The 144,179-nt window shown below is 31.8% G+C and overlaps 7 protein-coding genes across 11 annotated transcripts in view; 3 read left to right on the top strand and 4 right to left on the bottom strand.

The window, feature by feature from the left end:
- The window catches only part of LOC139488987 (uncharacterized), a 20,726-nt gene extending 13,023 nt beyond the window's left edge, over nt 1-7,703 (bottom strand). The window contains exons 1-2 of the mRNA XM_071274989.1: nt 7,599-7,703; nt 2,918-3,635 (exon numbers count right to left, since the gene is read on the bottom strand). Coding sequence (XP_071131090.1) covers nt 2,918-3,146 — 229 coding nt within the window. The 5' untranslated portion in view covers nt 3,147-3,635; nt 7,599-7,703. The remainder of the gene's footprint in view (nt 1-2,917; nt 3,636-7,598) is intronic.
- Nucleotides 7,704-35,318: 27,615 nt separating this feature from the next.
- Nucleotides 35,319-71,286, bottom strand: LOC139488986 (mitochondrial Rho GTPase 1-A-like). 4 transcript variants are annotated; one of them, XM_071274984.1, is made up of 22 exons: nt 70,966-71,283; nt 67,022-67,080; nt 66,259-66,340; nt 65,144-65,187; nt 64,167-64,220; nt 63,319-63,429; nt 62,745-62,795; nt 59,499-59,600; nt 58,664-58,705; nt 57,328-57,384; nt 50,688-50,796; nt 49,947-50,067; nt 48,973-49,057; nt 47,804-47,949; nt 47,531-47,625; nt 46,592-46,683; nt 44,314-44,436; nt 43,559-43,684; nt 42,114-42,310; nt 41,236-41,304; nt 37,523-38,036; nt 35,319-37,091 (listed from the first exon to the last, which is right to left on the bottom strand). In XM_071274984.1, the coding sequence occupies exons 1-21, from the start codon at nt 71,006-71,008 to the stop codon at nt 37,919-37,921; spliced, it is 1,926 nt and encodes a 641-aa protein (XP_071131085.1). In that variant the 5' UTR covers nt 71,009-71,283; the 3' UTR covers nt 35,319-37,091; nt 37,523-37,918. The 4 variants fall into 4 exon arrangements, with proteins under 4 accessions (XP_071131085.1, XP_071131087.1, XP_071131088.1 ...); XM_071274986.1 differs by lacking the exon at nt 41,236-41,304 and having other exon boundaries at nt 35,319-37,126; nt 37,406-38,036; XM_071274987.1 differs by lacking the exon at nt 41,236-41,304.
- A 62-nt stretch (nt 71,287-71,348) lies between these two features.
- LOC139488984 (uncharacterized) lies at nt 71,349-102,007 on the top strand. 2 transcript variants are annotated; one of them, XM_071274982.1, is made up of 9 exons: nt 71,349-71,420; nt 77,877-78,072; nt 91,096-91,238; nt 92,584-92,764; nt 93,509-93,615; nt 95,997-96,137; nt 97,480-97,560; nt 98,141-98,350; nt 99,342-102,007. In XM_071274982.1, exons 2-9 carry the CDS (start codon nt 78,018-78,020, stop codon nt 99,456-99,458), a joined length of 1,035 nt encoding a protein of 344 aa, XP_071131083.1. In that variant the 5' UTR covers nt 71,349-71,420; nt 77,877-78,017; the 3' UTR covers nt 99,459-102,007. The 2 variants fall into 2 exon arrangements, with proteins under 2 accessions (XP_071131083.1, XP_071131084.1); XM_071274983.1 differs by lacking the exon at nt 71,349-71,420 and adding an exon at nt 74,911-75,231.
- A 6,068-nt stretch (nt 102,008-108,075) lies between these two features.
- On the top strand, nt 108,076-109,771 carry LOC139490168 (uncharacterized). Its single transcript, XM_071277018.1, has 2 exons — nt 108,076-108,827; nt 109,141-109,771. The coding sequence occupies exons 1-2, from the start codon at nt 108,076-108,078 to the stop codon at nt 109,769-109,771; spliced, it is 1,383 nt and encodes a 460-aa protein (XP_071133119.1).
- Nucleotides 109,772-112,595: 2,824 nt separating this feature from the next.
- On the top strand, nt 112,596-114,149 carry LOC139490167 (uncharacterized). Its single transcript, XM_071277017.1, has one exon. It carries the CDS (start codon nt 112,596-112,598, stop codon nt 114,147-114,149), a length of 1,554 nt encoding a protein of 517 aa, XP_071133118.1.
- Nucleotides 114,150-114,834: 685 nt separating this feature from the next.
- LOC139490166 (uncharacterized protein F54H12.2-like) lies at nt 114,835-116,148 on the bottom strand. The gene has a single exon (XM_071277016.1). It carries the CDS (start codon nt 116,146-116,148, stop codon nt 114,835-114,837), a length of 1,314 nt encoding a protein of 437 aa, XP_071133117.1.
- Nucleotides 116,149-116,981: 833 nt separating this feature from the next.
- Nucleotides 116,982-118,118, bottom strand: LOC139490165 (uncharacterized). The gene has a single exon (XM_071277015.1). The coding sequence runs from the start codon at nt 118,116-118,118 to the stop codon at nt 116,982-116,984; it is 1,137 nt and encodes a 378-aa protein (XP_071133116.1).
- Between the last annotated feature and the right edge of the window lie 26,061 nt (nt 118,119-144,179).

Below are 144,179 nucleotides of genomic sequence, written 5' to 3'. Positions count from 1 at the left end.
TTCTTTTTCGAGATCTAGCATTTTTTATGAGGTCAAACATTATATCAAACCATATTTGCTTTATCGTTTCAGTTTCAATTAACTCTCAATTCATCTTTGACTTTTCAGGTTATTTATACATCTTTGATTAAAAAAAAATAAGGGCACTAACTCTTATGTATTTGAGATGAACCAGGGTTGCTTCAGACTAAATAACAAAATATTTAATCTCAAAAACATAAATGGTCAACATTTGAAATTAAAAGAACCTTAGTATTAACAACTATAAGTATCACCAAAATACAATTTAATGAAAATACAAGAGAGTTATAAATCCCCTACATGCTCAATCACATTTAAGATGTACGATCTCACCAGATCGCTGCGGTCAATTAAAAAGTAGAATTCTCGAGTGAAAAGGTTACCTTCAAGTGGCAGTTTGGTAAACTTTGTTGACGATTTCATGAAATCAGGCAGCTTCCCAAGTAAGGTTGTATGGAACAGATATATTTCCACTTCCATAGCGAATTTCGAAAACAACAGATGGCAACAAAGAATATCAGTTGACAGTGACTTTGAAATTTTCCGTACAATTCACAAACACATTGTACCACACAGAACTTGGGTTATTTCTAAAAATAATCCTTACTTCACAGAAGGAGTTAAATATATTGTTGACCTATGTTTCGTCATCCGATCAGAAGAGTCGCCTTTCTTATGCCAAAAATATGGACAGTTTTTCTATAACGTTATTGAACATATCATGTGTATGTGCGATTGTCTAATAAGTATAAATCCGATTGTGTTCAGTGTGTATCTAGGCAATCTAACATCATCCACATTCACAGCAACACTTTTGTCATGTTATACGAAATATGATCTGGATAATGATAACAGTATTTATTTCTCAAAAACGTGTATTACACATGTTCAACGAATGTGCAGCGTCAATTATAACAGTTAACTTACCTTCAGAAATATTATCATTTACTTTAAAGTGACATTCAACTGATTCAATCACTCTAATTAATATGTGACATTTAAATCATACAACCACCCTTATGTCTCGATCAATATGTAAATATTATTATTGTACAAGCATTGTTTAATACATGCAAAATCTTCGATCAGAAGGAAATAAAGTCAATATATATCTAGTACACTGAGCATGGTCGCTAGGATGTAGCATACTAGAACAAATAAGTGTGTGGGTACCATTAATAGCATGCTAACATAATGAGAAAATATGTGTTTTGTATTATTAGTATTTTTAGGAACAAGCAACATCCAAAAAGTAAAATCACAAAAATACTGTACTCCGTAGAAAATTCGAAAAGGAAAGTTCCTAATCAAATGGCTGTATTAAAGCTCAAACACATCAAACGAATGCATAACAACTGTCATATTTCTGACTTGGTACAGGCGTTTCCTATGTAGAAAATGGTGAATTAATCTTGGTTTTGAAGATAGCTATATGACAGTGGCAACAAATTATATTATATTGACAACGATGTGTGATCAAAACAAACAGAAATAATAGGTAAAAATGTTAAAAATAGGGTTACAGCAGTCAACATTGTGTTATAATCTTAATCCCTATAAAACAAACAAATATGTGTTACTTTGAACGACAAAATTATTTTATATCTACCTGTGTGACATTTAAATGCTGATCAATTAATGAACATCAAACGAGCGATTCTACGTCAGAGTTAATGATAACCTAATATGTGCCTGTCAATGGAAGGAGTTGGTCCCAGTACTTAAAATATTTCAATCCTTTATACCTCACGACCTATACATCCCGTCATTTTGTATTCTTTTCTTTCATTTTTACTATTATGCTTTGTTTATTCGCCTTTTGGTGTTTCTTGATTACAATGGTACTGTGTTTATACCTCTCGTCATTAATTTATGACAATTTTTATATTCTTGTTTTTTTATTTCTGCTGATGTGCTTTGCGTGCCTTTTCATATCTCTTTTTTTTTTGGCTCTGTACTCAAACATCCCGTCATTGTGGTATTTTTAAATGGTAAATGTTTGTGTTTATATATACGTTTATTTTTGTAGTGATTAAGATAAAAACGCAATGTTTACTGCTGTTCCTCTATTTTTGACATTTTCACTTAGTGTGTTTGTTTGTTTTGTTCACGCATCAATGTCAATCTAATGGAATTTGATGCGGCTGTCAAGTGAGAGGTTTAGTAAGCGTTAAAAACATGTCTAATCCACCATTTCTACATTTGAACATGTCTGTACCAAGTCAGAAATATGACAGTTGTTATTCATTCGTTTCATGTTTTTGTGCTTTTGGTTTTGCCATTTGGACTTTCCGTTTTGAATTTTCCTCGAACAATGTCGAAGTTCAGTATTTTTGTTATTTTATTTCTTATGTGAAAAAGAAGCATACAATGGCATATAGACCAAACATATTAGCAAACAATTGAAGACAACAATACATTAATTTACCATAAGACAATAACACAATGACGGGATGTATGAGTACAGAGCAACGACTTATATGTATCAAAGAAACCTTAAAGGCATATACATTTTTTAGACAAAGCACATAAGCGAAAAATAAAAGACAACAATACAAAAATGTTTTACAATAGCACAATAAACTTTCCCATTCTCTTCCAAATTTCATGCTTTATTCTCCCTTTATAACATTCATTTTTTAAGTGTGCATTGTGTTTTAATTTTTCCTTATTATATCAAAGGACAGTCTATGAAGACAAGAGCTTTGATTGATTACATGTAATCCATGTTGTCTGCAACATTTGAAGTTATTAAAAGTCAGTTCGATATTTTGAAAATTTCAAAGGCAATAACTCCTATCAGAAATAAATGAATATCAGAAATATTAATGCACAAGTTGCAGACTAGAACTTTGAGTCACCCGAATCAAAAATATCTTATACATATTATACATACCAACACGAGGAAACAGTAATTCCCATTGAGCTCCGTTGATAATACGTTTATTTTTCAAGTCAATCAGCTTCCCAGTTTCCTTTTTAATTGTAGCACCTAAACAAACAGGAGAAAACTCTTTGTCAAATAAAACTCGTACAGCTCTTGAAGAAATTCCAGTCATCAATAAATGCATTCTTAAATAGTTCTCTTCTTCCTCTGAAACATGTGGTATTTTGGCAGTTGACATCTTGCTGGTTTATTTTCTAGATCTATAAGCTGTTATGATTGTCTCTCGTATTGCCTTGTTAAGGCAGCAACAACGGATGTGAAGTATCCTTTTGTATAATCAAAGTCTAGCATATAATGATCTCTACTCTTGCATGCGTTTTCTACCTAGTTTTCTGATATTTACGAGGAATTATCCTCAATCTTTCAAAAAACTGAGGATTATTTTACTTATTGTTCAATTATTCAAATGTTTACTTGATCAGAGAAGTATCTTTCTAGTTGTATTAAAATATTTTCTTAATCAATGAATTAAGTCTTGAATCGAATTTCTGCAGGCTCACTTGTTATTAATACATTTTATCTGATAGTTCCAATTGCGATTATTTTTCATGATTGTTTTATCTGCTCTCTTGCTAATCTAGTTTAAATGATGTTCTAACTCGAATCTTTACTTTTTTGTACTGCTGTTTAGAATTATCTCACATCTGCTTTGCAATTCCACGATAAACTGTAAATAAGAAAGGTAATGTTAAAGAATGACATGTATACGAAAGAAGATATGATATGACTGCCATTGACAACTCTCAGGCTAAAGAAGTTAAAGTAAATATAACAATATTTCATGCGACTGTCATACAAGTGAGAGGTTTAGCGCTATACAATCAGGGTCAATCCACCAACTTCTACATCTGAAAATGCCTCTACCAAGTCAGGAATATGACAGTTGCTGTCTATTCGATTTATGAGTTATTTTCATTTGATTTTGCCATTTGATTGAGGACTTTCCGATTGAATTTTCCTCGGAGTTCAGTATTGTTATGATTTTATTTTTTGTTTCTCGTGGTTATTGGAAATATCAAGAATCACGTTGAGATTCAAATCGCAAATATTGCATGTACAGGAAATTTTCGGTCAAAATGTTCCATAGGGTTTTAAAGATATCATAAAGCTATGATAGCAGCCATACGACCTTTAGCATGAAAAAAAAATGTTTTTTTTAGTTAAACAGAAGACCAATCAGAACCAGTGACAGAATATAAACATTGTAAGACTAGTTTTACAATTTGGTTTAAAAATAAGTTTTCAATCTAAATTTTAAATTTATTGATAATGATAAGCTTATTCACAAGCATGTTGTAGGTGTGTTTGGTTTGCCAATTTTATTTCAATCAATTATAAATCCAGTTAACTGCTATGTGTATGTACTTTACAATGGTACAATCAAGGCGTAAATATAAGTTTTATGACCCCTTCTGTAGCCTTTAAATTACGATTTTTTTTTCTAACTGCAATAGTATAAAAACAGCAAAGATAATGAATAAAAGAGATGGGCCATTTTGTACATATACAAAGGGAACTTCGAGCAAGCATCAGTGGTGGATCGAGAAATTTGCATAAGTGGGGGCCCACTGACTGACCTAAGAGGGAGCCCGCTCCAGTCACGCTTCAGTGATTCCCTATATAAGCAACCAATTTTTTTCCCAAAAAGGGAGGGGGTGGGGGATGGGGCGGTCTCAAATCCGCCTCTGAGCATTATTATTTATACTATCATTGCATTTAAAAGTAACACGGGATTTTATGGCAAATAAACCAAGATTTTTGTAGAAAATCCACATATATTTTTGTTATAAATTTTTAAGCATAGATTACTCACTTAATTTTATATGATGTGCTAGCGTTTATTGTTTACACAAAGTCCTAAACAACCTTTATTTTTTTTTAAAGTCACAAAAGTCGTGCACACCCTAGAAGGGTCCATATTATGATGTTTATAGTTGTGTAACCAATATCCAAATTTATAAACTTGTTTTAAAGAAATCATTGCTAGCACTCCAACTATGGGAGTACAAGGGGAAATGCTGTGGATTTTCTATAAAATTTCCATTGGTTTAACATTAAATCAACACAAGGGTACACCCCCTTTAAGAAAACATTAGCTGTAACTCCGCTTCTAATTTACAAATACAAAGAAATACTATAATACAAAGAACTTTTTAATTCAATCAAAGACTATAGGAAATGAAATTTAATTTACAAAGTAGTTTAGGTAAACCTGTTTGTATGGAACATACATAATATAAACAGGCCATTGATATGAATGTTTTCATTGGAAGATGAATTGGTGATATGCTCCTCCCAATTTTAAGGTAATAATCATTTCATGTTTGAGCTAGCAAGGAAGCTAACTAAAGAATCTACCCGTAGCTTCATACTCGTTGGAATCTGCTGTAACAAACCCACTCATTTCTTTTAATGGCAACCACTATTAACATTTAATTTCGCAAAATTTTTAAATACGCAGAGTTGCATGGTCATCCGTTTATATCGGATCAAGGTTCAAGTTGAACTCCATTGTGATTTTTTTTTAACTGTGACGAATAACCTGTAAATATGATATTAGTTCCTTGTTATTATACCTTTAAACAGCTATTTAAATTCTATAGAAGGAATTTATGAATACGACATGAATAGAAAATTGATTTGTTCTTAATTATGAACTGTGTAAAGTTGTTTTTTTAACTTCATTGCCCTGTAAATATTTATCAATCCTACATCATCGTAATTTTCATTCTAAAATTAGAATTCAACAATAACGCAATAACAGCTGTTTACACCTTTATGCTCTTGAACACAGACAAACTTATGCAATTGGAAATGTTTTAAGGTTTATTATCAATTCAACATCACAGTTCAAGGTATTTTCTGCTATTTAAAATCGTTTTGATTAGAGGCGTAAAATTAAGATGGGTAGAATCTTCGAGATTCCCTTCACTGAAAATAAATCCTACAGAAAAACCACATAGGGAGCTTTCGGGTATCTTAAAATCATAATATCAGAAACCCCACCCAAGGCGCTTGCTTGAATGTTGGTACTCAGAAAAAGGAAAGTTATATATTTAAATTAAGATTATTTCTGTTGTCATAAATAAAATCAAAAATACCAAACTCCAAGGACACGACTATATTAACAACAATATTAGAGCAAAAAAAAAAACAGACATAATTGTGAGGAAGTTTGGTTGTGCATGTAGAAAACTTATTTTAAATGTTGTTTACCGAGCCTGGAAATTTAGAGGCGATCTGGATAATTTAATCAATCCTTTATATAAACTTATTCTAAAAGGTTAACAATTCAACACTATAATTAGATCTTTGAATATTTTTTTTGTTTTGGTATTGATATAAATTTTGTTATCAGTAAATTAGAATCAAACTAAATGCTACTTTAATATCTATATGCACATGCAGACCTGTACAATACGTCCATACCTGTATCTTGAAATTGCACTATGTCATGTTTTTCATTGATTGTTAATGACTTTTAACACTAAATCCATTGGATTTTGGATGTATACTGATTGATATTTATATCTTAGATCCACGAATATTTTAATTACTTGTTATTGGTTTTGAACTTGGTGTTAGTAATTACGGGTAATCATTGCTAACATCTTTAGTATTTGTCTTTTTGTTGTTGGGATGTATATGTCCCTTGCTACGTCCACTCTGTCTTTTTGCAAGATATTTCTGCTTTGTATCGATTTAACGAGTTCAGACCTTTTCAACTGATTTTATAGTTTGTTCTTATTTTGTACTTCGACAACACTGTCCAAGGTTATTGTAGAGTTAGCGTGCCTTCAGACAATTTTAACCCCGCTACATTCTGTATGTGTCTGTTAGGAGACCGTATTTCGTTGGTTGTCGTTTGTTTCTGTTTATCATATTTGTGTTACATTAATTATTTTCGTGCACAAATCTTTCCGTTATTTTTCTGTTGAATCATTTCAATTTGTTATTTTGAGGCCTTTTATAGCTGACTGTGCAGTATGGTTTTTACTCATTGTTAAAGACCTTACGGTGACCAATAGATATCAATTTCAGATACTTTTCTTGCTAAAATCTGAGTTTTTTACTCGTTGTTAAAGGCCGTACGGTGACCAATAGATGTCAATTTCTGAGACTTTTCTTGCTAAAAGCAGAGTATAAAATGCGTTTGACTGATGCACTGACGACGACGTTGACGACGACAGGAACCACTTAATGGCAATAGATGATATAAAAATGATCAATTTAACTGACTCAATGTAGGCGAATAGAATATACATTTTAATTTCAAGCATAGATGAAATGATATCAAATAATTCTAAACAGGAAACCATGCATCAAAAAGTACTAACCAGCTGGTCAATATCGAAGTCATTATAAAGCTTGAAGGATGTTATTTACCTATTTCAAATTAATCGAAACGCGTGAAATATTAAAAAAACATAACCATTCATTGATTTTTTTTCTTAATAAATTTGCATAAAAAATTTCCATCATCACCCCTGTTGATAGTTATCAAAGGTACCAGGATTATAATTTAGTACGCCAGACCTTTCTTATAAAATATTTGATGCCTTAGTTTACACAGTAAAATTGAAATTTTTTTGTTAACCTATTAAAAATATACATGTATATATATATATACCTCCTTATTTAAGATATCGACGCAGCTGTATAATATGGCAACCATTATTACACTGCATTTCCAAAATGGTGGCCTATTCGTCTATACCAGTTCAAGGTTAAACTAAAACATTTAAATAACATTATTTTTAAAACTGTTCTGGATGGATAACCTGAAGATAGGATATATATTATATATCATATTACCATCAAAGAGTGATTTAATTTTTTATGAATTCGTCATCAATAGAACATGCATTTGTTAAATGCTTGTGTAAAATATATGCTTTTTAAACTCATTGCCTTGTGTATAAAAAATCTCACTCTGACATATTTTAAATATAGATTCCAAAACTGCAACGAGTATGTTAGGATATTTCTCCACTCGCGACAGATAAATGAAATATTTAAGGGGAGGGGAGCGAGCTTTTTAGAAAACTAAAATTTAACTAATACCAGAGTTATAGTGGTGGAATCTGTTTCTCTATAATATTGTTCTCTGTTGTTTAGTATGTGCCATAATGTTAGTAGATTCTTATTATGTTTATGTTGCTATAGCATGTAACTACTGCTTTGCAAATAAAGAATTCATTCATTCAATGATTTATTATACTTCCTTTACAATCATTTATAGAAAGCTATGTTCTTTATTTGTGATGTAATCAGGCATGGTCGCCTTTTTCATGACGTCACAAAAGAAAATGCAGGAAAAACAAGACATCAAACGTCAGAATCTAAGTTCGAACAATCATTTGCTGAAACATATATTTCAATAGTGATGAGAAATATTTTTCTCACACTGCTGAGGTTATGAAAAATTGCCACAAAAATTAGAAAAATGTTGATAACAGTTTTAAAAAGTCATAAAAATAGAACAAATAAAACTGTTTCTTTTTATTTGTCTTTGCATATTTATAACTTTTACTTTTTAGTCCATGTATCAAATTGAGAATGGAAATAAGTAATTTGTCAAAGAGACAACCACCCGGCCATAGAGCTGATAAAAGCCGATGTATGTATGTATGTAAGAATATCCCTCTGTTAACGAGAACGAGGGTCTTGGTGGAGGAAGCGTAAGTACTCTGAGAGAACCACCAGGTACAGATAAACCACAGACATGTTATCTAAAGACTGATCTTCATGGCACAGTCGGGGGCCAAGTCGACCAACTGATGCCCCCCAATAACCCATTCTAGTGTATACTCTGGTCTGGGCATCAGAGAGTTGTGTGGGAGGTTAAAATTGTCTTATTGTGTGCTGATGTCATTTTGTATTCTTTTCTTTGATTTTTGCTATAGAGTGTCCATATGCCAGTTGTTTTTCTTTGTAAAAATAGTAATTTGTTTCATAGCTTTTAAGATTATAACACAATGTTGACTGCCGTACACCAATTTTTAACATGTTTACCTATAATGTCTGTTTAGTTTTGCTCATACATTGTTGTCAGTATAATAGAGTTCTATGCGACTGTCATATACTGAAGGAATCTTTAAACGCAACACTGATTATTTATTTTTATTTCCATTTTCAACTCGGCCATCTTTGCCTTATTGTCTGAAAAATAAGTTTGTAGCTCAAAAGTTGAACTGATGTCGTAATTTTTAACATTCAAATCATGTTATATGCACTGAAACACTGGTTTTTACCATAAGCAATGAATGTGACACCGTCGAATGGAATGCCTGCCTGCAACCCACGCCTAAATGGTTGCCAGAAATGTCAACAAATTCAGCTGGGCATGTTTTGAGTTCTGCTGTGTGCCTTCTGATTTTCCACGTGTCCCATGCATTTCAGTGTGTTTTATTAATTAAGTAGTTTAAACTTTAGCGTGGTCACAGATGGACATCAACAAATCCTGTCTGCCTGTTGTTAGGACAGTAAAATAAGATTTTGGCGTAAAATTGTCTGAAAACGCCACGGCACGTTCACGTATTCCTCCGTGCCTGCAATATTCTTATGGCATAATTCTGATTTTCATTCCTTAGTCTCGGCAAAATGGAAGTGCATGTTTTAAATGATTTAATTAGTTATTAAAGGTACCAGGATTATAATTTAGTATGCCAGACGCGCATTTCGTCTTCACAAGACTCATCAGTGACGCTCAGATCAAAAAGTTATAAAGCCAAACAAATACAAAGTTGAAGAGCATTGAGGACCAAACATTCTAAAAAGTTGTGCCAAATACGGCTAAGGTAATCTTTTCCTGGGAGTGTGTGGTCTGAATTTTTAAGACTTGTTTCACGGAAAAAAATGTTTCAAATTTTTGCTTTAAGAATTTCGTGTAACTTCAATAATCCTGTATAATCAATAACCTCAGGTCAAATGTTAGAATTTTTCTAACCATAAAGAAGTATGGTAAACATGAATAGTACTTCAATGACGATCCTTTCATTTTTTGATAAAAATAAAATCATCAAATTTTTTGGCGCTTCTACCCAGTCCGTCAGAATACAAGTCAGGGGTTTACCTTGCTAGAAAGCCAGGTTTAATCCACCATATTCTTCAGGAAATATCTATGGTAAGTCAGCAAAATGACAGTTGTTTAAAATCGTTTGTTGTGTTTGATCTTTTTGATTTTGCCATTTGATATTTACTTTCTGCTTTGAACTTTTTATAGAGTTCGGTATATTTGTTATTTTACTTATTACACCTTGAAATGAAAATGACTTGAAAACAGATAAACCTGTATAACTTAACATTGAAGTTAACCATATTTTGTGTTTCATGTAACATTTGTGTGTTCCTTTATCTTGGATTGTAAAATAGATAGTAATCGGTCTTATATTTTCCACATAAGGGGGGATAACTCAGATAGACTATAACATTTTTAGTAGAATTTGTTATGAATTTAGCTGAAGAAAATATCTTTATTCAAGCAGGCAAAATAGCATATTTTTTTATAGAAATATGCTATTTACCGGCACCAGCAATATAGTGAATATGTCCACTGCTGGTGGACGTTTCGTACCCGAGGGTATCACCAGCCAGTAGTCAACTCTTCGGTGTTGACATAAATGTCAATAATGTGGTTATTTTTTTTTATAAATTTCCTATTAACACAACTTTGATTTTTTTTTGAAAAACTAAGGTGTTTCTTATCCCCGTTATAGATTACCTTAGCCGTATTTGGCACAGATTTTTGGAAATTTGGATCCTCAATGCTCTTCAACTTTGTACTTGTTTGGCTTTATAAACATTTTGATATGAGCGTCACTGATGAGTCTCATATAGACGAAACGCGCGTCTGGCGTACTAAATCATAATCCTGGTACCATTCATAGCTATTATTATGCAGGTTCTCTTTAAAGAGTAAAATCTAATATTTACTTTTGAAAAGTACTATGAAAATGTGCACTGCCAACATAAAAGAATCAAACAGTTACTGATATGCCAGTAGTAAAATAAGAAAACAGCTCACCGTATTTGACACAAAAATCGTTTAAGGAGGATCGCGGGTATAAAAATTTCAGAAAAACATTAAACAGTTTCTTTTTCATTAAATTTTTTGTATTACTTTATTCATTGTTATTAGTTGTTACTTTATCATCATTAAAAAAACACAATTCGTTTCGGCCCCAGATGACTTTCAAAATGTATATATCATTGAAAAAGCTCCAAGTTATCTCCCTTTGTTGAAAAAATTCCATTTTGTGGCATTAAAATTAAAAGTACCGTTTCACAAAGCCTTCGTAAGTCTACGTGTCATCGTAAGTCCATCGTAAATAAATCGTAGGATTTACAGCCGTTTCACAAAACCGTCGTCAGTTAAGATGATCGTAAATAATGCGTAAATCCTGGCGTTACTTACTACAGCTATACCCAGTCGTAACTCCATCGTAATTTTTCTACGAAAATGAATTCATCCATCTAACATGGCTGAAGCGTTCTTTATTCTTGGTCAAGATGCCTCAAATGTTAGAAGACGAAGAAGAATCTTCAATATTATAGAACTACACTTATAGTCTTTCTTCGTTTGTTTATTTGTATATGCAAGCAACTTACTTAATGTAAACCTAAGGTATAAATCATTGTTTACTCATCTTATTTCCTACCGGCGTACGTCTTTTTAAACAATTTAATAAATAGGCTTTCTATCACGTACGCGTTCTGAAATCTATTTATAATTATATCACTACAGGCACAGTGGTAATCGATAAAACGTTTAAAGAAGGATGTTTTATCCCCATTTTTGATTCATTTTTAAAGTTATGTGTACAATATAAATCTAAAATCAGTGTTTCACAGTCAAACCAGATAATAATTATTTTTTTGTTATTTCGGCCAAAAAAGAAATGTATTTTAATTAGAATATCGAAATAAATATCTGACTGTAATTAGTTTCGTGGTTAATGGAATTTATTGCAACTATTTAGATATGTTACTGTATGCCTTTCTAGTGACTATTCAAGTTTGGATCGAATTTAATGTAGATCATATATACCAAAACTAATAGGGGGAGGGGTAAGCTGCAGATCAATAAGACTTTGTGTAGATGCGACATGTCTTAAAAAATTAATACAGTAGGAAAAAAATTTGGAAGGGGGAGTGGAAGTTAAAGATTGAAAAGTGAAGCATTTTTTTCTGTTTACTTTATATATTTTTTTATTTAGGGACATTGCCACATGCACCTGTTTCTATCAATGGGAAGGTCGACTATCAATATGTAATATATATATATATACGTGAATTGTCGACCTTCCCATTGATAGATCGAAACAAGTGCCTGTGCACATCTCTCCTCGGTCCATCTTCTTTTAAGCATATTATTTAGGGAAAGAAAGACAATTATTCTATACACAATAGCCGTTTTAGCTATACAAAACTGTTGTAAATGTAGGTTATACGTTAATAAGACAGCAATCAAATGACAGACAAACTAAGGACCTCCAGTAGGCAACATAGTATAGTATAGTTTTCAACAATATAGATAGATGTGTTCCACACCGTATGCGTACTTTTTCAAAATACGCATACGTCAGACTGTTCGCGTACGGTCTGCCAGATTTTAAGAAGTTGGTCAAGTTTTAATACAAATACATGTAAATATATTACAGATCAACATGACATAAATCTCGAATAGATATAAAAAGTTCAATAGTAGTTGAAATAAAAACTTATTGTTTTGACTATTTTAATAGGTCGCGTTAATTTAATCTGGTAAGCTCCTGTATTTAGCATGAAATTCAACTGAATTGCTCACTGAATTGAAGACATAATGTGTGTGCAAAGTTTTTAGAATATTTAGGAACTTTTCTAGAAAAAACGTCAAAACAGCTGTTTCCTTGTGAGACAACAGGTCAATTTCTAGTTTTAATATAAAAATAAAATTTGATAGAAACGATACAAAAAAATAACATTAAATCGCAATCCTCCAAATAATGTAACAGTTTAGAAAAAAAGGAGAAGCCTAAATGTAAAAAAAGTTAATAATTTAAAATTACCAATTTTTAACTACATAAACGCGTATTTCCCGCTTTTCGTTACACTACAAGAAACTTTCCTATGAGCCGTGGATTGCGGAATATCGTCTGTATATTTCCAAAATATTCACGTAAATTGGTGTCGTCGTGTGTTAAAACAGTTATTGGCCAATCAAATCGGTATATATAAATGTTGAACTGGTCCTTATCAGAACTGGTTCAATGATTTTAGCCATGCAAATTATGTTCATTAATAATCATCGGTATTTTCGTCCACCATTGCAGACTTAGTTAACCTTACATCCTTCTCCTACATTGTGTCAATAATTATTACAACAATGAAATTTCGTGAAAGAGTTCCGACAAAAATAACCATTGACAACAAAAAGCTATGTACAGCTGAAAAAAATACAACAACTAGTCATACAATCAAAGAGCTATAATTCTCGATTTTTGGTAGAAAGATAGCGTTTGAATTAAAAAAATAAATAAATAAGAGCTATTTGGTGTTCCCAGTGCCAAAAATTTAGAGGTAACAGTGAAACCAACTCGCAGTAGGCAAAATAGTATTATTCGCCTTTTTGACGTTCCTGATGAAGGTAGATCCAGAAAAGCGCTACAGTCGCATGCATCTTTAATTTTTGTTTTGTTTTTTATTGATTGCATGACGATAATATATTGCCTTTTATGATTGATTTCAGTTCCAAGTAAATGATACAGAAGGAATACTTAATTTATGGTGTCACAATGAACGTTGTGCTAGGCGTGCTTCATCAGGCCCCTAGTTACAGTGTACAGGGTTGCGTTCAATATCGTAGCGGCTACGTAGTGCTACGTATATTTATGACTATTGAACGTGTACAGCTAGCCGAGTTTTCTGCATATATATATTGATAGCAGCTACGTAGCCGCTACGGTATTGAACACAACCCTGGTTTAGTGATGGTGCAGTGATGGTTCAGTGATAATATACGTCATACTAACTTAACGAGATATAAAAATGAACTAAAATTAAAATCATACAAAACTTCTAAGACCAGAGGCTCCTGAATTGGGACAGGCGCACAAACGCGGCGGGGTAAACATGTTTCGTGAGATCACAACCCTTCCCCTATACATCTTATAACCAATGTAGAAAAAACAAACCAACAGCAATACACACAGTTAAACGCACTTTAAAAGAAATCCAAGTCCCATGTCAGAAAAGGAAACAAAAGAAACTAATCAAAATGACAATGATAATAAATTAACAAAGGACTACTATATATAAAGCTAGCAAATACTGACAAATGCCAGCTCCAGACCTCAATTAAGCTAATTTAAAGATAATAACTTCATCATATGAATAACAGGCTAACTGTTGGGTTTATTGCTTATTTGTTCCTGAACACTCATGAAATATTTGTCACTGGCAACCAAAAATGGATAATTTAACATCCTGAACATTTGATGAATTTAAGATATTTATAAACAAAATATTAAATAAATTTATATAATACATATGTAAAAGAGGACTTATTAATAATTTATCAAAAAACAGCTGGTGTTTATCTTTTAAAACAAAAAAGTTACATGCATTTCTGTCGGGAGGAAAAATATGTCCACAAATCAGAATTTCGAGCAAAGATCTGAAATTTCGACCTCGTTGTACTCAAAAAGTAGCACATGAAGGTATATTTTTTTTTATTAAATATTTGATTAAAGAAGGTAAAAATAGCCTATAGGTGTCATACCACCAATTACTCCCTCAAATTTAGAACGTATGTGAAAGTAGGTCTACTCGGACAAAAAAAAGTGCATTTGATGTCATTGTTCACCTAAACCAACAAACAAATTTGCAGAAATGAAAGATTTGTTGAAAGAGAAATATATTAAGACCATTTTGAGCCAAAACTTACCTGTCTATGAGTTTGCATTAAAAATTGAGGATTAATGCGCTCCATAGTATACTAATTTAAGATTTCCAGAAAACCAGGTGTTATTTTTAGTGGTACCTCCTTTCGGAAGCTCTCTGCTTTCTTATATGATTTTGAATGTATGTTGAAAATTGGCATGCAGAAAGGTGACACCTGTACAATTCAGGATACACCTAGTTTCTATGAAGTTAAACTTAAGGTAAAATATTTAGAAAGCTGTGAAAATTGCAAAATTTGGTTGAACAGATAGGGACTTTTAATTGGTGGTATGACACCTTTAAGCAAAATGCGGTGAAACATCAAAATCAGAAAACAATTGTTTTTTTTTGTCTTAACTGATCATTTGAGATAATAGTAGCCATATTTCAATCTTTTTGGGGGCAAAATGTCAGATATTGCAAATTTAGAGCCTAAAACTTGAGTTTGTCCTATTTTTAGCTTTTCCCATCCTGACAATATGCTTTTATATAAAAAATGTCCTAAATAATGTTATAAATGCACAGAAAGTTATTCTGTGGTGTTAAACACTGAAATCTAAGTTGTTTACTACCCCCAAAAAAATTTTGTCATGCAGATTTAATGAAATTATTTGATTTTTACCCCTTATAGCATTGCGTCATACTATGTACTTGGCAGATATCATAGCCTAATGTAAGCACTGCAGAAACTCAGAAAAGCACCATTTATTATTCCAAATGAAATTTTTATATCTTAAATTTTATTAACTGATGTAAATAAACACAGTTAAATGACCATGACTGCACTTTTGATCAATTTGTAGTACTTTACTGACACCAGATGAAAAAAAGGGGGGTCAATATTCCTTGACACTTCAATACCTTGGATTTTTTACTAAATTCATTGCAAAAATTGTTGGAAGTCTTTAAAGAAGTAGAACAAATAAGAAAAAATCAGCAAACAATGATCTTGATATTGAAAGTTTATGTTCCTGTAGCCCAAAATGAAATTTTCAAGTATTTTCTATCAAAGTCATACATTACAGTCAGTTTAAATTGAGCTGTGAAATTTTTATTATAAGTCACATAATGCTCAGATAGGCTGTTTTTAACTACAAATTGACTAAGGATTAAGAATAAAGCAAAATAAAAGATTTCTAATCAACTTTTTTGTCTCTTTAAGCAAAATGCGGTGAAACATCAAAATCAGAAAACAATTGTTTTTTTTTGTCTTAACTGATCATTTGAGATAATAGTAGCCATATTTCAATCTTTTTGGGGCAAAATGTCAGATATTGCAAATTTAGAGCCTAAAACTTGAGTTTGTCCTATTTTTAGCTTTTCCCATCCTGACAATATGCTTTTATATAAAAAATGTCCTAAATAATGTTATAAATGCACAGAAAGTTATTCTGTGGTGTTAAACACTGAAATCTAAGTTGTTTACTACCCCCAAAAAAATTTTGTCATGCAGATTTAATGAAATTATTTGATTTTTACCCCTTATAGCATTGCGTCATACTATGTACTTGGCAGATATCATAGCCTAATGTAAGCACTGCAGAAACTCAGAAAAGCACCATTTATTATTCCAAATGAAATTTTTATATCTTAAATTTTATTAACTGATGTAAATAAACACAGTTAAATGACCATGACTGCACTTTTGATCAATTTGTAGTACTTTACTGACACCAGATGAAAAAAAGGGGGGTCAATATTCCTTGACACTTCAATACCTTGGATTTTTTACTAAATTCATTGCAAAAATTGTTGGAAGTCTTTAAAGAAGTAGAACAAATAAGAAAAAATCAGCAAACAATGATCTTGATATTGAAAGTTTATGTTCCTGTAGCCCAAAATGAAATTTTCAAGTATTTTCTATCAAAGTCATACATTACAGTCAGTTTAAATTGAGCTGTGAAATTTTTATTATAAGTCACATAATGCTCAGATAGGCTGTTTTTAACTACAAATTGACTAAGGATTAAGAATAAAGCAAAATAAAAGATTTCTAATCAACTTTTTTGTCTCTTTAAGCAAAATGCGGTGAAACATCAAAATCAGAAAACAATTGTTTTTTTTTGTCTTAACTGATCATTTGAGATAATAGTAGCCATATTTCAATCTTTTTGGGGGCAAAATGTCAGATATTGCAAATTTAGAGCCTAAAACTTGAGTTTGTCCTATTTTTAGCTTTTCCCATCCTGACAATATGCTTTTATATAAAAAATGTCCTAAATAATGTTATAAATGCACAGAAAGTTATTCTGTGGTGTTAAACACTGAAATCTAAGTTGTTTACTACCCCCAAAAAAATTTTGTCATGCAGATTTAATGAAATTATTTGATTTTTACCCCTTATAGCATTGCGTCATACTATGTACTTGGCAGATATCATAGCCTAATGTAAGCACTGCAGAAACTCAGAAAAGCACCATTTATTATTCCAAATGAAATTTTTATATCTTAAATTTTATTAACTGATGTAAATAAACACAGTTAAATGACCATGACTGCACTTTTGATCAATTTGTAGTACTTTACTGACACCAGATGAAAAAAAGGGGGGTCAATATTCCTTGACACTTCAATACCTTGGATTTTTTACTAAATTCATTGCAAAAATTGTTGGAAGTCTTTAAAGAAGTAGAACAAATAAGAAAAAATCAGCAAACAATGATCTTGATATTGAAAGTTTATGTTCCTGTAGCCCAAAATGAAATTTTCAAGTATTTTCTATCAAAGTCATACATTACAGTCAGTTTAAATTGAGCTGTGAAATTTTTATTATAAGTCACATAATGCTCAGATAGGCTGTTTTTAACTACAAATTGACTAAGGATTAAGAATAAAGCAAAATAAAAGATTTCTAATCAACTTTTTTGTCTCTTTAAGCAAAATGCGGTGAAACATCAAAATCAGAAAACAATTGTTTTTTTTTGTCTTAACTGATCATTTGAGATAATAGTAGCCATATTTCAATCTTTTTGGGGGCAAAATGTCAGATATTGCAAATTTAGAGCCTAAAACTTGAGTTTGTCCTATTTTTAGCTTTTCCCATCCTGACAATATGCTTTTATATAAAAAATGTCCTAAATAATGTTATAAATGCACAGAAAGTTATTCTGTGGTGTTAAACACTGAAATCTAAGTTGTTTACTACCCCCAAAAAAATTTTGTCATGCAGATTTAATGAAATTATTTGATTTTTACCCCTTATAGCATTGCGTCATACTATGTACTTGGCAGATATCATAGCCTAATGTAAGCACTGCAGAAACTCAGAAAAGCACCATTTATTATTCCAAATGAAATTTTTATATCTTAAATTTTATTAACTGATGTAAATAAACACAGTTAAATGACCATGACTGCACTTTTGATCAATTTGTAGTACTTTACTGACACCAGATGAAAAAAAGGGGGGTCAATATTCCTTGACACTTCAATACCTTGGATTTTTTACTAAATTCATTGCAAAAATTGTTGGAAGTCTTTAAAGAAGTAGAACAAATAAGAAAAAATCAGCAAACAATGATCTTGATATTGAAAGTTTATGTTCCTGTAGCCCAAAATGAAATTTTCAAGTATTTTCTATCAAAGTCATACATTACAGTCAGTTTAAATTGAGCTGTGAAATTTTTATTATAAGTCACATAATGCTCAGATAGGCTGTTTTTAACTACAAATTGACTAAGGATTAAGAATAAAGCAAAATAAAAGATTTCTAATCAACTTTTTTGTCTCTTTAAGCAAAATGCGGTGAAACATCAAAATCAGAAAACAATTGTTTTTTTTTGTCTTAACTGATCATTTGAGATAATAGTAGCCATATTTCAATCTTTTTGGGGGCAAAATGTCAGATATTGCAAATTTAGAGCCTAAAACTTGAGTTTGTCCTATTTTTAGCTTTTCCCATCCTGACAATATGCTTTTATATAAAAAATGTCCTAAATAATGTTATAAATGCACAGAAAGTTATTCTGTGGTGTTAAACACTGAAATCTAAGTTGTTTACTACCCCCAAAAAAATTTTGTCATGCAGATTTAATGAAATTATTTGATTTTTACCCCTTATAGCATTGCGTCATACTATGTACTTGGCAGATATCATAGCCTAATGTAAGCACTGCAGAAACTCAGAAAAGCACCATTTATTATTCCAAATGAAATTTTTATATCTTAAATTTTATTAACTGATGTAAATAAACACAGTTAAATGACCATGACTGCACTTTTGATCAATTTGTAGTACTTTACTGACACCAGATGAAAAAAAGGGGGGTCAATATTCCTTGACACTTCAATACCTTGGATTTTTTACTAAATTCATTGCAAAAATTGTTGGAAGTCTTTAAAGAAGTAGAACAAATAAGAAAAAATCAGCAAACAATGATCTTGATATTGAAAGTTTATGTTCCTGTAGCCCAAAATGAAATTTTCAAGTATTTTCTATCAAAGTCATACATTACAGTCAGTTTAAATTGAGCTGTGAAATTTTTATTATAAGTCACATAATGCTCAGATAGGCTGTTTTTAACTACAAATTGACTAAGGATTAAGAATAAAGCAAAATAAAAGATTTCTAATCAACTTTTTTGTCTCTTTAGGTGTCATACCACCAATTACTCCCTCAAATTTAGAACGTATGTGAAAGTAGGTCTACTCGGACAAAAAAAAGTGCATTTGATGTCATTGTTCACCTAAACCAACAAACAAATTTGCAGAAATGAAAGATTTGTTGAAAGAGAAATATATTAAGACCATTTTGAGCCAAAACTTACCTGTCTATGAGTTTGCATTAAAAATTGAGGATTAATGCGCTCCATAGTATACTAATTTAAGATTTCCAGAAAACCAGGTGTTATTTTTAGTGGTACCTCCTTTCGGAAGCTCTCTGCTTTCTTATATGATTTTGAATGTATGTTGAAAATTGGCATGCAGAAAGGTGACACCTGTACAATTCAGGATACACCTAGTTTCTATGAAGTTAAACTTAAGGTAAAATATTTAGAAAGCTGTGAAAATTGCAAAATTTGGTTGAACAGATAGGGACTTTTAATTGGTGGTATGACACCTTTAAGCAAAATGCGGTGAAACATCAAAATCAGAAAACAATTGTTTTTTTTTGTCTTAACTGATCATTTGAGATAATAGTAGCCATATTTCAATCTTTTTGGGGGCAAAATGTCAGATATTGCAAATTTAGAGCCTAAAACTTGAGTTTGTCCTATTTTTAGCTTTTCCCATCCTGACAATATGCTTTTATATAAAAAATGTCCTAAATAATGTTATAAATGCACAGAAAGTTATTCTGTGGTGTTAAACACTGAAATCTAAGTTGTTTACTACCCCCAAAAAAATTTTGTCATGCAGATTTAATGAAATTATTTGATTTTTACCCCTTATAGCATTGCGTCATACTATGTACTTGGCAGATATCATAGCCTAATGTAAGCACTGCAGAAACTCAGAAAAGCACCATTTATTATTCCAAATGAAATTTTTATATCTTAAATTTTATTAACTGATGTAAATAAACACAGTTAAATGACCATGACTGCACTTTTGATCAATTTGTAGTACTTTACTGACACCAGATGAAAAAAAGGGGGGTCAATATTCCTTGACACTTCAATACCTTGGATTTTTTACTAAATTCATTGCAAAAATTGTTGGAAGTCTTTAAAGAAGTAGAACAAATAAGAAAAAATCAGCAAACAATGATCTTGATATTGAAAGTTTATGTTCCTGTAGCCCAAAATGAAATTTTCAAGTATTTTCTATCAAAGTCATACATTACAGTCAGTTTAAATTGAGCTGTGAAATTTTTATTATAAGTCACATAATGCTCAGATAGGCTGTTTTTAACTACAAATTGACTAAGGATTAAGAATAAAGCAAAATAAAAGATTTCTAATCAACTTTTTTGTCTCTTTAGGTGTCATACCACCAATTACTCCCTCAAATTTAGAACGTATGTGAAAGTAGGTCTACTCGGACAAAAAAAAGTGCATTTGATGTCATTGTTCACCTAAACCAACAAACAAATTTGCAGAAATGAAAGATTTGTTGAAAGAGAAATATATTAAGACCATTTTGAGCCAAAACTTACCTGTCTATGAGTTTGCATTAAAAATTGAGGATTAATGCGCTCCATAGTATACTAATTTAAGATTTCCAGAAAACCAGGTGTTATTTTTAGTGGTACCTCCTTTCGGAAGCTCTCTGCTTTCTTATATGATTTTGAATGTATGTTGAAAATTGGCATGCAGAAAGGTGACACCTGTACAATTCAGGATACACCTAGTTTCTATGAAGTTAAACTTAAGGTAAAATATTTAGAAAGCTGTGAAAATTGCAAAATTTGGTTGAACAGATAGGGACTTTTAATTGGTGGTATGACACCTTTAAGCAAAATGCGGTGAAACATCAAAATCAGAAAACAATTGTTTTTTTTTGTCTTAACTGATCATTTGAGATAATAGTAGCCATATTTCAATCTTTTTGGGGGCAAAATGTCAGATATTGCAAATTTAGAGCCTAAAACTTGAGTTTGTCCTATTTTTAGCTTTTCCCATCCTGACAATATGCTTTTATATAAAAAATGTCCTAAATAATGTTATAAATGCACAGAAAGTTATTCTGTGGTGTTAAACACTGAAATCTAAGTTGTTTACTACCCCCAAAAAAATTTTGTCATGCAGATTTAATGAAATTATTTGATTTTTACCCCTTATAGCATTGCGTCATACTATGTACTTGGCAGATATCATAGCCTAATGTAAGCACTGCAGAAACTCAGAAAAGCACCATTTATTATTCCAAATGAAATTTTTATATCTTAAATTTTATTAACTGATGTAAATAAACACAGTTAAATGACCATGACTGCACTTTTGATCAATTTGTAGTACTTTACTGACACCAGATGAAAAAAAGGGGGGTCAATATTCCTTGACACTTCAATACCTTGGATTTTTTACTAAATTCATTGCAAAAATTGTTGGAAGTCTTTAAAGAAGTAGAACAAATAAGAAAAAATCAGCAAACAATGATCTTGATATTGAAAGTTTATGTTCCTGTAGCCCAAAATGAAATTTTCAAGTATTTTCTATCAAAGTCATACATTACAGTCAGTTTAAATTGAGCTGTGAAATTTTTATTATAAGTCACATAATGCTCAGATAGGCTGTTTTTAACTACAAATTGACTAAGGATTAAGAATAAAGCAAAATAAAAGATTTCTAATCAACTTTTTTGTCTCTTTAAGCAAAATGCGGTGAAACATCAAAATCAGAAAACAATTGTTTTTTTTTGTCTTAACTGATCATTTGAGATAATAGTAGCCATATTTCAATCTTTTTGGGGGCAAAATGTCAGATATTGCAAATTTAGAGCCTAAAACTTGAGTTTGTCCTATTTTTAGCTTTTCCCATCCTGACAATATGCTTTTATATAAAAAATGTCCTAAATAATGTTATAAATGCACAGAAAGTTATTCTGTGGTGTTAAACACTGAAATCTAAGTTGTTTACTACCCCCAAAAAAATTTTGTCATGCAGATTTAATGAAATTATTTGATTTTTACCCCTTATAGCATTGCGTCATACTATGTACTTGGCAGATATCATAGCCTAATGTAAGCACTGCAGAAACTCAGAAAAGCACCATTTATTATTCCAAATGAAATTTTTATATCTTAAATTTTATTAACTGATGTAAATAAACACAGTTAAATGACCATGACTGCACTTTTGATCAATTTGTAGTACTTTACTGACACCAGATGAAAAAAAGGGGGGTCAATATTCCTTGACACTTCAATACCTTGGATTTTTTACTAAATTCATTGCAAAAATTGTTGGAAGTCTTTAAAGAAGTAGAACAAATAAGAAAAAATCAGCAAACAATGATCTTGATATTGAAAGTTTATGTTCCTGTAGCCCAAAATGAAATTTTCAAGTATTTTCTATCAAAGTCATACATTACAGTCAGTTTAAATTGAGCTGTGAAATTTTTATTATAAGTCACATAATGCTCAGATAGGCTGTTTTTAACTACAAATTGACTAAGGATTAAGAATAAAGCAAAATAAAAGATTTCTAATCAACTTTTTTGTCTCTTTAGGTGTCATACCACCAATTACTCCCTCAAATTTAGAACGTATGTGAAAGTAGGTCTACTCGGACAAAAAAAAGTGCATTTGATGTCATTGTTCACCTAAACCAACAAACAAATTTGCAGAAATGAAAGATTTGTTGAAAGAGAAATATATTAAGACCATTTTGAGCCAAAACTTACCTGTCTATGAGTTTGCATTAAAAATTGAGGATTAATGCGCTCCATAGTATACTAATTTAAGATTTCCAGAAAACCAGGTGTTATTTTTAGTGGTACCTCCTTTCGGAAGCTCTCTGCTTTCTTATATGATTTTGAATGTATGTTGAAAATTGGCATGCAGAAAGGTGACACCTGTACAATTCAGGATACACCTAGTTTCTATGAAGTTAAACTTAAGGTAAAATATTTAGAAAGCTGTGAAAATTGCAAAATTTGGTTGAACAGATAGGGACTTTTAATTGGTGGTATGACACCTTTAAGCAAAATGCGGTGAAACATCAAAATCAGAAAACAATTGTTTTTTTTTGTCTTAACTGATCATTTGAGATAATAGTAGCCATATTTCAATCTTTTTGGGGGCAAAATGTCAGATATTGCAAATTTAGAGCCTAAAACTTGAGTTTGTCCTATTTTTAGCTTTTCCCATCCTGACAATATGCTTTTATATAAAAAATGTCCTAAATAATGTTATAAATGCACAGAAAGTTATTCTGTGGTGTTAAACACTGAAATCTAAGTTGTTTACTACCCCCAAAAAAATTTTGTCATGCAGATTTAATGAAATTATTTGATTTTTACCCCTTATAGCATTGCGTCATACTATGTACTTGGCAGATATCATAGCCTAATGTAAGCACTGCAGAAACTCAGAAAAGCACCATTTATTATTCCAAATGAAATTTTTATATCTTAAATTTTATTAACTGATGTAAATAAACACAGTTAAATGACCATGACTGCACTTTTGATCAATTTGTAGTACTTTACTGACACCAGATGAAAAAAAGGGGGGTCAATATTCCTTGACACTTCAATACCTTGGATTTTTTACTAAATTCATTGCAAAAATTGTTGGAAGTCTTTAAAGAAGTAGAACAAATAAGAAAAAATCAGCAAACAATGATCTTGATATTGAAAGTTTATGTTCCTGTAGCCCAAAATGAAATTTTCAAGTATTTTCTATCAAAGTCATACATTACAGTCAGTTTAAATTGAGCTGTGAAATTTTTATTATAAGTCACATAATGCTCAGATAGGCTGTTTTTAACTACAAATTGACTAAGGATTAAGAATAAAGCAAAATAAAAGATTTCTAATCAACTTTTTTGTCTCTTTAAGCAAAATGCGGTGAAACATCAAAATCAGAAAACAATTGTTTTTTTTTGTCTTAACTGATCATTTGAGATAATAGTAGCCATATTTCAATCTTTTTGGGGGCAAAATGTCAGATATTGCAAATTTAGAGCCTAAAACTTGAGTTTGTCCTATTTTTAGCTTTTCCCATCCTGACAATATGCTTTTATATAAAAAATGTCCTAAATAATGTTATAAATGCACAGAAAGTTATTCTGTGGTGTTAAACACTGAAATCTAAGTTGTTTACTACCCCCAAAAAAATTTTGTCATGCAGATTTAATGAAATTATTTGATTTTTACCCCTTATAGCATTGCGTCATACTATGTACTTGGCAGATATCATAGCCTAATGTAAGCACTGCAGAAACTCAGAAAAGCACCATTTATTATTCCAAATGAAATTTTTATATCTTAAATTTTATTAACTGATGTAAATAAACACAGTTAAATGACCATGACTGCACTTTTGATCAATTTGTAGTACTTTACTGACACCAGATGAAAAAAAGGGGGGTCAATATTCCTTGACACTTCAATACCTTGGATTTTTTACTAAATTCATTGCAAAAATTGTTGGAAGTCTTTAAAGAAGTAGAACAAATAAGAAAAAATCAGCAAACAATGATCTTGATATTGAAAGTTTATGTTCCTGTAGCCCAAAATGAAATTTTCAAGTATTTTCTATCAAAGTCATACATTACAGTCAGTTTAAATTGAGCTGTGAAATTTTTATTATAAGTCACATAATGCTCAGATAGGCTGTTTTTAACTACAAATTGACTAAGGATTAAGAATAAAGCAAAATAAAAGATTTCTAATCAACTTTTTTGTCTCTTTAGGTGTCATACCACCAATTACTCCCTCAAATTTAGAACGTATGTGAAAGTAGGTCTACTCGGACAAAAAAAAGTGCATTTGATGTCATTGTTCACCTAAACCAACAAACAAATTTGCAGAAATGAAAGATTTGTTGAAAGAGAAATATATTAAGACCATTTTGAGCCAAAACTTACCTGTCTATGAGTTTGCATTAAAAATTGAGGATTAATGCGCTCCATAGTATACTAATTTAAGATTTCCAGAAAACCAGGTGTTATTTTTAGTGGTACCTCCTTTCGGAAGCTCTCTGCTTTCTTATATGATTTTGAATGTATGTTGAAAATTGGCATGCAGAAAGGTGACACCTGTACAATTCAGGATACACCTAGTTTCTATGAAGTTAAACTTAAGGTAAAATATTTAGAAAGCTGTGAAAATTGCAAAATTTGGTTGAACAGATAGGGACTTTTAATTGGTGGTATGACACCTATATATCTTAAAGGGAAGAAATTCTCACCGTCAGAAATAAACTGTTCATGGATATGCCCTTAAAAATGCACAAGTAACAAATACGGAACAATGATATCCCTTCAAACAAACAAAAAATCCATTTCCTTTTATTTTCTATTTGAAAACAGTGGTTGGTCCTTTAGGGCCCCTAATGGATATATTATGGTAAATGGGTATACTTTGTACAAGCATCAGTCCAAACGTTGTCTAAGGGTGCAACCATTTAACTTCGAAAGTTAAGTGTCAAAGTGAAGAAAAAAACGCTCTGAGCGCAAACAATTTCATTAAGTTTTCCAACGCTTAATTTTTTTTATATATCTCGTAGCTAGTGCCCCTTTAACAAAATTGATAAATGGTTTCATTTGTTTAGTGCAAATTCTAAAGGGGCACATAACTTAAAGTATTAGCATATTTTTTAATGCTGAAAAGATAAGAATGGCTAAAAGAATTACAGAACAAAGAAATGCTACCCACCCACCCCCCCACCCCCCCTCGTTGCCACTAATCTAGACTCTCACTGTGTCGGATAGTTTTGTTTAATATATTTTACTGTTTTTGTCTCCAAATAGAATATTGGTACAAAGTGTTGTTAATATATGTATTATTACTGACGAGGTGAACACAAAGAAAAATATTGCTTGACTTACGGCAAAGTTTGCTATGTATTCTTACCAAATTAAAATCGTTAAAAATTGCATTTGTGTTTAACCCATTGAATAATGAAAAAGAACCCCACTAAAAATATGGCCAAATAAACAATTAAACTTCAGACATTTCTGCATCTTATGGTATCTATTTTATAAAAATCACGCATAGACTTACTTGGTAATATTTTTTTGAAAAATACCGATTTTAGTTGAAATAATAGGACATTTTTTGAGTGGGAACTCACTTTTGTCCTATGACAGTAAGCGTCATATATCTTGAATTTATATTGAAAACGGACTGAAATTCTTTAGTTGTATTAATGTTGATATAAAAATATCGCCATAATTCGCCATCCATAATGATTATTTTTATAAATGTTTATTTGGCATGCCATACTCGATAAAAGTGCGGACGTGAATGAAAGCACTCTTCTCGGTTAACAATACACTTACGATGATACACACGACGTAACTTGCGATCAAATTGTTAGTAGTTCTTTACGATGCCTTTGTGAAACATACGTAACGGGAACGTAGAACCACACGTAAACCGATCGTAAACTGATACGATCATCGTAAGTTAAGAAGGCTTTGTGAAACGGTGGCCTGTATTTAAACTAAACTTTTGCAAAAGGGTTATTTCTGCAATTTAGTTCTTTTTTTATTTCGATATTACCTTATTTTCTCCTATTAGTTCAACAGAAAAAAAGTAATTTTACAAAAATGTGTGCTTCTTTCGAAGGCAGATTGTGAGCTTAAATGGCACAGCTTTTTGGAATTTTGGATCCTCAATGCTCTTCAACTTTGTACTTGTTTGGCTTTATAAATATTTTGATATGAGCGTCACTGATGAGTCTTATATAGACGAAACGCGCGTCTGGCGTACTAAATCACAATCCTTTCATAACTATTATTATGCAGGTTCTCTTTAAAGAGTAAAATTTAATATTTACTTTTGAAAAAAACTATGAAAATGTGCACTGTCAACATAAAAGAATCAAACAATTACTGATATGCCAGTAGTAAAATAAGAAAACAGCTCACCGTATTTGACACAAAAATCGTTTAAGGAGGATTGTGGGTATAAAAGTTTCAGAAATAAATTAAAGTTTCTTTTTCATTAATTTTTTTTTATTACTTTATTCATTGTTATTAGTTGTTACTTTATCATCATTAAAAAAACCAATTCGTTTCGGCCCCAGATGACTTTCAAAATGTATAACAATAAAATCTCTTATTTTTAGAATAAATTTTAAAATCTTAATGTATCATAAATTTGATAAAACATTATACATGTACAATATAACAGAGTCAATCACATACCTTATAAAATTAAAATAAAAAGTGAAATTTTACGGAAGCCGATAAGGGCCATTCAAAAAAAAAATTTATGTCGTAATTACGACATAACATGTCGTAATTTCGACATAACATGTCGTTATAACGACATCGCTATGTCGTAATTTCGACATAATATGTCGTTATAACGACATCGCTATGTCGTAATTTCGACATAATATGTCGTTATAACGACATCGCTTTGTCGTAATTTCGACATAACTTGTCGTAATAACGACATAGCTATGTCGTAATAACGACATCACTATATATATTAAAGAATATGTATTATGAATGCCAAGACACTAAATGACACAGAAATTAACAACTATAGGTCATAGCATAATGCCCCCAATAACTAGAAAAGCCCCCGCATAATCAGCTATAAAAGAGGGACGAAAGATACCAGAGGGAGAGCCCCCGAAATGCTGTGTGGCATACAGTGTTATTAATTAATTATTAGCTCCCTTGGTAAAACTCCAAATTTCATATTTAATGTATTTCATTGTTAAATAATTTACATGAAGCTGAATAAGAATATATCTGTTAATTGCATAGCTTTTGCTATTTGAATTCATTGATTAAAGATATTTATTTATATTGTAAAGTTTAATATTTGTATCGTCGCAAAATCTTTGGTCACCTTCTTTAGTTACCTTCTGTGAGAAACTTATATATTTTATAGATCCTAATTGAAAGTAATAAGAAACCGACCAGAGACTATGTCGACTGACATAAAGTTCTCTTAAGGCAAGCAAAGCCTAACACCTTTCTTTAAAGAAGCGCACAACTCCGTGGTTAGTGGTGATGAGGGTGAATGGACGTATCGATTGCTGTGTATTTACTGTCAAACGATGGGCACGATGTTCCTAAAACACGACGTTACACATAAAAAGCGGCGTCGGAGAGGGTTTTTGATTAATTTTTGCAAGTTTTATTCGTTTTTTTATATGTTGGTTGATTTATTTATTCTAATATGACGTGCTTCTTTCGCTTTGTAAACAACACCGTGATAAAATTCTCCATATATCTATACTTAGCGCAGACTCCAAGATGTACACAAATGGCTGTTTAAATATGCCTCCCATGTAAATCCACATGTATCGTAACCTATGTGTAAACGGTTGTGGATTTCGCTGTGTTAACAATTACAATTGAATAAAAACCTACAGAACATTTATTCTGATTCTGATGCATAACAAAATAAATTTACACATTAGAGAACGGAAAAATGGACAAAAACAAAATAAATTAAAATTCCGCGAAATTCCAGTAATGATTTTTGCGCATTAACGTCATTTCAAAACATGACGTCATACGGATGAAAACGTCAAAGCTGAAGGTTTTTCTATTGCGTTTGTACCTTCTAAACTCGAATACAATTGCATTAAAATAAAGTATTGAGGTAGGTGTTGCTTGTTTTCTGTTCTATTGCAATATTCCCACATTTACTGATTTCAGCAAGTCAACATGGCGGCTCCTTGGTTACAACATGTCAACAATGAATTTGACGGTAGCTTACGATAAAAAATGCAAATCTAATATTGCAAATGTTGGGTTTACTGAGAAGTAAAAAAAGTAATCACATTTTTTTTTCTAGCGGTTAGTTAAGAAATCATTCATGCAGGTTTATTAGATTTGTTTTACATTTATCGAACAGTGGGTAAAATAGAACAGCCACACATACGGTATACCCATCATCGCTTCAGTTTTTTAATGATCGTATTTGTCCTATTAGAATCGAAATAATTCATGGAAGCCATAGATTTGTTGTAAATTTACACATGGCCTGGGCCGTGATATTCGTTAATTTTATCCCTCGCTAACGCTCAGGATAAAATTCGAATATCACGGCCCAGGCCATGTGTAAATTTCCAACAAATCTATGGCTTCCATGAATTATTTCTTAATTATATTACAAAATTTTTAAAATTTCTGATTCTGGTTCTGTTCGTTTTGTGATGTCATTTTATCATAAATTACCTCAAGTTGTGGAAATCTATTTAATAATGTTTACCCTTTAAGTTATTTCAACTAAAAATGCATTACTGTCGCAAGTAATGTGGGAAAGAAAGATGGGACAGAAGTAGATATAGGCAGATGTGGTACAGTTTTCCGTAAAAAAGATATTTTTTTTTAGATGTACGAAACTTTTATCATATGATGTTTAACTTTCAAGGTGCATATCATCTGTCATTGTAAAATTTCTAAATCTTAACTCAACCCCAATACAAATATATCTGACACTCTGCAAGTAAATCGAACATTTTTACCCTTGGTTAAATTTGAATAGAATTGTATTTTCCCTGGTACATAAGTTGTCGAAATACACCCCTTCAATTACTTGAACCTTGGCTTGAGAATTATTTCCGCAAGTCATCTATAGTGTTTAATTTCTGATATACATTTTAAAATATAGTAATCTACTCCTGGATCGTCCACGAAAACGGCTTAAATAATCCCAGGTTTTTAAAATTCGATGAAACGGTTTTCGTCGCTGTTTGGGATTTGTCTTTCAATTACTAGTACCTCCATTTCATGCACAAGTTTATATTGACGAAAAGTTCCGGCTTCGCTAGTACAGGAATTAATTTCATCAGTTATAACATGAATAGCAGGACAAATCGCGAAGTAAAACACTCCGTGAACTGGTATAAGTCTTTTAATATTGGTGATTGCACCTTACTGAAATGACGACTTTAAATGATCTATGGAGTACTTCCACAATATAAATTTCAATTCGAATTTTACATTTAGAGTATTGTCTTGGTGTCTAAAAATTGTCTTTGCAAAAGTTGGACGAAGTTCATGTAATGAGATGTTTTTCCCCATTTCACCATTCTTTTAAATAAATCGTTAAAAGCTATCAACGATTAATAAAAATTGCAAAATTTAACCTGTGTCGAACCTATGTCCCCGGGTGGAGTCTATAGCAACATGCGCTATTCTTTTTTTTCGGCAGCAATCATCAACCTGTTTTTCCAAATTTCACAACACGATTTGTTTTAATTATCATGAACATTTAATTGAAACTTAAGCACATGTAACGACGGAAATTAGCGTCTTTCGAACTTTCGACGTTTGGACAAATTGGCTAATGTTTTGTAATGTGTGGAAGCATTTTATTCCTTTAAGACCCAAACATGTAGTTAATAAGAAAAGAATCTTGTACTTTTTTACTCTTCGTGTATCGAACTTTTGTTTTGATTAATTATAAAAAATACGCGTTAACTGCTTTGAAAAAATGAAATATCAACTTGGACAAAATGGCTACCGTTTGAAAAACGACTGTGTAGAGAAGATTTTATTGAATCAGCAATATTTGAACTCACGAACAATGAGGCAAATATTTGTACTTTTGTTAGATATTATTATTGTCTTACTATTTTTATTCATTTTCTGCTACTTACAAAATTCACTTTCAGTCGTTGAGATAACGAAAAACGTCGTTGGACATTTTTCTTATTCCCGCTTAGTATAAAGCCACCGAGTCAAATAAAATTTGGTAAAAATAACGTCTTTAACGCCACAAAGAACCGACACCTGTCGTTGTTCCTGCCAAGTATCAAGAAGATCAGAGAATAAGAAATAGGATCACTATACATAAGATTTAAAACAGTTTTTCATGAATGTAACGTTGGACATCCGGTTTTTTTCACATTGCTTTGCTAATATAATCATCAAATATACTAGATATTACTTAGTATATGATCAAGAGCTGTAAAAACATAATTTGAAACATATATTGAATTTGCTTTAATATTGGTTCGTGTTTTCTAGCAATCAATATATTTCAATTCACCTTTATTACACGAAGGCATGTAGTTGGGCGCTGGTTTATAGGTAGGATGTATGTCAGTCCTCATATTTATCCTCACATAATAGTTCAAACAAGAAGAGAATTTATCAGACTAAGTCTATATCTCCGTAATTAGGATCTATAAATTATATACGTTTCTCACAGAAGGTAACCAAAGAAGGTGACCAAAGATTTTGCAATGATACAAATATTAAACTTTACAATATGAATAAATATCTTTAACAATGAATTCAAATAGCAAAAGCTATGCAATTAACAAATATATACTTATTAAGCATCATGTAAATTAATCAACAATGAAATACTTTAAATATGAAATTTGGAGTTTTACCAAGGGAGCTAATAATTAATTAATGTTAACACTGTCTGCCACACAGCATTTCGGAACCTCTCCCTCTGTATCTTTCGTCCCTCTTTTATAGCTGACTATGCGGGGGCTTTTCTAATTATTGGGGGCATTATGATAACATATAGTTGTTAATTTCTGTGTCATTTAGTCTCTTGGCAATGATAATACATATTCTTTAATATATATAGTGATGTCGTTATTACGACATAGCTATGTCGTTAAAACGACATAGTGATGTCGTAATAACGACATGTTATGTCGTAATAACGACATGTTATGTCGAAATAACGACATAGCGATGTCGTTATAACGACATGTTATGTCGAAATTACGACATAGCTATGTCGTTATAACGACATGTTATGTCGAAATTACGACATGCTATGTCGTAATTACGACATAATTTTTTTTTTTGAATGGCCCTTATCGGCTTCCGTAAAATTTAACTCGTTTTTGAAATAATAGTCAGTTGTTTAAATTGCATGTGTTCACGAAGTAGTTTTGTTTGAATTGCATATGTGTTCACAAAATAGTTTTAACCTGACTTCCACTTACCTAATGACAGTAAAAAAAAATTCACTCTATTGCTAGTGCGTGGAAGTTTTGTCCCAGAAGGTTTCACCAGGTCAGTAGTCAGCACTTCGGTGTTGACATGAATATCGATTATATGGTCATTTCAATAAATTTCATGTTGACAAAACTTTAATTTTTTGAAAAAAACTAATGATTTTCTTATCCCAGGAATAGATTACCTTAGCCATATTTGGAATTTTGGGTCCTAAAAGCTCTTCAACTTTTTACTTGATTGGCTTTACTACTATTTTGATCTGAGCGTCACTGATGAGTCTTATGTAGACTAAACGCGTGTCTGGCGTTTTAAATTAGAATCCTGGTACCTTTGATTACTATTGCCATCTTAAATTAATATATTCTAATCAGAGCTGGCAAATTTTACGTTCTGATGCCAGCACCGGCAAAATAGCCAATGCTTTATTTTTTTTAATTTTCTCTCCATCTTTTAAGTATTTGATTTAACACCCTAATACTAAGAAATGAGATTGATAGCCTGAAAGATCAAAAACGGTATACACTTCTTCTTTATATATACCCTTGGGTATCATTATCTTTCCACTGAAAAGAAGAATATCAAATCAAAACAATAGCAGACTGACACATTATCTAATTCGAATATCATAAAAAAACAAAGAACAAGTCTTTTTAAATGGTTATATATATATAATGGTGAATAACAGAACAATCAATAATATTGATGTGTGTTTGATTTTTCTAAATTAGCTAGAGGTATAGTAGTATATAGGGTGAGGGCTGAGATCTCACAAATCATGTTTACCATACTGTAAACACAGCATATGTTTCTGACACAGAATGAATGTGGTCTAATGAACTTAATTTGTATTTGGCCTCTGAGCAATTCACTATGCTGTTGAATATTAACTCCCAAAAAGAAGTCTTTGAAGAAATTTTCTTTTTAATTTCTGAAATTAGAAATGAGAAAAATTGTACCCCAATCCCCATTTTTTTTTCACCTCCCCCTGTCTTGTATTCCAAAAATAATATCAATTCAAATTTCTAATGGAGCTTGCAGCAATAACTTCTCATTTAAATACATAATAAAACATTTAAAAAAATATAAAATGTCATAGTCATGGTTAGAATTAATATTAATTAATAGTAACTTCTAAAAAAAATACAGCTGATACTCTCAAGACAATTATCATTTCTTATTAATACATAGTTTTCAAGCAGTGTAAGGGATGTAATCAAACATATATAACACTATTCTTTAAATGGAATTGGATTACCTCCCTTACACTGCTTTTAAATTGTATAAATTGTCCATTAGCCAGAAAAACCCTTGTGTTCCCCCTTTTTTGCCCCCATTTGCTAAATAATTTAGCCATAAGCCCCTCCCCCTAAACCATCCCTTTGTAGTATGGAAACTTGTGGTATTATTTCAGAGAGCTTTATACACTTAAACACAAGTTATTGACTGGAAACTGCAAAAATACTTATTTGGCCTCCTTTTTTGCCCCCAACTATTGAAACCCCCCTTGGAGCAAGAACCCCAAAACTCAATCCGAGCCTTTCCTTTGCAGTAAGAAACCTTGTAGTATAATTTCAGAGAGATCCATACACTTAAACACAAGTTATTGTCTGTAAACTAGAACCAGGTGCTCCGCAGGGCGCAGCTTTATATGATTGCAGATGTTGAACCCTGAACAGTTGGGGCTGGTTGGACACAACATTTAAGCTTGATACAGCTCATTATTTGGATTGTGATCAAATTTTTTTACATAATATGAGTTTCTGACACAAAAAAAATGTCAAGATCTTACAAATCTATTGCGAAATATTGTACAATTAAAGATTCCTTCTTCAAACTTTTAAAATTTTTTGAATTTTTGGGAAAAAAAATAAAACTACTTCCACCACCCTTTTTTTTACAATTTGTCAAAAACCTGACATTTCTTTATATATATTTTACAAATAGCATAAGGGAGGTAAATCCAAACATACCAAACATTGTATGCTAAATGTTTTTTAATTACCTCCCTTTCACTGCTTTTAAATTGTCTGAATTGTCCATTGACCAGAAAAACCTAGTTTTCACCTTTGATGTCCCTAATTCCAAAACATTTTGAGCCATAACCCCCGAAAGTCTATACTAACCATAACTTCATGGTATGGAAACTTATAGTATAATTTCAGAAAGATTCATACACTTGAACACAAGTTATTGTTTGAAAACTACAAGAATGATTATTTTGGGCACCTTATTCCTAACTATTTGGACCATAACCCCCTAAATCAATCTCGACCTTCCTTTAGTGGTATTGAACCTTCTGCTTAAAATTTATAGAGATCCATTCACTAAAACTAAAGTTATTGTCTGGACACTAAATGCTTCTATGGTTGATGACGACAACACAGACAACATTATAGCATTATACGACGCACAAAAAATTGAGGTCCTATGAAAATGCTTCTTTTTAGCCCTTAGTCCTACATGTTCAGGGAAATTAACACCAAGCTCAATCCCAGCCTTTCCATTCTTATATGGAAACTTGTGGTACAATGTCAGAGAGATCCATACAATTACACAATTTCAGAGCAATTGAAATACTTATACACAACTTATTGTCCTGAAACTAGATAAATGCTTGTTTTGGGCACCGTTGCGCCCCTAACCCCTTAACCTTTAGGACCATAACCCCCAAAACAATCCAAACCTTCCTTTTGTGGTTAAAAACATTATGTTAAAATTTTATTAATTTCTATTTACTTGTACTAAAGTTGTTATCTAGAAAGCATCTGTCTTCGGACAAAGCTGACGATGACAACATTGACGACGCAGACCAATGTGATACAAATATACGAACAAATTCTTTTTAATTTTTGCAGTCATATAAAAATTGCAGAAGGGTATGGTCATATTCTATATAAAGCAGAAAGAACAAAATATTGTTTCTTTTAAAATTTTATTTTCATTTTCAGTATCTTTCAGACATGTATAATAAAACACAGACCCAAATATGACTAACAATGTACATAATTACATAAATAGTTTGACTACATCTAATAATATATACATTCATAATCTAAATTTGTGGTTAATCTGAACAATATCAGAACTTATTTGATGCTCTATTGCAGACAATCTATATGGCAGATAAAACATGTACAATAGGATTTGTGTCAACTGATAGCTATGAAAAACAATTGGTTTCAGATTACAAAGCACACAGGAAAGACTGTCATCATGGTCATGCACAAAATTTGTTGTTTAATTTTACATTGATTTCTGTTTTTTGCTTTTTTTTGTCCAATCAAAGTTTTTTTTTTAAAGTTTCATTTTTAACAATTAAAAAAAATTAGGAGTTAGATTTTAAATAAGGTGCAGTATGTTTTACCACTTATATCGAAGAAAAAAATAAAAAAAACACCAAATCGCTAACAAACACATTTTCTTCCAATCTATCACCAAGCAAGAGGGAAAAATTCTATTATACAAGCACTGGTTTTCTGTCAAACTTGAGTCCTAACATTTTCACAAATTCAAAATTTATAATAATGCTTCACTTCAAAACCCTTCTGTAATACATTTCCCTTTTGTTACAAAAAAGAAAATATTTAAGTACTTAAATTCATATGGGTTCCTTTTCTATTGAAAAAAGTGTTCTCTTTAATAACCATCTATCGGCACAAATTCTAACCCTTATGGAAACAACATTTGCTAAGGATTTGAGAACTGTACATTTGTACTGCCTGATTTTTTTCTGAGGAATTTTGTTTTAAGATACAACTAGTTTTGAATTAAGCCTCAAATAAAATTTATATCATAATAATGATCAGTAAAGAAATATGGACAAATCTGAAATGTTAAACCTAACAAATAAAACCTTCAAGCATTTACAGAAATCTTCTATGATTAGAAACATAATGTCAACTGATAATCAGAGCTAAGCATAGAAATGATAAGAAATGACCTTGGATCATTGTATCAAATGTTTGAATTTTTTTGTAAGCAATCTCTATATTCTTTTGAAGAAATTATTACGCAACATTAACATTGAATTGATCCCAAAAAACATGAGAAAGAAAAAATAGTCATGGCATGTTTCCAGATGTTTAATATGATGTGTATCAAATATTACCTTTAAATCATACATGTAATGAATTTGACAATGTACGTGTTTTACAAGTGAGTAACAGAATGTTATGCAGTAAAAATGACATTATGCAAAAGTCTTTAACTGAAAACAAAATCTATCATTTGTATGGTAAAGTTATGACATAGGATCTTCATTAATAATCCTACTTGAGAATAATGAGATTTGGTGTATTTTCTATCTAAATGAGAAAACTTCATGAGGTGAAAAAAATGGACAATATATATAATAGAATATTTTTGTAATTATATATGCATCATAATTGACTGTTAAATAAAAAGAAAAGGTTTCAATGCATTGGATAAATATTGCGGTTTCAAATCTATAAATTGTGGTTCATTTTCATTTAAAATCCAGGCAATTATACTATTAAACTAAAATTTATCTTTGGATTTTTAGGCCCACAAGTGCTATAATATGGATTTTGTAGCTATCTCCAAAAAAATATTAGTAAAAAGAGAGGTATAAACATTTTTAATCACACTCAGAAATTGCAAAAAGTGTTTTAAAAAATATTTTAAAATGTAAATTATGATATACCCAAACCATTAGAGTGAATGGTGTACTGTCAACGGAAAACTTTATAAACAAGAATGTGTCCTCAGTACACGAATGCCCCACTCACACTATCATTTTCTATGTTCAGTGGACCGTGAAATTGGGGTAAAATGTCTAATTTGGCATTAAAATCAGAAAGATCATATCATAGGGAACATGTGTACAAAGTTTGAAGTCGATTGGACTTCAACTTCATCAAAAACTACCTCGACCAAAAACTTTAACCTGAAGCGGGACAGACGGACGAACGAACGGACGGACGGATGCACAGACCAGAAAACATAATGCCCCTCTACTATTGTAGGTGGGGCATAAAAACACAATTCAACCATTCAGCCTCTGAAGAAGGAACATTAAAAGACTGAAATTGGTCAGGCTTTATTATCATCAGGCGCTGTTATTAAGTTGTAACGGCATATATATTCCTATAATTTATACCCAAACCATTAGTTTATTCTTTTTATTGTTCCAGCTGATCACATTACTAGGTTAAAGTATACTCCAATAACAACCTGATTTGAATAATAGATGAACACCACAAACATTTTATAGCTAGGAAGTCATTAAAACCCAAATTTTCTGACTATCAGTCAAAAGAAGCTCTTGAGCAAAGCTCAAACAATGCATGGAGAGAGAACTTTATAGACGATATCTACCAACACACACTTCCTTCCCTTTCACAAATTTCTTTAAAAATATAATTTTTGAGCTGACTGGTTCTAAACATTTCTGAATCTCTTTGTCCTTAAAGCAACATTTGATTGCTTGTGCCAAGAACTCATGATTGTTTTCTGAATGCTTTCTGTAATTTGTTGAACTAGCACTAAGTCGCTGTTATCGGAGAGCCTTTGTAATTCTGTATACTATAAAACCAAAAACTGACGCCATAGCAAGTCCGACGCCAATTTTCATAAAAAGTCTATCGTTCTGTAAAACAACATCCCTCACATGTCTGAAATAAAAAGAAAAAAATTGTATTTTAAGAATTTAATAACATGAGATTAAAAGATTAAGGATTATATGACAATAAATCCAAAATACAACCAAAAAAGTTATTTTCATCAATACAAATGTATTCTTTTGTAAATAATTTCCATTGTAGATCATGAGATGATAAAAATTATTTTGACATTTAATGCAATTAAGGCCTGTGATATGTTAACAATGGTTAATGTACCTAGAATACAAATAAAATAAATTTTCATTCTCACATGTTTTGCTTTTTATTATCAACATCTATTCTTGTTACAAAAATGTGCAACATTGGTCACATGATTTCTTAACAGTGCTCTTTCAAAATATTACATGACAATAAAATCTCAAGACAGGAAATTCAACTTTTACAGCTCCATCACTAATACTAATCTAACTGTTTTCTACAATCCTGTGTATTTTCCATGTTACAAAAAAAAGGACTACTTAATTTGTAACAACCAATTTTCGTAACACTAAAAATGGAGGTAAATGTTAACTTCCGAGTTTTTGAACTTTAAAAAGTTTTACAGAAAAATTGAAGTTGTATCTTTTTACAAAAAACATGCTACATTTACATCCAAATATTAAAATTAAATTCTGAATACACACAAAACAAGTAAAATAATGAGCAGCTATTTTATATGAATATCTATATCTTAGCATTCAAGTACAGCACATTTCAGTACAGCCTTTTTTTATAAATTTAAACCATTGCATTTCCTGGGTACAAATGAACCATAAATCTAAATGTGCAACAAAAATTACAACTGCTGTTCAGGCTTGCATGCCAATTTTGGTTAAATTGCAATATTGAATATCAATAAAAAAATACAAGTTTACATTAATCAATGAAATTTGGTAGTCATCCAAAATAAATGAATCCCCAATATTATGTTCTGTTTATTCTATTATTCTGCTCATCAATTGTTTTTGACTTCGTCTCAGATATTTGGAATCCTCTGAGCCATATTTGAAAATGTTATAAAATTCTTGTTATTTTTTTCATAGTTTTTGAAAGAAAAAGATGCAAATGTCAGTTGTATGAAAAATCTAAAGAAAATCCTTTCCCGCCAAATTTCCAATGCCTTATATCTCAAAAACAGGCACACTGACCCATCATGTTTCTCTTCTTTTTAAATTCCTTTATTAATAAACTATCAATTTATAAGTCTGTTAATACGCTTGTCATTTTGAAACAGAGTAGTAATCATCTTTAAGTGAAAAACTTATAGTAATACTGATGCATTTTGAACCTCAAATCAATGTTCGCCTCCTTCATGAGGTTAAATTTCTCTGATCAACTGTATAACTTTTATATACAAGCTTCACTGGAATTATTTTCCAAATTCGGTAGTTCCATAAAATGTTAATATTATTCAGTGAAATCTGTTAAAACTGACCCCATAAAAATTTGTAACCTGTCTAAAATGAACACTTTGTCACCTTAACCTCGCTGAGCCTGTAGCTAGTATCATGACATGTTATGACATTTTTTTTGCAATTCAAATTGTTTTTAATACCCAACATTTATCTTTTCTGAACAAAATTTGTAGTTCAATAAGGAAAAGTTTAAGCCTTGTTTTATCATGTTTATGTTAAATAGAAGGCCTTAAAGTGAATACACCAATGGATAGCAGGGTAAAAGGAATAATAGCAATAAAGAAGTATGAAGTCAAAGATTAAAGCATTAATTAATGATATAAACTTCATTAGTTTGATGAAAAAAGTTATACATGTATTTTTGAAGCAAAATGAGCTAATTTGGGTTTAATTAAGCAATGCACGAGTTTAAAGGGGCATAAGGGGTTAAATTCAGGATAACTGATTTGACCAAAATCATCACAATTGATTTTCAACATACTTAAACCTATATCCAAATTATAAAAAGTCAAAGGTTTAAGGATGTACTTAGGTGAGGTTTTGGAATCTGTGTCAAATGTTCGGACTCCTTGGTGTTTTTCCATACAATACAATGTAAAATATTTTGCCCCATAACACCCATTTATTTTTTCATATAAGACTTTTTTTAAATAGCTCACGAAAGGTCATTTACCAAAATTTTAGAAGATTCTTAATTTTCTTTCTTTTGTTTTGAAAACTAATAATACCAATGCAAATATAAGGTAAAAGTCTGAGTCAGCCTTTTCCCGCCATATTTTAAATCTCAAATATCTCGAAAAGGAGTTCATGACCTGTCAATATTTTTAGCTTATTTTTATCCTTAATTGATGCTCTACCAGTTTATAGTTTTAATTTTAACTTCTTAATTTAATAATTTTTACCTAACCTCACCTAAGTTCATCCTTAAGGTACTGAAAATTGAACAGAGGAAACTTTTTTAAATATACAGCAGTGTGTCTTTAACATGCATGATGCATGCAATTTTGTACAATGTCCATAAAGCCAGGTTATCTTTGCCATAACTTGACAACCCTGGTGGTGTAAGCACCCCCATATCTGGCAAAAAGGGATTCACTAGACAGCTCTGTTGGTAATATGTAAGTTTGACATTACAATAAATTTTGTTATTAGTTTAGTTTCTTTTTCCAGGATACTGTTTAGTTACTGGTTAGTTTGTATCCAGCTTGGCTCTATAGATAATGACAGAACAGAAAAAGGACCAGTACAACACCTCATGCTACAACATACAGCCTGACAGTTTTTAATTTCTAAAAAAAGGAGTTATTTCCCTTTATTTGTTAAATACTAAAAAAAATTTATGATCTGTCTTTTAAACTATCTTTCCCATATATTTTTTTATTTTGTAAAAGATAAAAATAATACAGCTCTAATCCTTTCATCATACAATATTTTTTTGTCACAAGGTCAAGCTATTTTAATGATTAGGATATAATTTCGAAGCAATCTAAAAATAGTACATTAATTTAAGGTCAAATTCTGCAAGAGTTTTAGACTGCTATGAACTTCACCCCAAATAAGTTCATAATTATTCTAAATGTGATATTACATTGAACAAAACAATAAAATAAGGCTAGATTATAAAACTAATTTTCAGATGTCAAAATTTGTTAAAAATTGATTCATAAAAGACAAGGGAAACAACTCTCTTTTCTAGAAAAACAGGAAACAAATAACCATGATATATACACACTTATAAACATATCCAAGGAGAGTACATGCAGCAGGCTACAATATATAGATAAAATGTTTGAGACCTGATTTTTTCTTCAAGCCAAAGTGGATTCTGCCGAACCAGTAACATGTGCACAAGTCGTTTGAGATTTCTGAAGGATAAGGACATTTAAATAGAGAAGCATAAAAAGAAAAAAAGAAAAACAGTTTGTTTTCATCAGGCAAAGTCATGCAATTAACAGCTAATGAATAATTCTGAACCTCCAGCTTATTTTTAAATGATATTTATAAACAGCTTTTTTTCATTTATAGCATATCTATTATTTCTCTGTAAAGGCTTTTAATACTATACAGATTATTCCTTTAAACATATTTTTTTTTTTTTACCGTATTTAGCCGTTTATAGTTCGGGCTGTTCCATTAGCATAAATTGTGGAGGGAAAAGAAGTTCTAAAACCCTTCTACAACAAATATATTTTCTTTGAATAATTTTGCATACATCATTTGGATCTATAACTGTATGTCCAACAACCCATGTCTAAAAATAAAACATCCCCTTCCTATCCACCCATAGACATCTCAATGGAACAGCCCTTTAACATGAACATGTATAAAATAGACTAGTACACAACATTAAACATAAATAACAAATTCTAAAAAAACTTGTTTATAAGAATTAAATATAAAAAGAATTGTACTTTTATTATACCAAATTAAGACTAAGTCTAATATCTGTTAAATGAGTAACTTTCATTGACTTTACTCTTCTCAGTAATATTTCAAACTTCAAATTTTGAATAAACTTGTTTAATAATTTCCTGATATAATGACTATTACACTGTTAAATATTTGTGAAAAAAAATAATGATGAAAATATATTTCAAGATGGCCTTCCAAATTCATTTACTGAAAAGAGTAACTTTAAATTTGAAGTTGTACATGTCACAAGACCATTACTTACGGATATGCAGCCATTGTAGCTAATTTGATATAAACATCTTTGTTAATTTTATCTAAACAGGCAAAATCTTCTGGGGGCGGAAGTTTGAATTTTTGACAAAATTGTGCAGGAGTCATTTCAAAGTCCTGCCGCACTGCAGGGTATTCTGTTTTTCCAGCCACAAATAAAACTGGGATACGACTGTCTATGAAATGTTTCTGAAAAATAAAAAAAATATTCATCACAGGTATACAGAAATTTTGAAACATGGACAAACTAACAAAAGCTTTAGAAATAGTTACTTTGAAATAACTACTTGTAACAAGCCTGAAAATTTGTCACAAAATACTTTTGTAGAGTAACAAATGTTTTGTTATAAAAAGCTGGTGTTGTGATTGAAATGATTGATTGATAAAAAGCTCCTTTATGTTCAGCAGAATATATCAATATAATATTTTAAAATGATATCATATTGTGCAGTGGTTGTGGTTTACTTGTATGGTTCATAGGTGTTTCTGGCTTTTTGTATAGATAAGACTAGGCTTTCCTATTTAAACTGCATTACGTCATTTTCGGGCCCTTTATAGCTAACTGGTTGCTGTGAGACAAGGCTTTGTTTTGAAGGCAATACTTTGAACTTTAATGGTTAACCTTTTATACAATGTGACTTGGATGGAGATTTGTATCATTTGTATCATTGGCACTCATACCACATCTTCTTATTTATATTTAGTACTAGATGGACACAAAAAGTAAGATTTGTTTTTGTTATTATGTAAGTTTCAAAGGTTGATTTTCACTAAATTAGTACACAATTTTTTTTAGGGGCTAACTGAGGACCACCTCCAGATGCGGGATTTTCTTGCTGTGTTGAAGACTCATTGGTGACCGTAGGTCGGGTTGTTGTCTCTTTGACATATTTTTCCCATTTCCATTCTCAATTTTATTTGTCATCCTCATATATGCATAGAAACAGTCAATACTGTTTATATTGCCTATGGTTTGATATCTTGTTTGTATGAATCTTATCCATGACTTTCATACAATGCACTATAAAAAAGAATGAGGCAGACAATATATCAATTAACATAATGTGGAGAATAATCATGTTGAGATAGTAGTAAAGATCTACGCTGTAATACTGCTATATGTCCTATAGTGTATGCATTTTGTAATCATGACTAAAATTTCAAATTCCACATCAATCTACATGTGTACTTATAGTTAGATGCAAAACAGTTTGGTAAAAAAATCTCTTCAAGGAATAAACTTACTTTTCCATAAAAGAGGCATTAAAATTGGAAGGATGTTCAAATTATCTCCCTTAAAATTATAAATACATTCAGGCAAATGCTAGTAACTGATATCTAATGAGTAGAATAAGAAAAAATAATATCTTCATAAGACTGAAAATTGTTGACAGCATATAAAAAATCGAAAAGAATTTGAATAGTAAATAATCATACCAGATACATTTTAGCACAGAATTCAAACGACCTAGGGTTGGTCACATCATATAATAAACAAGCTACATCACAGTTCATCTCTGTTGGGTTTAACATATCACTAACAACAACATCTACTTCATGTAACTGCAAAAAAAATCAAAATAATAAAATTATACATAATGACATTATTTCTTTTATCCTTTGATGAAAAACAAGGGTTTTCTATACATGCAGATGATATACCAATTAATTTACACATTCTTAAACAAAATTGCATAAAGTATCTAAACTAATAGATTTGTAAAACCCATAAATTTAGATAGAGAACATCATTTTTTTAACAATATAAACATTATTGTAGTCTTAAACCAATTTGCAAGACATTTCGGCCATTGGACTTCTTCTGTTTCTTAATTTTTCTTCTGGACTACATGTACTTTTACAATCATTAAGATGTTAAAGATATAATAAACAGTCAAACAAAAATTAACAAAATCAAAAATTTTTGTTTGCCATTTATTTTTGAAAATATGAAGCTGATGATTAATGACAAATAACTGGCTCAAAATGTTGCATTCTGGGAATAGCAATATTTGGAACATTCTGATTGGTTCAAGCATCAATTTTCAAGATATGAGATGGAAGAATGTAACTAACAAGAACAGATATAGAGTTCTCAATTATTCCAATTTCAAGAATATTCGATATCCTATCTAGATGTTCCATGTAAATACTTTTATTGATACCTTAATTGAGAAAAACTTTTGACTTACCATTAAATATTTTTCTTGACCATAGACCTGTACAGTATTGATTGTAAAAGTAGATAAATGTTCCTTCTCTAACGTGGCTAAATATCGGAGATTCCGTCCTAAATGACCTTGTAATAACGAGGTCTGAAACAAATATTCAATAATAATTACATTAGATGTATGTTTCATTATAATATTTTAATCTGATTGGCTAACTGCACATCACGTGTTATTCCGTAAGCAGTTGCATTGCTCAATACAACTTTTCACTCATGATAACACGTGCTCCAATAATAAAGTGCACAGGTGAATTAAATAATAAAATATATAAAATTCGTGTTTTCATGATCATAGCTAAAAAATGTAATTGTAAGTATTGAATGCTTCTTTTTGTAACTTTATAGGGTTGTAAAAGCGTTGACCGTGCGTACATTTTTAGAATGAAGCGCGGAAGCGCTTCATACAAAATGTACTTCGGTCAACGCTTTTACACCCCAATAAATTTTAAAAAGTAGCATTCAATTCTTAAATAATATTTCATTCTTATTTATATCTATGAAGCCATAAAATGTTGAAAAAATAATTATACTATAAACTAATGATATCAAAATAGCTTGTTAATAATGTGAAAATTCTTATAATTTTTAAGACAACTGGACTTATAGAAAAAATACAAGTAAAAAAACAGTTGTACTATAAAAAGTGAAAGACAATATGATAAACCAAAAAGATCAAATTTATTAACTGTTTTTTACAGCTGAATAATTGGAGTTCCACAATTAAAGAAAAAGTTTTCGTCCAGAAACATATTTTTGCAATATTTCAGAACAACAATTCCATGAAGGATGGTCTCAAATTGTGTGCACTAGCTCAGACTTTGTGGGCGACTGATTTAAATGTATAAATGTAAAAATGTATGAATCAGCCGAGGTTTCTTCAAGTTGCATTTAAATATTGAGAATCTACTTTTTTCTAACTCTCTTTCATCATAGATATTGGTTGTGTTTGAATATGTGCCTAAGGGGGCATATGGTTTGACATTTCATATAGCAAAATAGCAAACCAAATGTACCTATTGGTAAGTATAGGCCCCCTTAGGCATATATCCAAACATAGGTTTTAAATGCTAACATTATTACGATCCCTGCAATGCTACACATATATTGATTGTTTTTTACTAGCTTAAATTCTAGTTGTAATGCTTTAGATGGAACAACAAACACTCAAGTTTTTATACAACGATATATAGAGATTAATACATGGCCTTTTCCATATCAGCCTGGGTATCATCCCGAGATTCCCATATCAGCCTGAGACGGAGTCAAGGTGCTGATATGGGTCGAGGGATGATACCCAGGCTGATATGGAAAAGGCCATGTATTAATCGCTTTATCATATACTTCCGACAATAGTTTTATGTAAGGCAAATAAACAAATGCAATAACTAAAACAGTCAAAAACTTTATAAAGAAGTTGAATTAAGAATCAAATATACTATAATTGTCCAACAACAGCATTACTACCTCCATATATATATTTATGGTAACATTTCCTAAAGAGGCATTTTGAAACATTGACAATTCGGAAGAGTTTTATGATCATTATTACTCCATGTTTGTTGTACTATAAAATGATTCATAATTGTCAATGGCATTTGTTAGCAGCCAAGTACTTTTATCCCCACAAAAGTTCCTGTAAATTTTGACATCGTCATAAAAAATATCTGACGTCACAATGGAAAAGTAAACAACCAATACCGGAAACACCGGAAGTAACTTGCACGAGAGGCACTATTATGGGTTTTGTGCACGAGATGCACCTGATATGGGTTATCAGCCCGGGTGGGAAATTATGGCTTGTGTACTTCCGCTCATTACACACATGCAAAAGCTATCATATCAATGCTAAGTATATGATAAAATAAATTATTACATTGGTTGCAATGAATTACATTGATTGCAATGAATTACATTGATTTCACAGTTAAATAAAAACCAATAATTTCACTCTCTGACATCATACAAAAATAGGCGTTGTCAAGACGTCAATAACGGCGGATCAAAACAAATTGTGAATGCGTAGAAAAAAAGATATAGTTCCTTACATGTTTTACATTAATTTCTTTAAAAAAAGCCATTTGCCAATGCAATAAAAGAATAACTAATTGAAGAATTCAAATATCGAAAAATATTCAACTCGTGACTGAACAACAGTGATAATTAACTCATGCGCTATACCCATTCGTGATTTAATGTGTTGTTCAGTCACTCGTTGAATATTTTTCTCTACAACTACATACCTTGCCCACAGACTTAGCACCAAGCACATGACATCTGAACACATTTCTGGAGGTATGTTTCTTGTCTAAATCTATTTTCTTATCCCTAGTGACTATAAAACAACAAACATTTATTTAATGAAAATATTTCAAGCAGCTTTCTAATTTTAATATACATCATCTGTCATTCAGACTAAACCAGAATTATTATATTTCAATTGTTGTCTTTTATATTTTCTCAAATACATACTCAATTTGATATAATTACTGGATTAAAGTCCATTGATTTTTTCATCAAATTTCTTGAATACATTTTATGCCTTCAATCCTACAAAACTTAAACTTAGTTAATATTAGACATATAAAATGTTCATTTATGTGTATATTGATGTATGTATTTGAGAAGACAAAACTAAGTGGCAAAACTTCTGTCTGATCAATTTGTCCTTTATATAAATATGTTCACCGTAATATAAATAAAAATTGACTTTACCAAGTCAGGAATATGACAGTTGTTATCTATTCGTTTGTTGTATTTGAGCTTTTAATTTGGCCATTTGCTTAGGTATTTTCCGTTTACAGTTTTCATCAGAGTGTGGTATTTTTGTAATTAATCTTTTTGACCGTGACAGGCACTGGTCAGGTATTATATTCACATTTCCAAACAACATGCAAATAGAAATTACCCTGGTCAAACATGCATGTTATTTGTCTTTCAATTTGTTGATTGATCATTGATGTTCAATGCCACTTTCAGCTTTTGTTCTATGGAAGGTGCACTTCCTTTAGGTGGGCAGTGTGTGACTGATTCAAGAAGTGTATGATTTAGTTGCAATTTTCTTTCAATCGCAAATGAAGATAACAGCTTTGTATTTCACGTGTAATTGACACATGCATGATCTCTGATGTCAGCATTACAATTTTGAATATTTGATCACATAATAATTTTATTTTTCTAACCTTGAATAGCCGAAACCTGGCTGTCATGTAAATACTGATAACCTAAATATGCTAAAAATTCTATAGTTCTGGGTACATCTAGAAGCGTGGTCAGTCTGAAATGTATAAGAATTGATTGCTTCAGGTACAAGTTAAGAAGTGTTACTAGCCTCAAAATACTCCCACTGATCATGATAGCCTTGTGATGTTATAAAAAATTTGAAGCTTGCACAGAAATTATACATTAAGTATCCACTGAATATAATTTTTCATGAAAATATTTTTTCAACTTACGCCCATTGAGCCAGATAACCTTGCGAAGTTATCCAACCGTTAGGATTTGTACAGACTGTATTATTAACATCTTGTCCCCATGGCATCACAGGACAAGTACTAAATAAGTTCTGTAATTCTGGTGGTGACAGGCATCCATCACTATCCTGAAAATAACAAGAATATCAGTAAAAGATTAGAGATTATACAAAATTCAGCTCCGGTAATAAGGAGGAGGCATGGTATTAAAGTACTTTTTTAGGCTAATTAAATTCAATATCAACAGACAATGACGACAATGATGGTAATTATGATAATTGAGGAACTGTACAAATTATTATACTGACTGCAAGACTTTAGATAAAGTTGGTCAGACTTAAGATGAAATTATTTCTAAAACATTTTGAAGATTTTAAGCCTTGTATTTTGTTCATGACTACTATTTATAGCTATAGTAAGAACCATTTTTCAGACTTGCTCATACCACAAGTTTAAATTTGGTATGACTTCTTCAAATAAGAATAGGTCCAAGACCACAATTATTTCGTAGTGCATTTCTTTTAGAACATAAATGAAAATAAAAAAAATCCCACCTGCGCTTTCTCAAAGAAACTTTTACAGTGTGTTGTACTACTTTTGGTTCAAATTATATCAAAATTATAGAAAACTTCATCGTCTCTAACTCAAAATATGGACAATTTTATGTTTAGGGCGTCTTGAAATCTTTTGACAGCTTCTGAAGTGCCAATTCTAAACCTTTTTCAGCTGGACCAAATCACTACTTTCCTTTAAAATTCTGGACCCAAATTTTTGACAGTGTAATTTCACCCCCTACTTGCAATTTGAGGCATTAAACACGGAGAAATAAATTTGGAAGGGGTATAAAAATTAATGGCAATTAACCCACTGTCAACACTAGGGACTATATTTGTGAACAACGAAAATCAAGGGACGACAATATAATGGTGGTCTCGAACCAATAGTCAACCTGTGTCACATCCAACCTGGTTTCCAAGGGAGATAACTCCACATTAAATTATGAATTATTGAAACCTACATATTTACAGCATTTGTTCTGATGATCAAGGGAATTTACAATTTTTCCTTCATCTCTTGTCTTTTTTGTGTGTCAAAAATAGTATGAAAATGTAACGGTTATTTTCTTACAGATAATATTACTTAATACTTACTTCATCATATTTGTTAAAGACCATTTTCAGAAACTGTATCCCTTGTAATGTTAATTCTGTTGTGGAACCAGATCCCACCATTATTCTGTAACAAAAGAGAAACTTTAAAAAATTGAACTGTTTGAATGTATTAGATAATTAAAACAAAATGTGTAAAATATAATCTTCTTATGAAAACTGGTACTTTTTTTTGTAATTTCATGTAATTAAACAAATATGATGTATTTCAATCAATAATTAAAAGTAAATTAAAAGGGTAACAAACTGAGATTAAATCAACGATCAAAATTATTTTGTCACATCTTTTTATCAAATATTTTAATCAAATAAGTCAACAATTCCTGTAACTGAAATGTTGGTGATTTTTTTTGTAGTAATCTTTGTGCATCAAAACTTTTCAGTTTGGTAAAATAATTGTTAGTAGTTAGAAAATTATATAAGGGTCCTGTGGAACCCAGTGTTTCCCCTATTGTTGCTGTTAGTCGCAGGCTCAACATAAATGGGGAAACAATTATTAAAATTTTTCCTTTAGATACCCTCTTTTGATTATAAGAAGCTTTTATCCAACTGCCAGAAAAACTAAGTCCATTTATAAGAAAAATATGGATTTACAGGATTTTTTTCCCCCTTTTTTACAAAATTTGCATATGGTTACTATCTCTTATGATCATAAACAAGCTTCTGTCCAAGTTTGGTTGAAAGTCTGGGATACTTTAAGAAAATTTCAAAAACTTTAACCGCAGAGTGAATATTTGTTGACCCTGCTTAGGACGGAATGTAGGATTGCCACAAAAATGAATATATATTTCTGAACTTCCTACATTTTGCAATTGATGAAGATTGTCCTAACAATACGATCAAATGAAAAATTTCAATCCAACTTTCCTAATCATATATATCTTTATAAATAATATAAATCAAAATCCAGATATCAGATACTCTTATTTTGTTGCTAAGTATAAAATAAAATTTACTTTGGGTATAAAAAATCTCGTGTGAGCTGCAATCGATCGTCGTAACCAAAAGCCCTCATAACTGTCCATGTTGTCTCATGTCGACCTCGTTGTATAAATAACGTGTGTAGAAATAAAAATCCTGAAATAAAAGACGATTTTATTAGTTTTTCTCATTTGAATTGTTTCACATTTGTGATTTAATAATTTATATATGACTATTCCGTATGGGATTTGCTCATTGTTGAAGGCCATACAGTGACCTATAGCTGTTAATTTCTGTGTCATTTGGTCTCTTGGAGAGCTGTCTTATTCGCAATCATACCACATCTTCTTTTTTATATTGTTATCAAATATCCTATTTTTAAAACAATACAATCTTGAAATAATATATAAACATCAATCTCAAGGTGTGGGATTTTCGCCCTGTGTTGAAGAGCAGTGGTGGCCTTTCTGCTATTGGGTTTGGTTGTTGCTTCTTTGACACATTCCAAGTTTCCATTCTCATTTTCATGTTGATGAGACTTAAAAAAACCTGAAGATCTTGTTTTGTTTCTTGTCTTTGAGTTGCTGCCATATTGTTCCAGCTTCAACTTTCTATAAATAATTAAGTTGAAATGAACAAAACTTTTCAGCATTTGTTTTTGTTTTTTTCATTTTTTACTTTGATGGAGATTGATTGGAACTTATACCACATGTTTTTATTCATATTAACAATGATTAATTGAATTGGTGGTGTGATACCAGAATATAACAACAAACCTTTAAGCGTTAAGGCATTCTCTTTGACCCCATCAGTTATATTTCTTTTAACAATTGACTTCACATCATCTAAGGCTTGCTGGTGTAGTGGTGCATTAAAACATTTCCTCTGCAAAAAAAATAAATATGGGAGGATATTCAATTAACAATATAATTGTTAAAAAAAACTACAAAAAAAAAATATGACAAATGCTACATTTAAAGTTTTTTTAGACTCCCTCCATCACTGATTTTTAAATCACTGACTAATGAATGGAAGTAACAAGTAATGACTTTCATTCTTCTGTTAGTAAAGAAATTTCCAACAATGAAAGGTTGATTGTGTCAAGTTGTATAACAACAAACCTTTTATGAGGGGCGTAAAGGGGGGGGGGGGGGGTATCCGCAGGGAAGAACGCGAAATAAAATTGCTATTTCACGATGAACGAACAATTAAAAATTTCTTGCATGTTGATCTTTTTACCGATATCATGAAACACGGTGAATAACAAACCTTTTTCACGGCTGAATGTGAAATAAAAATGGCAAAACACGCTGCACAAAAATAACCCTTTACCCCCCTCTTCTATTTGCAGATATGAAATTTGCTTATTTACAAAGGACAACTCATCAAATTAAAGTCCCCACAGCATGATTCATCAAATATCAAACCAACCAACTTAATTTAACAAATATGTGATGAAAATGTCAATAATGTGTCAGTATTCAAAGTATATTCACAAAGAAGGAAGTGACTGTCCTGCAAATACTGTACATGTAATGTTGAACTCATAGCAATAAATTTTGAGAAAAAATATCAAGACCATTTCTTCATACAAAAGTCAGAAAACATGTAGCAAAATTACGGACAAACTAACAAATAGCAAATGTAAATGCAGTATAACTGCCCTCTGGAAATTTGGCTTAACGAGGGGGAAACAGAAACATGAGAAAGAAAATGGGAATGGAATACTTTTTTATGAGAAATTTACTCAGATCATTTATGTATAATAATTAAAGTAAATGTAGGGTTTATGTCAAAGAGACAACAACAAAACAACACGACAACCGAAAAACATCTTGATGTCTGCATATCAAGACGGCCAAATGAAACTTTGATAAAAACTGATGGTCTCCAATGTCAAAACATTTCTTAAGAAAGTGAAATATATTCTAGAACTGAAACAAAGTTCTGGTAACATAAAGGATTTCAGACATATATCATTACATGTTAGAAAACCAGAAACTCTCCTATTTCATGTAGCCCCCCAACTGTTAACTTTCAGACACATAACAGTATCATTAAATTTTCTAATGCTTTAATTTAGGAAACCAGAAACTTTTCCCAGTTTTAATCATTATCTTTTAGTCAACAACCAAAAGCACAGATTCATTATACCATGACCAACATGCAAACAATAATTCAGTCCTGAAACCATCTGATTTTCAAACATGCTTCAGTTTAAGCATCCCCAATATTAAAGATTATTATGAAAATAAACAGCTAAAGCAAAAAAAAAAAAAACATTGTTAAACTGGGGGGAAAAAAAGTAGAATTAAGATAATTGAATAAGATAATTGTCACTGCTTGATAATTATTTAGTTTATACATTATTACCCCTTTTTGTGTAGGATTAATAAATACAAATATGAATAAACTTCAATGTCTTATGTAGGCCTAGGTTGACCAACACTCTCTGGATATTAAAAAACCCTCGCAACAATTTGTTTAGGCCTCATAGCTGGTTCGCTGGAAGATAAAAATTTGAACTTCAAACAAACATTAAAATTTGCATAGGCAAACTTAAGTAAAATTGTGGAAATGAAAACTAAAAGGACACAAGGACTATCAAAGGTAAGGGCATACAAAATCTATGATTCATTTACAATCAAGAAGACTATTCTGGATTAAACCTTGATCCAAACAATTGTCCTAAATATGCATGAAATATTTGCCACTGCACAATAAGCTAGCAAAAAACCAACCAGTCATCTTGAACATTCTGAGTCAAAAGTTAGAAAAGGTGAAGATGTACAAGTTTGAAAAGGAAATATTATATATGTGGCCTTATAAGGATTATCGAATGACGTAGGTTGTAGTGGAGCTTTAAACTGTTGCTTAAAAAAAACCTGTAATATAAATCAACAAAGAAAACAGATGAGATGTAAATTCTTGCTTTATGAAACAACCCAACATAAATTAACAAAGATTTTTAGAAATCGTTAAATGTAACAAATCCTGCTCAGTATGGAAGCGTTGTTTACTAGTCTAACACTAACTATCAATAAGCAGTGGTATTTTATAAGACAAAACAAATTCAATGAATTTCTGGAATATAAAAGCTGTGCTGCAAAAGGTTGGAACACATGTAAACACATGTGATTATCTACCAAAAGAAAAAAAGAGTTCCTAAAGACCTGAAAAAAACTGCCTAAAGAAGAGTTGAAATGTTAGCAAGCTTGCCTGCAAAATCATGACAATATAACGATTCATGAAGTAATTAAGGCCAATCAAAGCTTGCTGTCAGAAAATGCAAAGTGCAAAAATCCCCAAAGCTTATCAAATAAGAGCAAATTGTCCATAGAAAGACTAAGAGAAAAATGGTAGAATTTTGTTGACACTCCCTCCCTCTAATATATTTTACATAAATGGTCTTTGTGTCCAATGTCTACTGTTAAAAGTCTTAAATTAACAGGAGACATTAAAATTTCATTTATGTTGAACTTTCCTAATCAATAAAATTGATCTTTAAGTTTATAAACATAAACAGAAAGAGATACATAAATGTGGTAATACCCATTGGTGGCCCTCGGCTGTTGTCTGCTCTATGGTCAGGTTGTTGTTTATTTGACACATTCCCCATTTCCATTCTCAATTTTAAATAAAACTTTGTAAGTAAAGGTTAGGCCCTTAAAATCAGCAAACTTAAAATAAGAAAAACATTTAATAACTTCTTTCTATATTTCAAGAAAAAAGTCTGCTAAAATTTGTGTGCAAAATTATGATTTTCCCCTTATGTAGACAAACACACATATGGTGTACAAAACTATAAGCCTTGGATCTTTTGATTAGTTTTTTTTATGTACGACAATTTTCCCCCCACTACAATGATATGCGAGGACCTGTAAAGTCTGATTGAACAAATATAACTGTATTATCATCAAGTTGCCACAGCAACATGTACAGTAAACAATACTGGAATGAAGGCAGAAGTCTTTCACCTCTTACTTAACTCCCAAAACTGATGTGTACCTGCTATCTATCAACTATGCAGCTTAAATCTGAGAAGCAGCCATGGCAAAAGCAAAAATTGATAGTTAACTCTGCCTTTTAACGATTTTATTATTCTATAATACTTTTCTTGTTGTTGCAAGTCTGTGAATCAACTTTCAAGAATTCAGTTATCCCTAGATTTGGCATGCCACTTAACCTCAAGGCTTCACCCCTGAATTTGCCATATAGATTATATCCTTAAACCCTATTGCCAATCTGCTGCAGCAATAAGCTCAGCATATTGTCTTTCTTCTAAGACATTTTGACAAGTAAAAACTACAGGACAGCAGCAGTTGCTAGCAAGTTAACCATTAAAGTCTTATAAAGTCACCTTCAACTCTGTATATACCTGAAGTAGGAACAGTTAAATTCACATAAAATTTAAAGAAATCATATGTACACATACATTTTAGCCCCTTTTTATCATATGTTATCGAATAAAAGGGTTATTAAAAAAAATTCAGTGATGGCTTAAATAATAATTCAATAGCAGATATATTATTTCTTGCCTGATTTATGGCTACCTAAAAGTCCAGTTGCTTAAATCATATGCGTATTCAGGACAGTTTTATAATAGACATATAATTATACACTGCTTTTCACAAGACTTATCAGCTGCCAGAGTCAAATTGTTAACATGCTAGCTCAATAGGTCCCTAATAAGATACCCCACTTTAATGGGACACACAGTTCTGACTCTAAGCACACCAGACTTTTCTCAGACTCCTAAATGCTGCATAACTTGTGCACACTAAGAAACAGCAAATAATAGTTTTTAAGTCTTGGTTTTACCAAGATAGGGATCAAAGCCATGACCTTGTGCATGTGTTGTGCACTTGAAGTCTGTATGCTACCAAGAGAATGACCACGACTGTCATACCTTATCAGAATTAATTAGATAGCAACCACCAAAAGAGAAAAATCATCTGATACAAAAAAAAATAATATTAAGTATGTTATTAAATCAGGTGTTTATCTTTAGTTTTCTTTCATCCACTCAAAACCCAGAAATGAAGCTCTAATTAAGTAAGCATCATTATTGTGCAAAATATACAGAAAATAACTGTGAATAACTGCCGCACTTGGGTATAATTAAAAGAACTCAAACATTAACGGGATTCTAAAACCACATCAGATTTCCAAATCATTACTTACAGACAAAAACAACTGCAAAATATCAAATCTTTTTTTTGATTCTGCGTGAATTTACTATTGTGATTGTTGGAAAGTAGGCCAAAATACAAGATAAATTATTCAGATTTCAGGAAATGTTCCATTTATTTGATGATACCAAAATTTGATATGCATTTTTTTACTTTTGCAAAACCTACCCTGCAGCCAATTTCACTAAAAATTCTTAATGGAATATAACAATATATAAGGCCAATGATCCTTAAGTAGTAATTATATTCTAAAACAAAAAATCCCCCCTCCCAGGAAAAAAACTTCTTTATAAATAATAAATTTTCTATTGGTTTTCCCTGAAATATAAATTTTAATGTTTCAATTTTAATATAAAAGCAGAAATTTGTCTTTGAAATTAATATCCAGTTGTGTCATAATTCTAACAGTAATTCAATACTTTTACATTTTAACCTCATATATCATGTATATATATATATATATATATATATTTTTTACATAAATAATGTATATAAAAGGAGATATGGGTTATACTTCAATGGTACAGCAGCCATACAACATGTAAAGCAAGAAGACATCTAGAGGTCAACATCGTTTTTGACAGTTGTCTATATGATCAGAAAATTAGACAAAAAATATGCAATAAAAAAGTAGGGATCTTGTTATTATTCCTGTAACAAAATCCCTGCACTTGACAAAACCTAAGACAAAGGAATAGTGTTTTTACCTACTTAAGTCACCAGACCTTCAACACTGTGCAAAGTATCACAGTGTTCTCCCCAGGCCGTTTTAGCGTCGCGGTACCGCGACGCTATATTTTTTCACCGTGATGCTATAATAATTCCCGCGACGCTATAATTATTCCCGCGACGCTATAATTATTTTGAAGATGCTATTTTACATGTCCTCAATTTTGAACTTTCATCTATTATCGATTATGATCATAAAAACTATATCACCTTTAATTGTAATCCCTTTAAGTCGGACACTAAAGGCAATTAAGAGATTAAATGCTAGGTGTTAATTGCCCTCAGGGTGATAACTGTTTGGATGCGAATATCCCAAGCTGACACTTGTGACATGACCACGTGTCTGCAATCACCAATATCGACATGGAAAAATGCAATCACAAAACAATTCGAAATCTACGTTTTGTATTACGAAATTTCAAAGATTGAAACGAATTTTATTTTTTTTAAAAAGGTCGTTTATTTGTGCAACTCTCCAAAAATTACTTTCTTTCTCTTCCGGTAATACGAGAGCGAGAATTTTGATTTAGAGCTAAAATATGTTTAATACTTCTTTAAAAAGTTATCATAATTGGCTTCAGTTTATGTTTAATCCATTTAATGCATTAAAAGCGTCTTATTCATTCACAATCTCTTGTCAAACAATGTTTATTCTCGGACTCATTTTCGTAAATTTTACTACGGCCGCCATTGCACATTTTTGTGTAAATTACGGATCGGAACCGGAGCAGACATGACAAAAATCCGCATTTTCAAGATAATGACAACAGATGGACAGTAGACAGAAAAATTAAACCAAGAGAGAAAACTACGCATTACCAGACTATTTGTTAGATAACTTTGTTAAAAATACATATGATTTTGATGTAAAGATAAGAAACAACTGGGACTAATTCATTGAGTGGCATGAAACAATGAATTTCATAAACATGATAAAAAAAAGTTTTTAAATTGATTTTTTTTTGCTTCTTTTGCTACTTTATCTTTACTTGATATAATATAAAAAGCAGTTAATTTTGTGTAATAGATAATTTAGTTTTGTATATATACAGGTTGCACTATAATGAACCATTCATTCATTTGACTTATTGTTGGGTAACTGAAACCACATATTTATTTTTATTTGGCACAAGAGGAAAAAAATAATTCTGTAACTATAAATGAATAAAGAAGACATAAACTGAAACAACTGTTTTTGTGGTTATAGTCTAATTGTATTCTCAGTTATGAATTGAACAATATAAACTAAAACGTATAAAGGAAATAGAGCATCAACGCGACGCGACAAACGACATTAAAAAAAATACAGTTAATAATTTTTTTTACGCAAAATGTGATGCTATCCAAAATTTCTGGGGAGAACACTGTATCATGATACCTCTCAATGTGTTCGAGACATTCATCTTAGCTAAATATCTTTAAACCACTTAGAGTTTATAAAATAAATCCTTGAGTATCTATTGTTTTACAGATCTTTGTTTGTGTATTCATTTACCTGAAACAAATGGACTTCGTCATCGTTCAGTAAATGGTCATTATCTAGGTCACAAATCTGAAAAATAGTTTTAAGTTAATTTCAACAGCTGTAAGTTAGCATGAAAATTACATGAAATTTTTCATCCTTTATTAGGTGTAAATAAAACTATTTTAAATCTAGGTTGTATTTTTACTCGTTACAAGAATGGAATATTTAAAAATCTCTTTTTGGGTGCATTTTGGTTATAATTTTTTTTTTAAATTGCAGCGCTTCAAAATGTTCTTTCCTGTTCTAATGTTCTAGTATAAAAAGGTAGCTACTTCTTCATATCAATATATCTTTCTACGTGAATGTATGAGAAAAAACAAATAAATTGAATGTATTCTGTGTTTCATTTATCAATATTTGATTCTGTGTTTCATTTTTAATTTTTTATATCTTTATATTACTTCATAAATTTGGATGGTATTCTATCATTCAGACACTTAAATTTGTGGACACTTAAATTTGCGGTCATTAAACATCTTTCACGTTACAAGCATGGTCCTCCAAAAAACAATGAACATACATGTACCTACATGGAAAATATCAAGGTTGTTATCCCAATAAAAACTTGAAAAACATTGCAATAACAGATGTACAATCAAATCTGATTAGTTTACTCAGTGATATTATTGTCCTTTTTCAAAACTACCTCTACCGTTTTTTATTGGGAAAAATGCATATTTTTATTGAAATTGGGAAATTGGGAAATTTGTATATTTTATTTTAAACACATCTCAGATATTTTGCTGACCATTGCTGTCTTTTCTACACTGTTTTTTTCATGTATATTTTGGTTGTCAGACATTTTTAACCTGAAAGGTACTTTTTGGAGAGGGGAAAGACACAGAAACAATGATGGTACTTAATGCATTGAAAACCACATGTGTTACAAACACCATGATGATTCTGATCAGAAAATCGGATCTCAAAAGTGCTTTCTAATATCAAAATAATAACATGAATACGAAATTTACAAACATTACTACCAATGCCATCACTGTTTTGGGAAAATGTAAAAAAATTTTGGGAGGAATTTAAAGCCATTTTTTTTAGTAACTGGGAATTTTCTCTAGGGGAAAAGGTCGAATTTCGGCTGTAATTTGAGGCAAACAATATCACTGTTACTACAATGACCAACTAACCTTGATCAGTGTCAGCTCAATGTACAATTGCAGATATTGGCCTATTAATTCTGTGCAAAAATGATATTTTCTAATTTTCTGTGTTTTATGACAATAACTCAACTATGAAATTTCAAACTCATTAATGATGTAAATAAACCCTTGGCATACCAGTATTAATACATTACCTTGAATACTCGTGTTAACGCTTTCTTACACAGTGGCGTCAGCTGAAATAAGAAATGAATATATGCTTTAAGTGTGAAAGGCAGTCAAATATAATTAAAAAAACAAACAAAAAAAACAGAGAGTTAACCAAAATCAAGTAAGCAGATTTGACAATTAACGATCCAAATGTAATATTTTACAAAATTTCCATGTAAAAAGGACAAGTTCGATGAGCACCCATTTTGGCACCCCCTTTATACTCATTTTTCAAAATTTTGTTGTCCTTTTTTACTGTATATCATTTTTGTTTTCAGGTTGTTGGTTTTCTCATTTCAAATGTTTAACATTTTGCTATGTTGGGGCCTATTATAACTTACTATGCAGAGTTGGGGCCTATTATAACATGCTATGCAGAGTTGGGGCCTATTATAACATGCTATGTTAGGGCCTATTATAACTTGCTATGCAGTATACCGGGCCTATTATAACTTGCTATGCAGTATACCGGGCCTATTATAACTTGCTAATCAGTATACCGGGCCTATTATAACTTGCTATGCAGTATACCGGGCCTATTATAACTTGCTATGCAGTATACGGGGCCTATTATAACTTGCTATGCAGTATACCGGGCCTATTATAACTTGCTATGCAGTATACCTTTGGCTCATGATACGGCCACTTTTAGTTGCTAACATCTTTGCTTTTAGACTTTCATGAAAAGTTGTCTCATTGGCAATCATACCCAATCTCCTAATTTATTTATAACTATGAATAGTACAAGTAAATTAAATGATTTTGAACCATCCTTTTTGGAAACTTTTAGATTTTCTTGCAAATTATTTTCGAACCTACCTCTTTTTCTTCAGGATTATATACAGGGGCTGTAGGATGCAGTACTGCTTTCTGTGCATAGTAAAACATCTCACTTATATTCTTCAATGTTCTTGCTGAACACTACAAAAAAGCGTTTATAAAACATGATGTATTTACAAACATAGAAAGTACTCTTTTTTTTTCATGGGACACCAATTTTAGCAAATATCCTATTCACAAATTTTGTATTACCAATAAATCACATTTTTCTCCTATTTATTTTTCTTTATGTATGAAAATACAACGGAAAACTTGTTGAATAAGAATTGAAAAAAAAAATGGAAATTTGAACAACTAATTTCAATTATATTCATCATGTTGATTGTACAATATGTATTTTTTCAGAAGAAAACTGTGGTTTATATTTTTCTCAGTAGGTAAATATAACAGCTCCAGATAAGAATTCACAAATTGGGTTTTTTACCCACCATTTTCTTATACAATTGGGTGATAAAGTTTTTTAATTGCATTATCAATTCATATTCACCCCTCATGTTAATATCAAATTAGGTTTTTCACCACCAAGCTCCTTAATGTATTGGGTTTTTTCATCAACACAATATTGAATATTTAGGGAATATCAACCCCAGATTTTTTTCCATCTTAAATATGTTTCTTTCTTTGTTTAGCCTGTTTTACTTGGTTTAGGGTTAGCGTTATTTGCTAGCTGTTTCATTTGGTTTATTCACTGAGGAGCAATTGTAGGTTTAATTTGTGTTCCGTTTCAAACCGTCTGCCAGTTTTGTATTTTCTCATATAAACTGATACAAAACGGATATACATGATATATGTGTATTCACACGCACTCATCTTATACCTTTATATAATAAATTCTGAGACCAGTGCAGGTCCTGTGTGTGTATTCCGGTATTAATTAACCGTAAAATGAAAAAAAATAGTATATAAACTCTAATTATACTTGAATGTTTTTGTTTTATTCCAATTTTCATAAATCTGGGTTTACATGGTTTAGTTGTCTTTTATTAGAACTTTTGTTTTCTGATGCTTTATCATGTCATAATTGATTTGGCCTTTCACTTTTTCCAACTGATTTCGTCTTTGAAGAAACCCCGTTTTTATCAGCAATGTTCTCGTTAAGATACGCACACACGCCCGTGTGTTCCATGGACGCTTTCTTAAAAAACTGACTGAGTCTTGTTATCTTCATAACTTTCCCTCAGCTTTTCAAAAGAAGCAGAAAACATGCTTCTATTCAATATTTTTACCGGACATTCACTTTCGTTTTAATTCAATGTATGTTATGATAAATCCCGAGCAATGCGAACAAAATTTGACTACATGACACACGCTAATTGGATAAACCCTGAGAAGATCGAAATGTTTTCAAAAACACGTGTACCTATTGAGCAACGGAAAACTCTAACAGGCACCCATTTCAGTTACTTGATGCAGGGATCTATTTTTAGAACGAAAGGACATTTCCAATTATAAATATTATAAAAATAGTTTACGCGACGACTGTAAACAGATATAGGTAAATAACGCAAATGGTAGCCAATAAAAGGGTTGAGAACTCATGGTTTTGGCATATAATTGGGTTTTCCTTTGAATTAATTGGGTTATTGAACCCTGCAATGTGCAATTGCATTGGGTTTTTTATTATTTGTATTGCGTGATCACGCAAATACGCAGCTTATCTGGAGCTCTGATATAAGATTATTAGCAAAACAAATCAATTGATTAAAGAATAGATCAAAGCTGCCATTGAGAAACCAGAAGTTACTGATTTATTACTATATTATGCTTTAAAGTGAGTAAAATCCACATGTGTGGTTCAAATGTTTCAAAAACATTGTTCTTTAGTTGTGCAGCAGTTGTTCTATTAAAAATAGATTTTTTTTATATCTTTGTTAATCTGCCACTGTAATAATTAGTATAAGACTGAACACTTTTTTAAAGGAATTTAATGGAGTATAAACTCAACCAATTCACTCACAAACAGGACTTTTATATTATGTTTGTGAGTGACTTGGTCCAGTTTACACACCAATAAATTCCTTTAAAAAGGCGTTTAATCCTTTTAATTCTTTAAAATTAGAGAAAGGGTATATGTTTTTAAACACGCATTACCTCTATCACATGTAAATTGTATATTTATGTCATTTAATAGGCCTGGCGCATGAATTTATTTGTTGGTTAACTCAAAAATATGTACTCAATGAAATTTGCTATCTGAAATGTCTGATTAAAAATAAACTGCAAAAAGTCTTATTTTCATTCAAACGAATGTTTTTGTGTATTATTTAATTAAACGATTAACATGCAGTAAAAATAAATTTTGTAAACGTCGGTATTATTATCGCTGCCATCTTGTTTACATTGGTTACAAAAAGAAGTTGGTCATCGTCGTCTATCGAAAAATAACCAACGTCAAGATCATTCTCTCAACCAATCATATCAACCTATTCCCTAATATGCAAATCATATAAGAATTATATTAAAATGATCATTTAAATATGCATATCATTAAAAATCATATTGATGTCTCAAATTGTAAGAAACAATATAGGATTGAGATTATAATAAAAGAGTTATTTCCCTTGTCCAACAACCAAAGAACTAATTTCAATCAAATTTAAATTAAAAAACAATCTGGGTATGGCAAAAAAACTTTTGAATAATTTGAACCCACACTTTTACAATAAATTGTGTTTCTCTTTAACCTTTTAAACCCATTCATCAGCATGTTTTGAGGAAATATTGTAGATGTAAACAAGAATGTGTCCATAGTACACGGATGCCCCACTCGCACTATCATTTTCTATGTTCAGTTGACCGTGAAATTGGGATCAAAACTTTAACTTGGAATTAAAATTAGAAAGATCATATCATAGGGAACATGTGTACTAAGTTTCAAGTTGATGTAACTTTAACTTCAGCAAAAACTACCTTGACCAAAATCTTTAACCTGAACTTCGCACTTTCATTTTCTATGTTCAGTGGACCATGAAATTGGGGTCAAAACTATAATTTGGCATTAGAATTAGAAAGATTATATCATGGGGAACATGTGTACTAAGTTTCAAGTTGATTGGACTTCCACTTCTTCAAAACTACCTTGACCAAAAACTTTAACCTGAAGCAAACGGACGCACGGACGAACTGACATACGAACGAACGCACGAACGGAGGCACAGACCAGAAAACATAATGCCCCTCTACTATCCTAGGTGGGGCATAAAAATGTCATTTTAATTTTCTCACCTCTACACATGTTTCCACTTCAGCAAAGTCATTCAAGATAGGCATCATGGTCTGAAAAACAAATAAAAATAAAATTTCTTAACAATTTTGTCAGAACTATAAGTGAAATGATTTTTTTTATTCATGAGAGGGTCTTAAAAAGTGCCAACCATCTTTTTGTTTAATTCTGGAACAGCCCTCTCTATGGAAAATTGTAAGGAAACCCACATTCTAATTGCTTTATTGGTAAGTAGTATATTCTTGAAATGCATAAATTAATCAAGGTTTTTTTTACCTTGTTCAACAATTGACTACAATAATAAATGCGCAAAAAATATTTGAACTGGTCATAAAAAACCTATTAGTTCAAAACATTTTTTTAAATTTAAGTTACAATAGTATTAAAAGACAAAACTTTGCATTTATATGCACAATATTTTATTCAATATGCTAATGGTTATCACCATCACAAATCTGCAAGAAATGCTACTGTATAGACATGATAGATATACACCTATTTGCATTATTTCAAAACCATTTTATATCAGATATTATATTTAAAGATTATAAAACTAAATAATATAGTGGTTCCTACCTCCATGGTACTGAAATCCAGTAAATCAGACTTGTTCCCCACTAATATAATTGGATTACTGTGATCCTCTCCTCGACATTGTCGAATATAAGGTAACCAAAATGTGGTAATCTGAAAAAGAAAAAAAACTTTTAACTAGTGATACATAATTACAGCTTAGGGATTCAGATATTTCCATCTGTCGAAAGAAGAAGTAAAACAGTGTTGGCAACATTTTCAGAAAGTCTCCAGTGGAAATCTTTTAGATTTTGAGTTATTTCCCTTTACAGAATTTAAAAAAAATGTAAATAGTTACTCTTCTTACTTAAATTATATACTAACCAAATGAATACACATAGAGTCTGATTAGAGAGCCTTAGGGCTATTCCAGAAAAAAATGTATGGGGGGGGGTTGGAAGGCACATTGTATTAATAATACATGGGTGATGGGTATCAGAGCAACTTTTCACACTATATGCACTTTAATTCTCAATTACAATTGTCTGGGTGGCGGGTGCTGACAAAAACTGCCTTCCAACCCCCAACCCCCATACATTTTTTTCTGGAATAGCCCTTACTAAATACCGGTACTTAAATAGTAGTGATGAATCAAGCAAATCTAAACAAAAGTAAAATTGTTCTATGATATACTTTTTTTAAGTCTAGAGGTCAATACAACATTTACGAGTCAAATTTGGCTCATTTAAGAAAGAATTTGAGTAGATGTATGTAGACCTCCAAATATGTAGGCAAAAGGGAAGTAACTTTCCTTCAAATTGTGCCAATTTAAACTTATCTATAGATGAATTCTTTTGAAACAACTGCATAATCTAATGTTGCCTTTAATGGAATAGAATGTCTGTACTTACTCTTTCAATTGTATCTTCATCTTCCACAGAATACACCAAACATATAACATTGGACTATGTAAAAATAGAATGGAAAATCTTGTTACAATGAACATGAATTCATAAGCTTTTAAATTATGAAAATAGATTCAGTTAAAAATTTAATGATATTTTCTGATGATGATTCATATATATATATATTTTTTCTGCATTTTTTTTTTTTTTTATGAAGCACCATTCTTAACAGTGAATTGTACTGATAAAACCTAAAAATATATATGGAAATAATACTGATTTACTGATGTTTGTTTAACAACAGTCACAATTATTTCCTGCATTCTCTGTACTAGAACTAAGTATTAGTTCAGTATTTTTTTTCTACAAGGATAGAGAGTATACATTTGTATCATAACTCAGAATGTGTGCGCACATTATCAATGCAGGCCTGACCAAATCACCAATATTCAAAAGAAATCTTGGAATAATCAAATTAGAGTAGAAATTTGGCAATAGGTAACAGTTGGCTCAAGAGTTTTTGAAGTTTTTGTTAATCATGCTCATTACTGACACACCAATGACCTATGTAAGATGAGGCTTGGCGCCCCAAACATGTTTGACCCCATCACATTCAATATGTGCCTGTCCCAGGCCAGAAGCGTGAAATGAATGGTTTTTATAGCCTACTATTTGGTACGGGTAATTCTCATTTTACTCTTCCTTTTTTTGTTTTTTTTACTAAAATCAGCCAGATATTTTGCTCCCTTGATTTGTTTTGCATTTGTCATTTCATGGCTTTTTAAAGCATACTATGCATTATGGGTAATTTGGCATTATTTGTATCAATGTTTAAACAAGATTTAGCTGCACACATATACATCCAAATGGCAATGAGTGTATTCTTTGTGTGGTTGATTCTGTTTATAGTTTGTAGTGTAGATAACTATATTTCAATACCATTGGCACCCATGTGCATGATGTGGTACAAACAATAATATTACCTTTACAATTTCTGCCTGTAAAGTTTCTTCATCTTGTTCCTGTGCTATAAAAAGAATTCAACTTTCGTTATAACTATTGTACATTATGACTGAGTATTGTCAATTTTGTTGCAATTTTTGTCCAACAGACAATAATAGTGCAAGATTGGTTATTGCAAGTTCATAAAAGGCTTCATTCAATTAATTCTGTAAACAAACTGTTAAGAGTAAGACTTTATTTTTGCAACTTTTTTTGGGGTCTTAATTTACCCTCAGCATGCTTAGAGCTAAGTCAAAATATAAAATAAAAATCTAAGATGTTCCTTAGGCCGAGAAAAAAAAGATCGATGTTTCCGGTAACCCGACCGACCCTGTTTTTTTAGCCCCGACCCTAACTTTTTTATTGGATCTTCCAAAAAAAAAAAAAAAAAAAATTGTATCAACCGACCCCGTTTTTGACACAGGCTTCTGATAGATGACATAATATTTTTTCTCTCTTGCTTCTACTTGCATAGAAAGCCAGTAAAACATTTTATTAATGTCAAAAGGTATTCCAAATAGGTTAAAATCCAAGAAATTTGCACAGCAGGTGCTTCAAAAACATTGTAAATGGCACACTTCCGGTTTTTGAAACTAATTACGGATCCGGACTTGGAAAAACCATGATAATTTCCGGATTTCATTTACGATGTCAAAAAAAAAAAAAAAAAAAAAAAAAGAATTCCGACCTACCGACCCTATTTTTCAAAATGATGTTAACGGAAACACATATCTTTTTTTTTTAGGCCTTACCTTCCCACCTAAAAAGCAGTCTACCCCCAAAAAATTGTTTCTAAAGTGTTTTTGTGTGTACATGTGCTCAGGTTTTTTTCTTGTAGAAAACATATTGTACTTATCATGCTTATGCTTTCGGCAAAAAACATAAATCCTGACCAACCCTACAAAGCATAGGAAAGTAGGGTAGGTAAATAATATCAAACAAGATTACTTTAATTTTAAACAGTACAAACAAATTCAGAATTTTTAAACAGTATCTACTATATACCATGTACATAAACATGGTACATTATATGAATTCACTCTAAATATATTTGGTGTATGAATGCTTAATTATTTACAGTTTTCACTGTACTTACAACTATAATCTACTATATGTGTAGGAACTCTTTCCGGAGTAACATCAGCAGGAATAGTGATTTCTTCAGCTTTGGCTGGAACCTGAAAGAAGAGATAATAATAATCCATGAACACACAACTTGGACAATTCTTAATTATCTCCCATTGCTTATATTATTCAACATTCATCTGTCAGGTATTATTCATTACCCTTGGGATAAATTGTTGTTTACTGTCCTTACTAAATGCTAAAACATAGAAAAAAGTAGACTTAATGTTTAAATTACATTGTCATTTTGGGGCCTTTTGTAGCTGACTTTGCGGTATGGGCTTTGCTCATTGTTGAAGGCTGTACAGTGACCTATACTTGTTAATTTCTGTGTCATTTTTGTCTCTTGCGGACAGTTTTCTCATTGGCAGTCATACCACATTTTTTTTATATTTACACATAATTGAATTGAACATGTTGAATGAGGTTCCTATAACATTTTTCCTGGCTACATAAAATCACACAGAACTTCAATGAACTTGGAATAAGTTGCTAAATATAAGCAGTTTGTAAGCAAGAAGCAGGAAAAAATTATTCTCTTCATCACTTTTTTAAATCCTACATATTCATTCATGCTTATTTTATACATTGTGACTTGGATGGAGAGTTGTCTCATTGGCACTTATACCACATCTTCTTATACTTATGATAATCATGATAATTGGAGGTCAATTCACATAAAAAAAAATGCATTTTAGCCATCAAACATGTAAAATAAGTAAATAATTATTTACCTCTTCAGGAAACTCTTCACTGACAAGTGTCAATATCAAGGATGTCTTTCCGACTCCAGCTGCAAAAAATGAAAACTTATTTATTAATATATTAACAGTTTATTTGTACTGTAATATTTATTATTAGTTTTTCCTCAGGAAAAAAAGAATACAATGTACATTGTACACTGAACATGCTGAACAGGCCAAATAGCAGAGACAGTTCAGGGGTCACCACACCAGGCGAAGTGAGCGACAAAGTCGCTCTAGGTCTCCCCACTTCGCTCTAGAGAAGCGCCAGGGAGAAGTTTATGTCGCCCTCGATTTTCAGTAAAATTCCCCAATGTCGCCTCATGACTTTTGAGAAATTCTCGATTCAAACGTAAACGACCGATAGGTATTGAAATACAAAGCATGTTTTCCCCAAATTCAGAACTGATTTCTCCGCGATAGTATCATACTTCAATATAAAAATTGCATGCCCGGTTGTACTATAAACAAGAAAAAAGAAAAACATCGATTTTGTTATGATTGTTTATTGTCCCCCATCTTTGTTGTTGAAAATTGTAGATGGCGCCATTTCATCTTTTCAACTCTCATCATTTACCTAATCCATATTGATATGCACTATTGATTTTGATTTTCTTGTATTTACTGACAATATGTGATGCCCCATAAAAAATTTCAGCTTTCTTTTCAAAAACGGAATATTATCAACTGGTATCCGCTTGTATTTTTACTACGTATTTAGTTTAGTACACTGCCGGGAACCAGCACAACGATTATAAACTACAAAACGCAGTCGGTTTTTTGTTCAGGATTTTGTTAAACAGACTGATACATGTGCTTTGTTTCAGCTAAAGGTTCTTTAACCAGTATTTCAATGAATATCTGCTCATGAATTTGATTAGGAACGGCAAAGTAAGAATTTTTTACGCGGATCGCACCGTATTTGTTTTTGATTTAAGTACCTATTCAATTCCGGTTATGAAAAATATGACTTTTCCGATGTTACTTTTTGTGATTTAGTCATATTTTTAAACACTCGTGAAGTGTTTTAGAATCAATTATATACATTTCTAACGGCAACTTGATTTTGGAAATCGGCATTTCCATGAAAATATCGCAAACGTGTGCGATTACATGTACACGATTTAAAATTAACAGTTTTACTTTATGTTTTCAACACATGTCAAAAAGTTTTCTCTCTGAATTCTTATAAAATATTATTTAAAGAACAAATACATTTTAGAATCATGATCTTAGCTATGAAAGACAGTGAAACTGTATTTTAACTTTTCTTAATTGATTATTATTTTTGTTTTAAAAGGTTCTTGGAATTGGTTTAATTTTAAAGTCTTTGAAATGCAGCATAATTTGATCGATGTCAAATCTTCAATTCATTTAGACCTACCAGAATAAACATAGCTCTTATGCCATTAACTTATGGTCCTTATGCCATGATCTTTTTGACAATTTGCATAGGTACACATGTAAAATAAAAAAGTATTTCAGACTACAAGCAATGCAAGACAAGGACTTACAAAATGTACTTCCTAGCAATTGTCATGCAAAAATGATTAGAAAAGTAACAAAAAGGTATAGATTCTTAGAAAACTTTATTCATAAGAAGTATAAACGCGATCTGTCGATTTTCCCTGAAGTCTCCCTGTTGGGCCTTTACTTCTTCCTGAAGTCTCCCTGTTGGGCCTTTACTTCTTCCTGAAGTCTCCCTGTTGGGTCTTCACTTCTCCTTGTTTGGCTGCCAGGGAGAAGTGACTTCTCCCTATAATTTTGAAGTGTGGTGACCCCTGACTGCTGACCTACATGTATGTGTAGTGATAATATGAAGTAATCTAGAATTACAAATGTAGTGCTTGGAGAAATGCCGATATCAAAATAAGTAAACTTGTGGACTTCCAAGTCAACTTAGAAATACAATTGATGTATCTTGTATGCAGATATTTTGCAACAACACGTATTCTTCAGTGTTAAAAGACTTATTGCCCCAAAAGAAGATTAGAATAAATATCAGGGTACCGGGTATTTAAACTGGACCCCTGTTCATTGTTGTGTTCACTTAGGCCTAAAAAAAAAGATATGTGTTTCCGGTAACATGATTTTGAAAAATAGGGTCGGTAGGTCGGAATTCTTTTTTTTTTTTTTTTTTTTTTTTGACATCGTAATTGATATCAGGAAAATTATCATGTTTTTTCCAAGTCCGGATCTGTAATTAGTTTCAAAAACCGGAAGTGTGCCATTTGCAATGTTTTTGAAGCACCTGCTGTGCAAATTTCTTGGATTTTAACCTATTTGGAATACCTTCATCTTCGCTAGCCAAGGGTTACGATCCACTCCCGCTCTCTTCACCCTTGGCGGATTGGGATAAAATTTCGGAGACACAGGGTAAGGATTTTTATTGGTTGCAGTCGAAACTCGCTGCATCCAATCAAAAAGCGCCTTTAACATGATCACGTGTAAATGTGGAAAGTGTTTGTAAACAATTGCCACGTGTTTATTGTGCAACAAGTCTTTACATCCCTAAACATACGACTATATTTAGTGACAACTTGAATGTTTTTAATCAACTAATAGAAGTTCTTGTGTATGTTTCATGCACAAATGCATGAATGTTGGCGTATATTTTCGTTTCCGGCTTTACCAAGTGTGTAGAATCTAGACACTATCGTGATTTTACCTCCAAATTGAAGAGTTCAAGTGCTACCATTGGTCAAGAATAATGTATTCGGAATGGGCGTGACTTAAATCTTCCGACAGATGGCGCAACATTGTTTTCAGAAATGTTGGCTCAATCCGCCAAGGGTGAAGAGAGCGGGAGTGGATCGTAACCCTTGGCTAGCGAAGATGGAATACCTTTAGACATTAATAAAATGTTTTACTGGCTTTCTATGCAAGAGGAAGCAAGAGAGAAAAAATATTATGTCATCTATCAGAAGCCTGTGTCAAAAACAGGGTCGGTTGATAAATTTTTTTTTTTTTTTTTTTGAAAGATCCAATTAAAAAGTTAGGGTCGGGGCTAAAAAAACAGGGTCGGTCGGGTTACCGGAAACACAGATCTTTTTTTTCTCGGCCTTATCACTACACAAACAACAGGTATGGTCTTAATGCTGCTGTCAGCTTTCTGACTACGTGATTTAATAACTTGGATAACTTCTACAACATGTCATGTGTTTATAATGCATTATATTGAAAGGAATTTAAACGAGATATTAGCACATTTATAGCTCTACTGAATTCTAAAGGAAATAAAAGATATTACTTTCAGCTCAGTTTGTAATGTTTGTCAAGAATGTGATAACATGCTCGTGGGACATTTATCTTTGCTGCCACCATGCCCATGGGTATAATTAACAGATGACTTATTTTTTTTGCAGCATCACAGTATAAACATTTAAGGTCAAGTTCCTGTTAATATAATTTTGTAGCGAATTGTAGAACTTGTAAGATTCATCCCATTAACGTCAATGTGATGCTGTGAAAATCCCTCGATCTCGGGATTTAAAGGCAGCGCACAACCAATACACCTTATCGCTATTAGCCTTATCGGCTTGAACTTTTGACGCATACAACAATCACTTTTCCATTGTGGCGTCAGATATTTTGTTTTATGACGTCAAAATTTTACTGGAACCTGTGTGATATCCAGTAATCAGTAATGGCGGACAAATAGCGATAAGGTGTATTGAGCCAAAGAAGATCTTCCCTAACCTTTATATCTCCCTGTCTACAACAGTGACAATGGCTCCAATCCATTCCTTCGGTGCGAAGCTTTAGATTGAATGGCTGACAAATTAACCAAATAATGAATATTAAAAGGTAGCGTTGACCAGCACCCCCACCAACCCAACCATTGAAATTAGTGAATTACACACCAATCTGAAGATACCTAGTTTGTGCAATCCTTTGTTGGAGAAGGTTTAAAAAATTAAGAAAACAGAACTTACGATCACCGAGCAGGAGAATTCGAACATCACTTTTTGTTGACATTGCAAACGCTCACAGAAATAGTACAAATATTTTTATGGAAGGTCACATTGCATTCATTTCCATGCAAAAACAGAAGAAACGTATTATTCGTGGATGTCTGATTACTGAATTCAAGTTTTGATCAGATTAATCACATTTCAACAGATGTCATGTAAGTCACAAATTTGCATTAAATAAGAGAAAAGCAGGGGAAATCGCATAACATTGAGCACGATGCTTTTCAGAAGGGGAGATCAATGTCGTCCATATTTAATGAAATTGAATCCTCTGGACTTTCCTTCATAAAATGATGCTAAAATCTAGAGAGTTATTTGAAATACGGAAGTAAGCTTTTGAATGCGTACACGCAGGGCGGAAGTAACGACGAAAGCGTCTGCAGCAACCTTTTTTTTTGTTACGACGTGAAAGAAAAGTAAGACACATTTACATTACACTGCTTAAGCACTATTTAGAATACCGAATGCAACATGCATTATTGAAAAAACATACAAAAGTGATGAAGCTACCTCTATATCGACCATAGCTGCGGAACCGTAGCTCTTAGGTCCTTATGTTATTTTTTGACTATATTCGTTTGCGGTCCGCAAATAGTCAAAAAATAACATAAGGACCTAAGAGCTACGGTTCCGCAGCTATATCGACCAATGACACGTATTTTTTTTAATTCCTGAATCATTTGAGAAGTATTGAACTTAAAGTTTTAAATCAACTTTTAAAACTCAAAAGATCTCATCTGTAGCCGTGGAGCATAACAGGATCCAGGGCTTACTCTAGCAGTAGCAGGTGACCTAGGGCTGGGGGATAAAAACACAAAAGCAATAAAAATTGGGTGCGAAAATGGAAGGGGCGAACATGATTTCGGGGCCAACGAACTCGGATTCGATAAAATCACCCAACAGTTGCATTAGTGTTTCTTTAGAGACGGAGAAGTTGTTGTTTTTTTCTATTGACAATAAAAGTTCTAAATCAATATGTAACAATTCCAATGTTAAAGAATATTTCATGTATAAGTTTCTGTCTAGCCTCTTCATAATTTCACAAAACAGTAAATAATGTTTCACAGTTTCTTAATGACCACATTCAAACTTTGGATTAACATTCAAATTAATTTTGTTTTGGTAATTTCTTAAGTAGAATCCTGATCTTAAATTTCTGATAATTTTTGCTGTTTTATGATTTGGATAATCTATAGTGTTGATTTATGGTTGACATTTTGGTCGAAATAATCGTTTACGTCTGAATTTCTTTAATTATCAATTAAAAATTGATGTTTTATCAACTTGGTAAAATTGAAAATGTCCGATGCCAACAGTCAGGGGACTTATTTAAACAAGTGATTTTCTAAATCACTGATTCAAGTAACTTTATTTCCATAAAGGTTGGAAGTTAGAGTTGTCTTTCTTTAATAATCACCTATTTAAGTAGTACAAATTAATCACTAGAAGAAGTGATTTAATATTAGTGTAGCTTTAAATATAGAATACTAATGATCCAGGGACTAATTATGTTTCTAAACTTATCAGAACCAACATCTGTGTTGTCTAGGATGACCAGTTCATTTCAGGTGATGACCTTGTACTGAATCTAGGATAATGACATAAAAATCACTTGTTTAAGTATCAGACCTCAATTTCCTTCCCAAAAATCACTTCTTTAAGTATCATTCTTTTAATAACCCCCACTAATTTCAACACCCCCGAACAGTGAAATTTTTATCGCGAACAGTAGAATTTTATTACATAATCTGAAAGATGAAACCTTGAACTTCACAGGAAAAATACTCCCACTGCTGTGAAAAATCTTTTAAGAAAGTATCAGTTCATTATGTAAAGCCATTATTATAGCATTTTTTCAACTAAAATAGAATTTTCAGGTAAATAATAGCATCGAAGGCATAAAACTTGCTACTTAAAAGAAGCAAAAAGTTCATATTTTTTAATTTTACTAATTAAAAGATGTTATTTAAACCTATGTGTTTAAAGTTTTGAAAAAACTACAAAATCCCAATTTGTGACAAAACCTCGAATTTGCTACTCAAATAAGTGATTTAAAAATCACTTATTTCAGTAAGTCCCCTGACTGGCCAAAGCGACTGAAAGCGAGTATCATTAACATCTGGGTGACTTGTTTTCGCTTTTTGGGGTCAGGGAAAGCGAAGTAACGGTCGGGAAAGCGACTTCTTCGCCCAAGTCGCCTGGTAGCGTGAGCCCTGGAAATTGTAATAAAATCTTCCTTATGATATGATCTTCCTAATTTTAGTGCCAAATTAGAGATTTTACCCCATTTTCACAATCCACTGAACAAAGAAAATGATGCGGATGGCCGGCTGGGCATCTGTGTACTATGGACACATCTTGTTTTAAGTGTCCCTCTTTTCCTGTTTGCTAAATACAGCTTATGTCAAGAAAAATAGAACCTATAATGACTATTGTTGACTTGAATTAGAAATTTTGTTTTTATGTTACCAACAATGACCAATTCCTTTTATTTCTCGTAAAATACTGTCAGAGTGATTTTCCAGCTTTCTTTTCTATGATGTTGATAATTGTTCACTGAAGGTATGTTTTTCATTTATTATTATTTCACAGAGGAACTATTAATATAATAGTGCAACAAGATATGATAAACTTAATCAGCTTTGAATTTGAACTGTTACTTTAATTGTATACTAGGGTATGAATTGAACAATATAAATGTCCAATGTCAGATTTATTAAAAGAGGTTAAAGTATTGATTTTAAAGTTGATTGCATAAAAAGACAATTCTTTTATAACTTCAAGAGCATACATCAAATCATACTTTCGGCAAAATAAGTTTATTACTTTAATTCGATTTTGGCGATGTCATATGGATTTCATTCCTCCACCGAAAACCTGGATATAGGGATTGTAAAACAAGTCAAAATCTACCCGAAAAATTATTATGATGATTTTGTGATCAATTTCTTTAAATCTATAATTTTACCTGGCAAATATTTATGACAAGTTGAAGTTAAACAACCCTACGGCTACAATAATCAACAACTACTGGTCACAATTACATTAACATGTGTCATCATTTGTTGTTACATACATCTATGTAATCTGCTCATCTGTTGGATCATAACAATCCTCAAAATTGATTACTTTGTTAACAGAATCAGTCAGTCCACATTTCGATTTTAATCAATTTATCATACAATCACAATTTGCAAGGTTTTTTGGACCTTGCTATAAGGGGTAAAATCTCTAATTTGGCATTAAAATTAGGAACATCATATCATAAGGAAGATTTTATTACAATTTCCAGGGCTCACGCTACCAGGCGACTTGGGCGAAGAAGTCGCTTTCCCGACCGTCACTTCGCTTTCTCTGACCCCAAAAAGCTCAAATAAGATTCAGTGAAATCTTTTAAATTCTGCATCAAAAGCTTTTCTAGAAAATCAATGTATTGTCTTTCTGTAATTTCTAGATTACCAAAGGATATTCTCTGTCATAAGAATTAAAAAGAAAAACTTCATAGTAAACAAGAAATTTTAGGTGAACTTTCAATTGATCTTAATATAATTAACTCAAACAGGCGGAATTAATTTTATTGAAATTCATAACAATGAATTCAAATAAAATTTTACATGCACTTTGAATTTAAAGATCCATTGAAAAATTTCAACTCTCACTTTCATGTGCAGTCCTTTAGATTTTTAAAATTAGTGAAAACAATTTTACAATTTTACAATAATTGAAAAGAAAATTTTCACAATTATAGCAAGTTTCAACATTGTCAGAATATGATAACATCTGTACAGTCGTTGATCTTTAAAAGGTTATTTAGATGTTTTTGGCCATTTAACTAATCTATATTTGAGACTACATAAGGATTAAATAAGTCAATGTTTTTTGTTGAGCTATTTTAAACTGTTTACATAGACCTTTGCCAAACAGATTATTTTGGTATCCTGCGTAAAATCGGGTATTAACATTTGTCAATATTTTGTCAAAACATTATAGTTAAAGTTAAATTAGGTACATGTAAAGGAGTTTTATATTATTTGACATTATTTTGAACTTTGTTTGTGCATGGTGAGAATTGATAATCTGAAGACAAAATCAGATTGTCATTTGAGTAAAATTTCTGCTGATAAGATCATCAAGATTCGATCTGATTTTGGAAAAGTGTCGTGGATCAATCCATAAATAGATAAAAAAGAAGACATTGGAATAGATTACAAAACAAAAGTAATTCAGGTATTATAACATTTTTCTTTTCTCAAATGATCAAAAGTCAGGCTGTTTGGACTTATTACACAAAGTAGAATAATTATTGAGTATCTATATACTACTAAACATAAAATTGCAAAAGGAAGAGATCGATTTCATTGAGCCACAACTTCTCTGAAACCATGCATACAAAGTTGAAAATATTTCTGATATGACTGATAAATGTAGAAGTTTGTACTTTCTAATTTTGCTTTTGAAACAATCTTTTTTTCCAATTTTTAAGAAATTATCCAAATTCAGAAACGGTTATCAATCTGTGTCTTATAGGTGTAATACCACCAAATCATGGTACGTCACATCCGGTTGTATACGAAAATAGGTTGAAAAAAAATATTCCCTTGACTTTGACAGTTGTAGGTTATTTATAAATCCTACATTTTGTTGCAGTATTAAACATTTCTGTGTCATCTGGTCATAAACATATGTCTTGGGTATTTCAAACCACAATTATTTTTTATTTGGGGTTTCTATTGAAATTAAACTTGAGGTCATACATTGTTACTAAAACTTGTACACAGGTTAATAAGGGGAGAAATTCGATTGGTTAACTTCCAATGATGGACTGATGGTAATATTTTCTTATATGCAATGAAATGTTATGTGACAGGGTTTGAAATTAGCAGGGGCCCATTCGCCAATGGCCCCTAAAACTTTGTGTCGGCTACTTAAATTTCTGCTTTTTTTGTATAGGACTATATATGTGGGCTACAAAATTTAAGCTGTGGGCTACAATTGCCAAAGTCTTATGTTCAGTCCCTGTGTGAAATTTTTTCTATAGTACCGGACAGGATAAAACTTTAAATATAGATACTATAACTGCGACAAGTGTGTTACAATATAATTTCCACTTGAGACAGTAGAATTTTAATATTTAAAGCCCCAGGCTTGTAGAGCTTATGAAATAATTAAATTTAAGTGTTGAGAGTGGTGAAATATTTTAAATTATAACACAAGTTATAGTATTGGAATCTGCTTCTCATATGATTTTTCTCTTCCTTTTCAAAAATTTGCAGAATATTGTGTACATACTTTATATGTGACATCAGCAGGCATGGTCGCCTTTTTTTTATGACATCACAGTAGGAATTTCCGAAGAAATCAAGAAATTACATGTAAATGTCATAATTAAATTTCAACCAATCATTTGCTGGGATAAGATTTTTCACTAGTGAGGAGAAATATTTTTCTCACACCGGTCAGAAAATGTGAAAATAGCACCAACATTAGAGAAACTTAATTTTCACATTTGACTTGATCTTGAACACTGGGCAGACTGAAATATAAGCAGATTTACATGTACCACTTGAATTTTAATTATCTCCCCTATCCATATTGTTTTAATGATTCCTTTTATATTTTGTAAGTAAAAAATTACATAGTTTTTCAATTATTGAGTGAAAATATTCACTATTCAGGTTAGGTTAAAGAGAAAAAAGAGTTTTTCATAACTTTTATAGAATATTAAAATAACTAAAGAAAACAAGCCATAAAAAAAGACAAATTTAACAACTCTATTCTGTTAGGGAGCTACCATTTGATTTTTAGGGGGGGGGGGGGGGGCTAGGATGAAAAATTTTGTCCTGCATTTTTTTTTACTTGTAAACTCTGTTCTGCCTTTTTATTTATCACTCTAATTGGTCCTGCCTTCTTCTTTTTTTTAGTTTATCCTGACTTTTTTTTACTCAAAATTCCTATCCTGCCTATTTTTTTCAAATTTCATCCTAGCCCCCCCCCCCCCCCTCTCTAAAAATCAAATGGTAGCTCCCTTAGCCAACTCAAAATATGTAGTTCTCTCCATTTTGTAGGGCTTTAAGCAGCCTTAGTTTGGTTGGTATATTTCAAATACATGTACATCATTTTGACTGTACATTTCTTTTCTTTTTATATTGATAAGTTGCAAGCAGTTTGTACCAGAGGTTTTCAGAATCTTTTCACTAATGTTCAATAAGTTTAAATTAGTACAGTAAAATTGAAAGCAAAATTTATTCATAAGCCAAAAATCAATGCATTCATTGAATGTAATTTTAAATGAAATAGAATTTTATTTATTATCTAGTCAGGCAGAAAATAATAGTTGATTGTTATGAGGTGATAAAAAATTCATTTGACAAGTCAACATCCTTTTAAGATAGATCCTATTTCTTAATTCAAAGTGCTCGAGCGTGCTCTGAATAGCTTTAATGAATTATTTGTATCTGTACCTTTCTGTATACAGATAAAGACATCTCTTATTTATATAATAAAATCGAACGTTCATTTAAGTAAAACTATCTATTCATTGTTGTGAAACACAATTATTATATTTTTTTTCTGATTATTTGTTCCACAACAAGTAATAATTTTGCAGTCATTACTTTTGTTGAAAAATGGAATGTCGGAAGTGTCAAAAAACACTTTCATGTCTTGAAGTAGACCATTAAATTACATTTAATTTTGCAATCAATATTTGACTATTAGTATAATAACACACTGCATCAGGTTACAGAACTTTAAATTTTTACATATAAGTCGGACGTAAACAAGTTGATACAATTCACATATTTAGATATGTAGATAAGTTATTTGGACTTTAAAATAAATATATTTTTAATAACGTGAATTTTGTTTTTCAGATTTTTTTTATAGCAATCTGGTTGAGACATGCAAAAGTGATAAAATTATTGTGAAATAGGATACTCACAAGAACATCTCTTGATTCTGTCAACAATTGACTTTACAGGGTGTTTTATTTATAAAGCAGTATTAATTAGATAATGGCTCGTAGAAATTTGGAGAAACATTTACAAGCAGGGAAATGTATAGAAAAAGGTAAGTACATATGTTGCTATAATTTATATTTTATTAGTTTCATATATGAATTATAATAATCATAATAAGGCATATGAATTTTCCTTTATCATATAGAATATTAAGCTTTAAAAGTTTGATTTTATTTTGTCATACAAAATTTACTCTTTTCTCATGAAATTAGGTTGTTGTTATATAATGAGCTTGAAGGATGTAAAAAATCCACGTTATTTTTAAAATTTCTGTTTTTAGAAAAATTAAAAATATTCAGATTGCTTAATAGTCTTATGTTCTTGTTTTTGTTCTAATATTATATGTATCTTGCTTCAGTTTATTTGTGTTTATTGATATGAATTACATAACTATGTTCTTTTCCTACAACATTTTTCTAAGATCATCAATCTGACTTTAAATTTTTGATCTGGGGCAAGTTATTGCCCTTGAATTCTGAAATAGAGAACTTGCATTGTTTTGTAGAGCAAGGGTCAGAAATAAAGCCATTAAAGGATTTAATAATATAACCTCACAACTGATATGTTTATCCACATTTTTAGTAGATTTGAATACTAACATATAGTTATATATAAATTTGAATTAACCAAGGTAGTGATTTTATAATAAACAAATCATTTGCTCTTGATTATTTCATTAGTTCAATCAAAGATCATACCAGGTCCATAAATTCAACTTATTAATTATTTGGATTATATGCCAAATTCTGGTTTTAACCCAGATTTCATGGTTCACTGAACTTGAAATTTGTTTACCATGCATTAACTTCTGGTCTGTGACATCAACTTAAAACTAAAACAAACTTTAGTTCACAATGATGTGAAATATTAAAAATATATACATGTAAAATTGAGAATGGAAATGGGGAATGTGTCAAAGAGACAACAACCCGCCCAAATAAAAAACAACAGCAGAGGGTCACCAACAGGTCTTCAATGTAGCGAGAAATTCCCGCACCCGGAGGCGTCCTTCAGCTGGCCCCTAAACAAATATATACTAGTCCAGTGATAATGAACGCCATACTAATTTCCAAATTGTACACAAGAAACTAAAATTAAAATAATACAAGACTAACAAAGGCCAGAGGCTCCTGACTTGGGACAGGCGCAAAAATGCGGCGGGGTTAAACATGTTTGTGAGATCTCAACCCTCCCCCTATACCTCTAACCAATGTAGTAAAGTAAACGCATAACAATACGCACATTAAAATTCAGTTCAAGAGAAATCCGAGTCTGATGTCAGAAGATGTAACCAAAGAAAATAAACAAAATGACAATAATACATAAATAACAACAGACTACTAGCAGTTAACTGACATGCCAGCTCCAGACTTCAACTAAACTGACTGAAAGATTATGATTTCATCATATGAACATCAGGCACAATCCTTCCCGTTAGGGGTTTAGTATCATACCATCATAACATATATGAGAAGAACATAACCCGTGTCATGCCAACAACTGTTTTTAGAATAAATGTGTTTAGTTCCGATGCAAAGACCTTATCAATGACTCAATATTAACGCCAAAATATGCAATCTTTAATGACTTGACAACAGTATCGTAATTATATCCCTTCTTAATAAATCTATTCAAAGGTTTTGTAAGTTTCTGAGGTGAATACTGACACCTTTGTGCTTTATAAAGAATATTACCATAAAAAATTGGATGTGAAATACCTGAACGTATTAAAAGTCTGCATGTTGAGCTATATTTACGAATAATGTCTTTATACCGATGATAAAATTTAGTAAATGTTTTGACTAGTTTGTGATATCGAAAACCCTGGTGTAATAATTTTTCAGTAATACATAAATTTCTCTCGTTAAAATCTAAAACATTGTTACATACACGAGCGAATCGTACAAGTTGAGATATATAAACACCGTAAGATGGTGACAAGGAAACGTCACCATCTAAAAACGGATAATTAACGATAGGAAATGAAAAATCATCCCTTTTATCATAAATTTTAGTATTCAGCTTTCCATTAGTGATATAGATATCAAGATCGAGAAAAGGGCAGTGGTCATTGTTAGTATTAGCTTTATTTAAAGTAAGTTCAACAGGATAAATTTCATTAATATACATACTGAAGTCGTCATTATTGAGAGCCAAAATATCATCCAAATATCTAAAAGTATTATTAAATTTGTTTATCAGATGTTGTTTCGATGGGTCTTTGCTTATTTTTGTCATAAATTGTAACTCATAACAATACCAAAACAGGTCCGCAATAAGTGGTGCACAGTTAGTCCCCATTGGAATTCCGATAATCTGACGATATACGGAATCCCCAAAGCGAACAAAAATGTTATCTAGTAAAAATTCAAGGGCATATGTACCAGTTTAGGATTTGCTCCCAACTTCAAGGTTCTTATGGAAAACACAAGATAATGGAGAATGGTTTTAATCAGACTGAGGTTAAAGAAACATAAAACTATAGTGCAAACAGAGTATTGTGTTCTATCATGACTATCATGTCTATAAACCAGGGGCGGATCAAGCCATTTAAAAAAGGGGGGGTTCCAACTATATGCTCCCATTCAAATGCATTGATTGTCCAAAAAAAAAGAGGGGGGTCTTGTTGTTTAAGTTTTTCATACTGTATAGTATGATTAAAATGGGCATGAAGCTTAAGGTACAGACATGTAAAGTGGTTCATCAAATTTTTTTTGCCAAAATCAACCAATTAATCAAGACCAAACTGTCTAAATCATGTAAATAGAATTGAGTATAGAAACAGGGAATGTCAAAGAGACAACTTTACTAGACCAAAAAGCAGAAAACAGCTCAAGGCCACCAATAAGATTTCAATGCAAGGATAATATCCTGCACCAGAAGGCAGGCTTCAGCTGGCCCTCCAACAATAATGTATACTAGTTCAGTTCAATAGACACCACACTAATAACTCCAAAACATATAATTGAACCAAATTTAAAAAAGCACACAAGACTAACAAAGGCAGTAGAGGAACTGCTTGTTACCCTCCCGTTATAACCTATAGCTATATGCTCTAATATTTGATACAGTGGCCCAAAAAGTTTAGTCAATGGTTATTTGTATTAAACTTTTTTTAAAAGAGTTTAAATTGATATTTCTTGTACATTCTACATTTGTAGAAATTGCTAACTTTTACCAAGTAGGAATAAAAAGCTCTTTGCCAGTATTGACATTGAAATTGATTGTCCCTGCTGGTTTTGTTCATGGAATTGATTCCTAGTATTAATTGCATTAACAATCAAGGAAATGAATTTGATATATATGCAAAAAGCATGTTTTTACAGAACACAGTTTTGTAAATGAAATAGATTTATTGGTAATTAATAATTTTACTTGCAGGCTAAAAGACACTATTTAAACACACCATTTTCTCAATAAAATTAACAGCTGCAAAATTTATGCCTTTTCATTTAGAAATAAAACTGATAACAAATCTTTGAATTGGTTGTTTGCATTGATACATGCATATTTTGGTTGCAGAGTGCACAAACATTGTGCAATTGAATTTATAAACTATCAACTTTTCATCAATATAAAATTGGCCTTATAAATGCAGTCTGGGTCACAATAAGTGCATTGACAAATATATAGCTGGCTGATGTTTACTTTTAGATCATTAAGAAAGAATAGACTCAGACAATATTGTTTATTTTGATATAAGAGGTTAGAAGTTGTTGAGTTAGTTCAGTGCAGTAGTTTCACCAGATATCAATGGTAACTGATCAACACCTATTATATATGTACATGTATATGATATAAAATTCCCTTCAAACTTTCCCAAAGGCTCATACTAGTTATCCGCCCTAAAACAAATATGGGGCCAGCTGAAGGACGCCTCCGGGTGCAGGAATTTCTCGCTACATTGAAGACCTGTGGGCTGTTGTTTTTTTTTTCTATGGTTGGGTTGTTGTCTCTTTGGCACATTCCCCCTTTCCATTCTCAATTTTATAGCACAAAATGAATTTTCTTAGTTATTTGAGTAGAAAAGGCTTGTACAGAAGAATAAGGACAGGTAGCTTAAGATATAGTATTGAACATGTTGAACAGAGTTTGTCTTTTCAATCAAACACATCTTTGGAAACAAACATAGTAGTTTGCATGCTCAATTATTTATTCAGCAACAATATTTCATTATAACCTGTTTTTCAACTGATGTTCAATTTATCTCTGAAAAAGAAATCACTTTTCAATGGAGCAATTTTCCAAGTTTTAAGTTGGGATTTTTCCAGAAAGATCCTGTGTGTTAACCCTCTATATACACAGCATATGCCGCAATTATGTACACCACCCACCACTTCTGTTTGCAGCATATTTTGCAATGACAATAGATTTTTTCATCTAGACTCCACGCAGGTGTCTTCTTTATTATAAGTAAGTAAGTAAGTAATTTGTTTATTATAGTGACTTGTGAACATAAATATAATACAATTACAAAGTTTATAGTCAAAGTTACACCCGGCCCATTGGACCTATAAGTCACCTTTTTAAAATATCAGTAAGGTTAAACATAATCACGTTATACATGTATATATACACAATTTCTCAAATCATTTGAAATTAAAGTTCAAAAAGTTAGAATAAATATACACAAAAATTAAATGTTCATAGATTATATAGCACCTGACGTCGGATATGAAATGCACGAACGATATATTTTGCTAATTTTCTTGTGTGAAGAGACATTAAAATGTTCAGTTTTTGTTCATGATTCAGATCTAAGAAGAGTTCTGTAGTTAAAAGTTCACCAAAAATGTTATTTCGACAATTCAAATAAAGCGGACAATTAAAGATAAAGTGTAGTTCAGTTTCGGCTTCTTGAAGATTACAAAAAATACAAAGTCTTTCTTCAGGTTTTTCACTTGAATATCTGCCTGTTTCAACTCTTAATGGTAAAATTCCACATCTTAACTGTGCCAAGTACGACCGTTCAATTTTACTTAAATTTAATTCAATATAGTGTTCAGTTTCGAAAATAGTTTTGAATGTCTTATAGGTACGTAATTTTGAGACGCTTTCGATAGAATTACTCCAAATGTCTGAATAAAAACGAGAAATGTTAAGTTCCACCAATGACATATCAACCTGTAATTTCAGTTCGTAATAATGTCCTAATTCAAGCTTGTAGAAAATATCCTTTAAATCGCTACACCAATTATTTTCACATCGTTCATAATCAAAGTCGAATGCTATTCTTGTAATGCGGTTTCTGTCAAATCGAATTAGTCTATTCCAATATCTAACCATATTTTTCCAGTGTCTATATTGACTCGGGATCCAACCAATATCTCCGTGTATAGCAAGATTTGGTGCGTACCTATGAACTCCCAAATAGTACCGAATAGCTCGATTCTGAATGTTGTCTATTGATTGATATTTCCGATACCCCCATACACCAGACGAGTAATCAAGTATAGGAACAATGCAAGAATTAAACAATTTCTCATACGATTTATATCCAAAGTCTTTGAATCCGTGTATTTTACCAATTATGTGTCCAAGTCCTCGGCCAGCACTTTTAGCAAGTATTTCCGCATTTAATAAAAAACTGCCATTATAGCTAAATGTTACACCTAAGTACTTATACTGATTCACTATTTCTAAAGAATTTCTACCAACACTAAAATTATATTCTGTTTGTTTGGATTTCCCATTTCGAAAGTGGATACATTTCGATTTGTCAGTATTAATCAAGACTCGCCATTGTTTACACCACCGATGAAGTTTATCCAACATACACTGCAGGTCCAATTCTGATTTAGCTATCAGTGCAATATCATCAGCGTACAATAAAACTGACAAGTTCTTATCAGCTAAATCGATTCCTACACCTAGATCGTTCAGTTCATTAACCAAATCATTAATAAATATAGAGAAAAGTGTTGGTGATAAATTGTCCCCTTGTTTTACACCGGATTTACAGTCAAACCAACTTGTAAGCTTGCCATTTAATCGGACGCAGGATTCGGAATTCTGATAAATGCTTTTGATAGAGTTATACAGTTTGCCATCAATGTTGTTTTTAAGTAGCTTATATAGCATCATATCCCTGTCTATGAAGTCAAAACATTTTCTGAGGTCAATAAACGCCACAAAGAGTGATTTATTGTTGCGGACGATAGAATTGAGTGTGTAAATGTGATCCTCACAAGATCGATCTTTCCTAAAGCCGTTCTGTTCGTCTGCCAGTATGTCCTCGTTTTCTAAGTAGAATGTTATCCTTTTATTCATAAAAGCACTATATAATTTGCTTATGCAAGACAACAGGCTTACACCTCTGTAGTTCATAGGCATTCGTGCATCCGATGAAGGATCTTTAAGTATCGGACATATCACAGATTTTCTCCAAATTGACGGTATAAGGCTAGTGTCCAAAATGAGTTGAAATAGTTTTAATATAGTCTCTATCACAATCGGAAACTTCAGTACAATGTACGGGATTTCGTCGAAACCACTGGCCGACTTTGATTTTGAGTGCATAACGATATCGTGGATTTCATCTAATGTAATGTTTCGGTTCAAGTATTCATTCTGTATAAATAAAGGATCCTCCATGTTAGTCTCTAGTAGATATTTGTGTGACATGACAGTTCTATAGTGTTCATAATCAAATTCGTCACTATTGCTTCCGGTGTACAAATTTTCAAAGTCAATCCGCCATTTATCCAACACTAATTGCTCATCTGTTTCTATATTCCCACTTTCGTCGACAATTTCTATTGATATAGACTTGTGATTTCTCGGTCCGAGGTTGCGAATTTTTTCCCAAAAGTCGTTCGGTTTTTTCGTAGTCATAGCTTCAATATCTACCGCTTTCATTTTTCTATATGTTCTTTCGGTTCGTCGCAGTGTTTTATCGAAAATATCTCTGGCTTGTATATAACTGTTCCGTAATGACGCTCTTGTATTACGATTTCCTTTACAGTGGGTGAATTCCTTTTCCTTAATCGACATCTTGTTCCAAAGACTCATCAAATTGTCATTCCAATACGGTTTTCTGTCTTTGTAACGTTTCTTAGAGCTATTGTCCTCGAATTTTGGAATTTTATCGTTCATCTCTGAAAAAATTATTTCGCACAATTCATTGTAGATTTTATCAATATTATCCTGAGTTTCTCTACAACGCTCGATGTTTTCTATTAAAGTAAGTAAGGCAGACCGTTGAATATCACTAGTCATAAAATCTAACGGTATCTGATTAAGTTTATAACGAAGATTTGAGTTGCGTTTTTCTTTTGTTTGTGTTGCGATGCAGTGACGCATGATATTGAATTCCGCCACAATAGCTGAGTGATCAGGCAATTTAGACTTGGCACCTATAAGATCGTGTAATTGAAAGTCATCAACAATCGATTGAACCGTTAACACCTTGAAGTAACTTATATCTTGAAAAATATCCTGCGGGACACATATGAAATCAACTACCGCTTTTCCTTTCTTCGAAATTGAAGTAAAATTATCCCCGTCGGCAAATCTACCGTTCAGTACACAAAATTTTGATTCGTTTAGAAATTCCATAAATTCATGCCCGTGCTGGTTAATACACTTGTCTATTTGGATTCTTTTTGCAATTTCATCGGTCTCGAATAACAGTTCTGACAGGGATCCAATTCGTGAATTAAAGTCACCAAGAAGAAAAAAGTCATCGCTATCATTATTCATGTAAATTTGAGCAAGCAAATGTGCGAAAAATCCTTGGGCATCACGTCCTCTGTTTGAATTTTCAGGAGGCAAATAACATGCGAAAACTATAAAACTGAAATCTGTATTGCGGCTTTCGAATTTTAGTCCAAGTATTCCATCGACCGACTTGTCAATTACCGAAACATTGAAAATTTTAAATATCAGATCTTTCACAAAGATTCCAACTCCTCCCTATTATATGACAGATAAAACAACCAAATAAATGGAGATTAAAAATTGTTTTTATTCAAAATTCAACACAAATTCAATAATTTACACCTTTTACCTGTTAATTACAAAAAAAGTACCTGAAAATGCAGGTAGCTTAAATTTTACTTAAATAATTGCATATTATTCCATATTGGTATTATTTTAGTAGGTTTCTTTAAATGAATTGGATTTTGAATAAAAAAGCATATTCACCTGAGAAAGTGTTCACTGCGCTAAACGTCACATCTTTTACATGCAACGTTATGGTAAAATGTTTCATGTAAAATTTGTTTTGGTATATGTTTGTCATTAAATACGTTTTTCTTCTCTCAGAATATGGAATAAAACAATTACTGTCTTTTGTTTCGGTTAATATGGGGTTTAATTAACTTTTGAAAAACTGATATTCACTTCGGCCATCGGCCTCAGTGAATATCATTTTTCCAAACGTCAATAACACCACATATTAACCTTATCAAAAGACAGTAATTGTATAATATTCAGTTCATGCTCTCATCTCTTATTATAAAAAAGATACATCAGTCTGAAAAGAAAATATTGTTCTTAAATGAATGAATACAAAAAAAATGCAGCAGCGGAAGCCATTCTTAGATTTTTTTGTGTAGGGTTTAACAGGTTAAGCAATAGGAGAAACTTATTTCTCAAGTTAATCAAGGATGAAAAGGCTATAGTGTTAACAATGCTTGATTGCATTTTATACAAACCAAAAGATAGTAATTTTTTTCCCCTCTTATTTAAGTACTGTAAATTCAGATCATTTTATATATGATTTTTATGTTTCCTGATAATTCGACTTGGTAAGTGTGGCAATGATAATTATAAGAACTGGCATTCTGATATCTGATACATATAACTGTATGCAGATTTCATGAAATCGAAATAATACGTATTGATGATCACATTTGTCCATTCTAAAAAATAGTGATATTTAATTTTTCTGAACCTAGTACTACAGTAATACATTCAAATAAAATTAACGGTACCAATTTTCTTGCACCAGATGCCCATTTCGACAATACATGTCTCTTCAGTGATGCTTGTGGCCAAAATATTTGAAATCCAAAGCTTATATAAAAGATGAAGACTGACATAATATAACAAGAAGATGTGGTATGATTGCCAATGAGACAACTATCCATAAAAGACCAAAATGACACAGGCATTAACAACTATAGGTCACGGTACAGCCTTCAACAATGACCAATGCCCATACCGCATAGTCAGCTATAAAAGGCCCTGATAAGACAATATAAAACAATTCAAACAAGAAAACTAACGGCCTTATTTATATAAATACAAAAAGGAACGAAAAACAAATATGTAACACATAAACAAACGACAACCACTGAATTACAGGCTCCTGACTTGGGACAGGCACATACATAAATAATGTGGCGGGGTTAAACATAATAGCGGGATCCCAACCCTCCCCCTAACCTGGGACAGTGGTATAACAGTACAACATAAGAACGAAACATAAGACTACATTACCAGCAGGTGTACAACGTAACAGTTTATTTCACATCATAAATTTCATTTTAATGTACTGGAAAATTTAAACAGAATTAAATGATCAGACAGGGATTACATGTACTTGAAACGCTCATACAATTTGTCTGAGGAGATTATAAAATTGAAAAAAAATATCATTTCATTGTGTTTTGCGACAGATTAAAATTTGTTTTTGAAATAAAACCTTGAATTTCAATTCTGCTATTGATTTTGTTGCAATGAATTTAAATGTGATAGATTTGATGCATATAAAATTATTGACTTGATATTTACACAGAATTTTTCTCATTCAATATTTAACACATGTATGAGGGTCTGGATGGGGGAGGGTCTGTTATTCTGTAAACATTTAATTTTCACCCCTTTTTTCTCTAATCTTCAAAAATTAACCCCCTTTTTTCTCTAATCTTAAAAAATTAACCACTTTTTTCTCTAATCTTCAATTTTTTTGCCAATTATCTCTAATCTTCATTTTTTTTGCCAATTATTCTCTAATCTTCATTTTTTGAGGGCATTATTCTTTAATCATTTAACCCCATCCAAACCCTCATGTATGTGATATGCTAACTTCTATAGTGTTTATCATGATTATCGACAGTTGCATTGCATACTTTATTTATTCGTTCAATGTATGTTTACTTGTTTTTGATAATATGTCTTTTGAATGGATAGTGTTGATCATGATTATCGGCAGTTACATTGCATACTTAATTTATTCGTTCAATGTATGTTTACTTGTTTTTGATAATATGTCTTTTGAATGGATAGTGTTGATCATGATTATCGGCAGTTACATTGCATACTTAATTTATTCGTTCAATGTATGTTTACTTGTTTTTGATAATATGTCTTTTTGATTGAGTTTTAGCCATTTCAATTGATATATTTTTAGTGAGTCTTTGTTTCTTGTAATTTTTCAGGTCAGGGTGAAGGTTGGCGCCTGTTTAAACATTTAAACAGCTGTATTTGTTTGCACCTGTCAGAAACGTGTTGATGTGGTTAATAATTATTAATGTTTCTATTTTCTTGTTAATGTTTTTTATATAGATTAGACTGATGGTTTTCCTGTTCGAATTGTTTTACACTAGTAATTTTTGGGCCCTATATAGCTTGCTGTTTGGTGTGATTTACTGCTCCCTGTTGAAGGCCATACTTTGTCCTATAATGGTTATTTTTTACAGTGTGACTTGGATGGAGAGTTGTCTCATTGTCACTCATACCACACCTGCTTTTTTCTTAGTTATAACTTTATTATCAGGCCAAGAAAAGATTACAGTATGTTTCCTTCTTTAATGTACACGAAGTTCAGGTCTTACATACCATATCTCTTTTTAGTTGGGGCTTTGGTGGCCGAATTTTCAAAGAAGTCACACTTCTGTATTTTATATTGATGGTACATTTGACTCCAAATCTAATTGACTAGGAAAGTTCCAACTGAAGGTTAATGGTTCTCTCTTAAGGAACTCTGAAATCCTTCACCAATTTTGAATAAAAACTGATTGCCATGAAATAGTTGAAGTTTGCTTTTTAACACAAATCTTTGAGGTATATATATCACCCTGTTTTCTGTCTGTTCATGTGCCTTGAAAGAACTCCCCCCCCCCCCCTCCCCCCCTAAACAGCTAAACCAATATTGATGGCACTTTGCACAATGTAGAACACTTGCTGAGGATATGCAGTAAAGAATGAACTGTTATCCCAATTCTGTATGTGAAAGGGGAGATAATCACATAAATTTTAACTTCAATATTGCACTACTGTTAATTCTTTTAGTGATGATAGATATCATGATGTTAAACTAAGATGTGTTTTTTACATAACAAAATATCTGAGGATATTTGATTTGAAATCTATCTTCATTCTAGAATTTTTAATAAACTCTTTAATTTAAAAAATTTGCTGTTTAAATTATTGCTTAAACAATTGAGAGAAATTCCCCTGAATTTTTGTATGGTCTGTGGTCATGTTGGTGTCTCCAGAAACCCATATATCCAAGTTTGGATGTTTCATATACCTTTATGGAGACAATTACTGTAAATTGAACAATTATTATGTTCCCATCTTGGCTCACAATTTGCAAAGTTTCCTGCATCCTCTTCCATTTACTAGATTTCATTAATAAATTAATGACTTTAAAATTGTAGTAGTTGCATAACTTTTCTGTTTGAGTAAGAATTTGAGGAAAACGAAAAAGGTGTCAGAGATATGATTGTTAAGCTTATAATGTTTGTTTTAAAGATATGAATTTCTGCAATAGTAGCTGTTTCAGCTATCTATCAAATAATATAAGAATAAGAAGATGTGGTATTTGAATTTTAATGCACAGAAAGACCAAATGACGCAGATCTGACTTCAACCAGTAGAAGGCAATCATAACAAAAAGTTTCATTTTAAAAGTGATTTTGTTATTAAAAACTTTATTGAAAGTGATTTATTATAATAGGTTACAAACTACATTTGTAGAAAATGATTTGTAGTACATTTAACTCTAGATAGTAAAGATCTTTAAGGATAGTTAACACGTTTTATGACAACTTTATTACAAATTGGACCAACTATCTTTATTTATAGATGTTCATTACAGTTTTATTTGAACATTGTAATGTATAAGCACTCAGTTGCTTAAAACTTGTCACTAGAATTATTTATTATTATTTCACTAGTTGTGTATCAGTACAAACAGCTCATAATTTAGGTATTGAGATTACTGTTAATTCAAAAATTATTGCGTGGATTTATTATTGCGATTTTGTCATTTTAGACTAAAATGCGATTTTAATTTTTACAATTTTGAGGAAAATCCTGCTTTAATAATTCATGTAAAATATTTTAAAATGTGAGTTTAAATTATTGCGTGGACAACTTTGTTGCAATTTTGGCAATAATAAAAACCTCACAATAATTTCTGAATTTACAGTACTGTAGTGGAGACCCTGAGTGTACATGTCTTGCTCAGGAATTGCAGTCTTTCAAATTTTAAGCACAATTATCATACTCAAACTCAGAAATCAAGCAATCAAAATACTTAAGTTGGTGTTTTGAGCACACATTTTGTACTCAAGGGAATGTATAAAAACTTATGACTGGCAGCTAGGCCTGATCCTCGTTGATCTGACATTGGTTTCTGAAAACCTTCAATGCCTACCTAACCTTGATCAAAAACCTAGTTTGTATATTTCAATACTGATCTTGATTTTAAATCACAAATACAAAATATAATTCCAAATATAAATAAGTATCAAGAATTGGTATTTATTGAATTATTTTCACATATATATCTCAATCTATTTTTATTGATTATTTTCACATATATATCTCAATCTATTTTCACATATATATCTCAATCTATTTTTACCTGTGATTTTTTCTGTGACTGTTCCATCTTGTGTATTACATAAGAATATCAGGCCTTCAGATGTACCAGCTAACAGTATGTTTGCAGTTTGTGAATATAGCTGTGTTGCAGGCAAAGTCACAAATACTTCTAATTTTATGATTAGCAAATGTATCTTGTAAAAAGTCAAGTTGAAATCATCAATACTAATATTAACAGTACCTAGAATATTGACCTTTTTTTTTTAGTTGAGCTTTGTTTGTATACTTACAGGTAGACCATGGCCAGAAAAATTCTCCAAGGTAGATATTATTAAAGAAATTCCCTTTGACAGTGAATTAGGTGGTATCTGGAGTCTACAGTATTCATTTGATGGGGAAACATTAGCTGTTGGTTACGGCAATGGTGCCATAAGGGTAAGTTGTTTTGAACAATACTAGAACACACCCGAGAAATCGCGGGCATTCAGAGCGTAGTTTAAAGTATGTAAAGTGTTGTTGGAAGAATTTTGTGAAATATTGAATGACTGGAGAATTTCAGCAAAAGTATCATAAATCATAGGTTATTGGGGACAGGAAAATAGTTTTCTCGTTTGAATTGTTTTACATTGTCATTTCGGTGCCTTTTAAAGCTGAGTATGCGGTATGGTCTTTGCTCATTGTTGAAGGCCGTACGATGACCTATAGTTGTTAATTTCTGTGTCATTTTGGTCTCTTGTGGAGAGTTGTCAACGTGGCAATCATACCACATCTTCTTTTTTTTGTAATCAATGAATTTTGTAAAAGATTTAATGACTGGAGAATTTCAGAAAAGGTATCAAAAGTGCACATGAATAATTTTAGCGCTTATCTGTATATTATGAACATTCACTATATAAATAAAGTGTATTTACTTTCAATTCTAAGTTTTCTAATCGATCCATGGTGGTCATTGATATAGTATACAGACCCTCTCTATTTAATAAACTCTGTGACCAAAATGATAACAGATAGAATTCTGAAAATACGCTTTATTCATAGTATATGTATGTTCAAAGTATACAGAAAAACGCAAACCGGAAGTATAATCTGACTTAAAATTTGGTCCAATGATGGGACAATATCCGGATGCCCTTTTTCTCGTTTTTCTCTCAAAATAACTCAATCTGAATAATCATATGAATGGATGACAAATGCGACTATGCACTGTACCTATAGGACACAGAGGCGTGTTGATTAATTTATTTTGGAAAGAAGAGAAGCGTCACCCAAAATGAAGTCTTCTCGTTTAATAGTATAGATGATGAACATTTAGAATAACTTTGTTCATTCTGTTATATTTTGAGATCATATTCATTGAGGCCTATACTTTTAAAAACCAATTTACCAGCTTGACAGTCTTACCATAGTGTGTTAACCTCCTGTGCAGAAGGTTGTAGGTTTGATTCCCAGCTAAAGACTCTAAAATTAGGAGATAACTTGTATTTTAAGCTCCGACGTCATCAATTGGTGATTTGATGGTCGCAAATTAACATTTTCATAGCATCAATTGTGAATCGATGCCATGAAAATTGGTGACGTTATACAATCAAAATGAACATTACAAACAATGTTGCATTATAATTGGTATTTGCTGCTTACAGCAGTCTGAAATATAAGCAAAGACTGTTTAACTCAAAGTCAGAACAATATGTCCAGGGAGGGTGACATGTGTTCCTGCACACTGTATCTTGTGAACTTTAATAGCACATTAAAAAATCCCTTTTATCTTTTTTATTTTCAGTTATTTAACGCAACCACAGGAGAACTTCTTAAAGACTTAAGAAAGACTAGATATGGAGGTTTCCAGATAATGTGTTTGCGTTTCCATCCTAAGGAGCACCACATACTGTTAGCTGGTACATCTGAAGGCCTGATATTCTTATGTAATACACAAGATGGAACAGTCACAGAAAAAATCACAGGTAAAAATAGATTGAGATATATATGTGAAAATAATCACATATTGTAATCAAAATTCTTTTAATCTATATCAATTTTTAATTACCAGAAAATTCTTTTACTAAAGGCTGATTTTTAATGTCATTAAATGCTTTTGGGCTAACTGGATACCTGCATTTTTTAACGGAAAAAGTTGTTGCGCCAGCATGGCATTTTTCAAAAAATTATGTACACATTCCAATCCTGTGTAAAGAAATATTTTAATTTGTTCATTTAACACATTTATCTAATAAGTCGTAAGGAAATTAACCTCATTAGACTATTCATCTCTTTGATCAACATTCTGACATAGATTTTATGAACAACAAAAGCACAAATGACATCAATAACAGCACCTAAAATCCTAAATTCTGGCAGAAAGATAATGATTTGTAATATGAACCAAAACCAATACAGGAATTTGCTCTGTGACAAACAAACTAAACATTATGGAAGATTCACTTGAAAGATGTTTTAATTTGAATTAGAAGAATTGCTTATATTATTATATATAAAAAAAGATGTGGTATGATTGCCAATGAGACAACTCTCCACAAGAGACCAAAATGACACAGAAATCAACAACTATAGGTCACTGTACGGCCTAATAATCGATTATGCTTTAAAATGTTTCAGATAATAATTTAGTAGTTTTAACTTGTTAATTGTTTTATCTTAAAAGAACCATTACAATACAGCCTTCAATTATGTTCTTTTTTTCTTTACAGAGAAAAATAATGAAATCAACTGTTTAGATTTCGATTGTGAGGGTTTTAACTTTGCTACTGCAGGAAAAGATCTCAATGTTAGAATTTATGATACTAAGACATTTCAAGTAAGTTATAAAAAAAAAGAGGTGAGTCCTGTGTTACATCTTACTAATATTTTAATCATTCAAAACTAATTAATCTGTGTTTGCTTGACATTAATTGAAACTTTGTATGAGCCCATATAAACTTATTACCTCAACAATTTTGTTCCTGTTCCAAGTATGTCAATCTTGACCATGTTTTGTTTGTGGTTGTTTTTCTCTACATCTTTTTAATATTAATTATCTAGAGATTTTGTGTGTTTTTTCTTTTATTCACTAAGTTTAACTTTTATATTTAACTTATTCATTTATTAGAACCTTAAATTTTTCATTGAAAAAAGGAAGAATTTTAGATATTTAAAAAGCTGTCAAAATGTTTTGTTAAGAAGACTAAAATTCCAATTTATAATTTAAATTTTAAAATGTAGATGAATCTGTATAAACACTAAAGATCACAGAATAAAATTTTTAAGGGGACTATTTATGATTATATCCATTGATATCTTTTAACATCCAATTATTAATCTATTTGTTGTAAAAGATAAAGATTTAATGTGACAAAAATTTTAATTTAAAAAAAAACCAATTATATCTGCATTACTTAGAGGCATTGACATATATTATGAAGATGTTAGGTATTTAGAATATTTTATAGATAATGATATTTAATATCAAATGTAGTGAGAAAATAAGAATTGTAGACATCTGAAAACTTTTGTATTTACTTTCCATTTGGGACATGCCAGCCCAATGAGAATTTTTTATACATCAAGTATTTTAAGAACCACATACTTAAGCACTATAAATAAAAGCTAGGAAATGTACCTTGTATGCTTTATACGACAGCAACTCAACAATCTAAATAGCCAAAAAACTTCTAGAGATCAGTTCATTATAGTCTTACTTTACAATAAGTCTCAATTGCCTATAGGTTCTAAAAAAATTGTGAATAAATAACCAGAAACTACCAGAGATTAGACATAAAACCAATTTACAATTACTGAATCATGTGATGTTAGAATGTAAAGAGATTTGATAGACTTATGAAATATTTTATCTCTTTCTGTAAGATATAATATATGCATACATATTTTGTTTTGTTTACGTTCAGAATTTAATAATTACATTATATGTATGTTTCACTATAATACGTTATATTTAACTTTTTATACATGGGAACAGTCCCCAACCAAACAAACATTACACTAAAAATAATGAAAATTAAAATTCAGAAATTGTTTTATTTTTTATTTTTAATCTTAATGGTCTTGATAAAGTTGAATAACTATTATAATTTTTATTTTTTAGACATATAACTCCCTTCTCGTCAAAGTACATTTATACTAATTAGTTGTTGACTTATTTAGATATTCATGCTATATTTAGTATAATAAAGATATGATCTTGATGATTAACCAAATACCAATATAAATGACATGTATTGAAATAGATTTAAATGTTTATCTGATTTAGTTAAAGTTCTTAGACTGTTATAACACAATCTAACCTGCCTTTAAAAGGCATGTCAGTAGCAGTTACATGTATAAACTGTAAACAATCTCTCAAAATATCACATGCGTGTAAACAAAGTTTGCATTTTTAACGTGTCTTGGTCCACCTTGAGTGCCTAGTTACTTTATTTGTATAAAACACAGGATATTATATAAATATGAATTTCTCATCCAATAGGCTGTTAGACTAAAAGTTAAGATCAGTAATACAAAACATTTAAAATAAACACTAAAAATAAATTATCAATGCATTTGAGCTTTTTGTTGATAATTTGTTTATACTATTTTAGGGACTTTTGGTTGTTTGCTTTATTTCTTTATTTTTTATACACCTATTTACGGGACATATTATGGTATACTGTTGTCCTTCTGTCCGTCCATCCTTCGTCAACATGTCGGACATTAACTCAAAAATGCTTCAATCAATTTGCCTCAAACTTTGTTGGATTATTTATATCTATTGACATGAGCTGCCTTTCAGGTTTTTTTAATTTTAGATTTTACGTTTTTGAGTTCTTGGGTTTTATTCATTAAAAAGGGGGTATTTTCCAGTTTTTGTACAATAACTCAAAAATTCTTTTAGCAGTTCTCATGAAACTTTGGTGAATAGTTTATATCTTTTGATGTAAGCTCCCTTTTAATTTTCATGAATTTCTGATTTGACATTGAGAAGTTATTGAACTTTGTTCTTCAAATACTCGACAGGCATATTTTATTTTTTTGTGTGGTTATATATGTTGCTGTCTTACTCACATATATACAAAACATTTCATTTATTTACAAATATATTTTTAATAAGATGCATTATTATTTTCAGTAATAATTTTTTTCCTCAAGTGTTGATTTTTAGATTTAAAACTTTAAATTTAAAAGGTAGATTTGATTTATTTATAGTTAGACAAAACATATGGTGGTTATGACAGTACACAGAACCCAACAGAGATAGCTTCTTGTGCCATGAGAGTTTTCAGCCTGAAATATCACCCAGATAAACCTAATATATTTGTTACTGGTGGATGGGAAAACCACTTAAAGGTAAAATATCTACATAATCATTCCATATTGGAATATTATGGATTTATAAAATAGAGTGTAAAGATCTAGAACAAATATGAATTTTGCTGTTTTATGCCCAATTCAATTAAATAAAAAAAGCAACATATTTGTTCAATATAATTCCAAACCCCATGAGTTATATAAAAGAATTTTTGATTGATGAAATTTTGGTCGGATAAATGATTTCTTAATGGAAATATTTGTTTGTTTGCATAAGGTAAGAAAGAGATAAATGTGTTAAATTTTAAGTTGAGTCTGATTTGATTACTTTCATAAAAATCCATAAAATTGGGAACAGAAATGGGGAATGTATCATAGAGACAACAACCAATCAAAGAGCAAAAAAAAAGTGAAGGCAACCAATGAGTCTTCAATACAGAGAGAAATTCCTGCACCCAGAGGTGTGCTTCAGCTGGTTCCTAAACAAAAATGCGTACTAGTTCAGTGATAATGGACATCATACTAAACTCTGGAAATATATTAATAAACTAAGATTAAAAATCATACAAGACTAACAAAGGCCAGAGACTTCTGATTTAGGACAGGTGCAAACCATGGTGGGGTTAAACATGTTCTTTTGTGATATCAACCCTCCCGCTATACCTCTAGCCAATGTAGAAAAAAAAAACACACAGTTTAACTCAGTACATATCTAGTACTGCTATTTAACTTTTGGTAAAGGTGTAACACCACCATTGATTTTTCCCTATTAGTCTTTGTTAAATTGGCACTTTTAAAAAAATCGTTCAGTATTTACCTTTATTTCAACCAAAGAAATACTTTGCATGTGTAAAGTTCAATCCTTTCCAGTGATACAGTGAAAATTTCACACTACATTTCATTGCATATAAGAAAGTAACCACCGCCGAGGGTAGACAACCCAATTTTTACACTGTTATTTACTGGTTACCTGCTTTGGTAACTATGTAACTTTAACGTTCCAAAATATTTTATAAGACCATCAAATAAAAAAAGAATGATGCTTTCAGACACCCAACATACATATTTACGACTCAGAAAAATTTAAGTGCATTGAAATGCAGGGTTAATTTTCTACAACTGTCAAATTCAAGGAAATATTTTTTTAGGCCTACTTTCGTATGCAATCGGATGTGACGTACCATGATTTGGTGGTATTACACCTAAATTGAATTTATAGCAGTAAAACCTTTCTAAAAATGTAAAATTGGGGTTCACCATGCATTAAATCAGTGATAATAGAACCCCATGGATGATAATGAATCCACAGTCACTTTGAACATAAGTTTTTGTTAACTGATTAAGTAGTGTATGTAGTAACTATATGTGAATTTATTTTCAGATCTGGGATCACACTACAAATAATGGTGTACAAAGAACGATGCATGGTCCACATATATGTGGTGATAGTATAGATCTAAAGGTTTGTTACTAGAAAAAATAATTATTAACACATGATGAACACACATAATTCATTATGGCTGAAGTAAGTAGTCATCTCAGGTTACAAGTTATTGCCCTTGTATGGCAATTATTACTGTTTTTATGCCTCATTTATGTGCATTATGTTTTCTGGTCTGTGCGTCCATTCGTCCATCTGTTCGTTTGTTTGCATGGTGTTCGTTCGTCCATCTGTCCGTCCCGCTTCAGGTTAAAGTTTTTGGTCTATGTAGGTTTTGATGAAGTTGAAGTCCAATCAACTTGAAACTGAGTGCACATGTTCCTTATGATATGATCTTTCTAATTTTAATGCCAAATTAGATATTTCACCCCATTTTTACGGTCCACTGAACATAGAAAATGATAGTGCGGATGGGGCATCTCTGTACAATGGACACATTCTTGTTTCCACAGATATAAAAGTAGACAAAGATAAACAGTAGATTCAAAAAAGAGGTATGCAAAATAAGATCTTCAAAAAGGTCAACATGACAAATTATCATGCAGTAACTCACTTTTACTATGCTTTATACACAATTTATTTATTCTAATGTTTTATACAGGAATGGTCTGTTTTGACTGGTTCCTGGGTTGGACAGAGTGCCCTACAAGAATGGGACTGGACTTCAGGAAAGTCTAAAGATATACCATTTGATTTCAAAGGTCACAATGGTGCTTACTTATATTGTGCTCAGTATTGTGACAATGATGTTGTGATGGCAGGAGGCAGTGGTACTAACAGTGTTCAGGCAATAAACAAAGCCACAGGCGAGGTAAGATTTGTGGGCAGGAATATTTATATTCTCCGAGTAAATAGTTATAGATATCAGACAGTTTTTTCAATTAGTAATAAGCAATTAATAAAAATATGGATGTTACATTATATGAATCATAAGGTCTCATATGAATTTTCAGTAATAATAAAAAGTCAAAGTAAAGACTTGCTTCTCTGCTGAGTATATGGCATTAAGAAGTATGAGCAAAGACTAGCCAGCTCAGAGTCAGAATAAGTTGTCATGTCTTCCTGCAGACTGTAACTTTGTGAGCTAGCATTTTAGAAGTCAGACTTGCATGTCAGTCTAATACCAAGCAGGGTTCACATCACATATACATGTTCTTGTCCTGAATTTGCACATATATTTTTCCAATGGATGTGTAAAAAATAACATTCATCCTTGTTATCAGTAAGAATAGATAAATTCACTAGCATTGTAAAACTTTGACTTTGTACACAATATTTGAAAGGATTCTACAAGACAAACAATGTAAACATGATTTTTTTAACCATGACCATTGCAAACTTATTTTTCTAACTAGTCTGTGCAAAATGAAATGACCTCAGTTGAAAGTTTAAGAAAAATTTGAAATAGAATAAATTTATATATAAAAAAGAAGATGAGGTATGATTGCCAATGTCTCCACAAGAGACCAAATGACACAAAATGTAGTATATTTCAAATAAATTTAAAGACTAGAATTTTTTCTTGACGGATAGATTATCGATAAAATGAAAATTTCAAAAGAAACATTATCCTAATAAGAACATGAGTTCCTAAAAACTGGAAACCCTGCACACTATTGACCAAGAAATTAAATTTTAGAAAGAAAACCATACAAAATATTAAACCAACTTTAAATTTATGTTTCTACATTAATATATACATGTAACTTGTTATATTATGAATATATCTTACATTATCTAGTATATAAATTTCTAATATAGCCATTAATTTCATAATGGTTTGGAAATTTGTAATTTTACAGAAAATTGGTGAAGTTCAGATGAAGAGTGCTGTTCATGCTTTAGATACTACAATGGGAGGAAGATTATTTGCCGTTGGTGGAAAGGAAGACAATTTAGTGCTCGGTCGATTGTGTTAGAATCAATAATAACTAGGATATTTATCACATTTTTTTAACTTAGAAGTGACATTTTAACATGAAGATGGTGCATTGTGATCATCGAGGCCTGGCCATATCTATTTAGAGAATAAGACACAAATGTGTGTTTTTTGTGCTCAGCTTCACTCACCTTTGACAGGGTTGTCAATAGTGCTTGGCGCCAAGCTGTATATTTGTTAATGGTGTATGTTACTGCTCAGCTTTACTTGGTTTCATCAAGATTAGTCGTCCATAGCCTATTTCTACGTGTTTTTAGCAAGAAATTGTGGAGGACTACAAAAAATCATCTGTCTTAAAGTAAATTGACTTAAGATCTCCATGTTGGTTTTAAAAAATTTACAATCTCAAGCACAGAAGGATTTTTTAACTGTACTTGTCTATTGATGTTAGATGTATGGAAAAACAGCTTTAAAACTCTGTTCATGCTCATTGGTAAATTCCGTCCATTCTCTAGTGTCTGTGATATGCTATGCTCATAAAATTTATTTTTTCATGTTATATATATATAAAAGTTCAGTATTGTAATACTGTATAAATAAAGTTTGGATATGACACAATTTGATTTTGAGTTATCTCCCTTAGCAGTTATTTTGGAAATTTATAAAATTTTTGTATTTTTTAATTTACTAACCCAATTGAAAAAATGGATAAGAGATCCTTCCTTGATTGAAGTGATGAAATAAGAAGCTTAAATAAATTTAATTAATCAGAAACTAACTTTTTCTGATCCCAAGAAGTCCGATAGTGACAAATGGGAAGTAACTCTAAGTCAAACTGTGTCAATTTAAAATCTATCTTATTTTTTAACAGTTTGTTAAGATTCATTTCAAAGCTCAGTATGTAAGTATAATTTTTTTGCAAGAGCCAGACAGTGTTTTGAACTTGAACAACATATAGAAATTAAGAGACAACTGCTAGCTAATCATATTTAATATGAGTTAACACTGTCAGTTTTAATTCTTAGTTATATTTTAGTGTCTGAAATTTATTGAACTGCTTAAAAGATGTGAAACAATCATTATATTATTGTGTGGAGTTTCTTTTATACATATCATAGAATAAATATTTTTTTAGGTGTATCTTTTTAAAAGTACCAAAGACTTTACTGCTTATTAAACGAGATATTTGTCTATATCAATACAGGTGCCATATTAATGAAATTATTAGTTCTCTTTATATATTTACTCCCTGAACCCAATTTAGATTTAAATGTGTTGTGTAACGATTTTTCTTTGCATTGTCATTTTTCCTAAATTTTATTTTAATTCCATTCCAAATATTAAGTTATTCTACATTCCATTTTGTCCACTGTAATCTTTGGTCAACTATTTTTTTTATATAGAATTAGAAATGTAAAATGGCATAATTGTTGAATTTTTTCTCTGCATCTTCATTTACACTTTTACACCAGAAACCAGTAATGTGTTTATATTATTTTTCTTGGTTCTATTTAAATTTCTTCACAAGCTGTCAGAATAGTGTGTCTAGGGTAAGGTGCACTATCTTCCATATGAATCAGAGCATAATATTAGTACATTTGCACATGGAGAAGTTATGAAGTATAACTTCTTTTGGTGTGAATAAGGTACTTTCATATGGAAATCAAGATTATGACATCAAAGATTCAAAACATTAAAACAAATATTAATATTGTGTTTTTTACTAAAATCTTCAATTTATTTGATCTACCTCAATTAATTTAATTTAGATTAAGTGGTATGAAAGTTAATTAATTAGCATATAAGATATTTTGAACAAAAAAAGCTAATACCTACATAAAGTCAAATGCATGTGTTAAAATGATAAAAGTTAAATAGTAGTTTATACATAGTGCTTTCATGTTTCAGTGCTTTTTTTAATAGCAAAATAAATGTCAACGTTAGGTATAAAATTCAAAACCTAAAAAAATTGTTTAAATATCTACCTTAATAAATAAATATGTACATATATTTTCATAAAGAAGTTAAAGGAAGTACTAAAATTACTATAAATTAATTCTGTAAATAGAATATATTCACATTGTAAAAACTGACATATCATATTTTATCATTCCTTTTGTATAAGTGTTTTTAAAACAAAATGGTTGTGATTTTCTCTGTATTTGTTGTATATTTTTTATACATGTGTATTTATTCTGCATCCGTCCAATTTACCATTACATTAAAAAAAATCATAGCATCATGTGTATTTTTTAAAGATTATTAAATTTTTTAATATATCACTTTTTATGTAAGTCTATGAAGAGAAATATTTCTCATTTACCAGGTTTCAAAAAAGTCTTTTGGTCAGCATTAAAATATTTTTATTTTGCTTTACAGAGCTTCAGATGATTTAAAGTTAATATTCATTTTTTTTTTTTTTTAGAAATATGTGCCTTGACAAATGAAAGCATTACAGATTTTGTATTTGAAATACCCATAGTATGCATTCTATATTTGGCATTGATTTTAGCTTTTTCTGGTTAGAATATCATTTCACTATGTATAGACTTGCTAATGAATACATTAAATAAAACATTTAACACCTTATTATAAACTTGGATTTTGTTTACTCACCTGCATAGAAAGTTGCAGAATAACAAGACACAGGGTTGCTAATCTGGTAAGGGTAAAGTAAACTATTTGTGTACAGCTTTATATTTCTAAAAGTTAAATAACAAAAATACTGAACTCCAAGGGAAATTCAAAACGGAAACTCCCTAATCAAATGGCAAAACCAAAAGCTCAAACACATCAAACGAATGGATAACAACTGTCATATTTCTTACTTGGCACAGGCATTTCCTTATGTAGAAAATGGTGGATTAAACCTGGTTTTATAGCTAGCTAAATCTCACACTTGTATTACAGTCACATCTAATTCCATTATATTGACAATTTTATTTAAGACATGGCATTGGTCAGTTTATTTTCACTTTGGTAAGGTAGAAGACCTAAATGCTTCCTAACTTGTATATAGGTGCCTTTTATGTTTCAGCAACTGATAAAAAACTGTAATTTTGTCATATTTTCAAATTCTTCACTTATAATGAGTAATAGGAAAACAACATTTGGTATATTGCATCCTTGCAAGCTCGTCATGTCTGTCAGACCAGAGTTCAACTGCCCAAGACGTCATTTGATGAACTGTTGATCAACTTTAAAAATGTTTCTCAAATACTATCAGCAAAAGTCTGTTTGGTGTATGAAATGATTTAAATGTGTACATGGTTGTCTGACAGGTATCATCTGACCTGACATATTTTTGGTTATTTATATGTCAATCTTTAGTTTTCATAGTCTCTCTGTTACAATAAGCAATAGGTCAACTATATTTTGTGTATGGGACTTTGTCATGAGAACTTCCGCAATGTTCTATATTTGATCTCATTTTCATGGTTCATTGGTCAATTTTGAGTGTTTGTTGATAGATCTGTTTGGCAGTGTTCATATTACATAGACTCTATTGTTATATATCATTAATAAGGTTAAGTTAATGTGATACTTGCAGTAAAAAAATACCTGACATTCTTTCAACATCAAATCAATCATGATCTGTAAAGCATTTGAACCATTTCAGCATGTGTGGTCTTTCACCTTCCAGATTACCTAAGATCACCCCTGATTTTAGTGTGCTGCTTCGTCTGGTTTTCTATGTTGTGTTATGTGCCCTGTTGTTTGTTTTTACTTTTTGTTTTATCAATGACATTGGTTGGTTTATTTTCCCCTTTGCCTCTCTTTTGTAATAGAGGTGCATGATATGAAAGTGTTTTAATACACCACTGGGTCGATGCCACTGCTGGTGGACGAGATCCGTTTGCGCCAAAAATGCGTCCTTTTGCGCCACCTGTTCTAAAATTACATGGTATCATTTGCGCCAAAAATAAAACATGCGATTGCGCCAATTAGAAGAAAAATGACTTTGTCCCCGAGGGTATCACCAGCCGGTGTGGTCACGTTTCTCCAACATTTGGTAATTAGACTAAAACAACACTAGGGATTATGGGGTCCTCTTAAGGACTGGATCTTGACATCTATCTGTAATTAACCTGTTCTTGACCAAAATATTGTTAAAAAGGTATATATTTTTTAAAGAAATATATATTTTTTAATAGTCTCCCAAAATTGTAAAAGTCCACATAGTCTAACACAGTGATGTAATTTTTTTTTATTTTATATGTGCATGGTATGATAGACAATGAGACAACTCTCTACAAGAGACCAAATGAAACAGAAGTTAACAATTATACATAAAAAAGAAGATGTGGTCTGATTGCCAATGAGACAACTATTCACAAGAGACCAAATGACACAGAAATTAACAAATATAGATCACCGTACGGCCTTATACAATGAGCAAAGTCATACCGCATAGTCAGCTTTAAAAGGACCCGAGAAAACAAATGTTTAACAATTCAAACGAGAAATATAACGGCATATTTTATGTACAATATAATGAACGAAAAACGAATATATTACACAGCAACGACAACCACCGAATTACAGGCTCCAACACTCCCCCTTATCTTGAGACATTGGTGCAACAGAACAATAAAAGAACTGTACAAAAACATACATAAACAAGCAACAAATAATCTAAGACTAAATTATCAATCCCTACATATCCAGTATCCGTTACCGTACGGCCGGAAGCAATTTTTTGCTTTTTTTCATAATTTTGTTCTCTATTTTTCATAATAATGTATTATAGATTACAATGTTGCGATCTTGAATAAAAATTAACATTTTATATTTTGAGAGCTATTAAGAATTTATATATCTTGAGTCATTAATCTTATATAAAAGTACAAAACGCAGCTTATTATCACCAATACAGTTTATTCAAAATTCTTAGTCAACTTGCATTAATTGTCCAAAGCTTAAGTAACAAATCGAAAATACTGGTAGTGCACAATATTCACCAAGCCAGTTCCCACAGTTCAAGCACTATATAGATCATGACGCGACGTGATGTACCCAATTTGATCAGCTCCGTTTTCGAGGAAAAAGTTATCAGATATACGACTGACTATTTCATCTGCCAAGACAGCATACCACGAAAACTGGCTTCGGCTCTAGTGATATACAGACAGAACGACTAGGTAGATATATGGTTCTTCGCACTAGAAGACAATCGCTTTTGGTGACTTTTACATAAATAAAACTTGGCTGTTTTGCATCGGTTTAGATTTTAACATCTACATGTAACAGAAGTACAAAAATATATCAAGTAATGGAATAAATTACTAAAATGAGGTACAGTCAGTGAACATGTTACTTTCAATATAAAAAAAAATCTTTTAAAAAATATAATTTCGAGATTATTTCTTCATAATTTTTTATGAAATTTTCAGTTTGATTAGAATTTCCCTTGTTTATTTAAGGATTTTTTTGTTGAATAACCTTTTTAATTTTGTAAATCAAATACGGCGGATGAAAATAATTACGTAACCGTTTCTGGTTGTACTCGACCAAAAATATATGGTTTGTTAATGTTTTGATATAAATATTTTTTATCAATATCCCCCTTTTTACAATATTTGAGTTAAGACACTGATATAGGTGAATTACAAGCAATTATCACGATGCCAGTCCTTTTGAGGACCCCCTAATCCCTTATGTTGTTTCAGTCAAATTATCAAATGTTGGAGAAACGTGACTAAACCCACCAGCCCAGTAATCAACACTCCGGTGTTGACATGAATATGAACAAAAAAAGAGGGACGAAAGATACCAAAGGGACAGTCAAACTCATAAATCTAAAACAAACTGACAACGCCATGGCTAAAAATAAAAAAGACAAACAGAAAAACAATAGTACACACGACACAGCATAGAAAACTAAAGAATAAACAACACGAACCCCACCAAAAACTAGGGGTGATCTCAGGTGCTCCGGAAGGGTAAGCAGATCCTGCTCCACATGTGGCACCCGTCGTGTTGCTTAAGTGATTACAAATCCGGTAAATAGTCTAATTCGGTAGGTCATATTCATGAAAGGTGGTCATTTTTATAAATTTCCTGTTAACAAAACTTTGATTTTTTTGAAAAACTAAGGATTTTCTTATCTCACGCATAGATAAGATTACCTTAGTCGTATTTGGCACAACTTTTTGGAATTTGGGATCCTCAATGCTCTTCAACTTTGAACTTGTTTGGCTTTATAAATATTTTAATATGAGCGTCACTGATGAGTCTTGTGTAGACGAAACACGCGTCTGGCGTACTAAATTATAATCCTGGTACCTTTGATAACTTTTAATATGAAGTCACACATTTGTTCATGTAATAATATTACTGTAAATTCAGATATTATTGTGCGCATGACTAAAATGCAATTTGAATTTTTGCAATTAAAACTTGACGTTTAATTCATATAAAAAATTCATTTTTTTGCAATGATAAAAACATCGCAATAATTTCTGAATTTACAGTACTTGTATTGTTAGAATATTGTTCTTTTACGGTAGATGAAAATGACAGCATTATATTTTACCATTCTGCAGAAATAGGTACATTGTATCTGATAGATAGCTTTCTGTAGTTGCGAGCATATTTTTACCTTGCCTTTTTAAAATGTACTGTTTGAAAGTTTGGTTTTTCTTAAGTGGTCATCAGGTTTGGTGTTCTACCATGCATCGTTTTTGTTCAAACTTATTCTCGTCCTTTATGGTAGATCTTCCATTACCATAAACTAACGCTACAGTATTTACTGATGTTGAAATCTCATACGCCAATTATCGTAAATACCGCACACTTGACGTTTACTATGTAACGCGCTTTATGTAACGTAAAGTCACCTTGACGTGTTACTAGGCTTTTCTAATACATCTATCAAATAGTCAAGACGTATTTTATTTCTACCATCCACTTTATGATATTATGGTGCCGTAACCAAAATGGAAAATAGATACGAAGATGAAAGCCGTCCGAGCGGGACACAAAGGTGCAGTAACGAAACTCCTGAAGAAATTTGAAGAAATTCAACAAAGTTCCGAAGCGGATTATGAGGAAATTTCAACATTATTAGAAGTAGTCACTCAGAAGAAAAGAACTTTAGAGAACATCAATTAGAAGATCTTGGAGCAAACTTCGGATGAAGATGTAGCAGTGGAAATACAGGAATCAGATGAGTACATGTTCAATTTAGAATATAAATTACGGCAAATTACAAAATTGTCAAAGTCAGTTCAAAATCAGAGTTTAACCGCAAATGAACCAATTTCATTGAATTTGAACCCTCATACCGATAGTTTTATACAATCAGTTCTATCTACATTTATTAGTCAACCTTCAACATCAGCAAACCAACAATATTCGCATAGCTCAAATTCACGCTCATCGTCTAGCGCAAACAGCGAGTATCACAAGCTACCAAAGTTAAACTTACCTATATTTACCGGAGATATACTAGACTGGCAATCGTTTTGGGACTCCTATGAAACCGCGATCCACACTAATCCTACACTGAGTGATGCACACAAATTCAACTACCTAAAGTCCCTTCTACAAAGCGAAGCGTTACAAACTATAGCAGGTTTTTCCATGACGAACACAAATTACGACAAAGCAATTTCATTACTCCAGTAAAGATACGGGCAAACTCATAAAACCGTCCAAACATACAAGCAGGCCTTACTTGATTTACAGGCTCCAATTAATACAATTACTAGTCTCCGTAACTACTATGATAAGACAGAAACGTATGTAAGAGGTCTCGAGTCATTCGGACAGACAGACGATACGTATGGATCACTACTAGTCCCTGTAATTCTAAATAAATCACCCGCAGAAATACGTCAACATTTAGCACGAGAACACAGATCCACAAACTGGACACTTCACGATTTACGCAAAGCGCTTCTCGAAGAACTTAATATTATGGAAGCCGGCAACTGATTACCGGAAAAAGTAGAAAGCCCACTCGCTACCGCTACATTCTTGACCAACGCAAAATCACGTACAAAATCATCATTCAACAAGAACGAAAGGTCGTATTCGGATAAAAAGATAAATACAAAGCAATGCGCATTTTGTCACGCAATCGGACACACACCCGTCAACTGCACTAAAGTCACAACCGCTAACGCGCGGATGAATATAGTCAAGAGCGAACGACTGTGTTTCAACTGCCTATGTCACCACAAACTAGCTGATTGTAAATCAAAAGTAACTGCCGAAATTGTAACAAACGTCATCACACTAGAATATGTAGTAAAGATGAGAAATCTGAGGAATCGAGCAAACCGCCAGCCAATGAAACCGAACATACGGTATTACATTCGTCCCTAACACAAAGAACTACAAATATACTGTTAAAGACAGCCGTCGCTACTGTTAGTTCGAGAAATCAAAGTACAAAAGCCTATATTTTGTTAGATGAAGGTGCGCAGAGGTCCTTCATAACAGAGACACTTGCAGAGAAGTTGGATTAAGTTTCAAGCGGAAACGAAGTAGTGCACCTTTCCGGTTTCGGAGAACAAAATAGACAAGTAAGACACATGAAATCGGCAGCAGTTTATATTCAAACAGATGAAGGCAAAAATATACCACTAAACGTGCTAATTATTCCTGAAATTGCAATGCCACTACAAATTCACGTGAAATCAGTTACTAACATGAGACACTTACGAGGACTAAAATTAGCACATCCTGTATCGGACGATGACATGTTCGAAATTGAAATACTAATCGGAGCAGATTATTATTGGAGTATAGTTGGAGATGACATTATCAGAGGTGAAGGACCAACCACCGTTGAATCCAGGCTTGGATACCTCCTATCAGGACCCACAATGACAAGTACATGTACCACAAGTAGGAGCTCTATTCTTAATGTTATCGTATCACACAAGACGGAGGAATTAAACCTAGAGAAATTCTGGGAGATTGAATCGCTTGGAGTTGAAGATAAGACCGCAAATACTGAAAACGACGAATTTCAGAAAAAGTACGAAGAAACAGGAATATCTTACAATAACAACAGGTATACAGCCAAACTTCCGTGGAAAGCAGAACATCCACCGCTACCAACAAACCAAGCTGTTGCTTTCAGAAGGACTGAGAGTGTAATTAAACGTTTACAGAAGGAACCAAAATTACTTTTAAAATACGGAGAAATAATTGGTGAGCAGGAAAAGCGAGGGCTCATTGAGAGAGTTGATAACGAAGAAATCAAACCAAATATCAAGCTGCATTATATACCACATCACCCAGTAAAGAAGGATTCAGTCACGACGCCAATCAGGATCGTATATGATTGTAGTTGCAAACAGACACCAGATAGTGCTAGCTTGAATGACTGCTTACTGAATGTACCGCCTAAATTAAATGAAGTCACCGCCATATTACTCAGATTCCGCTTGAATAGGTATGTAGTATCTACACACACCGAAAAGGCGTTTCTAAATGTTGGACTGGACATTGAGGACCGGGACGTAACTAGGTTTTTTCTGGTTGAGCAAACCAACAGACCCAAACAGCGATTTAACAACATACAGATTCAAGTCCGTACTATTTGGTGCTACATGTTCGCCATTTATATTGAACGCCGTATTATCAAAGCACTTGAATAACCATCCATTTGATTTCACGGAAAAACTTACCAAAGATTTATATGTAGATAACATTGTATCAAGCTTTGAATCAGAAGAACTGTTGAAATACTTTAAACTCGTTCGTAGTTTATTTGCAGATGGAGGATTTAATTTGCGCTCATGGGCCTCGAACGGTCAACTATTACAAGTATTAGCAAGAACCGAAAACGTTATGGACAAAGATCAACTAATTAAAATCTTAGGATTACGATGGGATACAACCAGTGACACATTAGGATTCGTTACGCCTAATCTGGATACATCAGAACTAATAACAAAACGCGAAGTACTAAGACAATCATCAAGGATTTATGACCCGCTAGGAATATTAAGCCCTATAACCGTCCGCAGTAAAATGTTAATGCAAAACATATGGGAGACAAACTTCAACTGGGACGAATTACTACCTGACTCAACGATCACAGAATGGGTGAATATCAGAAAGGATATACAGGAAGCCACAAAGACAGTTGTACCCCGACATTATTTTGATGATGAAAGTTCAGGCACAAACAACGACAACGTTATACATGTATTCACGGACTCTAACTGTATGAAAGCCTACGGAGCATGCGCGTACATTGTCGCAAACGGAAAAAGTTCTTTAATAATGGCAAAGAACAGAGTAGCACCTCTGAAACAACTGACAATACCCAGATTAGAATTAATGGCTGCCGTAATTGGAAGCAGACTTTTAGCACACATTAGAGTAGTATGAAATGGGGTCAGTCCGCCACCAACCCGCCACCGGAAGTCACGTCACAGCTAATCCTCTTAACTATGACGTTAAATCCGGTCTATAATCTCTTAATCCTCTTAACTGGTACTTAACATCCTGGTTATAATCCTCTTAACTGAAGTAGATTAATCTCTTAATCCTCTTAACTGCTACTTAACATCCGGGTTATAATCCTCTTAACTGAAGTGGATTAATCTCCTAATCCTCTTAACTGCTTCTTAACATCCTGGTTATAATCCTCTTAACTGAAGTGGATTAATCTCTTAATCTTCTTAACTTGTACTTAACATCCTGGTTAAAATCCGGTGGGGAAAAAAATTAACGGACATGTTTTTTAATCCCCCCTACCCTCCTACGTATTATCTTGTAAACGTGGCATACACGTTGACCTATCCAAGTTTACATCCCTTAGTATATAATGCAATGTGAACTAGTTTCAATCATTCATTCAAGATGGAAAATTTTAACCAACATATGATTGACCAACTGGTAAAAGTTATTCCACATGATGTGTTACAGAAGTTACAACAGCTGTCAGCGCAGGACTTTAATGCAGTTCTACAATCAGTTAAACAGCAAAATCCAACTGAAAAACAACTTGATCAAACTCCTACGGGAAAAGATGACAATGTAAGAGATGAAGATAATGTATCAAATTTTCAGTGCCGAACATGCGGTATGAAGTATGCAAGAAAAGATAATTTAATTCGACATCAACAGAACCATTCGAATATAAACTATGAATGTGAACATTGTGGTTTCACCACGAAAAGAAAAGATGTTTTAACTAAACATATGAAGAGAAAACATGATGTAAAGAAAAACGTACAGAAGGAAGATGACGTACAACCCCCACGTAAACGCCAGAGGATAGAAGATGTTGACCAACTTCCCGAGGAACGAGTACGCAATGCAAGAGAGAAAAGATCGTTAACAACAACAGCTCTGAACGATGGTGTGGAAAATATTCAATTACAACCCAGCAACAACGAAGAAAGATATGACTTGATGTTATTTTTCAAAGAAAAACAAGTGGATATTGTGCAAATATTAGAGGACAGGCTTCTTAGAAATAATATAAAGTTTTATATAAGTGTACATGTAAGAATGATTAAATATTCACCAGATGGAAAATACGACGAAGCTGAACCGCATTTCAATAGTAAAGTGAGTACCATTTTACAATCTGGTGTTAGTGAAATACCTCATGAGTTGAATAAAGGATTTCAAAAAGTATTCATTTCTTTCGAAGAATTCATCAAGAATGGGAGTGGATGGCAACTTGAAGAGGTTTTACAACTCGATCTGTGCGTCACAAAGTACAAACCGTTAAAAGGAGGTAGTTATTTGGAACTACCAACATCACTCAAAAGATCGAACTGTATACTCAACATTCAGAACTTGGACAACAAATGTTTTTTATGGACTGTTCTTTCCAGTATGCATAACTTTCAACGAAATCCAGAAAACGTAGAGAATTATGTTCCATTTGTTAACTCGGTTAACATGACTGGTATCGAGTATCCAACTCCGTTATCTCAAATATCGCAATTCGAAAAACAGAATAACACTATCTCAGTTAACATTTTTGGATACGAAGAAGGAGAAATCTACCCGTTATACATCACAAAGAAAACCTTTTGTCATCATGTAAACATGTTATATTTTAAAGAAAACAACAAAAGTCACTATATGCTGATAAACAACTTTAACAGGTTTTTATCGAGAACAAAGAAACATCGCGAAGAACATTTTTTTTGTTATCTTTGTTTGCAAGGATTTACTGATAAATGCAAACTAGAGAGGCATAAAGCAGACTGTGGAAAATTTGATTTTCAGAAAATTACACTTCCCAAGGAGGGAGAAGTTCTGGAATTCAAAGAATATGCGAAAACCGCCCGAATTCCGTTTGTAATCTATGCTGATTTTGAGTGTTTAACAAGGAAAGTCGATACTTGTCATCCGAATCCAAACATGTCAAGTACAACTACATACCAACAAATGGAACCGTACAGTTTTGGATATCAAAGAGTGTCAATTGATAAGCGATACGACAAACCACCCGTCATATACCGTGGACCTGATGTTGTGGAGAACTTTATACGTCATCTTCTTGAAGAGGAGAAAGAAATTAGAAACATACTTAACCGCATCGAACCAATGATAATAACTGAGTATGATAAACTAGACTACAAATATGCCAAAAAATGTTATGTATGTAAAAAAGCTTTCAGCAGCAAAAATTACAAAGTCAAAGAACACGATCACGTGACTGGGTCCATTCGGGGCATTTCTTGTAATAACTGTAATTTACAGATCAAAATACCGAAATTTATACCTGTTGTTATTCATAATTTGAAAGGATTTGATGCAAATCTCATCATGAGTAAAATAGGGAAGTTTAAGGAACAAGACATCACTGTTATTCCACACAACAAAGAAAAATATTATGTCATTTTCTATAGGAAATCTTCGTTTTATCGATTCTTTGCAATTTTTAAACAGTTCACTAGCAACTTTAACAAAAAATCTAGCTGACGAAGGACAAAAACATTTCAATTACTTATCTAAAACTTTTCCGGATCCAGATGTTTTTTCTCTATTGCTACGAAAAGGAGTATTCCCCTATGATTATGTCGATACCGAGCAGAAATTGGAAAAACCTTGTTTACCATCCAAAGAAGATTTTTTTAACAAATTAGGAGACACTCACATATCTGATGAAGATTATCAATTTGCGCAAACAGTGTGGGACAAACTGAAAGTAAAAACATTAGGGGAATACTCCGATGTGTATCTTAAAATGGATGTAGCTCTATTGGCAGATGTTTTTGAAAAATTTAGAGACATTTCTTTACACGACTATGATTTGGATCCGTGTCATTATTTCACCACCCCCGGATTTAGTTGGAGTGCCATGTTGAAGAAAACTGGAATTGTACTCGATTTAATCACTGATATAGATATGATGTTGTTTGTAGAGAAGGGAATACGAGGCGGTGTATCTAGTATTTTTCATCGATATGCTAAAGCAAACAATCCATACTTATTCGATACGTATGAACCAACTGAACCTACTTCCTATTTATCTTATTTAGACGCAAACAATTTATACGGTTGGAGCATGTCTCAATGTCTCCCGTATGGTCACTTCAACTGGCTTACCGAGGAGGAGAAAATAAAATTAGATATCACAAAATTAAAAGCTGACGGTTCAGACGGATACATTTTCGAAGTTGACCTTGAATATCCTACGTCACTTCATTCTTCTCATTCGGATTTTCCCTTAGCTCCAGAAAGAAAGCATATTCAAGTAGAACATTTATCTCCGTATTCAAAGGAATTATTGCAAAATTTAACTGGAAAACAATGTTTAACAAAGATTGAAAAACTCGTTCCTAACCTATACGACAAGGAAAAGTACATAGTGCATTATAGAAACTTACAACTATACGTAGAGTTAGGATTGAAGATCAAAAAGATACACAGAGTACTCAAGTTTAAACAATGTCCCTGGTTGAAGAAGTATATAGACTTTAATACAGAAAAAAGGAAAAATGCAAAGAATGAATTTGAAAAATGTTTATATAAGCTGATGAATAATTCAATTTTTGGTCGAACTCTCCTCAATACACGCAAGCATAAAGATGTAAAACTTTGTCACACGGAAAAGAAACTTAACAAAGAAACAGCGAAACCATCCTACGCATCTTGCAAAATATTTAACGAAAATTTGGTGGCAGTAGAGAAAAAACGTGTGAATGTTTTAATGAAACAACCAATATATGTAGGTTTTTGCATTTTAGACTTATCCAAGTTTTTGATGTACGATTTTCATTATAACCATATGAAATCTCTGTATGGTGATAAAATTCGTGTGTGTTTTTCTGATACTGATAGCTTTTTATATCACGTTGAAACGGAAGATGTGTATGAAGATATGCATCAATATCACGATATGTACGATACGAGTGATTATCCACCAGAACATTTTTTACATGATATCGAAAATAAAAAAGTAATAGGTAAATTCAAGGATGAAACAAGTGGAACCCCAATAAGTGAATTTGTTGGACTGAGATCGAAGATGTATTCATTTTCTTTTGAAGGTGGAGAAAAGCATACTGCAAAAGGAGTAACAAAAACTGCATCCAGAAAACTTAAACATGAAATGTATAAAAATTGTCTTTTCGATAAAACTGTTACACGTTCTGAAATGAATATTATAAGAAGCGAAAGCCATGTTTTATATTCCAAATCTATTAATAAAAAATCATTAGTTCCTTTTGATGATAAAAGATGGATTTTAAATGATGGTGTGACAACGAGAGCCTTTGGACATAAAGATAACATATAAACATTCATCATGTAAAACGTTTAAAGACATTTCAAATCTTATTTGTTATTTTCTATTTGTTATAACTATTTCGTATTTGTGATATTATTTGGTTGAATTTTTTTTTTCTAAATCAAGATTTGTGGTGATTTAAATACTAATTTAACATATATTGAGGGATGTTATTATTTGTTCATTTGAGGGTTATTGTTTATATGTATTTAATTATAAATTTAAATATTCATTAATTTTTTTTTGGGGGGGGTTTTGTTTGTTTTGTTTTGTTTTGTTTTTTCTTTTTGTATTTATAACAAGAGAACGAAGTGGGGGATTTTTTTTGTATATCAAAATTTGTGGTGATTTAAATATGATTTTTACATATAGTGAGGGAGATTGTAGATGCATCATATTTTTTATTAAAACTTAGTGTATATAGTTTTCAATAGTATGTTTGAGGGTAATTGGGTTACTTTTTTCATGTATTGTATTTTTACATATATATTTTCTTTCTTCCTGTTTTTTTTTTTTTTTTTTTTTTTTTGCATCCTGTCTGATTGAAATAAAACATAATGTATCAATGAACGCAGTTGTTTGTTTTCGTTTATTTGAATATATTTATTAGTAAAACACACATTACAAAAAAGATAGATGTACACAATAAAAACAAACAGTTATAGTCATGATAAGTTCAATTTACATAGAAATGTTAGTGTTCAATCTTTATTTGTCGATTCTCAGTTATTTCAAAATATCCATAGTTTTCAGCTAAAATCAGTAAGGCAGCTGTTTCTGGTAATGGAGTACCGAACTGACATTCCAATCGTATTTTTCCCTGCTTCAGTAGTGAAAGATATTTGGTATCCGAAAAGAATGGTTCTAAGTTGAAGCATAGAAGTGTATATCCATTGTTGAATTCAGCCCGTGTTATTTCATTCCCCGTATCCAACATCCACTTTCCTCGTGTTTCGAACATTTTTACATAAGGAGAAACGTTCGTTGCACCACTATTCTCGTTGAAATCAAGTTTGAGTGGTATGCCATCAACTGGTATTCCGTCACAAAACAAAGTCACCTGTTTTAAATCATAATTCATAAAGTTGAATGGGTTTTTTGTATATGCTCCAGACATAGCAGTTGAAGAAACCATTCCGAGCACAATACTTTTCGGTTTCACATCTTGGAAAACATTTTCTACGATTAACGAGGTGCTTCCTTGCATGATTGTAAAATTTTTCATCATAGTTTTTGTGAAAGGATACTTAGCATTTGTTGTCTTTAAAGCTTCTGAATGAGCGACAATTATAGCTGGGTTAGGTCTGATCTTGCAAAGCTTGATCACGACATCTTCCAAAGAAATATGGTAGTTGGTGTGAATTTCTCCAGACATCAAACAAAAACTTGGATCGTTGCGGTATAGTTTTAGTTTAAGGGATAACATATTTAACAGGTATCTATCCATCTCAAAGATATCGGAAAAAATTGGTCCCTCCATTTCTAATGTTTTTGAATTAGAAATAAATTTTCTGCGTTCATACAGTCCAGTGTTTGTCGATATTTCATCCATGTGACCATATCTATCTTTTAAGTATAAACTAGAAGATAATTGTGTACTCTTTGCGTCCTGGCCATACTGCAGTAACGTTTTCATCATACATTTATACGGGTAATACGTATTACTAGACGTTACCATTTGTCCCTGTATATAAACATCCAATTGCGACCAAAGCGACTGTAAAAATAAGTTCACAGGTCCTACCGTATCGCCATCTTGTAAATCCTCACCATTTGCTTTTTTCACTTTTAATTTCACGTATAGTTTTGATCTTTTAAGATCAATATAGTCCATACCATTGTTTGCACATAGATCGAATTCTATAGGATTGTAAGCGGTTATTTGACTAACAGGTCTGCATTCCTCGTATGTTATACTTTCAACACCTACTTGGTATGGGGGTATCTCAAAAATCTGTAACTCTGACGGTTGTGCTTCAATAAAATTCTCTTTTGTTAACAAGGACATTATGTTGAAAATATATCCCCTTTATGTTTTTTAACAGTTTTATCTTTTTTCGATTTCTTCGGCTTCTTTTCACCTCCTCTGCTTTGTGGCGAATGATGATATTTTCTCTTTCTGTCCGTTTTATTTATACTCTCATCGTCAATTTTTATCTCTTCTTTTGCTTGATTTACAATTTGTTCACTAGGTGACACTAAACGCACAACAAAATTGTTTTCTTTTTCTGCACGAATTGGATAAGATTTATTCGAAATTGGTATCATAAATGATCCCGATTGCGATCCTTTGTTATATCCAGATTTCATATGATTTACGTAAGCATTTGATTGACCACTAACTACATTCTGATAATATCTTGTCCATTGATTAACATTAGGAATGTACATTTTATCAGTATTTGTCATATCTGCGCTAAAATAAGCTTGGTATAAATTGTAGTGTAAACGACAAATTATTCTTCAAAAATGAAGCGTTTTCTCCGTGTTCGTCTTTTATAAGAAATTCTAAGACTTGAATTTCGTTTTTCTTTACTGGTAAATATATTGGAAAAGAAAAAATATAATTCCATGTACTCATATCCGTGGGAAATATTCTTCTCAAAAGTGAATATTGTATATTAGGGAAAACATTTACTCCACTGCATACATCACAAAACAAGTATAATTGATGATTGTTCTTTTTTGTAACTTTTTGATCAATGTAAAAATCTAATATTCCCAGTTTCCATTCACCTTGTAAGTGTAAAACTTCATTTAAACACACTTTGAACTTGAACGGTGAATTATTAGGGTAATATGCATCTGATTGATCACTTCGAATGAAAATTATATGTTCCATTATGATAAAGATTGAATTTGTTCTGCTGGTATGTATTCGTCATACGAAGGAGGCCACCCTTGAAAACGAACCAAGTACTCAGTTTTTCCTCGTCTTTTTCTTTTCTTTATAATTTTTTCAATTATCCAAAGACTATTTTCATGTTTCTCTACTCTTTGGAGCTCACTATCATAAAAGGTCCCCCTTATAAATTCATCTCCTTTTATATTTGAAAGCCTGTAAAGATCAATATTTTGTTGTCTGAATCTTTGCACCACTTTGAATATCTCTTCCGTCCATCTTTGGCTATAGGATCGATCAAAAATATGAGCAATATTTGACAGTCGAACTAAAGACCCGATTTTGTATTTGAATTGTTTTTTCCTCCGTTTCTTTTTGTTTGTTTGTACTTTTATTTCTTTTGGTTTCTTCTCTGTTTTACTTAAATACATTTTCCCCCAGATATCACTTTCGTTGACAGAATTAACATCTTTAGGTGCAATGTTTTGTAAACTTCTATGTGGAGTACCATTATAGCTTTTTGCAAAATTTTGCAAGTTGTTAATATATCTGTGAGTTCTATTCTTTGTGAAAAAGCGAAAAATTTTATTCTTTATAGTTTGTAGGACCCTTTCAGCATAATTTGCATGAAGTTCATTTTGAGCCGAAAAATGTCGGACACCGTTACTTTTAAATAACGATTGTGTCTTTTTTGCTAGAAATTCTTGTCCCTTATCTGTTCGAATTTTTTCTGGTTTTACCTCAGTGAAAATCTTTTTAAATGCAGAGGTGACTTCCTCTCCCGTTTTATTTTTCAATGGTTGTAACCAAAGATAGCGTGAAAAACAATCAACAACAACTAATACGTATTTGAAATTTTCATTTTCTTTTGAAAATTGTTTTAGGTCCATTAAATCAGCATCCCACAAATTATTCATCCCCGTAGTGTAAACTCTTATTCTTTTAAAAGAACGACGAGGTGTTTTTTGTAAACTGTAATTATCTTGTGAATTTAACCACCGTCTTATTTTATATCTTCCAACTTTTTTGCCCTCTGCATTTACAATGTGATATAGTTTTTCGGCAGAAGCATATGAAGCTGGTCCTCCAACGTCATAATAGTATTTACTCAGGAGAGAATCTAGTTCCTCATTCATACTCAGGTTATTTTGATAAGATGTTACTTCTAACAACTACAAGAGTCTTATTAAAAGTAATCATAAGAATAGTTTTTATAGTTTGTTTTTTTATCAAATCAAAGTGTATAATATTGGGGTTGTACCTGAAAATGAAAAAAAAATATATATTATGTTTTTTTTTTGTACATTGAAAGTATTTTTGTTGTTGTTTTTTTTTATTGTTTTTTTCTGCTGTTTTTTTTAATGATTTATTTTTTACATTAAAGTATATGGAACAACTCAAGTTAGTTTTTAGATTGTAACATGGAAATAAAATTAAAAGAAAAACCAAAAAACACTTTTTTATCCATCTTTATTTTGACATAGAAAATAACATATTTTATCAATTGTTCATTAGTAATGATGCTATAGTTTGAATCTTTTCCATTTTAGTTTAGGTTTTTCTTCAAACAGTCTCGAGAGTTCCCTCCTAACAAAAAGTTTATTAATCTTCCTCTTCTTATTTTTCTCTGGTTCACTTTCAGCTAATTGTTCATTTTCCTCTGTTGTTTGTATATCAGATTGAACCAGTTGTTTTCTCATTCTATTTGAAATTAGTCCCATAGGTATGTGAATATTTTTAAGAAAATCATAAAATATTTCATTTCCACTTGGTAGTTGTTTGCATCCATAAGGAATGACAACATCCCGCAATAAGTCAACAATATGAGAGTTTGGTACAGTTTCGTTGTTGATCTTAACTTTTCCATGTTTGTTCCAACTTATTGTAGACTGACTCTGAAGAAATTGCAATAGTGTTTTTGCCTTTTCTCTGTATTTCACTGGTATGGTTAACTCGATCAAAGTGTTCAAATCATCTGAACTATCTTTTTCTGTTTTAATATCCTCCTGGGGTGAAATTTCTTCCTTAGCACTAGTTTGTTTATCGCTTTCAGTGTTTTCTGTTCGTATTATACTTTCATATCTATGTTTTGGCAGAAGAATCATTTCTTTCGTCATTTTGAAATTGTATCAAGTATTGGTTTAACAATGATAGAAATAATGTTACGATATTTAAGTAACAATTTTTTTCTTTGAATACGTGTTGTCTCTCTATCTGTTATTTTCCGAATAATGTTTTTATATCTCATGAGTTTCTTTTTATCTGATTGACTAAGCGGAAATACCCCACATAACACATTTAAAAAACATTCAACTAAAAGTTGAAATTGTTTATCGTTCATGGTCTTCAACAATGCAATTTTCTGTTCTTCCTCACATGAAATTAAAAGTGATAAAAAATGTACATGGGCTAAAACTTGTTTACTCATTTCGGAACGAAAATTACTGGATCTTCTCCTTTGAAAATTTTTGTTCTCAATAAATATTTTTTATCTGTGTGTGTTGACAAATCAATAATAATATATCCATATATTAAAGAAACTGCTTTTTCATAAGCTGACATGAAATAGTCTAATTGACCTGGGAGAATCTGCCTTCCTAATACTGATAACTGGTGTTTGTCACGTTGGTTTTTAAGACAGATTATGTATGTCGCATTTAACGAAATAGTACGAATGCATTTTCCAGGAGGGAAAAGATTTTGCATCAAAAACAAAACTGATATGTTACAATGATGAGATTTAACGGTAAAAAGATTTAAAACATCACTAGAGTTTGCAGCTTGACACAATAAATCATCAAGACAAAGAATCATATGTTCTTTATTTTCTGACCATTTATCAATTTCCTCACTAGTTGGTAAACCTTCGTGAAAAGTTATGTTTTCAATTTTCCTCTCCATCTCTGAAAACAAATCCTGATATGCAGAGTAGCAATAAATGGTTTTCTTTGGTGTTTTTGTAAATAGGTATTCAGATTGAGCTAGTATTTTATATGTAAGCATGGTTTTTCCTGACTGAGTAGGTCCAACTATTTGTATACAACACGGTGACTGAAATGGTAAAAGCACTTTCTCCTGGTCTTCACACATTGTTTTTTTGTTTGTTTGTTTGTTGTCTACACCTTAATTGTCTTATGTCGTTGTGTTTATTTTTCGAGATATGTGTTTGTTTTATACACTGATGTTTCTAATTATTTTGGTTTATTTTATGTGACAAATAAATATACCACCAGAGAGTGAAACAAGAAACAAAATACATAACCAGAAAAAAGAAATGAAGTACACAATAAAATGCAACCAATGAAGTAAAATACGGAATCAACACAATAATTCCGGAATGAAAAAGCAGATATCAACGAACGATTCCGGAAATGATGGGAAATTACTTTACATTCGGAAATAAACGAATGTTTCCGAATACTACCGGAAATATATATACATACGGAAATATACGAATGAATACGAAAACTAATGAAATGATATAACATTTTGTATCTTTACCAGAAAATAAATACACAACGAAAAATTCCACATAAATATAAATTTATTCAATGAAATATACATATATTTACACAAAATACAATATTACTGTGTGAAACGTCCTTCAAGTTTTAATTTCCTTTCCATTAAATTATAAACACTCACTTTCATTTTTTCTGATCGAAGCGTGTCCATGAACAAAACATGAAGAATGAAAAAGTTTAAAACGACACTATTTTCCAAGGTCAATGTTCTCACATTCTCTCTGTATTTTCCTAGTATGTGACTGTATTTAAACTCACAGAACGCCTGATCAAAATGTTTTTCGAGTTTATCTAGTTCACTATCCATCAAACATTCGTGTCTATGTTGTGATCCATGTTCCACTTTGCATCCCTGACAAAACTTCTTTGATAATTGTTGCACCATTTCATCCAATAATTCAGCAAAAGAAAACAGTAATATAGTTGAAAGCAGTCTTTTTTTCATACCAACTTTAATTGCCACCATTGTACTATCAGTGTTCGTCTATAAATGAATGAAGAAATAAGATGCTGTCCTTTAGATAACACAGTTTCGTCCAATTTTCTTTAGTGATCAGAATCTTTTCCCCTTTAACAACAAGCTGTATTCGAGTATGTTTTCCTCTTTTCTTCACCACCACTTTTGTTGTTTCATCAATTAAACACTCGATCTGTTTCTTGAATAAATCAGTATGCAAGTGATCAAAGTCACAACCGTACACCTCCTTGGATAAATCAACCTGTGCCTGTGCCATTGATATAACTGTGTGCTTTTATAGTTGTGGTAGCGGCTTAAATTGTTCATGATGATTCATTAAGAGATAAAAGAAACGTATGGTGAACGTTTCGGTCACGTGGTTAAAAGGAGGGTTACTCGAATACTTTTTTTCCTCCCTTCTTTTTATGTGAATCTCATTTATATTTTATTTATAGAAGGGTTTGGTAAAATGTAACCAGTACAACCACTTAATAAACTAACCCATAGTTCTATACTCCCATTTTGTGTTGATAAATTAACAACTGCCGCAATAACAATTATGAAAACTATTATCATCTGACAAAAATACACGATCTCTGCTTTTGGTACATTCTGTCCGAAAAAACACCACTTTGTTTGAAGGTTTTCTGTGCTCATCCTCTCTGACATCTTAACTCGAAATATATTTTTTTTAAATACACAAAATATATATATATGTCTATATTTTATAGTAGAATTTCATTAAGAAGATGTAATTTCCAATGTTCAATATGAAAACTTTTGTTATCATATTGTTGTTTTAGTTGAAATAATGTATGTTTATCAATTGAAAGTAATAAAATATACAATCTAGTTTTCTTTTCTTCGAAAATAAACAAGTTGTGAACCTTTTGTAGATATTTCATATTCGTTGGAGAAGAAAAACGAACTGATCATGTACAACAATAATAGACTCTTTTTGAATGATTTGTTGGTCCTTAAAAGGACCGTTGTACACATGTAAATGATATACATGGATTTTTTTCTTATTGGTAGTTGACAGGATCCATAAACTTGTAGTCTGCTAACACTGCATCAAAGTAACATCCACAAAAATATAGATCTTCAATAAACTCTGGGTGGTGTTCAAAGTTGTATAGAATACAAACAATGTAACCGTTTTTCAGAAGCCATGTTTCTACTGGACACCGAGATAGTTCTTCATGGTGAAGTTTATCAACCCTGTTCCTTATCAAATTTGCAGTCTTTTTGGGACCTCTTCGTGATCGTCTGATCTTCCCTGTTAGTTCTCTTTCTCTTAAAAGTGTATACATATTAAAATTTTGGAGATTCATACTGTTTGTTCTTATAAAATTACTAATGATGTATGCTATATAGTAAACGTTTTTCTTAGTTTATAAACTTTTTACATTTAGATTATACGTTTACAAGATTAAACTTTAGGATGTTAACGTGCATGTCTCAACGTGTATGCCACGTTTACAAGATAATACGTAGGAGGGTAGGGGGGGTTAAAAAAACATGTCCGTTAATTTTTTTCCCCACCGGATTTTAACCAGGATGTTAAGTACAAGTTAAGAAGATTAACAAATTAATCCACTTCAGTTAAGAGGATTATAACCAGGATGTTAAGTAGCAGTTAAGAGGATTAGGAGATTAATCCACTTCAGTTAAGAGGATTATAACCCGGATGTTAAGTAGCAGTTAAGAGGATTAAGAGATTAACCCACTTCAGTTAAGAGGATTATAACCCGGATGTTAAGTAGCAGTTAAGAGGATTAAGAGATTATAGACCGGATTTAACGTCATAGTTAAGAGGATTAGCTGTGACGTGACTTCCGGTGGCGGGTTGGTGGCGGACTGACCCCATTTCATACTACTCATTAGGAACACTTTGCAGATAACCCGTGCAGTTTTATGGAGTGATAGCCAGATAGTTTTGACCTGATTAAGTTCAAAGAAAACTTTAAAACCATTTATTTCAAACCGCGTTAAAGAAATTACAGAGCTAACAGAAGAGTTGACTTGGCGATACTGTCCATTACCTAAAGACCGATTAATAGAAGCACCCCCGTTTACAGTAACCGGGGTAGATTTTACTGGTGCCTTGAATGTTAAAACCACAGATGGACTTACCAGTAAAGTATACATTAATTTGTCTATTTACTTGCGCAAACACTCGTGCTGTACATTTGGAAGTAGTGATGAATTTATCTGAAGACACATTCATATTAGCGTTTCGAAGATTTGCTAGTAGAAAATCATTACCAACAATTATGATTTCAGACAACGGTACAACATTCATTGCAGCTGCAAAGCAATTAACAAGATCATCATCCGTTATAGAAAAACTAAATAACTTAGGCACTACATGGAAGTTTATACCAAAAAGAGCACCGTGGTATGGTGGCTTTTGGGAGAGGCTTATAGGATTAACGAAGGACTGTATCAAAAAGGTATTAGGATGTTCATTGATTCAGATTGAACTATTAAGAACCATTGTTACGGAAGTTGAAGCTATACTCAACGACAGACCTTTAACATACGTATCATCTGTCCCGTTAGATGAACCGCTCACCCCGTCCCACTTACTTTACGGACGTAGAATAACGTCCCTACCTTAAGCTTACCCTACGAATCAGGAATTGGAACATTCACAAAATGATATGACACATAAATCTACGAATAAACTGTTTCGGATGAAATCACAGATTATTCAAAGTTTTTGGTATAAATGGAAACATGAGTATTTAACAGCTCTACGAGAATATCATCGCAATACAGGGAACAATAAACAGCTGGTCAGCATAGGAGACATGGTACAAATCTATGAAGATTCACCGAGGATCAAATGGACAATGACATTTTTTTTTCAATTTTGTTAATATCGAAGTATTTAAAATAGGACAGAAACACACAACACATTTTAAAATAGACAAATTAATATCTTAAAAGCATAGTCAGCAGTAACTGTATTATACTTTTAATCTTATGGTTCAGAAATGTAGTAAATAATTCAGTAGATTCAGCTATAATATTTTATGTATAGTATTTACGGCAATCAGTTCAAAACATATTGGTAAGTTGAACAGATTTCGATCATTTGTAATGCACGATCAATACACCCATGTTTGTAAATTGCATATAGTAGGAACATAGATGTATAAATACAGCTATGGTAGGAACATGGAAGTATTACAGTCCAAGACGACCAACGATGAGAAATATAATTTCAATTTAGAAAAACCAAATAGAATAACACCTCGTTTAAATATATATTTATGCCGCGAAAGAAATACTGGCCTTTTTTTTCGATTTTGAAATTTATTTTGAATCCCAATTAACAGAGGCAGTGGTGACTACCTTATCTTGAAAAAGCTGATGTAGAAAATTAATCCAGACCGTTCGATATTAACAAAATTGAAAAAAGTGTCATCCAAAAATAGGGAAAACGTGAATGCATGGAAATAGAACAACCAGAAATATCACTTCAATGTTTTTGAAAAACTTTAGTTTCGCCACATTATTCAATTGAAATCGGGAGTATTTGAAAGAAACCATGGCCAGTTATTAATCAACCCATCAGATGAGAGAATCATTTTAACCGATCTGATCGAAATTCATATCTTTCTTAACTCGCGTGCTCATATATATAATATGATTATATCTGTGGCTGCGTCCTGCATTAATTTGTAAGATCCTGTACGATAGATAATTCAGCTCATCTGTAAAAGTCCCATCGTCATGCCTTAGATATCATGTACTGTGTTACGACGTTAGATAAAAACTGACGAGGATTTGTAGCACCCGGCCACCGAAAGCTGTATTAATGTAGAGCCTAGGTGGTCGTGTGGCCTAGCGTGTCTGGCAGTGGTGCAAGGCGATTTGGCGCCGCGATATCACAGTAGCATGAGTTCGAACCCCGGGCAGGTAAGAACAAAAAGTCTAGAGTGCCGTTGTGTAGTGGTTAGTGCATCGGACTCCAAACACCAAGGTTCGGGGATCGATGTGTTTGGTTCTTCCTTGACAACATATGCGAGTATGGTCTTGATGAAACGATGATAGTCCGTCGGAAGGGGACGATAAATGACTGACCCGTATTCAGAGAGAGTCTCATCTTTTTCACGTAAAAGGCACCCTTGTATATTTCGAAAAAGAGCAGGCTAATGCCGCTACAAGACAGTACTCGCAACCGCAAAGTGGAAAGGGATTAATATAAGTTGAAATAACTTGTTTCCCAATCCACTATAAATAAATATGTTGAAACTAACAAACTATATAGACTATATACATGATATATGTACGTCTGAACTATTAACGAATCTATAACAGATTTTATCCATCGGATCACCAATCCTAGCTAAAAATTCCGGTGGACCTCCAACGGCACCCATTAGAAGATACAGATTTAATTTCATTCAACAAATTAATTTATGACCTTAATGTACGTCTCGCTGAGAACACGACCATATACCAAATGGTCAATATTAATCATCCATGTAATTTGCTCTATGGGATATTTGCAGAATTTCAACGGAGGCAATTTCTTGGCATAGTTGAGTTTTATATTTAGTTAGGAAAGTTTTATTTTATTTCAGGTCCCGCGCACGACTTTGTCTCGTGCTAGGTTGTGGCGTCACGTGACGAGGCTTTATAATAGCGAAAACTTAGTATATTTCTTTCTTTTTAGGTGGAGACGTTAGACAGACATGTATATAACGAGGGAATACACACGATGTATGCTTCTTTTGTCATTGTAGGAAATTGACGTTTCACAGTTCACGAGCAGTGCATGCTTTGGGTTTAATTTATCCTGTGTAACTTTAAAACACGATCATTGATTATTTTCTTACAATGTACATTTCTCAATAGCAGCTTGTAACACAAATTTTAATATAATATAGGAGCAGACATTTTATTGTAGGATTTCATTGAGATTAACGGTCAGAGAGCGTTTTTTACGGCATTGCAATTTCTTTTCTCTACGGAAATTCTTGGGAGGTAGTTGCACCACGTTGTTTTGTGAAGTTTTAATACATGTATGCCCTGCTGACTGCAAATTTGTAGGTCGATTGGACTTGTAGTTTCAGAGTATATCAGATAACTTGCAAGGATGTGGATTTTTTTTCCAGAGGAGATCTATGTAAGATCATGTAAATACAATATTAAAGAGAGAAAAATACGGAGTTGTCGTTCTTCTCCGTTAAAAGGATAGATAGCACACAGCTTCATTCAACAGTTGTAAGACAGTGGAGGATAAAAAGAAATAGGGGGGCAAAAGGAGGTCCCAGGGGGACATTTTTTCAAATAAAAACGGTACAAACAAATGGTTAAAAACGCCGTTTTACAATATGAATCAATTGCTTAAAAAAAAGCAAACAGTCTCCCCCCCCCCTAAGAAACATGATTGATTGCTTATTGTGTAGGTGTTTGTTTGTTTGTTTCTTTCTTTCTTTCTGCCAGGGGTTCATATTATTGTGTTACCCATGCCAAGAAATCCTAGCTAAAAATTCCGGTGTACTTCCTACGGCACCCATTAGTAGATACAGATTTAATTTTATTCAACAAATTAATTTATGACCTTCATGTACGTCTCGCTAAGAACACGACCATATACCAAATGGTCAATATTAATCATCCATGTAATTTGTTCTATGGGATATTTGCAGAATTTCAACGGAGGCAATTTCTTGGCATGAAGCTGAAAAACACATTCTTATGGTGACTTGAGAAACACCGATATCACTCAGATTACAATTCTACCTTGACAGGTAAGTTTGTATCTAGCCTATAAAATACTTATTTAGCCTTGAGAATTGAAAGGTCAGTTTATCCCATTCATACAAAAGAAGTTGGTAAAATTGGCTTCATGCCATTTACCTTGTCCAAAATTAAGGTCACTTTATTGTTATTGTGATATTGTTAAAGTACAAAAGAACCCTATATTCTGACCAATGCTTAAACTTTGTGCATCTTGATTCAATTGTTCAAAATATGTTAATGTTGAAATTTAGGGGTTACTTTCGGCCTTTTTTTTACGTGTTAGTTTTCTTTTCAGATATAAAAAAACTATCGGCTTTATAGAAATAGACTCTGCTTGCAGGTTCTCTTGTTTTTTGTTTACACCAAATTCTAAAGGATTATAATTTAGTTGCAAAATATTCTAAACGAGAGCTGATTTTTTTTTATCTTTTAATGTGAATTGAAGGTTAAATAATTATAATGTGAATTAGAATGAAGAAAACATCTTGGTCCCAAAAAAAATCATCAATCAGGATATGAAATTCCAAATATTAATTTATTATACTAAAATCAGTTCATATAAAATAAACTTTTAAGATTTTATTGATTCCTTTTAAATTGAAATCTCAAGCCACTGTTTTGCAGGTTTAGATCATGCCCCAACAGAAAACCAATAAATATGACAGTACAATGTACTCTAAGCACAAACATATAAGGTCAGTGTGAAATAGACATCTAGGGCAGGAGCAAACTGTCAGTTATACCAAACCAGTTTGACTAGATCTCTAGTTTAAAACCAGTTTGACTAGATGTGTAGATTATTCTTGGAATAACAATGGTGTGGCCTATATTTTGACAAGGTAAATAACATGAGGACCTGGATGGGTTTTTTAATATCTGTATTCTTTAAAGTTTTAGGGCATTTTCTTTTAATAGCCTTGAAATAACTCTCATTCTGTAAAATTCTCATGAAAATGATTTTACTATTTAGTCTTTCTGTTACAAGATTATTTATCAATTATGTTCATTGATCATGATTATATTATCAGTATGCCTTACAGTTACCTAAGTTACCTTTTTATTATGCACAGTTATTCCTTATACTTTTGCACTGCAGTAAATTATTCTCTTCTTTATTTTGATGTTCATTTTCTCTATTCTCTATTATTTTTTGTTGCTATTACATGTATTCTCTATTCTGTAAACCCCTTTCTGACCCTCATAGGTAAACTTCTTTTGTATGCATGGGATAAACTGACCTTTCAATTCTCAAGGCTAAATAAGTATTTTATAGGCTAGATACAAACTTACCTGTCAAGGTAGAATTGTAATCTGAGTGGTATTGGTGTTTCTCAAGTCACCATAATACTTTAAAAGTTTTTGTGCATTGATGTTATATATTTACCATAGAAGTATTATATTGACCATGTACTACTTTCGTGGTTTACATGGAAGACACCCAGGTAAAAATGACTCGAGTGTGACAATCGGCCTGTGATCATATATGAAACAAAAATAGAAATTCGGTTCAACTAGGAAAACGTTTTCAGATTTTGAAGGTAATTTAAGTTAGTTCTTTTATACATGTTATATACATTTAGTCCTTTTTGGAATTTCAGACAGTTATTTGAGTATCATATTATCTAAAAAAAAACATGTCTATGTGATATATCTTATGACAGTTATGAGAAAAATAGCGTAGGCTCTTATTGTAGATTTGGGAGAATAGGTGGATCCCGGGCACCCTGTGGCCTAAAATAGTGGTTTGTGCATTTTTCATATTTTTTATGTTCCCCCTTTTTTAAATTCTGAAACTGCAAGTTGCCAACTGACGAATTGCGTCACATGCTATAAGTATAATGTCCTCCCACTTACATGTAAAGGGGCTCATCCGAAAATTTAAAAAAAAAATGCAAATGTACATGGCATTTGTCGTAATTAAGTATACTTTGTGTGCACCTTTCTTTTCAAAAATTAACCATGTGAACATTACTACGTCATCTGGTCGTTAAGGCGTACTTCCAAGTCTCAATCTAATAGAATTGATAATAAAAGTATCTGAATACTAAACAGACTAATTTGCAAATAACAGATGTCCGAGTCATTACTTAGCTATTTAATCAAATAGTCAATAAAATAGAAAAGTTGAAATTTATTACATTAGATATTTGTGACTTGATATCAAAGTTATTTTTAAAAAAAATCACTTAATTTTATAAACAAGTCTGACTGATTTAACCATCTTCTTTGTTACATTGTGATAATAACTTATAAAATATTTAAAGTTCTCCAAATGAAGATTAAACTAACATGACTAACAACACTGTTCATTGTTACGATTTTATGAGGATCAAGTTGCTATATGTTGTGAGGGTGTGGATGGGTGTATACTTAGTTAATTTTATTTATGTATTCTTTAATAAAATATAAAAGTTAAGGACTGAATACGTTATATATGGACCCGGGTCGTTAGATTATTATATATTGACAATCGAACGTCGTCCTCGAAAGTCCTCGGACAATATAATCTGAACAGGTCCATATATAAGATAAATAAAAAATTATGATATTTAATTCTAATGGCAAGACATTGTTAAACCATTTTACTTATGATAATGCATATCTTGAAACGGTAACAAATTATTGTTACTTGGGTATTGTTTTAAAGTATAATGGCAATTTTTGCCTTGCTGTGAATACTCTAATGGAAAAAGCCAGGAAGGCATATTATAAGATAAAGAAAACTATAGGTCTCAACAACCCATGTAGACTTCTTGAAAAATTGTTTGATTGTTTAGTTACTCCCATTCTTACATATTGTAGTGAAATTTGGGGGGGGGGGGGATTCACATTTCAAAGACTCTGATCCATTTGAAAAACTTCAGGTTAAATTTATCAAAGACATATTAGGGGTTCATTGTAAGGCATCTAATGATGGATGTCGAGCCGAACTTAATAGAATTCCCTTGAAAAATAAAATATTATATTCAATATTCAACTACCTGAACCATATAGTTTCTTCGGAAAATTCTTTGGTATATGATATATTAACTAAATCTGTAGATTCAAACCCTTGGGTCATAAAGGTCAAGAGTCTTTTGAATGAACTTGGAATGTCTTATATCATCAATAACTTTAATTATGTTAAAGGTAATTTAAATTCTATTAAACAAAGAATTAATGACCAATGTTTGCAAGTTCAAAATGCAAATATATTTGAATCCAAAAAATTAGACTTTTTCAAGAGTGTCTACATAATGGGCAGAAGACCACCCTATGTTGATATATTGAATAAAGGGCTGCGCTTTAGCGCATGATACGCCCGTTGCTCTTTTAACTTGTCTTTTATGCTTTAAATGAATTTATATGATCAACTAGAAATATATATATACAAATCAAAAGGGATGTTACATTAATATATTCACCAAAGTTTCATAAAATCCCCCTTTTTTAAGTATAAAAATCCATTACTTAAGAAAACGTAAAATCTAAAATTTATAAAAATGGAAAGGGAGCTTATGTCAATAGATATAAACAATTTATCAGAGTTGCATAAAATTTTGTGAAAGTGTTAGTTATTGTCCCAAAATTGGAAAATCCCCCCCTTTTAAGCATAAAAATTCATAACACGGAAATGTAAAATCTGAAATTTATAAAAATTAAAAGGGAGCTTACATCAATAGATATAAACAATTCACCAAAGTTTCATGGACATTGGTGAAAGCCTTTTTGAGTTATTGTCCGAAGTGTTGAAAATCACCCCTTTTTTTTATGAATAAAGCCCCATAAATCCAAAACTTAAAATCTGAAATTTATAAAAATTGAAAGGGAGCTTACATCAATAGATATAAACAATTCACCAAAGTTTCATGGACATTGGTGAAAGCCTTTTTGAGTTATTGTCCGAAGTGTTGAAAATCCCCCTTTTTTTTATGAATAAAGCCCCATAAATCCAAAACTTAAAATCTGAAATTTATAAAAATTGAAAGGGAGCTTACATCAATAGATATAAACAATTCACCAAAGTTTCATGGACATTGGTGAAAGCCTTTTTGAGTTATTGTCCGAAGTGTTGAAAATCCCCCCTTTTTTATGAATAAAGCCCCATAAATCCAAAACTTAAAATCTGAAATTGAAAAAAAACGAAAGGGAGCTTACGTCAATAGATATAAACAATTCACTTAAGTTTCATGGAAATTGGTGAAAGTGTTTTTGAGTTATTGTCCGATGTGTGGACGACGGACGGACGGACGGACAACGGTATACCATAATACGTCCCGTCTAAAAGACGACGGGCGTATAAAAACAGAAGTGACAGAGCTGCAATATGTAAGATCCGTATAAGCGCTCATATACTGATGATTGAAAGAGGGATCGAGACATCTAAATATTCCCAGAAATGAGAGATACTGCTCTGTATGTAATTCTTGTCAAATTGAAAATGAAAAAACATTTTCTTTTACATTGTAAAAAATACTCACCTAAAAGGGACATATTTTACCATAAAGTTTCAAATATAATTGTTGATCCTACAAAATTTCAAAAACATGAAAATAATATAATCTTTTTATTAAATAATAATTCATACACAATCCTAAAATTGACTTCCTCTTTCATCTCGGACAGTTTGAACCTGCGTAAAGCAGAACAAACTATAAAATTGTCAATATGTCTAATTCATAATCATTGTTTATAATATTACATATTAATATAGTCATTATTTTCAATACGTATTATGTTTGACCAACTATGTAATTGATATACCATGAGCCTTAACCATTTATTGTTGATTAGTTTGTGCTAATAAATATTTGTATTTGTATTTTATTTATAACATATTGACCTCGTCAAAAGTCCATTATTGATAAATAATACATTTTAAATAAGGGCAGCATAACATAACTTTTCTTTTCCATCTTACAGACGAAACGGTACATGCATCTTAGTTGGCTTTTTGTAGCAGCGATTTATTTCACCCACCTTTCCAAATCCTGTGCCGTTTAAATGTGACTTTTTAGCTCACCTGGCCCAAAGGGCCAAGTGAGCTTTTCTCATCACTTTGCGTCCGTCGTCCGTAAACTTTTACAAATATCTTCTCCTCTGAAACTACTGGGCCAAATTTAACCAAACTTGGCCACAATCATCATTGGGGTATCTAGTTTAAAAATTGTGTCCGGTGACCCGCCAAAATAATAGAACATAGGGGTAAAATGTATATTTTGGCTTATAACTCTGAAACCAAAGCATTTAGAGCAAATCTGACAGGGGTAAAATTGTTTATTAGGTCAAGATCTATCTGCCCTGAACATTTCAGATGAATCAGACAATGGGTTGTTGGGTTGCTGCCCCTGAATTGGTAATTTTAAGGAAATTTTGTCTGTTTTCGGTTATTATCTAAAAAAATATTATAGATACAGATAAACTGTAAGCAGCAATTATGTTCAGCAAAGTAAGATCTACAAATAAGTCAACATGATCAAAATGGTCAGGTGACCCCTTAAGGAGTTATTGCCCTTAACAGTCATTTTTTACCAATTTTTCATAATTTATTTTATCTTTTACAAAAATCTTCTCCTCTGAAACTACTAGACCAAATTTAACGAAACTTAGCCAAAAGATGGCCGCCATGGCTAATAATAGAACATAGGGGTAAAATGTAGATTTTGGCTTATAACTCTGAAACCAAGGCATTTAGAACAAATCTGTCTGAGTTAAATTGTTTATTAGGTCAAAATCTATCTGCCCTGAAATTTTCAGATGAATCAGACAATGGGTTGTTGGGTTGCTGCCCCTAAATTGGTAATTTTAAGGAAATTTTGTCCGTTTTCGGTTATTATCTTGAAAATTATTATAGATAGAGATAAACTTTAAACAGCAATTATGTTCAGCAAAGTAAGATCTACAAATAAGTCAACATGATCAAAATGATCAGTTGACCCCTTAAGGAGTTATTGCCCTTAATAGTCATTTTTTACCAATTTTTCATAAATTTTTGTTATCTTTTACAAAAATCTTCTCCTCTGAAACTACTGGACCAAATTTAACGAAACTTAGCCAAAATCATAATTAGGGTATCTAGTTTAACAACTGTGTTCGGTGACACTGCCAACCAAGAAAGATGGCCGCCATGGCTAAAAATAGAACATAGGGGTAAAATGTAGATTTTGGCTTATAACTCTGAAACCAAAGCATTTAAAGCAAATCTTACAAGGGGTTAACTTGTTTATCTAGTAGATATCTATCTGCCCTGAAATTGTCAGATGAATTGGACAACTGGTTGTTGGTTGCTGCCCCCCAATTGGTAATTTTTAAATGTTTTTGGTTATTATCTTGAATACTATTATAGATAGAGATAAATTGTAAACAGCAATAATGTTCAGCAAATTAAGATCTACAAATAAGTCAAACATTACCAAAATGGTCAGTTGACCCCTTAAGGAGTGTTTGCCCTTTATAGTAATTTTTTAACATTTTTCATTAATTTGAAGTTTTTACAAAGTTTTTTCCTCTGTAACTAAAGGGCCAAGTTCATTACAGATAGAGAAAATTGTAAGTAACAAAAATGATCAGTAAAGTATGATCTACAAACACATCACCATCACCAAAACACAATTTTGTGATGAATCCATATGCTTCCTTTGTTTAATATGCACATAAACCAAGGTGAGCGACACAGGCTCTTAAGAGCCTCTAGTTTGTTGTTGTCAGAGTAAGAGGTCATCATGTTAGTGTCTCTAATGTTCAGTTGTTTTGCTGTTTGTTTCAGTACATTTTACATAATTTTTATGTTCCCCCTTTTTTAAGTTCCGAATCTGCAACTGACAAATGGTGTCAAATGCTACAGGTATAATGTCCTCCCACTTACATGTCTAGAGAGGGGCTCATCCGAAAATTTAAAAACAAAATGCAAATGTACATTGCATTTGTCGTAATTAAGTAATACTATACTTTTTATGCATCTTTCTTTACAACAAATGATCATTACTACGTTATCTGGTCATTAAGGCGTACTTCCTAGTCTACGTTCCCCAAACATTATGAAAGTATACCCTTATTATAATAAAATTGATAATAAAATTATCTGAGTACAGTATAGTACTAAACAGGCTAATTTGCAAATAACAGATGTCCAAGTCATTACTTAGCTATTTAATAAAAAAGTAAATAAAATAGAAAAGTTGAAATTCAATGCATTATATATTTGAGAAATGATATCATAGTTATTTTTTTTTTTTAAATCACCTAATTTTAGAAACAAGTCTGACTGGTTTAACCATAGTCTTTGTTCATGCATCCTGTTCTTTGATTACATTGTGAAAATAACCTGTATTTCTTTTCAATATACATGTATATGTAACAAAGGAGGGAAAAACCTATATTTAAAAATTCTCCAAATAAGGAACTTAACTAACTACATGTACACTGTTCATTGTTACGATTTTCTTTGGATCATTGCTGTTTGTTATGAGGGTCTGTGTAGGGGTACTTCGTTGCATTTATGTAATCTTTAATTTATTTAGTACCTTTTGAATAAATCACAAGGGCAGCATAACTTTGTTTTCTATATTGCTTTCTTTAGTAGCGAGCATTTTTTCATCCGACTTTCCTAACCCTGTGCCGTTTGAATGTGACTTTTTTGTTGTTGTCAGAGTAAGAGTCATCATGTTAGTGTCTGTAATGTGCAGTTGTTTTGCCATGTGATCTATGAGTTTGACTGTTCATTTGGCATCTTTCGCACCTCCTTTAGTTTAACAGTAATCGGTCTATATTTGCTAAGGAATATCGATGCACCGTGACTTACAAGTCAGAAGTCAATCTTCCTTAACCATGTGTTGTTTGTAGTTGTCTTTGTTTGTGAATCTGTGTTTATTTAAGGAGCAGTTGGGTGTTGGTGGTTGTCATATGTGGTTTATTTTGCTGTGCAGTATTTATGACATTCAAAGGTGTTCCTATATATGTATTGTAACATACATGATATGTAAGAATATGCTTTGAACCAATGCTTGTCCATAGGTTAGATAAACCATAAACCTGATTTAACGCGACAATATTTACCAAAGAGAAAAAAAAAACAATGTAACATACACAACAACTAAGCTCCAAAAGTATTAAACTGGGGTCACACATTCACGATTTTTACTGCAGTCCTTGACAGGACCATTCCCGATTAAAATTTATTAAAAGTCTAATCAAGATCCTATGAATCGTGGAGGGAAATTCAAACTTTAATTAAAATTTGTAAAAACAAAATGTAATCCCGACAACAACCAGATATTGTTCAGGAAGCGTCGATATTCAACCGTTTCCAAGCGAATTTATCCCGATAATCCCGTTCTAATTCCGCTTCCAATCCGATTTGTATCTTTCGCCAGGTAAAATTCGACCGAGTCTGTCACGACTGCGTTCCGATTCTACCGAATGTAATCCGACACAGATCAGATAGTGACAAAACAGTGAACCGACGCTGACGGAAGTTATCCGTTCAAAAACTGTCGGCATACTCGGGATGATCAGGTACTGTCGGAACGTAATCCTATCATGGTCCGCTCTATCGCATTGCAAACGGCTTTGTCTGGTCTCAGTCGTATTGTATTCTGTAATTGTCGGGACTCTGACGTGGGTATCATTGACGAATTTAGAATTAATAACGGGACTGCTTCGGAACGGTTTCGGCAAAAACGGTTCGCAATCGACAAGATCTGGATGCAATCTGGACTCAATCGGCAGAAAACAGCAATGAAAAATTTCTCCAGATCATTCCCGTTCCACAGGACACCGTCCCGAATACACAGAACATTGTTAGGAATTCGAATTTCTCCCGAATGTTACGGGACGCACCTAACTGTAGGGGTGCTTTGTCGAAATATTCGGACCCTTTCCGACCAGTAGGAATCTGTTACGAACTAAAACGACTGCGTTCAGACAATAATAGGACATTCCAGATAATTGAGGATACTAATCCGACTTTTTCACTTTTTCACTTTTCGTGTCGTATCGCTGTCTGATCTCAAACGGGAGCAATAATCGGCAATGTGTCAACCCCGCATTAAGGACAACATTACAATTCTCTTACTATCTTTAATTTACTGTAGCATCAGTGTGTTGATCGTGCTTTAAACCTTATTCTCATATGGCGTGCTTCTTTCGCTTTGTGAATAAACCAATGCTCTAAATCCAATATGCGTATATTGACTACTGCAGAATAACGAATTTTATCAAATTGGCATGCATTTAATATATTTAATTAACTTAAAACCCTTCCAAACTTTTAAATGATGCACATGTTGTTACTAATTCATTTATTATGGCTGTCATATGTTGCAATTCCAAATTGACATATTTGATCCAGATACGACAACTGTTCATACTGGCTATTCAAAACTCCTCCCTCTGAAAAATCCCAATTGCCAGTCATTTGCTTGTTTACAAAACAAAAAAGGGAGGTTTATGGAAGAGCTAACGCGCTACACTTATACACATCGGACATAGACTTTACCTTAATTGTCCTAATCAGAATCGAAATAATTGATGAAAGCTATAATTTATTTTAGTTTTGACATTGATAGGGATAATATTCGTGTTATTTTAAGCCTCATTATCGCTCGGGCAAAAATAATCACGAATATAATACCTACCTATGTTAAAACTAAAATAAAGTATCACGGCTGGTAATCTACACACGCAGAACATTTGGTTCTGCAATGAAAACCGTGAGAGGATTTTCCGGTTGTGCTTGAGTGGAGTAATTGTCACCGCTTCAAAAGGTATGTACATTTCTAAATCGCAATTTTCTTATTCAACTGATCAAAATATTGAAAATCGGAGAATGCTATGCTGTGGTGAATACATTAACGAAGAGATACATGTATCATTTACTGATGTACATGGTGTTGAACTTCTACAAAATCAGTTGTCCCACGATAAATTGCCTAAAAAAGTGACATTTGAATTTTGAAATGGTTCTATTAACAGACCTACAAGTTCAAGTTCACTTGTTTTTCGGTCAATTGGTATGGATGTCGTTTTGGGCGGCGTGTACGCCGTCCGGTGTTGATAGACTTCTTCATAAATCTAAAATCCTCATATTTTCATCATTTCATGCGTGAGGGGATCGGTTCTGATTGAGGACATCTTGAATGCGTGAGGGGACGTGAAATCATATCTGTATACATCCAAGCTATGAGTCGTTGAAAGTTGGCTAAATTTGGTTAAATTGTTCATGAAAAAAACACATGTGTGTGCATGAAATTGTGTGATAGAATTTATGAAATATCAATAAATCACCAAGTTTTTGTAACATGAACAAACAATATAACCAATAAGTTCCAAATATGTCTCCAAATTTGCGGATTTAAGCAAATAGTCAGTCTACTTTGGAGACTCATTTGCAATTTATTGGTTAGACTGTTTATTTATATACAGACAACTTGGTGATTTTTTGTATAAATCAAATTGTTCCGTATCAATTAAATTTTAGTTGGTTTTTCTTTATGAATGGGATTTTGAATAAATAAGCATATTCACTTGCGGAAATGGTATATTCACCGCGCAAAACGTCGCGTACTTTTACGTGCATAATTTAGATAAACATGTTTTATGTAAAATTTGTTTTCATAAATAATTACATACATTTCTCTCGGAATATGGAATAAAAGAATTATTGTCTTTTGTAAATATGTGGTTTAATTGATTTTTGAAAATATTCACTTCGGCCGTTGGCTTCAATGAAAATCAGTTTTTCAAAAGTCAATAAAACTATTTACCTCATCCAAAGACAGTAATTGTACAATATTTTAAAAACAAATATCAAAATTTGAGTTTTAACAATCAATTTTTTTGTCAAATAAGCAATTCAAGGGGAGATTATTTTTTCGTAAAAAATAAATACTGATATGGTTTTAACTTTAAAATTTATTTGTAGCAAGAAACAAAAACGTTCACACAATTTTTCTTTTAATTCTTCGTAAAACATATTATAAAACCTATCTTCCCTCAATTTATTTCAAAATTCTATTTCATAAATTTTTTTATGCACACACATGTGTTTTTTCATGATCAATTAAACCAAATTTGGCCAACTTTCAATGACTCATAGCTTGGATATAAATATATGATTTCACGTCCCCTCACGCATTCACGATGTCCTCAATCAGAACCGATTCCCTCACGCATGAAATGATGAAAATATGAGGTTTTTAGATTTATGAAGACGTCTATCGAGACGAATTTGAACTTGTAGGTCTGTTAATAGAACCATTTCAAAATTCAAATGTCACTTTTTTAGGCAATTTCTCGTGAGACAACTGATTTTGTAGAAGTTCAACACCATGTACATCAGTAAATGATACATGTATCTCTTCGTTAATGTATTCACCACAGCATAGCATTCTCCGATTTTCAATATTTTGATCAGTTGAATAAGAAAATTGCGATTTAGAAATGTACATACCTTTTGAAGCGGTGACAATTACTCCACTCAAGCACAACCGGAAAATCCTCTCACGGTTTTCATTGCAGAACCAAATGTTCTGCGTGTGTAGATTACCAGCCGTGAGTATATAGCTTGCATCAATTAGTACTTACTTTAAATTTTCTCGACATGACAGACACTATGTTTTAATTTGATAACCATACAATTTTAATACGGAAAGTGTCTCAGAAAAAGTAAGTAATACCTACATTAAATTTAGGCAGTGGCTATTCGTCCGGCTAGCCGGACGAATAGTCAAAAATGTCTATTCATCCGGCAAGACGGACAAATAGCATTTTTACGGTTTTTCGCTATTTGTCCGGCCAAATTTATAATGATGAAGATATAACATCGTGTTTTGAAGGTTTTGAATGAAACGGGTTGTTTTATAATATATTGTCTAACCTCGGATTATGAAAAAAAAAACCGCATTCTTTAAAAAAAAACAAAAAAACTATACATTTGATTCAGATTTTTTTTATTCTAATATTCTAAAGGAACTTGGGTATTGGGTGAGGGGAGGGGGGCAAAAATGATTCCCTCTTTTGTTGTTCTGCCTATGAATTTCCTGTAAGGTAAATAGTCGGGTCAATCATTATTGGCTTCATCTATAATTTCAAAAGATCCTAAATTTATAGTTTCTGTGAAGTTTGGTTAAAGTAAGGTCCCCATATGATTATGCACGATTCTTCATTTAAATTGTTCGGCGATTTTAAATTCATATGAAATTTGAGAAGGGCAGGCACGTGTAACCTGTACCCAAAAGAAGGATTGTGTTTTCGATAAGATTTTTTTAGAAAAAAATGTATATTAGATACAACAGAAAAAAGGGGGATACTAAAACCCTGGTGTCTTATTCCCAGTCCAGGCATATCAGTATGTTTATAGATCTGCGTTGTAGTATAACTAAAAAATAATGCATCCAAGCAAGTTTGATATAGTATTTTTTCCGAATGCGTTTTGCCTCCATAAGGTAAATGGGGGTAAATCATCAATTTCACTTTAATTTCAGGCTTATTCCTCACAGTTAACATATATCACTTCTATAGACATTTGTTTAAAGCAATCACATTCTCTCTGGTTTTCTCTGTGACATCTTTAAATATGAATCACGATCTCCAATTCTCAACACGTCCATTGCATACGCGCTTGTGTTATCCGACACCGCGTGTGTTATCCGACACCTCATCCGGGACACTTTCCACGTCACATGACACTTTTATTGATATTGAATATTTGCGCATCCGCAGACGGATGGCCGGACGAATAGAGATTTTTAACTATTCGTCCGGCTAGCCGGACGAATAGACACTCCGTTAAATTTATAGATTCTTTAATTCACTCAAAAACAAATAAAACTCCCAAGGACTTTTATAATACGTTTGTGAGTGACTTGGTCCAGTTTATACACCAATTAGTTCCTCTAAAAAGGCGTTGAATTCTCATAATTCTTTAAAATTGGAGATACATAATTTCTTTGTCCTCACTCGTAACCTCTATCACACGTAAATTTAATATTTTTGTCTTTGAATTGGCCTGGTGCATGAATATATATGTTTGTTTACGCAAAAGTATTAATCTTTGAAATTTGCAATCTGATAAACACAAAAACTCAATATTATCATTCAAATAAATGTTTTGGGTTTATTATTTGATTTAACGACAAACGTCAGTAGCCCAGTCAATCGAGCATAAATTTGACCTTAACCTAAAAGTAATTGCAACAGAAGATTTTTAAGTTTTAATCTTTAGCATTATACCCCAAATACAGAAACACAGAAAAAAGTCCCATCAAATCTTACTTCAGGAAGACTTAAAAATCACCATTTAAAATTCCTATGGAGATTTGCATTGAAAAGGGAGATAACTCTTGCAAAAAAAGGCAGAAATATCAATAAAAAATTAAAAATTATAACTTTACCGCTTCTATTCATCAGAATGTATTGATTCTTGATTTTTTAGGCGGTCTTTAGAGTAAAATAAACAACTCTAAAGGTGTTTCAATATCTTTTATCAAGCTAAAATATAGATTTCGTAATTCATTAGTTGATATTTTATTGAATTTTGCAACATGACAAGGTAAAGAATCTCAAATTTGATAAAAATAATTAAGCATGTATTCTTCTTTTTGTTGTTTAAAGTTTCTTTAGATAAGTAAGATGCTGCAAAAATAAGATATAAACAATACCAGATTTTCACATTATTTTTTTCAAAATGGTCACAAAGCTTCAACTTTGCAATTTCTTCAATGAAAACTGCAAAAAAAAATTAAAACTACCCATAACACTTCGGTTTTGTACATTTCATGAGCAGAAGAGTATAAAGTTCAGTAAAATACAAAATTATAACCCCATCAAAGTATCATACTTTACGTCAATTTCAAGAACATCAACCAAAAACTGACCAAAAACAGACTATTTTTACGGAGTTATCTCCCCTTCCAATGTTAATTTCCATAGGAAGTTAAAAATGCTGATTTTGAGGTTTCCTGAAGTTATTTAATTTTTTTGGACTTTTTTCTGTTTACATTTAAGGCATAATGCTATAGATTAGAACTAAAACATTTTCTGTTGCAATTAGTTTGAGGTTAAATCTTAGTTTGACTGGACTACAGGTGAAAATAAAGATTTTAACGTCGAGCCAAACTGTGTTATTATCGCCGCCATACTGTAAACATTGGTTACAAAAAGAATTTCGGTCGACGTCATCTATCGAAAAATAAACAACGTCAAGAACAACGACACGTGAAGTCTTCTCGACATATCATATCAACGTATTATCTCTGAGTCAGTATTATGCAAATCATAAATGATTTTGTCTATAATAGCCAGTGGCATTTTGTTTTAATATCATGATTATAATACAATGAAATCTTACACTTGTGGTCATTCATGTACATTTACTAAATACACTGGAAATTAGAAGACAAATTCATGCAATTTGATTGGACGTATAAGAGCAGCTTTTCTCCAACTTAGTTAAGTTTGGCACCTTCTGTAGAAAGAAAAAAAAATAATTGCACAGTGATTTTTTTAATATTCTGAAACTTGAAACGCATTATTTTCTTTAGTTATGTGCAGTCATGCTCCAAAACTGTTCATGTGTTTCCGCAAAGCATATCTTTTGGAACATGTACGCTGCTTATGTTTATTTAAGATCTTGTCCCGAGCTCATGGGCAATCATACCTTTAAGAGATAGAACATGCTTTTTTTCAATTAGTTGTTATTGGGTTTGGATAAGCTGGCAGATCACTCAGATTTGTACTTATATTCTTTTTGTTGTTGGGATGTAGAAGTATCCGTCCATGTCAACTCTGTTTTTGTGTTAAATGCATTTCTATTGGAATACATCTGACATGTCTGATGAGTAAGCCTTGTTAAACTGATTTTAATAGTTTGTTCTTATGTTGTACTGTTAAACCACTGGTTGTTTTTTGTTTTGTTATTTATTTATTGTTTTTTGTTTTTGTTTTTTTTAGCCTTCACAATTCTTTCAGTGCCTGTTCCAAGTCTGGCTCCTGTAATTGAGTGGTCGTCTTTGTTGCTGTTTCTCATATTTGTTTTTCATTTATTGTTTTGTATACTTTGTTCTTATGTTTTACCGTTACTTTACTGTTCAGGGTTAGTTGGAGGGTTTTATGTCAAAAACAAGTTCAACATCGCCACATTCTGTATGTGCCTATCCCAAGTCAGAAGCCTGAAATTCAGTGGTTGTCGTTTGTTGATGTGCTACATATTTGTTTTTCGTACATTGTTTTGTACACAGATAAGGACAATGGTATTCTCGTTTGAATCATTTTGGGCCTTTTATAGTTAAATATGCGGTATGGGTTTTGGTCATTGTTGAAGGCCGTACGATGACATATAGATTTTAACTTCTGTCTCACTTTGTCTCGTGTGGAGAGTCGTCTCATTGGCAATAAAACGACATCTTTTTTTATATGTGTGCTAATTATGTTTACTTAAATATTGCGCCAGCTAACAGACAATATGTCTTTGTGATAATTTATTTTATGTTTCCCAGGTCAGCAATAGCAAAATCATGACTGGAAATTGATCTATCAATTTATAGTCGCCGTCAGCTGAAATTCGTAGCGGTTATCAGTAAAAATAATCTAAACTATCAATCGCGTTCACTCGAGATATTGTTTTTCACATTCCATTCATAAATCGCATAAAGAAAAACCACTACTGACCTACCTTTTAAGTGATCGCACTGTAATAATCCTGACCTTCACATTTTCCAGAATATTTTCCATTGTAATTCCGCCATCTTCGTTTCTATGAGGATCATTTGTTTACATATGACATTCGTCACTGTACGCAGTTTCCTGAAATGTTCCTTTCATTGATGTGATAAGGTTTCCCGCGCTTTATGCAAATTTTATGAAATTGAACTCCACGGAAACACTTCCGGTAAAAACAATGGCTGATTCCACCATTCAAAATCGTCTATGAAAAAGTGAAGGTCAGGATTATTACAGTGCGATCACTTAAAAGGTAGGTCAGTAGTGGTTTTTCTTTATGCGATTTATGAATGGAATGTGAAAAACAATATCTCGAGTGAACGCGATTGATAGTTTAGATTATTTTTACTGATAACCGCTACGAATTTCAGCTGACGGCGACTATAATTACTACGATGAACATTTTAGAATTGAAAAAAATATATGTTATGCTTTAATACAAATTTATGTCTAATCTATCAAAATTGAAAAAGGTCTGGTTAACTAGTTAGCATTTGTCTTATTCGACATGCAGTCCATCCTACGAGTAATCGAGTAACCGTTGACAACACTACACATGTAATTAAAACGTTTATACAATGACAAAATAAACATTTATCAATGCATTGGGTAGCAATACACAGTTAGGAGTTTAGTTTCGCATTTTGGCACCTGTGGATTTTTCAAATAGGAAAGTTATTGAGTAATAAAATTCATTTTTAGACAGCTGAGTGCTAATTTAGCCTTCAAAGGTGGTTTATAAGTGCATCAAGATTATTTTTTACATGTTTTATGGGCTGTTTTCTGTTTGACAATCCGTATTTTCATAGCTAGACCAGCCATCGGTCCAGAAATTAATGTAATGTTTACAAACACTTTTTTTCTACACGAAGTTTTTGAAGCAATTTTACAAAAAAATGAGATGAAAGACATATGATTTTCCTTGGATTTGCTGAATGATATATGTACACAGTTTCAGAAAAGGTATTACTTCAAGCGATTGAAATTCTACTTTTAGCCAAATTTTGGGGAAATATGTGACATCTTTTCCCCCCTTTTTGCAATATTTTATAACAAATAAATGCAGATTGTTGCCATGGATACACCCAAAAGAAATTATATTTTACCATTTTATATACTGGATATAAAATCTATGGAAGATTCTGATTACATACATATGCCCATATATGACACAAACAGTAAGCTTGATATTGCAAGAAAGCAATGAAAAGGGGATGGTAAAATTTATAAGGGCAAATTTTAATATTTTTTCCTAACTGTTTATTGCTACCTTATGGCATACTTACCAAGCTCAGAAATGTATAATTTAAGACTTTTCATGACTCAGATCTATTGATATTTACATTCTAAATCAACTCCTGAGGCAATTACATGTTTAAGAATGACAATACATGTTAATTTTATTGTTTATAGTCCTTAGCAACCAAAATTAGACATTTTGACACAAGGCTTATATTTGTACTCTATCGGCTTAACTCTTGCTTCTGATGAATTGGGCTGCATGCAGTAGCCTAAGTATAGAACGCGTTGGTTTTTTTCTTGCGAATATATCAAATTATTGTTTTAATCAAGATTTCACGTTACATTTTGGCATATTTTAAATGTATAGTTAAATCAGAAGTAAGAAATTGATTCCCTATCACCAAGTTTTTTAATCAAGTCTTTGATATGCAATAAGCATAAAGATTAACATTTTTATGCTTGAAATTGCTGAATTTTGTACTATTTTGCATCATCAGAGATCTTTTTAAGATTTT

Source organism: Mytilus edulis, chromosome 9 (assembly GCF_963676685.1).
Source record: "Mytilus edulis chromosome 9, xbMytEdul2.2, whole genome shotgun sequence".
Lineage (NCBI taxonomy): Eukaryota > Metazoa > Mollusca > Bivalvia > Mytilida > Mytilidae > Mytilus > Mytilus edulis.
The sequence above is the reverse complement of the archived record's forward strand: the minus strand, read 5'-3'. Positions and strand labels throughout refer to the sequence as shown.

Excerpts from the sequence above, each read along its gene's own strand:
- LOC139488984 (XM_071274982.1), top strand. The coding sequence starts at position 78,018 with ATGGCTCGTAGAAATTTGGAGAAACATTTACAAGCAGGGAAATGTATA. Across the intron at positions 91,239-92,583 it reads ACGGCAATGGTGCCATAAGG|TTATTTAACGCAACCACAGG; the intron begins GTAAGTTGTTTT and ends TTTTATTTTCAG. Across the intron at positions 93,616-95,996 it reads ATGATACTAAGACATTTCAA|TTAGACAAAACATATGGTGG; the intron begins GTAAGTTATAAA and ends ATTTATTTATAG.
- LOC139488986 (XM_071274984.1), bottom strand. The coding sequence starts at position 71,008 with ATGTCAACAAAAAGTGATGTTCGAATTCTCCTGCTCGGTGATC. Across the intron at positions 47,950-48,972 it reads TCTTTAACAAATATGATGAA|GATAGTGATGGATGCCTGTC; the intron begins GTAAGTATTAAG and ends TGTTATTTTCAG. Across the intron at positions 43,685-44,313 it reads GTCAAGAAAAATATTTAATG|TTACATGAAGTAGATGTTGT; the intron begins GTAAGTCAAAAG and ends TTTTTTTTGCAG.
- LOC139490167 (XM_071277017.1), top strand. The coding sequence starts at position 112,596 with ATGGATGTAGCTCTATTGGCAGATGTTTTTGAAAAATTTAGAGACATT.
- LOC139490168 (XM_071277018.1), top strand. The coding sequence starts at position 108,076 with ATGAGACACTTACGAGGACTAAAATTAGCACATCCTGTATCGGACGAT. Across the intron at positions 108,828-109,140 it reads CTCAGATTCCGCTTGAATAG|TTTATTTGCAGATGGAGGAT; the intron begins GTATGTAGTATC and ends ACTCGTTCGTAG.
- LOC139490165 (XM_071277015.1), bottom strand. The coding sequence starts at position 118,118 with ATGAATGAGGAACTAGATTCTCTCCTGAGTAAATACTATTATGACGTT.
- LOC139490166 (XM_071277016.1), bottom strand. The coding sequence starts at position 116,148 with ATGTCCTTGTTAACAAAAGAGAATTTTATTGAAGCACAACCGTCAGAG.